Genomic DNA, 144,179 nt, shown 5'->3' with positions numbered 1-144,179 from the left:
TTACAACGTGGGAAGCAGTCACTGCCAATGCAATCCAGTTAGAAGACAACTTGATGATTGCAGGTAAAAAGGTGTCTTCAGAAACAAAATCCGTTAGTTCGCAAGTATCTGGGCACGAGCCAATGACGGTAAAACCTATTGCCAAGGAGCCCAAGATATCTGAAATGTCTGTGATGACCGACCTTACTAAGGCTCTCCAAGAATACTTTAGGGGTAATCGAGCTCCTCAAAATAGCCATATGTACCCAAGGAGAGAGCAACAATGGTGTTCAGTGTGCTTAGGACCACATAGCATGAGTGAATGTCCCACATTCAGAGTCAAATTCAATGGGAATTGCAATGCATGTGGTAAGTATGGCCATCAATCTAAAGTTTGCCTAGTACTTAAGCGAATGTTGGCAAATCAGGCACCACTAGCCTGGTCAAACACACCTCAAGTACCCGCGCTAATGCCTGCACAGCCTGTCGAGCAACCGTCACAGCACATAGTTCCAAGGAATCCGAATGTAGTCCAGTCTGTGCCGTTACCACCGCCAGTGCTAGGACCACAACCTCCACATCTAAGGATTACCCTTGTAAACCAGATGGGTTGTGAGCCACATAGTGCATGTGGGGATTATGAAGAGGAGATAGACCCCACTGCTCCATATGGGATTGATACGTTTGAAATGATTCCCCAGTACTACATGGAGGATCATTTCGGGCAAGTTAAGCCTGTATATCAAGCGGCTGCTCTCGCCATAAGAGGGCAAAACCTTAATACCTTGGCGAGGAGACCACCTCTTCAATGTTATGAGTCTGGTGGACCGCATCGTGTAGCGGAGTGCCCTAATAGGCTACAGAAGATCGCTACTCAAATGCAACCAAATCAAGGGAGCACATCGGGAATGCTGGTACTTACATGTAATCGTTGTGGCATAGATCATTTGATCGCTCAATGTCCACATAATCCTAATGCACCCAAGATTACGCCATTGAATTTGGTTGAGGTCACCAACCAAGCACGAGGAACCACACCTGTTGTACCCGCGAATGTAGTTACACGGTCAATGCTTCAAAATCAAAACTACATTCTTGAAGAGAGGGATACTGCATCAATCGCTCAGGAAAAGAAAAAGAAAACACGACGAAAGAGATCGCTTAATGCCACGAGCTCCAAGCCCAGTTCAAAGACTAACATAGGGACAGGAGACGACCCCGTGTATATGAATGATCCTGAAGATGATTCTGATTCAATAGAAACCATGGGGACCAAAGCCACTACCTTAAGGGAGGAACCCACTCGGGAGCTCAATGAAGGAGAATCAAGCGAGTATATAAATAAGGGAAAACAGAAGGAAACTTCCTCGGCCCCATAACCAAGTCAATTAATGCCCTCTCGACCACCCAAACTGACTGAGACTCCCCAAGACAAGCCACGTGGGCCAAAAACCCTCAAGAAAAAGATTGGAACTTACCCAAACCCAGTTGAGGAGATTGAACAAGTGCAACACTTAAGGGGTTTGGTGGAAGAAACACAAAGAGAACTGGAGCCAAACCCGAGAAAAATCAAAATTCCAGACACAGTGTTTCCTACGCAAGTTCAGCCTCACCGGAACCATAAACCGTTAGCTATACCTCGTATCATTCGGGAAGAAAGTGAGGATAGGACATCCGGAAGTGGGCAAACACCCTTCTTGCTGGAAAGAATGTTTAGTGAGGGAATGCCTGACCCCATTGAAGAGGAAGTGATTCCATCTTCACCAATCCCTAGTCAAGGGGTGATGTCTCGAAAAGTACCGTTGAATGTGTCTAAGCTAATGGATTTCATGTCCTCTGAAATTAGAACCACGATCATATCCAAATTATACGGAGATCCTGAGCTATTCTTAGCTCTTTGGGCATTTCTCAATGGAGAACTAAAGGCGGGGCTACCACAATTTGCAAATATGGATAGAGCCGACACGCTTCAAGATGAGGAGGAACATTGGGATCTACAACCCTCTAATTGGATCATTAATCCAAAATGGATTGAATCATCAATATACATAAACTAAAAGCATAGAAAAAAGCCATTAATTTGGCCTCAAGCATAGCTTAATCTTGGGTTAAGGAAAAGCTTTATGAAAAGCTTCATTTGGATTGAGAATGGGTCATGAGTATGACCATTTCTTGAGTGAGAGAGAGAAATTACATAAAAATCATTAGAATTTAAACGTAAATAGAAATTTATGTAATTCTTTACTATCATTAATTACTTAACTTCAATAGCATTCATCAAATTATGTAACTCTTCACTACTATTCACCAATTAACTTCAATAGCATTTAAAAAAACCATACCAATTAAGCTTCTCAAGCTTGAGAGGGGTTGAGAAGAGAGAAACATTGAGAAATTATAGGAAAGATCAATATTCACTAATTACCTTACAAATTGCTTGATTCTTTGTTTACGATAGAGGCCCCCAACCAATCAATTGGTTAAGTATGTTGATGGAGCCACCAATGGGGATTGAAGAAAGAGGGAAGCTCCAAAAACTAGTGAATTATTAATGAATTCACAGTTCTTGGCTTAGGTGGAGTAGAGTAACGATGCATAAACGCTATATATTTTTTTCAACAAGGGGAGGCTTCTATTTATAGGAAAAATTGAGCTCCTAACCAAACAAACTGATTCTAGAATTTTCCCACTCAGTTTGGTCAATTTTTGACCATTTTTAGGTCAGTTGAGCTAACTTTTTGTAACTAGACTTGAATTAGGAGAGAGGAGAGATGAAATATCTCAATTTTTATGAGTTTAAAACTCATTCAAGCATGTGAAATATGCACCTCCTTTAAAGAACTCCCCTTCCTTACATATGTGTCAAAATAGAATCATTATACTCAAAATATCTCATATTTTTAATATTGCTCATAGTTTTTTACTAATAAACCTTGTACATTTTCAACTCTTCATCTTATGTGAAATATGCACCTCCTTTAAAGAACTCCCCTTCCTTACATAGTGTCAATATGAAATCATTATACCCAAAATATCTCATATTTTTAATATTGCTCATAGTTTTTTACTAATAAACCTTATACATTTTCAACTCTTCATCTTATGTGAAATATGCACCTCCTTTAAAGAACTCCCCTTCCTTACATAGTGTCAATATGAAATCATTATACCCAAAATATCTCATATTTTTAATATTGCTCATAGTTTTTTACTAATAAACCTTGTACATTTTCAACTCTTCATCTTATGTGAAATATGCACCTCCTTTAAAGAACTCCCCTTCCTTACATAGTGTCAATATGAAATCATTATACCCAAAATATCTCATATTTTTAATATTGCTCATAGTTTTTTACTAATAAACCTTGTACATTTTCAACTCTTCATCTTATGTGAGCATTTACTCATTTTTGGGTATCTTCTTTTACAAAATTGGATTTATCTCCTCCCTACACATGGATTGATATAGGAACCTTAATTGGACCATAATCCAAAAATTTCTGAAAATCTAGACCCTTAGGCTAAGGTCCTTTATACCCATTTCCAATTAATTCCAATTGCACATTGGAAAGTTCTTTTTGAATTTCTGTTTCAGGGGAACTTATTTTAATAAGATGAGATAATTTTCTATCCAAAAATATTAAGAATCTGAATATTCTCTCTCTAGAATATTTTCTCTCTCTAGGTTAAAACAGTTAAAAACAAGTCTTTTATATTTCTGAAGAGGGATTGATTACAGGGGAAGATGCTGGACATTTTGAGAGGCTGGGGAGGAATCTTACATTCTCTCCCACTTGAAAAATGCGAGATGCCCTCATCTCACAAACTGGGGGTAATTTCGCAAGATGCACAAGTATGAGACTGAGAGAAATTTTTTAATTAAGATTAATCACCAATTAAAAAAGTCTCAAAGAGAGTAAGGGTCAAGACAAGAACAAGATTTAAACTTTATTCATTCTTGGAACATATACAGTAAAGATAGAAGAACTCTTTACACTTCCATAAGCCCGTCCATCATATGATCACAAAAGAAGCACTCACAAGCTGCGCACGTATAAGGTAACTCATCTATGGGAATGATTCTGTTGGTTATTGCCGCGCCTATCTCAGTGGTATGAGGTGTTCTAACAAAAGGACCTCTGAGAGGCAAACCAAAAACGGGGTAAAGGCATATCTTCTGATGAGGAAGAAAACACGCCAGTAAGAAGACCCGCTCAGAAAACCCAAGATGTCTTGATCTCATGACGCAGTAGTATCGGGGACCCAAACCCAAGGCTTCGATAACCATGGCCAAGCGGACATTGTTACGAAAGTGCTGCTGACCCCAGGGTGTTACCCTAGTTATGTCTTGATAGGTCCGCCATTTGGTCTGAGCTACAGACGTTCCCAAGTGAGGAAAAAGTGAGCGCTCATACTGTTCTATAAAATCCTTCTTCACAGACTCGCTTGCGTCTTGAAGGTGAGAAATCATCACGGATAAAACTAATTCCTGTTGCCGAGCCATGAAGGAGATTAAGAAGAAGGGAGATCGATGGAAGTAAGATTACTGTGAGCGATAAGTAAAAGTTACGACTTATATAAAGGAAGGAGTTAGCGTAACCTAGAAGCCAACGGTATCTTGCCACTGAAGTTTCACCGTCTTTCCATGATTTGGGTTTGGCACAAATTTCTATAGAAGGCATTAAGAACTTTGAGATGAGGAGATAAAAGAAGTTCGTAGGCTAAGTCACCTACTTTCTTTGATCCACAATAGCTGGGGGATAACTACTTATACTCCCCTAGAGATAAAGAAATTCTTTTGGTCCGTAATCAAATGAAGATTATAACTGCTTCTTTGAATTCTCTGACTGTCCTCTTCTTATCTGTATATTGTCTCTGTCGATCCTGGGCAGCGTTTATATCTTTATGAATTGCCTGCATCTGTTGCTCTAAGTCGCCAAGCATTTGACTGGTCATCTCGACCCTAATCAATGGGTTGGACCTAGTTTAAGCAATCTTGTCCGAGACGGACCCTGATTAGATTGGTATGAAGGAATTGGTCTCTGAATTTGGGTTCTAGACTTCCCTGTGCCCTTTTCATGGTAGGAGTCGGGCAGTCTTTTAACTGATGACCAAAACCTTGGCATCCAAAACACCGGTTCTCACTTCTGAACTCATTGTTCTGAATTCTTAAAACAGGTGGGCTCCTGATAAGGTATTCTGGGGAAAGTGTCTTCCCTTTTTAAACAGAATCTTTTTTTTATTTTAGAGAGGGAATAATTTTAAGATAAAAAAGGGAGATTCTTACTCCTGTATACCTCGAAGGTTGGGGGGAGGAATCTTACAAACTTCTACCCCACTTAAAAAGGTGCGAGATGTCCTCATCTCGCAAAGTAGAGGACAACTCTTTTTCTTAGGATCTAATTTATTCTAGGTTCCTTAGATTCTGGTCAACCCAATAGAATACCGGGATAAATATTCCTTATATAGAACTCATCATTAAATAATAATTCATTTAGATCATATCATTCCTACGATAATGGTCCATTAGACCGAAAAATTTCCTTCTGAACATTCCTCCACGGGAATTTCAGTTAAGTAAGTTATCAATTTGTTATCCCTTAACTTGATCTACCGTGACAAGTGTTAATAGTAGCAAGTTGACAGCACAATCCACTAATCTCATAGTGATTTGCTGAAATCATTATCATCATTCTAGTTATGAGTATCATCACAGAGACTCGTCCCATTCATCCTCATTGTGGTTTCGCTCAGGTTATAATATTCCAACTAAATTTCAAAAATCATCATTTTTCAATCAGAATCCAAATCAATTCATCAATTCTCAAACAGAATTAAAAATCATATCAACCACATTCGAAATCATCATCTGGATAGCATTAACGCTTATAATTTCAAGTCTTAGATTTACTCGTATATACTGTCAGTAAAGAGCTGCAGTTATACTCTCGGTATATACGGGTAGTCATGATACTTGGAACTATAAGATAGATACCATCATGTCTAGGCCTCAAGCAAGTCAGGGTTCCATACAATTACGGTACTTCCATGTGAAAACCCAATTACTAAATTACGAATTTTTCAGTTTGAATATCAAATTGTATGAATTATATCACACAATTACAACCTTTTTGTGTTTCTTGATAAATTTTTGACATATTTGGCTTCTCAGTTGATCTTTATTAGCCAATTGCTCTGATGATTGTATCCTGTGACATCAAAATACTCTTCCAAGGCTTCCACCAATTTCTCCACAGCCTCACCCAGGTTCTCCCCTTCTCCTTTGAAGGGTCCTGGCTGAGACCTATGAAGAGTCTTGCGAACATCAAGGTCAAGCTCGTCATCTTCAAAGACAGGGTCTGGCTGACGACCACGGTTTTCTCGTCTCATGATTCTGCCAAAATTTATATATTATTAAATTTTTATTTTGATATTATTCACGAGATCCTAAGACTTAAGAGTTCGGAAAATAATTTCTTATACAAGACAAGATCTTAATGGAGATCTATGACATATGTCCGATAACAGATTTTTTTTTTATATCAGCAGCAGATCGTTCTCCATAAACAATCATTTATCCAATAGGAATTTTTTAACCGGAAAACGTTTCTTTATTTATATAAAAGTTGCAATATGTACATAGAGCAACTCGGCTCTGAGTTCAAAATCTCCTCGAAAGACATATAAGAGGATCGTACTGGGCCATAGTCATGCCCTGTTACATAAGTTCTCTAACTACGAAGGGAGCTATTATTTTCTCCTTAGGGATAAATCGACTAAGGAGTCTATAAACTCGGCAAGCAAGTGTGAAATTTTGAGGCGTTGAAAGATATAGAATGACACCACGCGTCATTTTTCAGCTTTATCAAAATCATGGCCAATGAGAGGTTCTGCCTCAGCATTGCACGCCGGTTATAAGAGGCGTGGATATATAGCCCTGCAAACCACTTATGCTGTTGTCTCTTCACATTAAGGTGGATTAAACCACACTAAAAACTCCATGAGAGAGAGAGAGAGATTGCACACTCAACATTATTCCCTTGTATTGCATATCACAATGAACCATACAATGATATAGGCTTTCTAGCCTTATCCCACTTTACACATCATCATCCATGTGGCACTCCCTTTTCCACTCTTTTGGTCAACTCTCACACACCATGAAGTATTACATGTGGCATTCCTATCTCACCACAATATCTTGCACCTCTAGGGTGCTTTCCCACATACACACAACACCACGATTACATCTTTCAACACCCCCTCTTAATCGAGGTGTTCCACAACTCACCCATCATCCATCACCCATATCAATGTAGCATTGCACAACCACAATCGCTACCTCTCAACACTCCCCCTCAATGATACATTGGAGTGTCTATCAACCAAACATGTGTGCCCGTGTCTACCATCTTAGACACCTAGTCCATTTTGAGCCGACTTGCTCACAGAGCAGAACCACTGAGTCCGGTTTGAACATGGAAGTTCAGGTAGGAACCAACCCATGCACATGCACCTCACACGTGCATCGCTCTTGTACACATCACAACAACCATTTTGAGCTTCTTGGTGAGCTCGGGCATGGTTACCCTCATAGCATGGGTGAATAATACATATCTCATTTTGAGCTTTAAACTCGGGTACGATTATCCTCATAATCATGGGTTAAAAAAAATACAATGCCTTTTGACCAAATCTGGGCAACGTACACTCATAAAATTTGTGTGAGAGAATACAATCCTTTTTATGCATTATGCAAGGGAAGGGCACCCATCTCAAAAAAAAAAAAATCAACATCCATACCTTTTTACCAATGAAGCCGATATTTTCAGGGTATTTTCAAGGCAACATTAATTTTATGTGATAATTAAAATTTTGCTTGTGGCCACAACCAAGCAAGGAATCTATGTGTGAACATCTTTTTGTGGAAAAACACACCACATGTGTAAAACCACCCTTATATGAACTAAGGGTATTTGTGTGTTTTAAAATCGCATGACAAGCCACGAGTGCATCTGCTACACGCCAAAGAAAACCTGCAATGCACATGGCTAGCTCTCTGACGACCTGGGACCTGCATTCATGTGGCCGTCTTCTTCTCCATACAGTTGATGTATAGCTCATCATATCCTTCCTTTCTCTCTCCATGACCTGCTTGCGACTCTCTGCATCGCCACACCTGGAGCTCAAATCCAATGCTCTGTTTCTTTGCTATTCCAATTAGCCCACGTTCCTCTAGTTATCCAAAACAATGCGTACATTGCTACAGTGCTATCTGTTTCCTTTGCAGCTTTCACATCGTTCTCTCAATGTACCTGCTTTCTTTCTCTCTTCATCACTGCTGCTGCTTTAGCTACGCTTCATCTCCTTCTGCTCTCACTGAGTTCTGTGCAAAATCTCCTTTGACCTTTAATGGTACCTTCGGCTCCACAATGTGCATGGGCTCTCTCCCACTTCACCCGTCTGTGAGAGCATTGTTCTACGTCTCCTCCTCTAAGGGTAGTTGTAATTTCTGTGAGCACTATCTGTTTGCTGCACTCAAAGTTATCTAGCTGTGTTGACCGTGATGTCTGCAATCGTATAGGACTATTCCCATTCTTCTTCGCTGAACTTCATCTACTTAGTCACCTGCTGATGTCTTGCTAAGCTGAACCATGTTGTGTGCTCTGATTTTCTCAAGGCCCCTTGTAGACTATACCATAAGCTTCTTCACCCCAACCATCATGGCTTCAATACCTCTGTTGGGAGTGCAGTGTACTTCTTTTGTCCCTTTACATGTTGAGGGATGTGCTCTCACATAGCTCTCCTCAAGACAAGCCATCCAAAATGGCTTCCATGAGCTTACTATTGAGCTCTCAAATCTACATGCGCTTCCTTTTTTGCATGCAAAACATTAAGAGTGCTTTCTTCAAGTTTCTTAAGAACCAAGGTGCATAAACATGTGGAAACTACCATGGTTTCCATCCCCTTTTGTGCTCTCCTTCATTGAGCAAACATCAACAAGTGCATCCTCTTCTTGATGCACGCACATGTGAACTCCATTGAGTTCACCATCTCTCTTGCCATCATCTTGACAAGCATGCACCTCCACACAAGATTCATGAGCTACACAAATCTCATACATAGCAACCCTTCATAGAGCATTCTTCCATGCTCAAACACAAAACTTTGAGGCAAAACTTTACAAAACCAACCTTCTTGAGGCTTAATCAGCAGCATATCTTCTCTTGGCAGCTTCTCCTTGATGGTGATGAAGATTTTCAGCTTCCTTGATGATGAGCAAGCACTCCATGTTGCAAAACTCCATTTGCAACTCTCTTGGGCAGCTTCTATGCAACCTCCTTGTTGTTGCAAATCTCCTCTCAAATCCTCACAAATGCAAATCCAAATGATAATATGAGTGTGCATAATTTTTTTTATAATAAGCTGAAAATAATGCTTAATCAAAGAAACACACAAGCAAGCTAATATACATAGTAATCACCATGACCAAGAGCCCACCCAAGCTCTGATACCATGTTAAGATTCTAGAAATGGGATTGGTCATGGTGATAAACATAGATTAAGCAACATTATTAAGGTGGATTAAACCACACTAAAAACTCCATGAGAGAGAGAGAGAGATTGCACACTCAACACTATTCCCTTGTATTGCATATCACAAACAATGAACCATACAATGATATAGGCTCTCTAGCCTTATCCCACTTTACACATCATCATCCATGTGGCACTCCCTTTTCCACTCTTTTGGTCAACTCTCACACACCATGTAATATTACGTGTGGCATTCCTATCTCACCACAATATCTTGCACCTCTAGGGTGCTTTCCCACATACACACAACACCACGATTACATCTTTCAACACCCCCTCTTAATCGAGGTGTTCCACAACTCACCCATCATCCATCACCCATATCAATGTAGCATTGCACAACCGCAATCGCTACCTCTCAACACTCCCCCTCAATGATACATTGGAGTGTCTATCAACCAAACATGTGTGCTTGTGTCTACCATCTTAGACACCTAGTCCATTTTGAGCCGACTTGCTCACAGAGCAGAACCACTGAGTCCAGTTTGAATATGGAAGTTCGGGTGGAAACCAACCCATGCGCATGCACCTCACACGTGCATCGCACTTGCACACATTACAACAACCATTTTGAGCTTCTCGGTGAGCTCGGGCATGGTTACCCTCATACCATGGGTGAATAATACATATCTCGTTTTGAGCTTTAAACTCAGGTACGATTACCCTCATAATCATGGGTTAAAAAAAGTACAATGCCTTTTGACAAAATCCGGGCAACATATGCTCATAAAATTTGTGTGAGAGAATACAATCCTTTTTATGCACTATGCAAGGGTAGGGCACCCATCTCAAAAAAAATAATCAACATCCATACCTTTTTCCCAATGAAGCCGATATTTGCATGGTATTTTCAAGGCAACATAAATTTTATGTGATAATTAAAATTTTGGTTGTGGCCACAACCAAGCAAGGAATCTATGTGGTGTGAACATCTTTTTGTGGAAAAACACACCACATGTGTAAAACCACCCTTATATGACCTAAGGGTATTTGTGTGTTTAAAATCGCATGACAAGCCACGAGTGCATCTGCTACACGCCAAAGAAAACCTGCAATGCACATGGCTAGCTCTCTGACGACCTGGGACCTGCATTCATGTGGCCGTCTTCTTCTCCATACAGTTGATGTATAGCTCATCATATCCTTCCTTTCTCTCTCCATGACCTGCTTGCGACTCTCTGCATCGCCACACCTGGAGCTCAAATCCAATGCTCTGTTTCTTTGCTATTCCAATTAGCCCACGTTCCTCTAGTTATCCAAAACAATGCGTACATTGCTACAGTGCTATCTGTTTCCTTTGCAGCTTTCACATCGTTCTCTCAATGTACCTGCTTTCTTTCTCTCTTCATCACTGCTGCTGCTTTAGCTACGCTTCATCTCCTTCTGCTCTCACTGAGTTCTGTGCAAAATCTCCTTTGACCTTTAATGGTACCTTCGGCTCCACAATGTGCATGGGCTCTCTCCCACTTCACCCGTCTGTGAGAGCATTGTTCTACGTCTCCTCCTCTAAGGGTAGTTGTAATTTCTGTGAGCACTATCTGTTTGCTGCACTCAAAGTTATCTAGCTGTGTTGACCGTGATATCTGCAATCGTATAGGACTATTCCCATTCTTCTTCGCTGAACTTCATCTACTTAGTCACCTGCTGATGTCTTGCTAAGCTGAACCATGTTGTGTGCTCTGATTTTCTCAAGGCCCCTTGTAGACTATACCATAAGCTTCTTCACCCCAACCATCATGGCTTCAATACCTCTGTTGGGAGTGCAGTGTACTTCTTTTGTCCCTTTACATGTTGAGGGATGTGCTCTCACATAGCTCTCCTCAAGACAAGCCATCCAAAATGGCTTCCATGAGCTTACTATTGAGCTCTCAAATCTACATGCGCTTCCTTTTTTGCATGCAAAACATTAAGAGTGCTTTCTTCAAGTTTCTTAAGAACCAAGGTGCATAAACATGTGGAAACTACCATGGTTTCCATCCCCTTTTGTGCTCTCCTTCATTGAGCAAACATCAACAAGTGCATCCTCTTCTTGATGCACGCACATGTGAACTCCATTGAGTTCACCATCTCTCTTGCCATCATCTTGACAAGCATGCACCTCCACACAAGATTCATGAGCTACACAAATCTCATACATAGCAACCCTTCATAGAGCATTCTTCCATGCTCAAACACAAAACTTTGAGGCAAAACTTTACAAAACCAACCTTCTTGAGGCTTAATCAGCAGCATATCTTCTCTTGGCAGCTTCTCCTTGATGGTGATGAAGATTTTCAGCTTCCTTGATGATGAGCAAGCACTCCATGTTGCAAAACTCCATTTGCAACTCTCTTGGGCAGCTTCTATGCAACCTCCTTGTTGTTGCAAATCTCCTCTCAAATCCTCACAAATGCAAATCCAAATGATAATATGAGTGTGCATAATTTTTTTTATAATAAGCTGAAAATAATGCTTAATCAAAGAAACACACAAGCAAGCTAATATACATAGTAATCACCATGACCAAGAGCCCACCCAAGCTCTGATACCATGTTAAGATTCTAGAAATGGGATTGGTCATGGTGATAAACATAGATTAAGCAACATTATTAAGGTGGATTAAACCACACTAAAAACTCCATGAGAGAGAGAGAGAGATTGCACACTCAACACTATTCCCTTGTATTGCATATCACAAACAATGAACCATACAATGATATAGGCTCTCTAGCCTTATCCCACTTTACACATCATCATCCATGTGGCACTCCCTTTTCCACTCTTTTGGTCAACTCTCACACACCATGTAATATTACGTGTGGCATTCCTATCTCACCACAATATCTTGCACCTCTAGGGTGCTTTCCCACATACACACAACACCACGATTACATCTTTCAACACCCCCTCTTAATCGAGGTGTTCCACAACTCACCCATCATCCATCACCCATATCAATGTAGCATTGCACAACCGCAATCGCTACCTCTCAACACTCCCCCTCAATGATACATTGGAGTGTCTATCAACCAAACATGTGTGCTTGTGTCTACCATCTTAGACACCTAGTCCATTTTGAGCCGACTTGCTCACAGAGCAGAACCACTGAGTCCAGTTTGAATATGGAAGTTCGGGTGGAAACCAACCCATGCGCATGCACCTCACACGTGCATCGCACTTGCACACATTACAACAACCATTTTGAGCTTCTCGGTGAGCTCGGGCATGGTTACCCTCATACCATGGGTGAATAATACATATCTCGTTTTGAGCTTTAAACTCAGGTACGATTACCCTCATAATCATGGGTTAAAAAAAGTACAATGCCTTTTGACAAAATCCGGGCAACATATGCTCATAAAATTTGTGTGAGAGAATACAATCCTTTTTATGCACTATGCAAGGGTAGGGCACCCATCTCAAAAAAAATAATCAACATCCATACCTTTTTCCCAATGAAGCCGATATTTGCATGGTATTTTCAAGGCAACATAAATTTTATGTGATAATTAAAATTTTGGTTGTGGCCACAACCAAGCAAGGAATCTATGTGGTGTGAACATCTTTTTGTGGAAAAACACACCACATGTGTAAAACCACCCTTATATGACCTAAGGGTATTTGTGTGTTTAAAATCGCATGACAAGCCACGAGTGCATCTGCTACACGCCAAAGAAAACCTGCAATGCACATGGCTAGCTCTCTGACGACCTGGGACCTGCATTCATGTGGCCGTCTTCTTCTCCATACAGTTGATGTATAGCTCATCATATCCTTCCTTTCTCTCTCCATGACCTGCTTGCGACTCTCTGCATCGCCACACCTGGAGCTCAAATCCAATGCTCTGTTTCTTTGCTATTCCAATTAGCCCACGTTCCTCTAGTTATCCAAAACAATGCGTACATTGCTACAGTGCTATCTGTTTCCTTTGCAGCTTTCACATCGTTCTCTCAATGTACCTGCTTTCTTTCTCTCTTCATCACTGCTGCTGCTTTAGCTACGCTTCATCTCCTTCTGCTCTCACTGAGTTCTGTGCAAAATCTCCTTTGACCTTTAATGGTACCTTCGGCTCCACAATGTGCATGGGCTCTCTCCCACTTCACCCGTCTGTGAGAGCATTGTTCTACGTCTCCTCCTCTAAGGGTAGTTGTAATTTCTGTGAGCACTATCTGTTTGCTGCACTCAAAGTTATCTAGCTGTGTTGACCGTGATGTCTGCAATCGTATAGGACTATTCCCATTCTTCTTCGCTGAACTTCATCTACTTAGTCACCTGCTGATGTCTTGCTAAGCTGAACCATGTTGTGTGCTCTGATTTTCTCAAGGCCCCTTGTAGACTATACCATAAGCTTCTTCACCCCAACCATCATGGCTTCAATACCTCTGTTGGGAGTGCAGTGTACTTCTTTTGTCCCTTTACATGTTGAGGGATGTGCTCTCACATAGCTCTCCTCAAGACAAGCCATCCAAAATGGCTTCCATGAGCTTACTATTGAGCTCTCAAATCTACATGCGCTTCCTTTTTTGCATGCAAAACATTAAGAGTGCTTTCTTCAAGTTTCTTAAGAACCAAGGTGCATAAACATGTGGAAACTACCATGGTTTCCATCCCCTTTTGTGCTCTCCTTCATTGAGCAAACATCAACAAGTGCATCCTCTTCTTGATGCACGCACATGTGAACTCCATTGAGTTCACCATCTCTCTTGCCATCATCTTGACAAGCATGCACCTCCACACAAGATTCATGAGCTACACAAATCTCATACATAGCAACCCTTCATAGAGCATTCTTCCATGCTCAAACACAAAACTTTGAGGCAAAACTTTACAAAACCAACCTTCTTGAGGCTTAATCAGCAGCATATCTTCTCTTGGCAGCTTCTCCTTGATGGTGATGAAGATTTTCAGCTTCCTTGATGATGAGCAAGCACTCCATGTTGCAAAACTCCATTTGCAACTCTCTTGGGCAGCTTCTATGCAACCTCCTTGTTGTTGCAAATCTCCTCTCAAATCCTCACAAATGCAAATCCAAATGATAATATGAGTGTGCATAATTTTTTTTATAATAAGCTGAAAATAATGCTTAATCAAAGAAACACACAAGCAAGCTAATATACATAGTAATCACCATGACCAAGAGCCCACCCAAGCTCTGATACCATGTTAAGATTCTAGAAATGGGATTGGTCATGGTGATAAACATAGATTAAGCAACATTATTAAGGTGGATTAAACCACACTAAAAACTCCATGAGAGAGAGAGAGAGATTGCACACTCAACACTATTCCCTTGTATTGCATATCACAAACAATGAACCATACAATGATATAGGCTCTCTAGCCTTATCCCACTTTACACATCATCATCCATGTGGCACTCCCTTTTCCACTCTTTTGGTCAACTCTCACACACCATGTAATATTACGTGTGGCATTCCTATCTCACCACAATATCTTGCACCTCTAGGGTGCTTTCCCACATACAGACAACACCACGATTACATCTTTCAACACCCCCTCTTAATCGAGGTGTTCCACAACTCACCCATCATCCATCACCCATATCAATGTAGCATTGCACAACCGCAATCGCTACCTCTCAACACTCCCCCTCAATGATACATTGGAGTGTCTATCAACCAAACATGTGTGCTTGTGTCTACCATCTTAGACACCTAGTCCATTTTGAGCCGACTTGCTCACAGAGCAGAACCACTGAGTCCAGTTTGAATATGGAAGTTCGGGTGGAAACCAACCCATGCGCATGCACCTCACACATGCATCGCACTTGCACACATTACAACAACCATTTTGAGCTTCTCGGTGAGCTCGGGCATGGTTACCCTCATACCATGGGTGAATAATACATATCTCGTTTTGAGCTTTAAACTCAGGTACGATTACCCTCATAATCATGGGTTAAAAAAAATACAATGCCTTTTGACAAAATCCGGGCAACATATGCTCATAAAATTTGTGTGAGAGAATACAATCCTTTTTATGCACTATGCAAGGGTAGGGCACCCATCTCAAAAAAAATAATCAACATCCATACCTTTTTCCCAATGAAGCCGATATTTGCATGGTATTTTCAAGGCAACATAAATTTTATGTGATAATTAAAATTTTGGTTGTGGCCACAACCAAGCAAGGAATCTATGTGGTGTGAACATCTTTTTGTGGAAAAACACACCACATGTGTAAAACCACCCTTATATGACCTAAGGGTATTTGTGTGTTTTAAAATCGCATGACAAGCCACGAGTGCATCTGCTACACGCCAAAGAAAACCTGCAATGCACATGGCTAGCTCTCTGACGACCTGGGACCTGCATTCATGTGGCCGTCTTCTTCTCCATACAGTTGATGTATAGCTCATCATATCCTTCCTTTCTCTCTCCATGACCTGCTTGCGACTCTCTGCATCGCCACACCTGGAGCTCAAATCCAATGCTCTGTTTCTTTGCTATTCCAATTAGCCCACGTTCCTCTAGTTATCCAAAACAATGCGTACATTGCTACAGTGCTATCTGTTTCCTTTGCAGCTTTCACATCGTTCTCTCAATGTACCTGCTTTCTTTCTCTCTTCATCACTGCTGCTGCTTTAGCTACACTTCATCTCCTTCTGCTCTCACTGAGTTCTGTGCAAAATCTCCTTTGACCTTTAATGGTACCTTCGGCTCCACAATGTGCATGGGCTCTCTCCCACTTCACCCGTCTGTGAGAGCATTGTTCTACGTCTCCTCCTCTAAGGGTAGTTGTAATTTCTGTGAGCACTATCTGTTTGCTGCACTCAAAGTTATCTAGCTGTGTTGACCGTGATGTCTGCAATCGTATAGGACTATTCCCATTCTTCTTCGCTGAACTTCATCTACTTAGTCACCTGCTGATGTCTTGCTAAGCTGAACCATGTTGTGTGCTCTGATTTTCTCAAGGCCCCTTGTAGACTATACCATAAGCTTCTTCACCCCAACCATCATGGCTTCAATACCTCTGTTGGGAGTGCAGTGTACTTCTTTTGTCCCTTTACATGTTGAGGGATGTGCTCTCACATAGCTCTCCTCAAGAACCTCCATGAGACAAGCCATCCAAAATGGCTTCCATGAGCTTACTATTGAGCTCTCAAATCTGCATGCTCTTCCTTTTTTGCATGCAAAACATTAAGGGTGCTTTCTTCAAGTTTCAGAACCAAGGTGCATAAACATGTGGAAACTGCCAAGGTTTTCATCCCCTTCTTTGCTCTCCTTCATTGAGCAAACATCAACAAGTGCATCCTCTTCTTGATGCACACACATGTGAACTCCATTGAGTTCACCATCTCTCTTGCCATCATCTTGACAAGCATGCACCTCCACACAAGATTCATGAGCTACACAAATCTCATATATAGCAACCCTTCATAGAGAATTCTTCCATGCTCAAACACAAAACTTTGAGGTAAAACTTTACAAAACCAACCTTCTTAAGGCATAATCAGCAGCATATCTTCTCTTGGCAGCTTCTCCTTGATGGTGATGAAGATTTTCAGCTTCCTTGATGATGAGCAAGCACTCCATGTTGCAAAACTCCATTTGCAACTCTCTTGGGCAGCTTCTATGCAACCTCCTTGTTGTTGCAATGTCCTCTCAAATCCTCACAAATGCAAATCCAAATGATAATATGAGTGTGCATAATTTTTTTTATAATAAGCTAAAAATAATGCTTAATCAAAGAAACACACAAGCAAGCTAATATACATAATAATCACCATGACCAAGAGCCCACCCAAGCTCTGATACCATGTTAAGATTCTAGAAATGGGATTGGTCATGGTGATAAACATAGATTAAGCAACATTATTAAGGTGGATTAAACCACACTAAAAACTCCATGAGAGAGAGAGAGAGAGAGAGAGAGAGAGAGATTGCACACTCAACACTATTCCCTTGTATTGCATATCACAATGAACCAACTTTACAAAACCAACCTTCTTGAGGCATAATCAGCAGCATATCTTCTCTTGGCAGCTTCTCCTTGACGGTGATGAAGATTTTCAACTTCTTTGATGATGAGCAAGCTCTCCATGGTTGCAAAACTCCATTTGCAACTCTCTTGGGCAGCTTCTATGCAACCTCCTTGTTGTTGCAAATCTCCTCTCAAATCCTCACAAATGCAAATCCAAATGATAATATGAGTGTGCATAATTTTTTTTATAATAAGCTGAAAATAATGCTTAATCAAAGAAACACACAAGCAAGCTAATATACATAATAATCACCATGACCAAGAGCCTACCCAAGCTCTGATACCATGTTAAGATTCTAGAAATGAGATTGGTCATGGTGATAAACATAGATTAAGCAACATTATTAAGGTGGATTAAACCACACTAAAAACTCCATGAGAGAGAGAGAGAGAGATTTCACACTCAACACTATTCCGTTGTATTGCATATCACAATGAACCATACAATGATATAGGCTCTCTAGCCTTATCCCACTTTACACATCATCATCCATATGGCACACCCTTTTCCACTCTTTTGGTCAACTCACACACCATGCAATATTACATGTGGCATTCCTATCTCACCACAATATCTTGCACCTCTAGGGTGCTTTCCCACATACACACAATACCACGATTACATCTTTCAACACCCCCTCTTAATCGAGGTGTTCCACAACTCACCCATATCAATGTAGCATTGCGCAATCGCAATCGCTATCTCTCAACACATAATGATAATGAATCTCAATGTGCTTTGTGTGAGCATGAAACACCGATTCTTGAAATTTTGATTGTCGCACAGCAATATTGTTCCTCCCTTTTGAGCAACACCCCAACTTCCCATCACCAAAATATGGAGGGTCATCATGAGCGTGGTTGTGTTATTTATAGGTTCAGCCATCTCTCCAAATCTTCCTTCAAATAGCAAACTACCAAAAATAAGCTTTGCCTAAAGTCTATGCTCTAACACCATGTAAGAATACATCGTAGTAGAGGTGGAAGCTAGATAACATAATACAAATCATTGAATTGTAGAAATAAGTGGAGAGTAAACAATATTACTACTTGTAAAAATTTGATTTTACAAACAAATGGTGACCCACCCCCGTCGTGTGTTAGGGAAGGAGCTTTGATGGTAATCTAGATAGAGTCTAAATAGAGGATGTCTTGTTTATAAGAGTACTTGAATGCAATGGACTCAATGATTATGGAGTTACACAACTCCTCCCATATATAGTACCCCATATGGTACCATGACCACATGTATCCATCAACAGAATGCATGCACTATGAAGTATGAACTTCCCGTAACCCACGCACATAATGATATTGTATCTCAATGTGCTTCCTGTGAGCATGAAACATTGGGTTCTTCGTGATAGCCTTGTAACTCTGATTGTTGCATAGCAACACTATTGATCCCTTTTGAGCAACACCCATGTCTCCTAAGATCCTCCTCAAATCGGACTTTTTCACATGAAACAAAGTATGCTACCTTCTGTTGAAGAAAGGGCCACTATAGGAGACTGCTTCTTGCTAGTCCACAATGTAATTCCAAACCTGATAAGAAACATTAACGATAAATTGATTTCTTGCTATTATAATATCCTACCCAATCTGGGTTACAAAATCTAGTTAAAAAATTTCCCGATTTGTAAGTGATGTCATACCCAATGGTACCTTTGATGTATTTCAACACTTGCATCCCTACCTTCTAGTGGTTCTCTCGGACTTACCAACTGCAAAGCTAATGTTAGGTCGTTTATTGTGCATAGGAAAATCAAACTCCCCACTCAACTTCCTATACTCCTTCATATTATCTCATCAGTGCTTCAACAAAAAGCTTCACATTAAAGTCCATGGATGACTTGTACTCAGCCATGCCAAATGCCTTCATAATTTCTCCTGCATACGTTTGCTAAGAAATGGGGATTCCATCTTACTCTTGTCACGCATTTATCCCTAAGTAGAAATGCATAAGCCTAAGGTCTGTCATATCAAACTCTAAACTCAATACCTCCGGTGTCTGTCGAATCTTCTCTTCATGAGTTTCCATCATAATGAGGTTATCCACACACAGGACAATGATCATGTACCTACCCTACTTAGAGAAAATATATAAATTTTCATCTTATGGCTATTTCAATACTTATAAATAAAGCATCTATCCACCACTAGTGCCATTCTCAAGAGGCCTACTTTAATCCATATAATACCTTCCTAAATTATGCACACTATTTTTTTTCTAAACCAGGTATCTCAAACCGTGTTGATGTGCCACATAAACCTCGTCCTTGGCATGGCCATTTAGAAATGTTGATTTCACATCCATTTGCAATACTGGCCACTTCCCATGAGAGCGGCCAAGGCAAGTATTATACAAATAGTAGTCAATCTAATTGTGAGGGTGAATGTCTCCTGAAAGTCGAACCCTTTCAACTATGTAAACTCTTTGCCATGAGCCTCACTTTGTACTTATCTAATGTACCATCAAACTTGTACTTGTCCTTCCAAACCCACTTTTGGTGCTATAATAACCTTTCATTTTACAAGACAATCTACAAGATCCCAAGTGTCATTTCTCAAAATTGAGTCAAACTCTAACTCTATGGCCCCTCTCTAGTTTAGATTTATGATTGCTTTTGCACAAGTTGGTGGCCATCTCCTGTACTTTCATTATCTCAGCCATTAAGGCCATATTGAGAATGTGAGCAGAGGAGCTCTTATGCTTCTCTTTTCTCTTAGATCTTTGAATGGCTACTATTACTTTCTCTTTTGTTCCTATCTCATATTACCCAAAAATATAGTCCCATAAGAAAATCCAGATGGACTCTCCATTGAAGATCAGCAAGATCAACCAACAGATCCATATAAAAGAGCCATGGACTCATCCGTTGAGGACTAGCAAGGCTAATCAACCAGATCCATGCTCGAGTTCATAAAACAACTCTAACACCTTGTTCCATTTTCTTCCTCGGTGCACACGTGGGTATCTTCGACAACCCAGAGCCCGAGCATTGTATGGTCAACACCCTCTAGGCTTCTTCGTAGGTCACCTAGTGCTTCACTCATAGGCCACTTCCTTGGTCCCTCATCCACTGTACCGGAAGCTTACCATTTAAATCAAACTGAGGCTTGTCAAAACCTCGGCCGACCTTGCTAGAGAGATGTCCTCTGTTAACCTTCTGTCAAGGTGATGCAACTTTATCACTTAGGTCTCCACGACCTCATTCACAAGATGGTCAAAATGCTTCCCCAGCATTCTTGACATAAAACAGTCATTTAAAAACAGGTCGTAAATACACTTTCTAACGAACTCTCATCTTTCCACATTGTTCCATATCATTTCTCGTTATTCCACATTCTTCTAAATCAATTCACTTTGCTTATTCCACATCTAGTCATATCTATTCCCATCATTCTTCATCCATTCTCATCCAATCATATCATATTACATCTCATCATGTCTATCCACATCACATCCAATTACATCTATTCCGATCCTCATCACATCACGTCACATCCATCCTCATCACATCTCATCCATTCACATCTACCCATATCCACATCACATCACATCTCATCCATTCACATCTACCCCCATCTACATCACATCACATCACATCCATTCACATCACATCTCATCCATTCACATCTACCTAGATCCATATTCATCCACCTTACATCTCATCCATCCATTCACATTACATCACATCCATTCACATATCATCATATCACATTCACATCCATTCACATCTCATCCCATCCATTCAGATATCATCACATCACATTCACATCCATTCACATCTCATCGCATCCATTCACATCCATCACATTCATTGCATCCACATTACATCACGTCCACATCTATCCACATCACATCTCATTCATTCCATCCACATTACATCACGTCCACATCACATCTCATTCATTCCATCCACATCCACATCACATCTCATTAATTCCATCCACATCTATCCATATCTCATCACATCCATTCACATCTCATCTCATTCATCCATTCGTTCACATTCACGTCTATCCACATCCATCCATTCATTCACATGCACATCTATCCACATCCATCCATTCATTCACATGCACATCTATCACTTCACATCTCATTCTCATCCATTTATATCACATCACACCCATTCACATATCATCACATCTCATTCACATCTTAGCACATTCACATCCACATCCATTTACATCTCATCCACATCTTATCACATTCACTCACATCTCCTCACATCACATTCACATCCACATCCATTTACATCGCATCACATATCATCCACATCTCTCACATCCACTCACATCTCCTCACATCACATTCACATCCACATCCATTTACATCGCATCACACCTGTTCATATATCATTCACATCGCATCACATCCACTCACATGTCCTCACATCACATTCACACCTTATCACATCTCCTCTTATCACATTCACATCTCATCTAATCACATCGCATCCATTTACATCCCATCACATTCATTTATATATTGTATTTTCATTTTTTAAGCTTTATTAGTGAGAATTAATTCTAAATTTTTGTTTACTCATTGGATCATCGATCCTTTCACGAATTCTAGATTCTCTTTTTCTGAATAAGAATTATCCAAGTTTTCTCGATGGATACTTTCATATTCTTTCTCAAATTTTCTTAAGTAAGATATATTCAATATTCTTCTTTTTGAATAAAAGATTCACGAGATTTACAAAAATCAATTCTACCCATCACTAAGGGTATTATGGTGCCCTTCGTAGGTAGCCTCCTTAATGTTTGTGATGTTAACATCAATGTCAACATTGTCTTCTCTTCAGTGGCATCTACCAATGGTTCAAGGGCAATGTAGTCCCAGCTATGAATATGAGATTGATTGCTGCACCTACGCCATAAGTGTTCCATAAAATTACTACAATAACATGATAACCGATGCACCTCAATGCTGTTGGATCGTGCTGAGAGTATGTAGAGACTGAATGTAGGGATCTTGTGTTTGTTACAAACTTGACATTCCATGCCTCATCTCTATCTATATCACCCAACTTTATCTCCCAAAAGAGTCTACTAACATTCCATGCCTCATCTCTATCTATATCACCCAACTTTATCTCCCAAAAGAGTCTACTGACATGCCGAGCTTGTGATTCATATGTGGACTCGGCTTCAGGTGGTGAGCGTTTCTTGCAAAAACTTTACGACATCAGCTGCACATTGGAGCTTAGCACCATTAGGTTTAAGTTGTTCATGAATTAGTGCTCTCTTCACCAACAACCCCTGCACCATCGTGCTCTCCCTTTCCATGACCAAAGCCAAAGAAATCCCAAGTCATTTGCAAACCTGTGATGGCACTGTACCTGGAAACAAAGTAGAAAGGCCTTTTTGCTTTGAATTGAGACAAAGCACCATCAAACCAAACCCAATGATGTTGTAGGGGAATACCACAGGGTAATACCCAGTTATAATATAGCATGAAACAATGTTGCACAAAATGGGTATCATGCTTCTTATCATCAGAGATATAAAAGTGAATCATTTTGTGAATGTCACTTGCAATGCAAAAGTATGTAATATGCATAAATATGGACACTTGGCTTGAATACTAGTGCATTGACTGTATCTCATTTTTTTTGCTTAAAAGAGGAATTCTCAGCAAAGTCTACAACAGATATTACCACATCTTTGGGAAAATAGGACAAGCATTCTTTGTATTGCTCAACTTACCACCTGTACACAAAATTATGTTTGATAAAATTTTCGAGCTAGTTGTTGAACATTTGATTCATTGCCTTCTTGCATGACATTTCCTTGTGTATTAACTCTTTCCTCTTCCTTGTCTTGCAATCATCAGTGGTTCCACAATCTATGTCCTGAAAGATCTTCACGGTGACAAGTCAACCAACATATGCAGATTCAGTTGGACAAACTGCTATGTTTCGAGGACCACAGATAGTGCAACTCCCCATCACACACTTCAAAGCATGGAAAATAGTACCTTCAGCTTTGGGACATAGGATGGACTCCCATGCGCTTGTGATGCTCTTGTAGGACTTCTCTACAGCCTTGCACCCACTTGGCTGAGAACCCACATTACAAATGACACAATTACATTGACATGCTTTGCCATGCAACACAAAAGTAGATCCTCTAATGTGGTTCAAGGCATCTTTTAAGAATGACATCTGAACATGTGTTATGCAGCAACAAGTGTATCGATCCTTAACCTTGCACACATCAAAAGGTTGTTGATGAACTGGTGCCTGTGGATGCATCTCCTTAAACAACAAATATAGTTCAACCTGCAATACAAAACCATTGTAGCAAGTTTAACATTTGGTTTGAAACTGGTTTGTAGTTATGGGTTCCTAGGTGTATACAATTGGTTCACCAACCAGTATCTTATTGGTTTAACACCGGTATCATATTGTTTCAAAACTGGTGTTGTCTAAAGCAAAGCTGATCTTTACCTTATATCTCATGCATGTTGCATAGAGTTAATGTTCCAAATGGTATCATACCGGTACAAAATAGTGGTATTATATGGCCACCCCAAGTTCTCCTTTTTTTGATCTTTACTTGGTGTCATACCAGTGTTCAAACGGTATAACAGCCGCAGCTAGAAAATTTGCTATATACAGAGTACACAAGAGGATACCATGCTCTTAGTATAATAGCAGTGTTTAATCGATAGCTGGTCTTTTCCCTATCAGTAGTGTTAGCTGTATACAACTATCATTCCACAACCGGTATCATATTGGTTTGGGAGCAGTGTGATACTGGTGAAAAGCCTTAGGAATGCTTGTCCTTTCTATAGTCTAAGTGTATAAAGTTTGTTTTTGATCACGTATCTTACTAGTTTAACACCAATCTTTTACCAGTTTTCTTGGTTTTGTTTATTGCCACCCCAAGTTGAAAACTTTTTTGAACCAAGGTTGGATGGTTTACTCACAACCCTCTACACAGGCTGAACTTCTACATCTATCTCTAAATTCTTGGGAATCTATGATGGGTGAAAGGTCCATGCGTATGTGTGTGTGTCGGTGTTAAACAACAGTAAGGAGCCTACAATAAGCACGCGCGCGCGCGCGCACACACACACACACACACACACACAGATGTGGGAGAGGTGGCGAAATGAGTGCACCACGAGCTACTTGTAATGGTTTTTTATTTTCAGGCTTCTCAAACGTACAAAATGTGGGAGAAAATGAGAAAAATAACTTTTTCAAATGTCTAAAAACTAGTTTAAAAGCCATGTCTAGTCCATAGGTTTTGAGTCCACCTTACCATGCATCCACCCTTCATAGAAAATGGTGTTGCTGTGAGGAAGAATAGGCACATTGTAGAGGTTGCTTGTGCATTAATGTGGCTGAGAAGAGCATGCTTCACAATTATTGGGCTGTTGTAGCACTTGCGACTGCAGTAGTTTACATTATGAACAAGAACCCCACAACAGTAGCAATGCATGGTGTGACTCTAGAGGACCAGTATACTGGCAAAAAACCAGATTTGTTACACTTGAAAGTGTTTGGATGCATTGCATATGTACACATTCCTAATGATCTACATAGTACGTTTGATCTAAAGGGGCTAAAAAATGTGTATTCGTTGGTTACTCCCTTGAGCAAAAGGGGTACAAATGTTACAATCCTGTCGTCACACCTGAGCAAAAGGAATACATATGTTACAATCCTATCACACATGAGATGAGGGTGAGCATGATGTCTCTTTGATGAGATGAGTAGTTGCCATGCTACTTAAAAGTCTCAATTAGGACCAATGCACAGGAGGAGGTGGTTGCGTAGAATATAGGTCAACAACCACAATGATTAAGTAGACCAAGAGCCCTCTAACAATGGGTCTACTGATAGACCATGGAGTGGTAGACTGTGTCAAAAAATCAATCTTGCAAGTTCAACAAATACATCACATAAGGCTAAAGAGAAGGTTAATGAGTCTCTTGGTATGCTTGACATTTCAACATGGCATTCATATGTTGATGGAGAGTCTAGTGGCTCACATCAAAGCCTTGATGAGGAGTTTCGGATTGCAGCTATCACGATACCCAGTGCAAGGAAGGCTAAGGTAGTTGCAAGGACACCAACTATATATCCAGGACCACACAGGTTGGGTAGGGTCAAAAACCCTATTCATATATTAATGTATGATGGTTATGTAGCTAACCATTATGCATACATGGTAAAGGTTGTGGAGGAGGTTGAACCCTCATATTTTGAGGATGTTGTTGGGCATATATATTGGGAGAAGACCATGGATAAAGAAATGGCTACATTGGATGCAAATAAGCCATGAAAATTGGTGTCTTTGCTAGTGTGTTGACAACGTGAATCACAACTTAGATGGAAGCATTAGCAAGTACAAAGCGAGATTGGTTGCTAAAGGCTATGCTCAAAACTACGGCATTAATTATGAGGTGACAATCAATCCCATTGCCAAAATGGCAATGCTGTGAGAGTTGTCAATAGTGGCTGTGTCAAAAGGTTGGATTTTATATCAGATGGATGTAAAGAATGTGTTCTTGCATGGTGAGTTGCAAGAAGGAGAAAAAGACACCTGGTTATATGAGGATTTGAGTCACCTAGATTATGTGTGCAGACTACGTAAACCTTGTATGGCGGCTTAAAGTAGGCACTGAGTGCATGGCATGATAAGATTACACAGTACCTTATCACCATTAGCTTTTATATGGCAAATGATGATCATTCATTCTATGTGTAAAAAAGTAATAAGGGGATTGTGGTCACCATCTGTGTGAATGACTTGATTGTTAGGGGTGACAATGAAGAGGAAGTTGAGAATGCAAGGCATCAAGTGCATGGCATGATAAGATTACAAAGTACTTCATATGGCAAATGCTAATCATTCAGTCTATGTGCAAAAAAGTAATAAGGGGATTGTGGTCATCACCATCTGTGTGGATGACTTGATTGTTAGGGATGACAATAAAGAGGAAGTTGAGAATGCAAGAAGTTTGACATAAAGGATTTGGGTGAGGTGAGATACTTTCTTGGCATTGAGGTCATCAAGACACCTGAGGATATATGGTTGTCACAGAGACAATATGCATTGGATATGTTTTCCAAATATGGTATGGCTCGCTCTAAGCCCATCTCTGTATCGTTGGATCAGAATGGCAAAACTGAGTGGTGCAAAGCAGGTGAGATTTTGGAGAATGCCACTATATATAGGAAGATAGTGGGCAGCTTGATCTACATGACGATCTCACCAAGCTAAACATACAGTTGGGTTGGAGAGCTATTTTATGTATGTTTCTCTCAGAAGCTACATTTGGATAGTGTGAGACGCACACTATGCTATGTAAGGTCCATAGTGGATTATGACCTCTTTTATGAGGTGGGTACACAACTATAGGTGTATGGATATACTGATCCAAGTTGGACTGGTAGCATATTTTGGACATAAGATCTACTAGAAGAACTACCAAGGACTTTATGTTTTTCTTTGGGAGTGGTGCAATTACGTGGAGGAGCAAGAAGTAACCGACAGTTACCTTGTCAATTATAGAGGTAGAGTACATGGGTACTGCAATGACAACATGTGACGTAACTCGGTTATGTAAGCTACACGCATTTTGTCATCTATTGCAATAGCCATAGTAGCTACAATTAGCCAGAAACCCCATGTCTCATGCACGGACCAAACACATAGAGGTCCATTATCACTTCATTTGAGAGAAGGTCTTGGCAGAAGATGTTGATCTCGTGTACCTTAGCATAGAGGAGCAGGTAGTTGACATTTTCGCAAAGGCCTTGGGAGCAGAGAATCTTTGTAGATTTTGCACTATGCTTGGATTTTTAGAGATGGACTTGAGCTTGAGGGGGAGTGTTGAGATGTCAAGATCAACATGAGCTAACACTCATAATGTGCGTGGGTAACCGTTCCACCTTTACACCACTGGCATGTTTAGTAGTAGCTAACATGACGGATGTTTGCCAATGATTCTATGGCTAGAATACACCTACCTATTCCAACCAAGTTATGGGATACTTACCCTGCCAAGTCACCTACTTAGCATGTTCACATTATAGACAACTTGTACATAGTACTCTATTACTTATGTTGGTTTTCACTTATCTTTTGTAGACCTCATTTAAGAGCAACAAGAAGAAGTGGATTTGAGCCTTCCATCTTTGTGTGTTCTTGCAAGAGCTCGAGCTCTCTCTCGTTACCCAATCTTTTCATTTTCTCCCAAAGCCCCTCACCTGAGCCAAGAAGTCTAGTCTTCTTAAAGGAGGAGCACTCTACTGAGTGCTAGTTATTTGCTAGAAGAATCGAAGGTTTGGTGCGTTTGAGAAGGTGTGAATTTGATGCATTCAATTGATTTTATTATCGTTTCCAATAATTAGTTTAGATCAAATCACATATCAAAGGGCCCTGGTGTTTCCATATCAAGTCTAAAAATGGTTTCAGATAAGTTTTTTTTAATTATTTTTTCTTTCTTTTTTATATTTTCCTTTTTGTTGCTAGGCTCGCGTGTCTATGTTTAAGCGTGAACCTAGACATGTCTTTAGGCTCACGTCTCTAGGTTCAAGTCTCTTGGCTCATGTGTCCAGGTTCATGTCTCTAGGCTCATATCTCTAAGCTCACGTGTGCACGCTTATGCCTTTTTTGTATGAACTCGATTCACCAACTTTCCTTCTATGAAATGAGGCTACCTGGGGGCACAAAACAGGGCTAGTGTGAAAATCATTAGGTAATAATATACTTAATTCTCCAATAATTATGAACAAAAATATTACTTGAAATTTATAGATTGTATGACAAAAAATCTTCCAAGGACATAGGTAGGTGTGTCCGTAAGAGTCTTCATGATGACAGTAATAATTGGTCCGTATACTAACCTACCTCTAGACTCGTATCTCTAAGCTCACATCTAAGTTTACATGTACACACTCACGTCTATAAGTTCACAAGTATAAGCTCATGTGTCCAGTTTCATAGCTCACATGTCCAAGGTCACATCTGCAAGTTCATGTGTCCATACCCAAGAGCTGGTTTGGCCAAGTTTTTGATGATTTTTATAATTTTTTAGACTTGATGGGATGAGATTTTGGATCCTAATCTTAATTAGTAGTTGCGATGCAACTAATTAAGTATTTTTTTATTTGTTTAGATGGTTTTGCATGCTTCTACTCTACCAATTCCAGAAGGCATGAGCAAATTACCCAAAAAAAACATGAACAAAAATTGATAATCCCACTGTAACTCAACTCACTAGAGCTCAATGCTCATGTTTATAAAGTGGATTCCACTCCTAATCACAAATGATATGCTAATTCTTGAATCAAAATAGATGAAAGCTAAGCCTTTTAAGCTCTAACTTCATGCAAATCACCAAAAAACCAAGCTTGTGCTCCTACGAATAGATGGAAATAGAATGCCCCAATGCAAAATAAACTTCAAATCAAAATCAAAAGCAACAAACAAACACATCCAAGGCTCCAAAATCGTATGATTTTCAGAGTGTGACCTCATAATCAACACCGAAAATATTGGGCAATCCCAAAAGCTTAGAACGGATAGATAAACGAAGCTAAGTTGTAGGCTAGTCCCTGATAGTGGCACCATTTATCATTGGGTCTTGCCTTCGGTTGTAAATACAACTTCCCATTCTAGGTATGCTAGCTCCTTCATCATGTCCTCACTCCATTGTCACACCGGAATGCTCCTTTTGCCAAAGGGGTAAAGGGAGATCTCTCAATGCCTAGATGAAGGCAAGAAAAGATGGTGCTTCACGATGGTTCTTTCTCAAAAAAGGCGAGAAAAGATGGTCCTTCACGATGGTTCTTTCTCAATGGAAGAGGAAAACCTACAATCACACATTCAAACAAGCATCCATTAAAGAACTAAAAACATTATAGCATGCGAGCAAGCAAGAAGAGGGAATAAGGAAAGCTCACAAGAAAACTATTACAAGGGAATGATTGTGTATTGATTATTGTTAAAAAACAACTTATATACAAATGCTTAGTTTTCACAATAGGCCAACCAAACTTAAAAATAGTCCGATCTCTATAAGCAGCTATGTACACTCAGTTTGTAGACTTCCCTGTTTAACAATAAGCACATGGTAAGGCTACTTTAAATGTTTCAGCATCGAGTTATAAAAGATAAGTGCCGATTTGTGCGGGTAAGATGGCAACATGCCTTACAATAAGCCGAGCGACTGAAACCATCAGGTGAAAACATAACCTATAGAGTGGTTAACAGCAACCTCTCCACAAATTGCCCACAAGACACCCAGTTAAGCACTATCCAACCCGCTGCAAGTACTTCAAAGCACAAACACATCTACCGTCTCGACAAGACTAACAAAGCCAATAACTGGCATTTCCAACACCTCCACTAGCATACATATACCAATGCTAGCAAAACAAGGTAAAACCTGCCACCCGACAAGAAGCGACTAGCGAGAAGGAGACCGTATTCGATCGCTACTGACATTTTAGCAAGTGACGATCATGCAACACCGATGCCCTCGTTTTTCTCGACAACTCGTAAGTGCAAGTAAAAAACTTCTCTTCTTTTATTGCTTATTTTGGCTCCTCACTGAGTGGATAGAGTGCTCTCTATAAGGAGGGTAGAGCTAGCAATAACTGTTACAACAGGTACATTGTCCGAATAGACCAATTGCCAAACCACCTAGAAGGCCAAAAGAAAATCCTACTACCACCAAACCGGCTTCCATGTTCAGCCAAACCCTTGCAAGTTTTCGGTATGTAGTTAATTCTCTTCACTACCTTGTGGTCACCCACGTCTCCATTGATTGTGCAACCAATGGTCTTCTCTACACCTTATCAAGGCACTTCGATATCGGATCTCATTAATGACTTATGAAGATTCTCACCTGAGAATCTCCATCTTACACAATCAAATGGTTATCCCAATCCTAGTCCATGCAATCACCAGACACACGCACCCACCCTTCACACAAAGTGCTGACTCAATCAACCACATGCTGCATCTCCCTCCAAGCCACACACCTACATCTGCGCTAAATCAAGAAAGGTAGCATGCACAAAATGCCAAAGCAAAACCGCATGCCCAAGGTCGGCATGGTCTGGCAATCCAAAATTTAATTCATAAGCCGTGAAAGCACCAACGTTTCGAAAAGAGACTGAAGAAGTACTCAGATCCATTCGGCCGTGTTTGGTAAGCCACCCATAATTCGCAGTTTACCAATGTCTCTATCATCTTGGGTGTCATAAATTCTTCCATTCTCATGGACAAGCTAATCTCATTCTCACTGCCTCATTGAGCAGCCTCGTTACACATCAACCACCAATTTCCTCTCAAACCATGCATAAAGAGTCGAAGAAAGCAAAGCGTTGCGTTTTCACTAAAAGAAGCTTCTACACAAGCCCAACTTTTTTCCAAAACCCATGCACGCTACCTGCAATATTCACATGGGCTCTACGTATGCTAAACACATGACATTGTTCTTTCACAAACTTGCATTGAGCCTTATTGTCAAGTTACATTTCTAGATGAGGGGACCATGGCAGGTGCAAGCCTTGCCCATGGTATGACCCATCGCCTTCAAAACCCCCAACCTTGTAGGTACCTCCAATAAACTTTCATGCATGTATCCTCCTCTCCTTCGACTCCAATTCATCACCAACACAACCTCACCTAGACCTGCGTTCTCGCCACCCAATAGCCTCATCTCTCCACATCACATGATGAGATTAGGACACATATCATTCATCTACCCATGCCTAGGTGGTCCCAACACTCTTCCCACCAATCACAAGGTGCGGACTGCTGCTACCAACTCTCTCATATTAAAGAGTCCACACCACTTCCACACCCAACGGAGCTTAGGCATGATATAACCAAGAGCAAGAAAGCCAAATTTTGCATGATAGGTCATTTCTCTCATTAATCAAAACACCCAACAGAGCTTAGGCATGATATAACCAAGAGCAAGAAAGCCAAATTTCGCATGATAGGTCATTTCTCTCATTAATCAAAACAACACAGCTTGTCTAAGCAACGCGACTTCAAAGCGATCCATATATCTTAGCACATTGCAAACAAGCAACCAAAAATATCAGCTTGAAGTCCAACTAACACACTTGGGAAGAGCAAAGACAAGCTACAATATGCATAGATTAGATGCAATTGAACAAGAGAGAACAAAGATGAGTCAACCCTACAAGTCAAATATTAAAAGAAACGCTGGTACTTTTGAAGAGCTCTAAAAATACTCAAAACACATGGCGATCGTTCAACCATTTATGCCAACAGAAAGTGTCATCAATAGACACATGGTAACAGCAATCAAAAATCAGATATGCATGGGAGGGCATTTAACTCCACCAGCTAGCAATCTAACCGATTTCAAATGGTACCATCAAAGATCCATAAATACTTGGAACTCTTGGGCCCAATGATAGTGCATGTGCCTCTCCACGAAGAGAGATCAAGTTCAAATCTACGCACCACATCCCATTGTGAATGTTGATGGGATTTAGCTTCTATACCCTCTCAATGCAAAAAAATAGAGGCCCGTAAATACCCAAACGCATGGCAAACAAGCAATAAATATGTATCAACGCCAAAGTCCACCCAATGGATGCATGGAAAGGGCAAGGAAACACTCAAATACGTGAAGCCAACATGTTTTGAGTGTCATTTAACTCGTTCAAAAAAAGCCAACGGCAACCAAGTGAAGCTGTCGTGCGGAAACAGAGCAACTTCAGATGGGTCCAGAAATGCAGGCAACCATACAACCAACCATATTAACTTTCAGTCCTATCAGCAGATGCTTGGCAAGCGCATGCATGCACACGTTAAGCATACATGACATTTAACTTATCAACCAAAACAAACCAAATTCATACTTTAATGCCATAATTGCTTTGCATTGAGCTTTAAAGATGTCACATTTGCATATGCCCAACACTCCGACACATTCCATGATGGCATGGCTTGATAGTGCAAAGTGTCTAAATCATTCCACTCAAGAAGGGAATAAAATCAATGACCCACACTCAAATGTTTAATGATGGGCACCGCATCATTTAAACCATACTTCATCGATTGGGCACCATGCTTTACCTTCTCGGCAAATAAGACTTCTAGCATAGTACAGTCAGCCAAAAATCAACTCATTAGTGGTGTCTTGAAGAATACGTGTGCATAGAGAGTACTATGAAGCATAACCTTGATAATGTGGGCGACTTTATCAGACCTACTCCAAACAAGCCCCTTACATAGGACCATTAGTTCTACCCTATCACTCACCCACCTTTGCCAAATAATTATAATCTTACTTGGCCAACTCACATTGCCTTTGTGTGCGTGTGTGTGTGTGTGTGAGAGAGAGAGAGACAGGGAAAGAGAGACAGGTTCATTAACGTCTCTGATGCAAAATATGACCTATAAAACCAGATACAAAATGAGTTATGAGTGTTGCATCAGTTGGAGTCCATAACCAAAATGAAAATCCTACTATTTGTCTAAGAGAGTTCCGTGACCCCAAGGCTCATCAATCAAAAGACGGTTTGTTGGTTTCGGGGTGTGAAACACTTGTATGAGAGCCTGCCCTTCACAAAGAACCGCCCCCTGCCTTGCATGCTAATCTCACATTCACTAGTTCTGCTCCATTTTGCTTAAGCTGTGCGAGTGAGGTGCGAGTTCTTCCATTATCCATAGCCTTGTACATTTGTAAGTTCTAGATTGTCGAAGGATTGCAGGGGAAGTATTCACTTACAGAGCATTGCTACATGGTGCACACGTCAAGCCGGAATCAGCAGAGCAGAGCAAGAACCTTGAAATCTGGGGAGCTGGTCGCTGGTCAAAACAGGGGCAGCTGTGCAGGGAGACCACTGCAGGCATGTCGGTAGGCGAACTGGAATACACAGAGGAGGGCACCGCTGCTAAACAACTGACGGCAAACTGGAATACACAGAGGAGGGCACCGCTGCTAAACAACTGCCCGGAGAGGGTCGCCGACTCACCGGAGAGGGTCGCCAAGTTTTGGTGAGTGTGTGGACCCCCCCCCCCCCCCCCCCCCTCTTTTCCCTTCCCTTCCCTTCCCTTCTTCAGACATACACAAGGTGAGAAACATAACCCTCACCCAAGAGACAATCGAGTGTAGCAAAAAAATGCTTCTGGAAAGATTAGATAAACAAACAGAGCATCACTGAAATTACATACACGTAACACAATTCACACTATGTTTCTCACCCAAGAGACAATCGAGTGTAGCAAAAAAATGCTTCTGGAAAGATTAGATAAACAAACAGAGCATCACTGAAATTACATACACGTAACACAATTCACACAACCATTAGTTCCTGTCCTGAATTTGATATGTTGGCAGTTCAGAAACAGTAACTTCAAGGAGTTGTTACAGAACACTTTTTGACAATGGCAAGAGATAATAAAATATGATATTATCATGTAAGAAAAGACAGTTGCAGCCAGCCCCCATGGGTTTTGAATTTTTCTCTCCTTCTCAAGCTCTCGCAGTTGTGCCACCAACAATAGCAGCAATGAGGGATAAAATGGCCTGCAATACATGCAGAAAATCCAAAAAGAGACTCATCACATGTGTGAAACATATACAAGCAGCATACTGGGACTCAATTCCACCCAGTGGCATAAAAGCAGTCATGATCCTACGACCATGTTACAAGTGTATTTAAAATGGTAGAGAGAGAGAGAGGAGGGGGGTGGGAGGGCGAACTACTCCGATAGAGTGGCAGTTCGATTTCAGCAAGTTAATCAATAAGCCTTGTTCAAATGGTTATGTTGTAACTTGTGCTATGCTTGAAGTTGCTGGTAATGAATGCTTATATTCAACTTTTGTGGTGATAATCTACTTTAAGAAGGTCAAAAGTAATCTTTCCAAAGTAAGTCATTAAGTATGATAAATAGAGAAAATAGGTTCAAGTGAACATCAACAGTTTAAATGGACTCCAGACATATGGGCTTCTTGTTCCTAAAATGTCTGAGGCTTTGGGCAGCCACAAGAGCTGCCACAGTCCACAAAGTGTTCTCAAAACGGACAGACTGGCCCATCAGTGCAGTGGGGAACGCACACATGAATCACAGCATCCAAGTGTTTCAAATTGTGTACACATTTGAGTAGCATCCTTGTTTTTAATTAAGATAATTATAAAGACCCAAGGGCCAACCTTGTTACATATTGCCCCTGCTTAGATTTTCCTATTTTCTTGTAGAAGGCAAGCTCACAGTAATCCTGAGTCTAAATCAAATAACGAACTTCAAGCGTCTAAGGGATTCTGAGAGATTCCGTAAGGTTATGCGATTACCACTAAACATGCCAATCACGGATGGCTGCAAAGAAATCGCATTTCATAAGAGCTACTAGACACACAACGATTTTGAGATTTGCTTTCTACATGAAAGAGAGAGATTGGTGGAATTAAATAATACTTTATTGCCAAGATTTCTCCATAGTTCTACAACGTTCACCACCTATAGTATGTTGCTGTAGTTTTCCAGCTGCTGCTGTGGAACTTTGCCGCTAACAGGGGTAGATTGTGTTTGGAACAGACACTCAAGATTTCAATGAAAGCTTCTTGTGATCGTGTTAGCCTACTTTTGCATTTTCTTGATTTCCAACAACATATATTGCAACAAAACTGATCATATTTTTCTCCTTTACACCAAATGAAAATAGGAGATTCCATCCGCTACCCCCCCAAGAGACCATTCAAGCTATATGGGTAGATCCCATTCACACCTTATGGGAACGCCTTGAGCGCCTAGCAGAGGACTCAGAGCACATTACCAGACAGCAGTCTGCTTCCACACCTGGAGTGCTTCTCCACAGAGGAGGGCACGGTCAGCTGGCATTACAGGCCGCCGATTTAGCTCCCCCCCTCCCCCTCTGATTTAGCGTCCCTCCGAGAGGGGCTAGCCGTAAAGGGAGCATCCCCTTCATTTTTCTTACTGTCAGGGACACAGTTATATTACCCCTCTTGGCAGATTTTCTGTTAACTAAAAGATGGATCTATTGTTGGGGGAAAAATAAAAAAGATTCAAACATGAGAAGCAACCTAGGCGCACAAATCCTCAAAGCAGAGAAGTGATACTGCAAGCATAGTCACAAGAAACATTTTGAGGTATTTGAAGCTTCAAGGTTTTAAAAACCTGCAAGGTTTTGCAAGTTAATATCTTTTTAGAATGCATATCAATACATGCATGCAAAACAATTTTTTATTCAAGCTGTAAATTTGAACAAATATGCATATTAAGTGCAATGAGCACATATATTATAAAATTTCAGAATGAAAATTCAAAACAACAACAGAGGGGAGGACAAGCATAAGGAGAGAAGGAGAGGAGGGGGAAAGAAACAAGGAGAAGAAGAAAGAAAGAAGAAGATGGACGAGAAAAGAAAAGTCTGCAAAAGACCGCCAAAGGTATACAAGGCCAAAATCTGAGATCATCATGCTAGACACCAAGGGTTCTCTACCCGCCATGTCCCGCAAAAACTAAATCTCCATGTGTGTTTTCCATTTCATAATGCCTTAATGTTATAAAAGGCCTTGTTTCCATGTCACACCTTGTTTAGAGCGAAGAGGGTTGTCTTTGTGTGGTCAAGCTCGACATGAGAGTTCGGGTGTCGGCACGCTATGTTCATCTGTACCACGTGTCGCAGTTTAGAGCCCAAATCATCATGGCTATTGAAGGTCTTCTTAAGCATCTCCACCTTCGCTCCAAAAGGGGATTTGCTGGGATTTGGAGTCACACGTTTATGTGTCCTCTCATATGTGTGAACCCCTGTTTGTGTGTGTGTATGTGTGCGTGCGCACACATGTGAACAGTCCCTAAAAGTGTTATTGTTCCTATATGGGTGTGAACACTCACGTGTGACGTACCTAGCACTAACCCTTGGGTTAGGGACGAATCCACCAGGGTTAGGGGAGCTCTGGGATTAGGAAAAGCAAGCGGCAAGCGGATTCAAGTGGCTATTGGCTGGACTGTTATTTAGAGCAGTTATTATTGATTCAAATTTCATAGTGGTCTGGACCTGGACCAAGAGGCTTACTCCTGCCATGTCTATGGCAGATCGTTGGTGGTCTTGCCAAGGGCCCCTGTGGGTAGACAGTAGTGGTATGGGACACCATAGCTGACTAGATTGGACTCGTGGGAGTGGAACCTTAGCCCCTAGCTCAACGGAGGTTTGTGGACGTGAACCTATGGTTGGAGTAGTTATTATTGATTCATAGTGGTCTGGACCTAGACCAAGAGGCTTACTCCTACCATGTCTATGGCAGATCATTGGTGGTCTTGCCAAGGGCCCCTGTGGGTAGACAGTAGTGGTATGGGACACCACAGCTGACTAGAATAGACTCGTGGGAGTGGAACCTTAGCCCCTAGCTCAAGGGAGGTTTGTGGACGTGAACCTATGGTTGGCTGGTGAGCCTGCCTTCACCCTTCTTTGTTTCTCTAATCTTGTTTATGCCTGTGTATTAGGTGATCCTTGGGAGGAGTCCCTCACAGTTGGTATCAAAGCTAGCCTACGCGGAGGCGGGAAAAACGTAAGGTTTGCGTGTCGTTTGTGTTTTTCAAGGTCGCCTAGGCCAGGTATCTCTTGGTCACCATATATGTGTTTTGATCTACAAGAAGTAGGTGATTTTTTACGTTTTGCTCCCAAGATAGGATTTTTGTGAAAGGGGGAGAGAGGGGAGATTTGTATGCATGTGTGCAGGTGGAAATAGTCTCGGGAATCCTTATATATACTATCATAAGACCATATGAATCCAAACTTATGAATGAAGAGAATCACCAAAAACAAACAAATTTCTTTTTTAAAGGCTTAATAGAGACATGCGAGAAAAAAAAAATAGTAATAATAACTTGCAACAATAGACAAATACATAACTAAATCACACACGCCCACATACACACACAAATTCTTTATTGAACCACAGCAAAATAATTTCTAACAAACAAGCTAAAGAAACTTTTAATGACTAATTAGCAAAACAAACTTTAAATGACTAATTCACTAAAACAAAACAAGTAAAAACAAGAATACAAAGAAGTATTCTTGTCCAAAACAAGTACGAACTTTACCTCAAAGATTGTCCAATCATGAAGTATAAGATCATCAATTTCATCATGCATAGCATGGACTAGGTGCGACGACATCCCTACTCACGTCATCAATGCCCCAAAGTAGGTGCAGGTTTATATATATATATATATATATATATAATCGTCTTAACGAAAAGGGGACAATTTTTATACAGAGACCAACGAGCTAAGTTTCTCATCACTTCTCGGGAGGTGAAGGGCAGACTCAACCATGATGAAACTTACCAATAGACTAGCAAAAACAAATCACTTCCCTATTAAAGCAATGATTAAGCAAGACTAGAAGCAACGATAAATAACAACTAAGAGCTAAAATGATCTAAACTGAAAATGGGCTTTTAAGCTCCCCATTTTTGTGAAACTTATTACTTATCATCTTAAACATTCCAAAAGTAGAAATCTCAAAGATATATCTACTTCGATTTCAAAAACAACTAACGTTGCTTAAAACCTTTTTAAAGCAATAATCCTTTTGCACAAGCAAATTGATGAGTTGGCAAACTTGAGTAATAAAGGCAGACTTGTTTGAACAAATATGAGAGAATCTGTTGCATGGTGTATGTGGTCGCTTAGCATGGGCTGTACGGCTTGCAGCCAGGCATGCATAGAAGGCTGATCATGTGGAGGTTCCGTGAGGAGCAGTAGGCGGTTGTTTTGTGCATGATTTAGCTGCAAACTGTAGGAGATGTGCAGGTATTGCAGCCAGCAGATGATGCGCAGATAGGGAAGCCCTGTAACAGGCTGTACAGTGCCTGAACAGGCCATACAGGCCAGCAGGCAGGCTGACACAGATGGGCAGCCTAGTGGACAGGTGGGCAGAGGGAGGGGAGGGAGGGGAGAGAGGGGGAGAGAGAGAGAGAGAGAGAGAGAGAGCACGCAAAGAAGATCGTGGACTGATTTGCAGAAAAGGCATGCTGCAGCCATCTATCGTAGGGTTTTCTGTTGTCTTTTTTAAGCTATGCTATTTTTGTTATTAAAAAAAGCATGAGGCTGTTCTTATAAAACGCAAGAAGGGGAGGGACAGTTTTTTGCGCACAATTGAAAAAACCAGTTTTTTAGGAAAAAAAGCACTTGGCATTTTTTTTGCCCATAAAAGGGGAGGCCTAAGACCACTTGTACTCAGCCCGTGACGAAATTGACTAAAGGCAGCCCATTTGTGAGGATTCTCAGCAGGCTCTTCATCTCTCGTGTGTGGAGTACACGTGGGTCGCCTTGTTTTGCATGCTTTTCTCCCCAGTTTCTCGCATGAAACATATGTTTTTTTCTCCCGCTTTTCTGAATTTCAGAATCAGCCACATAGGTACCTTGCAGCAGAAAACCTTCATTTTTTTCTATTTCTCCCTTTACAATGGCAGCACGATTCCACTTTGTTGATGAGGTTTCCGACCATGAGGAAGATCATCCTCAAGGGTTAGGGGAACACATAGACATGCACCAGGAGGCGGTAGAAGGGGTTGAGAAAACTTACTTTGAGGAGAAGATGACACAACTCCGTGCACAATTGCAAGAAGAGATCCAGCTTTTGCGGGATCAGGTGGTTTTACTTCAGTGGGCACTGATTGGTGCAACGGCTCCTGCGGGCCCAGGAGCAACTACTGGAACGTTCACTTCAAGTTCCACCCATTCCCAGAGCCCTGATGATTCAGATGGTTGGGGGTCTCTTGAAGGGGAAAGCCCTAACATGATGGAGAGAACTAAGGAATAAACATACTTGGGCGAAGTTCAAGAAAATATTTTGAGATGAGTTCCTCCTCTCGGGGGACTATGAGTTTGACATAGTGGCCATGTTTACCGACTTGGATGTAAAGAACATGTCTTTCGGCACATATTTAAAGGGATTCAGAGAGTTGCAGTCCCTGAGCAACACACATGAATGCCACAACATTGTGTGGATTTTTTATCCATGGGTTGGCACCGATGTTGCATAGCGGAAGCTTTACTATAATGATCCATAGCCCTAAGCCTGATTAAGAACAAGATGCTAAATAAACATGATTAAGACACGAGAGAGAGGAGAGAGAGTTGTTCAAGGTTTTCTTTGTACTATATGGTACAAAAAGGTGGCTGATTGACTTATACATCTTCAAAGGCCCTTGGTCTACCCCGTAGGGTGACCTTTGGCCTTCTACATGCTTCTACTGATGACTGTCTAACTTCTACAATGATGAATGAATTAAAAAATTATGCCAATGATCACTTTATGCTTATGTATGTATGGACTTGTTGGTCGGCCTGTTGCTTTAGCTGTCCGTTTTGTTGCTAGACAAGTATTATTCCATAAATGCTCATTAAATGCTGCACTTTACTGTTATGCTTTGCCCATGCGCTGGCCTTCAACCTGATGCTGGCTAACTGGCTACTAGAGGCCCTAGCTAGTTGTCAACTGGTTGTGGAGACTACCGACTGGATCTGTATGCCCTACATGATGCTAGTGTTAATGATGATGATGATGCTGATGCTCACGCTGATGCTGATGGTGGTGATGATACTTATGCTGATGATGTCCTACATGCTGTCTTAACTGATGTCCTAATAAGGGATTATGCTGCTCATGCTCGAGATTAGCCATAGCACGGGCGTGCACGTGACATCCCCTCCTACATGACGGGGTGGACACCGTCATCCTTCCTCCTTGGACTCCTAACTTTGACCTTCTACTTTGACTTTGACTTTGGCACTTTTTGTCTTGAATGCCTTCCATTTCTTATCTCCACTTACAAGTCTTGCTAAATAATTGAGCATCTGTTCCACTGTTGTCCCCATGCCTGCTATCCCTTTCCCTTAACATAACGGCACGTCACCTGCTGCCGAAACTCATCATGCTTGTTGCTAGGCCTTTGGAACTAATCTGATGCCAATGTTGCATAGCGGAAGCTTTACTGTACTGATCCACAGCCCTAAGCTTGAGAACAAACATGATTAAGACAAAGGAGAGAGAAGAGAGAGAGAGAGAGAGAGTTGTTCAGGGTTTTCTTTGTATTATACAGTACAAAAAGGTGGCTTATTGACTTGTACATCTTCAAAGGCCCTTGGTGTACCCCATGGGTGACCTCTGGCCTTCTACATGCTTCTACTAACTGTCTAACTTCTACAATGATGAACGAGTGAATGAATGACTAAATGAATTATGTCAATGATCACTTTATGCTTATATATGTATGGAAGTTGTTGGTCAGTCTGTTGCTTTAGCTATCGGCCTGTTGCGGGACAAGTAGTGTGCCATAAATGCTAATTAAATATTGCGCTTAACTATTATGCTTTGCCCATTTGCTGGCCTTCAACCAAGTTGTTGGCCGACTGGCTACTAGAGGCCCTAGCTAGCTGCCGCGACTGGTTTTGGAGACTGCCGACTAGATCTCTATGCCCTCCATGATGCTAGTGTTATGATGATGATGATGATGATTGTCAAATCCCCACGGATCCCCTCGTGATCGATCTTGGTTCGAAACTCGAATCCTGCAAACAAACGAACAAACAAACAAGCAAGGGGGTGCAGGCCTGACTCACCTCCCAACCATGACAGCCGTGGGCGAGCCCACAGTCTTGGCTGTCCCCACCAAGCCACGAGCTGAGCTAACTAGGTTGACGTACCGACCAATCTCCTCCTCGCCATACCGCCACGAAGCTGCCCTCGTCGCGGGCCTCAAGATTGCTGCCGGCCTCGACTGCGTAAAGCAGGTGCACGTCTGCACTAGATACAGGCTCCAAGACCATAGAGCTCTCACAAACTCGCGAGACTCTCTATCCTACAATAACTAACCTTGGCCACCCTTTTATAGGTTCTTGGCCAGTCATCGGGCGTCCACACTTGGCCGCCCGCCCGTCCATACTTGGGTGGCCGCTCGTTAGTATATCCCTAACTAGCTCGTCAATCAGCCTACCTAGTTCCAAGCTTCCCCAAGCCTCGAAACTAGTCTTGCATGCGTATAGCACACGGTAGATACCCACTGTGCACATGACAAACTCCCCTTCCTCTAAGAGCTCACTCCTGAGCTCACTAAGAAGCCAGGGTAATCTCTCTGAAGAGAAGTCAATGTCTCCCATGTAGCGTCCTCCTCAACAAGATCCTTCCACATGATCTTGTATTCCGTGATAAGCGTACTACGCAATCTTCGTTCACGAAATCCAAGAATCTTTTCAAGTTCGTGCGGAACAAATGTCATGTCCTGGACATCTATGATTTCCTGAGGAGTAACTAACTGATCTGCTCCACCCAGTACTTCCTTAAGTCTACTGACATGAAATACAGGATGAACTTTCACATGAGAAGGCAAATCCAAATCATATGCAACTGAACCAATCCGTCGTGTAACACAAAATGGTCCACAGTATCTAGGGGATAATTTCGGAGATCTACCTGTCCCTAAAGTCTCGGAATCTTTCGGAACTCGCAAATACACCATCGTTCCTTCAGAGAACTCTCTAGGTGAACGATGTCTATTAGACTAAAACCTGTTTGGGTCTTGAGCACTTCTAATAGATTCCTTTGTAACTTGTAACATTTCCTGTATATCTTGCAAAAAATTACGTGCTGCATTATACTGAAGTCCTGAGAATCCTACTGTAACAGGTGATCTAGATTGAAAACCATACATATGCATGAAAGGACTAATAAACCCTGTACTCATATGCTTAGTACTGTTATATGCAAATTCTAACATAGGAAGATAATCCTCCCATGAACTCTGTCTTTTGGATACATATGCTCGAAGCATATCCTCCAAAATCTGATTCACTCTTTCAGTCTGGCCATCAGATTGAGGATGATATGAGGAACTCAAATTCAAAGTTGTTTCCAACTTCTCAAAAACAAGTTTCCAAAAATCACTCGTAAACTTAGAGTCCCTATCATCACTGACTATGTCCTGCGGTAACCCGTACAGTCTAAACAATTGCTCGATAAACTGCCGAGCTAATTGCGTAGCTGTAATAGTCTTCCAAGTCGGTAAAAATCTAGCCATTTTTGTCAAGCGATCTACCACAACCCAAATAGAATCGTGGCCTTGATGTGTTCTTGGCAATTTGGTAATAAAATCCATGGAAATACTTTCCCATTTATTACCTGGGATTTACAAAGGATGCAACAATCCAGCTTGTCTAAAGCGTTCAGCTTTATTTGCCTGACAAATCTGACACTTAAGAACATAATCTTCTACATACCCTTTCATCTTCGGCCAATAAAAAGTGTGTTTCACTAATGATAGTGTCCTGTGTACCCCAGGGTGTCCAACAGAAGGGGCGTCATGACACTCCCTCACAATCTTGGACCTAATGTCCGAGATCTGTGGTACACAAATTTTGTCATTACGGAATAGCAAACCATTCCGAATCATCCACTGGTCTCCTGCAGCCTGAATAGTAGACTGCTCAGTCATCGAGTCTTGGTCAATCAATGAGCTCCCATCCTGGATCTTCTGCCAAAATGGACCAAAATAACTATCAATCCTGCAAAGCCCTCTCAATGACTGAAATAAGTCAGTAGAAATCTCGGTGAACGACAAAGTATTCACCTCTCTAATCCGACTAAGCGCATCTGCAATACTATTCATGGACTCTTTCCGATAACGGATCTCAAAATCAAAATCTTGCATTAACTCTGCCCACCAACGAGCTTTCCTTCCTCTCAAAACATCCACATCACACACATACTTGATTGACTGATGATCAGTCAATACCACAAACTTGGAGCCATATAAATAATGTCTCCAAACCTTGAGAGCATGAATCACAGCATAAAACTTGCACGTCTGCACTAGATCTAGGCTCCAAGACCATAGAGCTCTCACAAACTCGCGAGACTCTCTATCCTACAATAACTAACCTTGGCCACCCTTTTATAGATTCTTGGCCGGTCATCGGGCGTCCACACTTGGCCGCTCGCCCGTCCATGCTTGGGTGCCCGCCCGTTAGTATATCCCTAACTCAGCTCGTCAATCAACCTGCCTAGTTCCAAGCTTCCCCAAGCCTCGAAACTAGTCTTGCATGCGTATAGCACACGGTAGATACCCACTGTGCACATGACAATGATGATGATGATGTTCTACATGCTGTCCTAATCAGGGATTATGATGTTCTTGCTTGGGAGATTAGCCTAGCACGAACGTTGACAACGAGAACACAAGCTCCAGGTAAAGAACAATCATAGAAGTTCAATGGAGAATGCCATCTGGTATGCTAGGACTTACGAAAAGACGATGGCCGCCCAGCCTCAGAAGAACGCCTCAAAAACCTCCAACCACAAAAACATCTAAGCAAAACAAGTTCTAAGAAGGCTCCACAGAACCAAACCCAGCCTTGTAGCACTCACAACTTCGTTCATGATAAACTTGCGCAGTAGTTGGGAGTGAAGAAACAACCGAGTGATCATGTGTAGCATGTGAACCTAGCGGCAAGACATGGACAAACCTAGAACAAGCATGTGTCTTACGTACTGTCTTACTTACCGATATATAGATATATATCTAGAGTTACATAGAGTCCCTAGATTTTTTTAATATGAACCTAGATAGGGTTGATGTTATACTCGGTAAAGAATGGTTTTATAGCCATGATGATATGATGTCCATGTAGATTGGAAGGATCATATTTTGTCCTTTGTAATGGAAGATGCTCCAGTATGTTTGAAAGGTGATTTTGCACTCCCATCATCTATTTTGTAATTTAGTAGGGCTTCGTAATATAATGTATATTTGTTACGAACTATTTCATTATGTTAGTATCCTTTCATTGGATGTTTAATTGTGGTTTATAACGTTTAAGTTAGATGTTTGGGGGACATTGGATTAGAAAGCATCAATGCAGGGTTCCTTAGATGTTTTCTCTACGGAGTTAGAATTATGGTTTTCTAGCTAGATAGTTGGTTGATCATAGGATTGTTTGGATCCCCAGGTCTCAGTCCATGAGTACTGCATCTTACAAGATGAACCAGCTTGAGGAGAACGAGATTGCCTGATAGAAGTCAAAATATCTCAAAATTGGGATAGATCGCACGGTATATTTTCCTGTGGGAGCTCCATTAGGACAACAGTTGTTGGAAGTGGAAATGTGTGAATTATTTCAATGTTTTTTCTAGTAGTTTTCTTGGAGGTGTAGTGCACCAAGACTTAATTGGGAAAGAATTGATCACTCTGACTCGCCTTTAAAAGTCTCAAGGAAATTGTATATGGTGTGTGTCCTAGTGGTACAGGATGCTAGGATCTAGCACATGTAGAGTTTCTAGCTGTATCTATATTTTCTAGCCTTGCTATGGCCTATCCTTATGGGGGATAGTTACCCTATGGTAGAGAGAGTTACGCAAGACTTGACAAGAAAATCAGAAAGGTAATTTGGATGGAGTTGCAAGGATTGGGAGGGTGAATCTTTCACCCAATTTAGTGCTAGCTTAGTTTTGGCAATAGCTAGAGTCCGGTTAAAACCCAGATTCCTTGAGACTTTGATAGCTTGGAGGACACACAGTTGTGATGTAATTCACCCCGCTTGATGTGAGCGTGTATTGGGCATTCTCATAAATAACAATCACTTCAACACTTAAAGAAATGGAAAGAGCATAAAACATAAACAAGGCTGAAAACTAAAATATGCTCAAATACACCACACTGGAGCCAAAACCCATGCCGACCTCAACCCCCCCGGGCCCACGCCACTACCAAGTATATTATTATAGTATTTTATTTGTACTATGTTCCATGGGCTATGATTGCTAGATTTGCCATAAACAAAAGATGAATACAAATACCAAACAATGTTCTTGGTGATGATTCCGTCTTGATGTAGAGTCTTTCCAGCAACCTCCCACTTATCTCATTGGAGTGAGGCAATCTCGAAACTCGTGTTCCGGGTCCACATGCGTCACTAGTGTGTGCCTAGATTGCCTCCTCACGACGATGGGAAACGCTGAAAACAAAGAATTGGCACTCGTGGTCACTCCCAGGCACAAAAACAAGTTGCAACGGATTTATGTTCTTCAAGGACTTGTTGCTTGTATTGGGTGCATGCATGTGGAGGCAGCTAGGCCCCTCCCTCCCATGCACCTCAAATGCCATGTGCACCACATAAATGTGGAGGGATGAAAGAGACCAAGTGTCTCTTTTTATATATATACCCACAAGGCCTAGACACACACATTGAATATGGGAATATGCTAATCCACATTGCATAGCAAGGTCAATAGCTTCCAACACCCCCCCTGACGACCAAGACATGAATACACAGAGGCACTGACGAGATGGGGCTCAAAGGCGTCTCGCAGAATCGGTGATGTCCCATTTGGTACCCTTAAGATTTACCCACACAACCTTTTTTTGGCCCAATGATTACACTCGACAGGACAACAAGCTTGTCCACCTACTCATACACGCATTCAACCACCACTAGCTCCATCACGAAGGTCCAGCAGTCAAGCACTCGAGCACCAATCGATTAGCACCACCAAGTTCGCTGCCACGAGCAATGTAACCCCTAGCTTTGATACCATGTTTGTATTGGGCGCATACTCATGGAGGCCATTGCCAGGGGCACGCCCCTCATCCACCTCATATCCCATGCGCAACACATAAATGTGGAGGAATGAGAGAGGCCAAGTGTCTTTTTACATACATACCCACGAGGCCCAAGACACACATTGCATATGGAACTACGCTAATCCACGTGGCACGGCCAAGTCAATAGCTTCCAACAATGAGAAGGTTCTGTTTTTTTCTATCTTGTTTCCACAGTCATATGCTAGAGCACCACCATCTTCCATTCAGTTGGTTCCTTGATACATGGCTATGTGGATTTGATAGATATGTACAAACCTCATTTCAAACACGGTTGACGGAGGTAGCTAGATTCTCCTCTATTTATTTCCAAGAGTGGAAATGTCCTAAGTGGGGAGGAATGTTACGTACCTAGCACTAACCCTTGGGGTTAGGGACTAATCCAACACCTTTAGGGGAACCTTGGGATTAGGAAAAGCAAGCAGATTCAAGTGGCTAAGGTTCAGATTTATAAAATGCAAGGTTACTGGCTATTTATGACTGGCCTGTTATTTATAGCAACAATAAGCACTTGGTGAGTCTTGGATTATTATTGATTCAGTGTGGATTGGACTTGGACCAAGAGTCTTACTCCTCCCATGGACATGGCAGGAGTAAGACTCTTACAGAGGGCCCTCGTGGGCAAGCACTAGTGGTATGGGACGCCAGGGCTGACTTGCATGGACTCGTGGGAGTGGAACCTCTTACCTTACCCCCTCGCTCGAGAGAGGTTTGTGGACGCAAACCTATAGTTGGGTGGTGAGCTTACCTACACCATGCTTTGTTTCTCTAATCTCTTTTATCCCTATGTATTGGGTGATTCTTGGGAGGAGTCCCTCGCAGTAAGTGTGTGAACCCACTCTTAAGAGTGATTAGGATAATATCCAGATATTATACATGTCTGCTAACATAGGCAGTGATGTCATTTAGATGAAACTTTGAGGCTATAAAAGCATAGTACTTGGCAACGCTTAATATCACATCAATCAATATAATTATCATTGAATCGTGTTTTTTCCAATCTTCGCTGCATGCATGTGCATGAATGATTTTATTTGACTTTGTGTGACTTGTTTTCACTGTATGGACAATGCCTGGTTTTACTAAATGTGTTGTCAATGGAGCCGAGGACGCCTGGGTATCCCTGTGCACACCTATTTGGGACTAATACGTGGTCGTAGGGGGTTTGCAAGTAGTAAGTGTATTTTCCAATCTTAATTTATTATTTTAAGTCATGTTACTAAGGTTCATAAAGACAGATTCACTGTCACCGTTTGGCCACCAAATTGGTCCACCCATGCTTTCTCATTATGTATGTACATTGGCTTGGCATCCCCGGCAGTTACATATGCCGAGGATTGATGCCACTCATGTCATACTGTGGACTTGGCTTTCGTTGGTACTTGTGCCTATGTATATATACCTGGAAATGCCTGGAGGATTGATCGGTGTTCCAATGGGCCTGGTATCTCGTGTACTAACCAGAGGCATGTCTATTTTGGTATAGTCTCATCAACAGGGATTGTCCATACCAATGTTGCATTGCATAGCATCTTTATGTGCTTGCTTGCAATTCAATTTGCATGCTGTTTTGATGCTTGCCTGACCAACCTGTAGTTCCGGGTAACGGGACGCCTGCCCGTGAACCGTGCATGTGAAATTGTCTGCTTACATGGTTATGTGGCATGTGACAAGTAGTAAGTATTGGTCAAAAACCTAGCATTAGGAATTAGTAGTGTTAATTTATGAGTGAGTGTGTACACACTTCATTAAGTTTTGTGTCACGGCCCTGTGTATTTTTGGCAATTTGCCATGTACAGTGTATCCCTGGCTGGAGAGTGTGGGAAGAGCTAGTGAACATTGGGCATGGTGGTCAGTGTGCACGACATTTGTTAAAAGTTCACAATTGGGGTCAAAGGTGACACTAGGTATTATTAATGTTCCTTTTCATAACCCCATGTGGGGGGAGGGAACAAAGGTTTAAAATCCATTAAAAAAAACACCACCCTTTTTGGGAGGATCGTGGCCCCTTGGGCGTGACTAACTTTTTTGCGGGAGGGGCTCCACTTTCCATGAGGTGGCTGACTTCATTGGTCACAGTGGTGGGGACGAGGTAGACATCTCAGGTACCACAGTCCACATTATGCTATATGCAAATGATATTATTCTGGTCTCTGAGTCGCGGATGGGACTAAAGCACCATCTCCATGCACTCGATGACCTCTCCACATAGAGGGAGCTTCCAGTGAAGCTTCCGGAAACCAAGGCCATGATTTTCCACACCTCAGGGCCGGTTCGAGGACAGGCCATCTTCACACTAGTAGGAGGACAAGTAGAGGTGGTGGACTCATATGTGTACCTGGGGATTACATTTACGACTCCGCTCCAGGAAGATTTACTATGGCACAGGCAGCCAGGGATAGACTCACACGAGGGTATGCAGCTCTGGCCATGCTAGAGACAGTGTCACCAGGCACACTTCAAGGAGCCCCGCATGAAGGGGTGGTTGTTTGACACACTAGTCACCCCTGCTTTGATGTATGCTGCAACAGTATGGGCACTTGGGCTCGCCACCTCCAAATGGTCTCAGATAGAGAGGCCTCAGATTCTTATGCTCTCACGGATGATCCACAGTAAACCCTCCGTCCCACATGACATTGTCCGGACGGAGTTTGCTCAACCTCCTATGCTAGTAGAGGCCCTCTTCCAGACGATCTGCGCCATACAAAGGATCAAAGATATGCGATCAAATCGACTCTCACATAGAGCTTTTGAGGCGTCCAGGCAGTTCGCAAAGAGTGGAGATAGGAGATCATGGTATTCACAGATGATACAGTGGCTCACTTAGCATGGTCTCGACATAGATCACCTGCCACCTTTCCAGTCTGATATACAAGCAGCACACATCCAACTCTCTCATAGTGAGAGGAACAGAGTCCTTCAGCAGGATTTATGGCAGCGATACACTCAAGAGACTTGGATTACACCCAGTCAGCCTCTACCGCCGAAGATGCTATACTACAGAGATTAGTCTATGCGTATCTGAGCAGATGGATTCATACAGAGACTTGGATACATGGACGTGTACATGCCTCACAGTGCCCAAGTGGCGATTGGCCAGCTCACGGTGTCATCACATCAGCTTGAGATTGAGGCAGGTAGGGTAGCACAGATCCCCAGAGCAGAGAGGATATGCAGACTATGCCAGGAGGAGGTTGAGAGTGAGGAACATTATGTATGCACATGCAAAGCATATAGTGTCATTACAGAGAGATACACCACCATCTTCAGTGGACATCCCTCACTCCGCTAGATCATGGAGTCCGCAGACCAGCGGAGATTTGGCCAATTCTTGTTAGAGACACAGCGCCACTGAGAGAAACTAATACGGACTCATACCACAAGGAGAGGTGGGCGACAGCTCCAGCTCACTGATTTCTTCCAGAGATCTATCCCAGTGCCTACCCTGACACAGGAGGGGGTTACACTTCAGCGCACTGCGGACCTCCGAGCCAGACGGAGACCGAGAGCACCGGGCTACCAGACTCCCAGACTACATAAGAGGGAGATCACAGAGATACGGGCTCGACATCAACACCATATCCAGAAGCGGCTAGCTCACTTACACTCACCCGGAGATCATGCTCCAAGGTATTTTTGCCTCGCCATCGCCTATGTATCACATATTACACCCCCATTATGGTACTGGTTGGAGCTAGACACATCTGCATTGCATTCTTGTATACCCTACGCATATAGGTTACATACTGAGCCTCTAGCAGTAGTGCTCCATCCATCACACCCCCCCACTAGCTCAGTACTTTCATACTTTATTTCATGTTCATTTTGTCCTTTTTTTTTTGGACATCCAGAAGACATTGACAGTTGTACATTGATTTGTCTCATAGGTCGAGTTCGGCCTCTCGTAGACGTTAATACAGCTCTCTCTCTCTCTCTCTCTCTCTCTCTCTCTCTCTCTCTCTCTCACGCCGCGTGCTAGTAAACGAACAGGTGGTGTTTGAGTCTTTTCTTTCACTAGCTCGTGACCATCTCGGAGGTGCTCCTCTGGCCCTTTGTGAGACGAAGGGTTTGGCAGTTCGAAGGATGGAAACAAGGCAACCTGAGGAACGGTTTTGGACAAGTCTGTGGCCTGATGTGTGGCTGTGTTTTTGGCTGTGAATAAGGGCAATTTGGCTACGTTGTTCGTGGCCTCTTGAATGTATTTTCTTGATATAAAGGGATGCAGGTTTGTGTATTGGAATTAGCACAAGACTGTGCCAGACTTCTATGCTGAGAATATCAAAGGTGTGAACATCTTGGGCATGCTATTACTTTCAACCATGTTTGGCCATGTTGTACTCAGTTGGACTCTTCCTTGAATGTAGATAAAGAAATACCGAAAGGGGCACCAAGCTTTGGAACCAACAAGTGTCGTTTTCTTGTAGGAGCGCTCTAGCTCCTTTTTGTCTGTTTTCTTTGCTGATTTACACGTGTGTTGGGGCAATAGTTAGTCCACCGCACTTTGGTTTCTACTGAAGGCCGGTTTCATTTTGGGTGACCAAAACTCACTTATAAATTATGACCAACCCTGTGTTCGCACACACTAATGTCCCGAGGTGGACAAAACTCAATGCTCACCGCCCAAACCTTATCCCCTTTGTACAAATAGAGAAACCAGCCATGTGTCCATCCAAGTTTGCACAAGTCACTTGTTCTCTCTACTTAAATGGCTTCAAATCTCCCCTGTAGTGATGATTTTAACATGTACAAGGATGATATGGTTGATCAATATCTCATCATTTCTCTTCCCTCTCTCCCTCTCTAGAAGTTGGCACCCTCCTTCATGAGGCTTTTAGGCTGTATTTTCCACAGCTTCTCCTTCCCACTCCAAATCCAAGCTTGCTAGTAAGTTTTCATAGCTTCCAAGAGTGTTTCCAAGTGGTGGTCACTCTCCCACTGACTGAGATTCAGCAAAACAGCTCTTATATTTGTTGTAATTTCTGGTCTTTTTGCTGAAAACCCTAATTTCAGCCTTCCTTTCTCAAGTTGAACCATAGAGGAAGCTTTCCTAGGGTTCCCTTCATCGTCTTGAAGACTTTTGCCGCGAAGGATCACGACAAAAGTCACTTGTCCTCTCTACTTGACAACCAGGGTGGATATCTTATCATCTCTCTTCCCTCTCTCTCTCTCTAGATGTTGGAGCCCTCCTTCATGAGGCTTTTTGGCTGTATTTTCTACCATTTCTCCTTCCCACTCCAAATCCAAGCTTGCTAGTATGTTTTCATAGCTTCCAAGAGTGTTTCCATGTAGTGTTCACTCTCCCACTAACTAAGATTCAACAAAACAGCTCTTATATTTGTTGTAATTTCTCGTCTGTTTGCTGAAAACCCTAATTTCAGCCTTCCTTTCTCAAGTTGAACCATAGGGGAAGCTTTCCTAGGGTTCCCTTCATACTTTTGAAGACTTTTGTCGCGAAAGATCACGACAGATTAAAAATTTCAACACCCCAAATGCTTCTATCACGAAGACTTCCGCTGTCATCGACTCTACTTGTAATTGGTAAGCTTTGATGATTAAATATGGAAGCAAGTAGCAAGAGGGAGGAGAAGGACTCCACGTTCACATACCCTATGTAGTGTTCTCTGGTCCTACATGCTCTCTTACAGATTGTTGCTACCATGTGTTGGTGGAACAATAGAGAGAAAATGGTAGGGAACATGGACACTTGAGAGATTAGTCTGAATGCAAATCTACACCGACAACCACATTGTTTGCAATACTGTATTCATATGCATTGACATCGAAATCAGGCAGAAATGCCCATAACACTATGTACTTGGTTCTCCCAAGATCAATATACATTATTTAAGGGACGGGCCGGCCATTCCGGCTCATTGTGTCTCTCCTGTCAATTCAGTAAATTACTTTTTGTATTGCGCAGGTTGCCCATTAAATCTTGGTGTATTTGTATTTAAATGTATTGATTAGCATTGTGTTCAACCAAGTTACATTGATATTAGAGTATATGGTTCTCTTTCACTTCTATTGTGAAAGACAATCACCATAAACACTAGCTATCTCTACACATAGAACACTATGCACAGCCGTATAGTTAATGTTGAAGATGCCAACACAAGAGGCAGGGACAATGAAATGCATGCCAAGAAGAGCAAACGCATGTGGTGTATACCAGAAAACATGAACATATGGGACAGATGTCCCGTGGCGAAGAGAGAATACAAGAAGAAGAGTTCATAGCCTTGAGGACTAAACTTACAAGTTACTTGTATGTAGGCTCTTCTTTATGCACAAAGAGAAGAATTGAAGCTCTACTGCCACGAGGATCCATTGGTACATGATCGTTTGAAGGTCGTTTGAAGGCCAAGAAAGCTGAATCTTTTATGGATCATGCAATGGCAATGATTACTCAAGAGTTGCACATGCAATCGAGGGATGCAACACGTGCATACTTGGCTCGTACCGAGAATGCCTATGCAGAAAAGGCAACCATCCCAAATGTCTTGGTATCCCCACTGGTGGTTGAACCAGGTTATGTCTAAGAGGATGAATCTTCATGCTATTACAGAGGAACGATCAGCGACTTCACACCATGCAAGAGTACCTTATGTAGCCCATGAAGGATGCAATGTTTATGGCAATGGTCAAAATGTATGTCAAATGCTGAAAATGTGCATGCACAACACATGCAACATGGGCTGCAATTTTGTATTGGTGCAGGTATTCCACGTATCTCTCATGCTACTCATGCTTGAATGTGCTCGTAAGGGAGAAGCTATGGGTGAAAATGCACCAATGTGTGTTGAGGGTGTAACATGCAGCAGAAGTATTCGTAATTAAGGATCCTGTCACACAAGTCACACAAGTCTCACACCGCCTTCTATATTCAGAGTTTCGCGAGTTAAGCAATCCACTTTTATGACTTCAAACTTAATGAGACTTAGAGAAAGAAGAAAGAAAGAAAGCTATATTAAAGTCTACTAGAGGCCGAACTCGACCTATGAGACAAATCAATGTACAACTGTCAATGTCTTCTCGATGTCCAGAAAAAAAAGGACAAAATGAATTGAAATAAACTATGATAGTACTGAGCTAGTGGGGGGGTGTGATGAATGGAGCACTACTGCTAGAGGCTCAGTATGCAACCTATATGCGTAGGGTATACAAGAATGCAATGCAAATCTGTCTAGCTCCAACCAATACCATAATGGGGGTGTAATATGTGATACCTAGGCGATGGCAAGGCAAAAATACCTCGGAGTATGATCTCCGGGGGTGAGTGTAAGTGAGCTAGCCGCTCCTGGATATGGTGTTGATGTCAAGCCCGTATCTCTGTGATCTCCCTCTGATGGAGTATGGGAGAATGGTATCCTGGTGCTCTCTGTCTCCGTCTCCGTCTCCGTCTAGGTCAGAGGTTCGCAACGCGCTGAAGTGTAACCCCCTCCTGTGTCAAGGTAGGCACTGGGATAGATCTCTGGAAGAAATCAGTGAGCTGGAGCTGTGGCCCACCTCTCCCTGTGGTGGTATGAGTCCGTAGCAGTGTCTCTCTGTGGCGCTGTGTCTCTAGCAAGAACTTGCCAAATCTGCGCTGGTCTGCGAACTCCATGATATGGCGGAGTGAGGGATGTCCACTGAAGATGGTGGTGTATCCCTCTCTAATGACACTATATGCTCTACATCTGCATACATAATGCTCCTCACTCTCAACCTCCTACTGGCATAGTCTGCATATACTCTGCTCTGGGGATCCGTGCTGTCTTACTTGCCTCAATCTCAAGCTGGTGTGAGGACACTCTGAGCTGGCCAATCGCCACTCCGACACTGTGAGGCATGTGCACATCCATGTTCCTAGGTCTTTGTATGAATCCATTCGCTAAGATATGAATAAACTGATCTCTGTAGTATAGCATCTTCGGCGGTAGACCAAGTCTCTTGAGTGTATCGCTACCATAAATCCTGCCGAAGGACTCTGTTCCTCTCACTATGAGAGAGTTGGATGTGTGCTACATGTATATCATACTGGAAAGGTGGCACGTGATCTATGTCGAGACCATGCTAAGTGAGCCACCGTATCATCTATGAATACCATGATCTCCTTTCTCCACTCTCTGCGAGCTACCTGGACGCCTCAAAAGCTCTATCTTTGATCCTCTGACGGCATATCTTTGAAGCAGATCGTCTGGAAGAGGGCCTCTGATACCATAGGAGGTGCAGCAAACTTCGTCCGGACAATGTCATGTGGGACGGAGGGTTGCTGCGGATCATCCGTGAGAGCACGAGAATCTAAGGCCTCTCTATCTGAGACCATGTGGAGGTGGCGAGCCCAAGTGCCCATACTGTTGCAGCATACATCAAAGCAGGGGTGACTAGTGTGTCAAACAACCACCCCTTCGTGCGGGGCTCCTGCAAGTGTGCCTGGTGACACTGTCTCACTAGCATGGCCAGAGCTGCATACCCTCGTGTGAGTCTATCCCTAGCTGCATGTGCCATAGTAAATCTTCCTGGCATAGTCGTAAATGTAATCCAAACGTACACGTGAGTCGTAAATGTAATTCCCACGTACATGTCCTCCTGCTAGTGTGAAGATGGCACTCCACACCGTTCCTCGGATAGAGCTACAGTCTATAAAGAAAGAATCGTTGCGGACTGTGGCATTTACAAACACGGAATTCAATGAATCTAAATTTATAATATATTGGAGTCTCCTAGAGTGCAGACTCAGCATATTTATATTGGGAATGCAAAAAAATCTAGGGTTTTTTCTTGGAACAAAGTTTCCTCAATCGTTGTTAATTGGACGCCACTCTGTTCACCCCCATCGTACAAATAAGTTTATTACAGAAAATTGTTTGGATACGCCCCCGTCCCATCTTCCAGAAACTTCGCTTTTCCGAGCACTATTTCTAGGGTCTTGCCGAAATTACTACAGGGGTAAGGAGAAGAACGAGGAACAAAAAAGAATCGATGGTTTTCCGGAAGATGAAGATTGCCTATCGTCGAACCGGCCTTGAGGTGTGGAAAATCATGGCCTTGGTTTTCCCAAGTTCACTGTAAGCCCCCCTCTGTGTGCAGAAGTCGTCAAATGCATGGAATCTCATAGTGACATGGGGACGGCGGGACGCCCACGTGGGACGTGGGAACGCCGTCCCGATTAACTGCAGGCGCGGGACGGAGGCGGGACGGCCCAGGGGATGGGACGGATGGGACGTGGCAAGGGGACGGGCGTCCCCGTCGGAGGGGACGGCGGGACCTTGTCAGCCGGGGACGGGGGACGCCTGCAACGGCGCAACGGCTACAGAAAACTAGCCGTTTTTTTTCGGGCAACAGCTACTAGCCGTTGGCGGCTGGCCGTTTGAGAGAGAGAGAGAGAGAGAGAGAGAGAGAGAGAGAGCTGCCATATGCTATATAATGGGCTTATGCTACTCCTCTTCTACTCATTGCTCAAGCCTTCCATGAATGATGATGTACCTCTAGGCTCTCCACCATCTCCCTCTCCCACTCAAGCTTTCCTCTCCACTATCTCCCTCTCCTACTCCACCACCTTCCTCTCCACCCTCTCCTCTCCACCACCTTCCTCTCCACCCTCTCCTACTAGACTACTTCAATCTTCCCTCTACCTCTTCTCCTACTCTACCCTCTAAGCTCTCTCCACCCTCTTCTACTAGACTACTTCAATCTTCCCTCTACCTCTTCTCCTACTCTACCCTCTAAGCTCTCTCCACCCTCTTCTACTAGACTACTACTAAGTTACTAACTATTCATGGCATCCTCTTCTCGTGCGGGCGGTAGTAGTAGAACGGATGGGTGGTCATGGTGGGATGAGGTCAACTTCGAGCCTCCTACTCATGTGGGGGGTGCACGTCCATGGACATGTAAGCTTTGCCCATATAAGCGTGTGGGTGGGGCCAATAGGGTGAGGGCCCATTTATTGCATGAACCCGGTCACGAGGTGAAATTTTGTGAGCGGGTCACACCGGAGATAAGAAAGGAGCTTCTTGCAAAGCTTGCCGCCCATCAAGCTTTGAATGCAAGCCAAAGGGTGCGTGGAGTAAATCCCAACACTTATGTCACTCCAACCCAAACATCAGGTTCTACATCGGGTGGTGGTGCATCTTCATCTGCCCCTCTACCACGTCCTCCTCGTGGCACTACTCGTGGCTTCACACAAGCCGCCTTCTCAATGCCGCAACCTAGTCCACCCTCTCTCTCTCGTCGGCAAAGTACTCTTGAGGGGAGTTGGGATCCCAAAAAGAAGGAGGAGGTTGATGCCGCGGTGGCCCGCTTCTTTTTTCATGACCACATTGCTTTTCGTGTGGCACAGTACGTATTTCACTCACATGATTTCATCATCATGTCTCACGAGTCACGATTCACGGGTCACCATTTTGCCATTCTAATTACTTACCCTCTTTTTTTTTGAAATGATAAATAGGACCGACTACTTCAAAACGATGGTGAAGAAGATTGGCGAGTACGGTCCTCACTACACACCTCCATCCTCCGAAACCTTGCAGACCACTATGCTTGACAAGGAGAAACGCCTTGTTGAGCAAGCGACGGCAAACACAAAGAGACAATGGGCTCGCAATGGAATCTCTTTGATTGCAGACGGATGGAGTGACACGCGGAAAAGGTCTATCCATGGCCTTGTGGCATACTCACGGGGGGAGATGTACTTTGTCTCCTCACATGATGCTTCAGGGACGGGAAAGAGTGCGGATGTACTTGCTGTTGAGTGGAGTAGTGCTGTCGAGATTATCGGCCCCGAATGTGTGATCGGTTTCGTCACAGATGGTGAGGCGACAAATAGGGCAGCGGGATCTATTCTTGAGAGTATGTATCCTCAAATCACCGTCTCTTTTTGCATGGCACATTGTCTCAATAATCTTTTGAAAGATATTGGGAAATTGTCATGGATTGAATCGGTGATTGATGATGCATGTGCAATTGTGACCTTCATCAACAATCACACATACCTTCGATCCAAGTTTGGGAAGAGGTCCACAAAGGTCCTTCTCAAGTACTCGGACACTCGCTTTGCATACAACTTTCTTATGTTGCATCGCTTGAAGGATTGTCAGGGTGCCGTGCGACAACTATTCATCAGTGATGAGTTTTGCTCCTCATCTTTTGCACGTACACGGGTAGGGATTTCATGCAAGAAAGAGGTCGACGATGCTGATTTTTGGGAGGACCTCAAGCGCACTGATGCCATGGTGCATCCCATTGTCCACTTGCTCAGGATTGTTGATGCTATGCAGCCATGCATCGGCAAAGTATATGAAGCCATGGACCAGATGATAGAGAGTCTTGAGAAGCTTGAGCCACACGTAGATAGATATGAGGAGATCCACTCGCTTTGTGTGGCGAGATGGAGCTCATATTCCTCTCCTTTACATGCAGCTACTTTCATGGTGGACCCAGAATTCCAGGGAAAAGGGCAGGAGGGTGATAAAGAGGTGAGCAACGGTTGGAGACTCATCTTGGATCGCCTCACGCCGGATGCACAAATCAGGCGCAAAATTAGAGACCAGCTCTCTAATTACAGGGCATTTCAAGGCTCATATGGATGTGCAGATGCGCAGCAGGACAGATTCAAGGTTGGTGCAGCATTATGGTGGGAGGACTTCGGATCAGATGGACCAGAGCTACAACAGTTGGCGATCCGGATCTTGAGCCAATCCGTTAGCTCTTCTTGCCTAGAGCAATTATGGTCCTCCTACAGCCACATTTCATCAAAGAAAAGAAATCGGCTTGGGGTGGAAAGAGCTAATGATCTTGTCTTCATTAGCGCAAACTTGCGCATGCTTGGCAAGAGTGCAAGATGCAATGCCGATACTTTTACACAGTGGGAGATGGAACAAGAGGAGGCAGCTACAACTATTGCACAGGAGGGTGGGACAGATGGTTCTCATCATGAGCCTTCATCGGATGACACAAACCCCATCCACACTTCACGCACTCATGATCATGAGGATAGCACCTCTCTTATTGGGAGCGCAGAGTATGAGAGCGAGTGACTTATATTTTGTATCGCCTAGGCCCCAACATCTTTTGAGTATATCTATTTAATGTTATCAACTTTAAAGTCTTTCTTTTCCGACTTTGCAAGTCTTGACTCTTGACTCTTGCACCTCGTACCGTAATTTAATTTTAAATGTAATGTGTATCATGATTCATAACTTTTGGAGTAAGAACGCTTGTTGTTATTGATTGATTAATCTGGATTCTTTACTCCTCTAAAATTAACAATTTTGAGTGCCGTCCCCACCCCCCGTCCCCGTTCCCTACCTTTAGCCGTCCTCGTCCCCGTCCCCTGGTAACTATGGCATGGATGGTGCTGTAGTCCCATCCGCGACTCAGAGACCAGAATAATATCATCTGCATATAGCATCATGTGGACTGTGGTACCTGAGATGTCTTCCGCGTCCCCACCACCTTGACTAATGAAGTCAACCACCTCATCGATGTATAGCCCAAACAGTGTAGGAGAGAGTGGGCATCCTTGCTTCACACCTATGGTGCTAGCAATAACATCAGATAGCCCCCCGGGGCATCGTATGCGCCCGAGGACCTGCTCATATAAAGCATAGATGCTCGAAACCATCTCTGATGGGATCCCCAATACTGTAGGTGCTGGAAGAGTCTCTCTCGTGGCACCGTGTCAAATGCTTTGCAAAAATCCACAAAGCAGCAGTATAATCTTTTTTCCGCACCCTAGCCTGGTCAATCAGACATCTCAGAGTGAACATATGGTCAATAGTGGTGAAAGCTCGTCGGAATCCAGCCTGCCCTGGTGCTCGCAGTCCCTCCTTCTCTGCATATGAGCTCAACTCTGTCTCGAGCACTGCGCCATAAAGTTTGGCCAATGTATGACCAATCATGAAAGTCCTGCAGTTGCTGGGGTCTAGCATGTCTCCCGCATTGTGGAGAGGCACGATGGTGTGCATAGTCCACTCAGCTGGTAGGCCCTCCACTAGTGCCCTATTAGAGAGGTGAGCAACAAAGGGTCCCAGTGTGTCAGTTGATGCTCACTCTGTATACCAGTGTGGTCAACCAATCTCCCATGCTGTAACCAGCGGATAGCTCTCTCTACTATCAAGGCAGTAAAGAAAGTAGAGGTGGTAGGGCGGGACTCTTGTGGCTCTGGATGGGCAGTTGCTGAGGGATATGGTAGAGGCTCTTTGCATATGTGTGCCATGTGTGTGGATCCCTAATCGAGGTACGAGGGCGAGGCGCTCTCATCCTGCGCCAAGCAGCGGCTACATCTCTGCTCATGAGTAGGTGGTATATATCCCAATACTGCCTCTCCTCATATGCACGCCTCTTACGGCGTGTGAGGGTCCTCATCTGTCGGCTCGCCTGTCTCTATGTAATGGTACCCGGTGCTCTCTGGGCACGAAGGTGTCTATATAGCTCTCTGCACTCATCATCATACCACTGATTCTGGGGCATGCTCCCACATCTATCTGTGTGTGCAATGTGTGTATGATGGGGGAAGCTGTGGAGGGCGACCGTACGTAGTAGAGATGATAGCTCGGTGGTGAAAGTGTCTAGAGGTGACAGGGGATCCATTTGGAGTAGCCCGTCATATACATGATGCTCATATATGTCTGCCAAGTCATGGGTGAAGTAGAAAGTTGTATGTGATGCCTGTGTGGGCTGTGTGGGTGCTGGTCTTGCCAGTGACAGTAAGAGGTACGTGTGATCCGCACCAATAGGACAAGGGGGGGAGGGGGGGATGGTGAAAGACGTCACTGCCTGTGTGGTCGCCATGGACCGCATGATGTAGTCCACTATGCTACCGCCCTTGATCGTGGAAAGCATGTCAGTGCTCCTGAATCCTGCCACTATCTCATCCCGTTATAAATAACGAGATCGTGTCGAGCTCCCAGCTAAGTAAGTGATGACCATATCTGGTGTTATCCGGCCCCATGTCCTTTGACACCCTGCAAGGTGTGATCACCTCGGGGTGCTCGAAATCATAAATGTCGCACTGTAGGCTCTGTATCCGTGCATTGAAGTCCCCCATAAGGAGGACTTCCCCCAGGTTGGAGTAGTGTATGGTCTCATCTGAAAGGGCTGCATATGGTGACTCTCCCAATGGCCCTATAACCTCCTCCTCCCCTCTACTCTCCTCCTCTGCTATCATGGCATATCTCGATCCTCTAGGAGAGAAGTGGCATAAAGCAATGTATAACACCCTATCTGCCAAGAGCTGCAAGCTGATCCACATGTATCTAGCCTCCTGGTCACGTGCTTCCACCTGTAGGCGCTCCTGTAGCTCTCGCTTGAAGAGTACCGCTATACCTCGAGATCCTCTCGATGTGCTCTACCGTGTGGTCCCCCTGTATGTAAACTCCCACTGATAGCCCTCTACTTTGGGTAGCCCCCTCTCTAGGCTCTGGTGCGTCTCTATAAGTAGTATGATGTCTCGACTCTCCATGACCTCCTCAGGATGCGTCCAAAGTGTCTTCGTTGCAGTTCCAAACTGCTGTGTATCGGTGAATCTAGATCCTCCATAGCCGATGTCCCATAGGCCGCCCGCACCTAATCGGTGGCCTTGCCATCAATGATGACACGGCCATCACGATAGAATGCTCTCTTGGCCTCTTTCTGGGCCTGTAGCACTCTCGGCATGCATGTTTTCCTGGGTTCTATCTGCATCCTTGTAAGGTCGTCATCCAAATAGATGGGATCTCCCTGTAATCCTCATAGAATCACCCTCTTCCTCATGAAGGTGACTCTCTCCGTCTCTTTTGCAAACTGTAGGATGAGGGCTCGCTTGCGTGTTGAGTCTTTCCCGGCTCTCCATGCTTTGGTGAAGGGGAGAGGGTCCTCTTCCCTGAGCTTCGTGCATAGAAGCTTTTTATCTTTCTCGGGAGTGGAGTCGGGTGTCTCGGCTATACCTGTGACTCGAGTGTTGAGGCGGTGGACTTGCCTTATCTTCTCCTCCTCAATGGTGGTGTGAATGATATGGTGTACACCGTATGGGGTCCCGAATTACTCACTGAAGGGCCCCCTATCCCGTCACCGGAATAGTATTTGCTTTCTCACTTTGAAGAGACTGACTTTGGACTGACAAAAAGCCTAAACGAGAGATCTCAAAGGACCAAGAGTCGGGCTGAATTGTACACGGCTGTAGAAGCACCAATGATGACCAATCTCGAGCCTATGCACTCTTCTCAATGAAATGAGGGAAGGCTGCAAATCTAAGGCTGAGGTATGGGCTGATCGGGATTGTTTCTAAGCTGTCAATGAATGCTAACTTTTACCTTCACCAAAGTGTTGTAGAAAAACGATGAAGATATATATGCTGAAAACTGTATGTGTGCTGAAAATGCAAGGTACTGAATTGCTTCTATGCTGCGTTTTGATGATGGATGACTGAAGGCTTCATGCGTTGATGCTCCTTGTACTGTGGACTGAAAACGCTGAAGGCTAAATGATGGATGATGGATGACTGTATGTGTACTGAGGTGATCTAGGGCTAAATGATCAATCACTTATGCTCCTTGTGTTGAAGGCTCCACGTTTGATGACTGATTTATAAGATGATTTGAATGAGTGCTATGGAATGCTATTTATATACACAAGTGCTGGTCAGCTTGCATTTAATGCTGGCCGACTGTAGCATCAAGTGCTACACGACTTGTTCATGTTAAATAATGATATTAAATGCTGGAAATTATGGAAAAATTTCTAGATAAATGCTAATAAATATCCTAAAAATACTAGATGCTTTTTTAAGGCTTCTGCAATGGTTTATATGCAACGGATGCATGATATGCAATATGCAGAGTGCTTTCTAATGCAAACCCTAAGATTTCTACCGACTCTACATGCATGAATGAATCTCTTCGAGTGGGTTAAGGGACTTAACTGACGGACTCACTCACTATGGCTAAGGAATAATGACCTACGTAGCTCGTGCCTGACATATCCTAGACTGAGGATTATAATCGGATCACAGCGTACGACAAATATAATCCTAAAGGGTGCTAATACTGTACAATGATGCACTGATGATGATGAGCCATCTTGTCACCATGCACTACAATGCATATGACATTCCCTCCTGCTTAGCTCGGCGGCAAGCTCATGGCTTCCAAGTAGTCCGCCAACAACTGGAGGTACTCTTGAAAGAACTCCTCATCTACCCAAATGGCTTCGTGGGTACCTCGATCTCGGAACTTCGTATAGAACTGACATATTCTTCGATCAGAACCATGTTTCCAACGATGAAGAAGAATCTTCTCCGGCTCAATGACTTCTGCTTAATCTACCACGTCTAGCTGTTGTTCATCTGAAACATCAAACACTTCTGGTCCAACATATGGTTTTAGGCAAGAAACATCGAAAACATTATACATTGTCCAACTGATAGGCAACTTCAACTCCATGGAGACATCACTTTTTTTTTTCCGAGAAAAGATCCTTTCATTAGTTATATAAAAAAACGCCCGTAGGGCTACAAAGGTCCTCTCTGCTCATAAGACAACAGAGCAGAGAACAAAGCAAGGCAACCAGGGAGACTCTCCCTAGGTGCTGAAAAGTACAAGTATCAGTACAAAGAACTGAGAGGCTATATCATACAATAGGGGGGGGGGGGGAAAGCCAAACAGGTGGCCTGTAGTACCAACGAGGGGACCCCGCGTGTAGGGTATAGAAGGGGCCGCTGCGCCAAGTGGTGTGAAAGGCCTGGCGCCACAAGATAGCCTCATCCGAGTAGCCCCGGATGCGGTCATACTGTCCTCGCAGGGTGTGGATCAACTCCTGCCAGATCCCCTGAACAGTCTCTGCTGGTGGCTCCAGTCTCCCCTCAAAGGCCCTGAAGCATCAGGCCCTCCAGGTGAATCATATGGTGAGGCTGCTGAGGAGCTCCCATCGTAGATCCCTCTCCTGTGTCCAACCGACGGACGAGAAGTCCAGTGAAGGAACAAGGCGAGGCTGGCCCCTAATGAATCTGATCGCCTGGCCGTCCTGCTTCGTCTCATAGCCCATAGAAGGCCCTGACGAAGTCGACCAAGCAGCGGCACCCCACGTATACAGACCCTCTGGAGAAAGGGGGGCCAGAATGCGCAGCATCTGCAACCAAATCTGCTGTGCTTGAGGACAGTCCCATAGGCAATGTCTCTGTGTCTCCCTAGGGTGGCCGCATCGGGTGCAGGCCGCCGGAAGACCGCTGTAGACAAGCCAGGTGCCAACTGCAGAGCCCCTGTGGGCAACCAGCCACTGGAAAGTCGAGATCCTGCGTGCCTGTCGACTAGCCCAGATCCTGGTCCAAAAATCCTCCAGGAACTCTTGAGAGAGTCCCTATAGCTGCCAGTGCCCCGATGCAGCTGGAGAGACCATCCTCCTCACCGTCAAAATGTCGCGCCAACCGAACAGTATACTGGAAAAAGGTGATCTCTGTGGCCTCAAGGGATGCATAAGGATCATGCCACTCGTACTCGCCTCGGTCCCACTGGAGCCGGGCCAAGGGGCGCGCTGCATATGCCCATATGCGCCAATCAGAGTCCACATCTGCAGGGTCTGGGTCAATATGCCACTTCCGAGAAGCGGCGGCCACCACCCGTATCCTCTGAAAGATGCACTCTACAACCAAAGGCGACTCCACCTCCACTCTCTGTAGCCTGCCCTCATCCTGGATCTCATAGTAGAGGCATCTGCCATCCTCAGTGCAAGCTCTGACAGCAATCAGGATCTCCAACTGAGTAAAGGCTCCCATCCACCGTGGGGCCACGGGCTCGAGAGGCGTGAACCACTCCTCTGTGAGTGCCTCCTGAATGTCATCCCTCATAATCAACCCCCCTCTAAAGTGACTCAGCCTCTCCACCTAGATCTCCTCTGGGAGACTGCAGAAGGCCTGCCAGTCTTCAAAACTACGTGCTAGGCCTGCCGCCAATGGTCCCCAGGCTAGACGAGGTCGAGAACCCAGCATATGACCCTGCTGTGTACGAACTAGATGAGCGGCAGTCTGGTCCGCTCCTCATCACAAGGAGGTCTCTGTGAGAGGCCCGATCTCAGCAACTCCCAAGCTCTCAGGATGCTCAAGGCAAATCTGTCCTCCCATCCTCTACTGAGGCCTGTCCTCCTCATCTCTATGAAGATCCATCGTATCTCTGATGCCCAAGTGCCCCCTGCTGGGGGAGCCCAATCCTGCAGCCGCTGCAAAAGAAGCTCTTTCCAAGGCTCAGCGCCTGGAAGCAGCCCCCGAACAATAAGCTTCCCCAATAAGGCTCTACTTTGATCAACTGGATCTATAATGCCCAAGCCTCCCTAGGCCAACGAAAGTGTAATAATTGCCCAAGCAACCTTTGCCCAGGCTGGCTGACCATCCCGCCCAGACCAAAGAAAGTTCCTGTGATCAGCCTCTGTACCTGGCTGATACAAGAGCTCGAGAAGATCCAGCAAGACGTAATGTACCACATGGTCGCTAAAAGCACCTGATTTGCCACCACCACCCTCCCAGCCAAGGATAGCCAAGCTGTACTCCAATACAAAAGCTTGTCCAAAACATACTGAAAGCCCCTGCGGAGGCCTGGCCCCAAAAGGTCCCAATAGCGCATAAAAAAGGCAGGCGTCAATCCATCCTCCCCTAGGCAACTATGGCGCGGAAGGACCCTCAAGGCCTCAGCAAGCTCAACCTCTCAGAGAGGCTCACCCAGATCTGTGACCCTCCTCTGCACATGGGCCCACACAGTCTGTCTGCAAGCATCCCGAGCCTCAGTGGCTGGCTCCGCTGCAAGCAGGTCTCTATAGAACCCAGTGGCAATGGCTCTGATCTCCTCGGGCTCAGTAGCTACCGATCCGTCCGGCCTCCCAAGTTGGCGGACTCCTGCTCGAGCATGGCGGGGCCCAGTAATCTCAAAAAACTCCCCAATCACTCTATCACCAAGCTGCGTCCACTGAGAGGCCTGGCGGCGATAGTAAAACTCATGTCTTTGCTCCTCTGCCTCTCTAACCTCCTCGCATGCCTGGCTCAACTGGGACGCCACTCACTCACATGTAGGCTGCTGCTCCTGAAGGCGCTGAAGCGAAGCAAGGCTAGTCTCAGCCGATGCTCCCGCTCGCGAGCCTCTCCCAGCCGTGTCAAGGCTGCAGCGTGCAAAAAAGAGCTGAGCTCGATGAGTCCCTGGGCACACTGGCCTGCTGCATCCTGGTCAGAGCTCTGACTATCATGCCATATCCTCTCAATGTCCTTAGCGAGACTAGGATCGGTAAGTACCCTCTCTGGGATCCTCAACTGGAAGCTGGTCTCCCGTGTCCTCTCCTCAAGTGTCAAAATAACTGGCCCATGGTCTGAAAAAGAGGTGCCAGCGAGAATGCCAACGGAGCCCCCTCGCTCGCCTAACCTGTCGCCCACATAAAAGCGATCAATCCGTGATAGATTAGTCCCTCCCTGCCGGCGATCCGACGGAGAGAAACTAAGACTGTCCTGAGAGCGGGAGAAGGCCTCATGCTGCCATGCATCAGTGATCCTCAGTGTCATGCAAAATCACTCCCAAGCTGCAAGCTCCGTACCGTGCACTGTAACATGACTGCCTCCCACCCTATCGGCCGGGTCCTCAAGCATGTTGAAGTCCCCCCCGACACACCAATGTGTGGCCACTGGCAATGCATCCGTAACCTGGGTCCAGAACTCTGCTCTGGCACTAGCATGGTTGGGCGCATAGACATTGAGCACGCGAAAGAGCTCATCATGCGTCCTCAGAATGACATACTGTGCTCTACCAGGCACAATGATCCCGCGATCCACAATGGCCTGCCGCCATACATCCGCAATGACCATACATCCTCCTCCCTGCCCACCCAAGGGGCCAAACCCTGCAGACCAAAAGGTGTCCCATCTACCAGGCATCACCGAACCATATCTCCGGATCCTGCTCTCACCCAAATGGTGCTCCTCCATCATCAAAATATCAATACTGCCCCCAACCAGGCATCTCTGAAGCTCCTGCCTCAAGCAACCACGATAACGTATATAATGTGCACCGCCAAGGCCCTGTACATTCCATGAGATGATCCTAATGGATGACCTGCTGAGGTGGATGCTGACCCAGCCGTACGGCGGGCCTTCGCAAGCGGCTTGGATGGAGAATAGTCCCCTTCCGAGCGGCTACGAATCTGTCCACCCGGTGTGCTGCAGGAATCTCGGATCAGGCGCCAGTGGCTGTGTCCCATGGCGACTGCCTCCCGCTCAAACAGAGCACCCTCGTGTATGCATACATATCCAGGGTCCCATGCTAAGTCTGCCACTATGCGAACAAGGCATCCACACTCCCGGGATTCAAGAAAAAATGAGCCAACTCCCATAGTCGGCCTATCACATCTGTCACCTCCAGATCGCTCATATGGTGAGAAAACTCAACTGCCTGAGTCTTCAAAGTGCTAAGAGCGAGCTCCAGAGTCCACTCCCGGTCGCATGGGCCACAGAGAGGGAATGAGAAGGCCACCACTGAATCAAGTGCCTCCTCCCCGCAGGCCGGAGGTATCACTACATGCACTCTGATGGGTGCTGGCTCATGGGGGCCCTCTGCTCCAAAAAACCGTGTGAAGGAGTAATCAAAAGCCTCCGAGCGCTGTCTAGTGTCGAGACGACTTAGCCGATTGCGGATAGAGGATATCCGTGAAGCCCGAATCGGCATGGTAAGTCTCCTTTGCGGTGCTCGAGCAAGGTCAGTGCTCAGAGCCCTCCGGACTGCAGGTGAACGCCAGGGGACTGCCAGGGCCTCCCGAGTAGCTGAGGCGAGCGGGGGGGGAGGAGGGGGGGAAGAAGGGGGTGGGGGAGGAGCCGCTGCCGAAACCGGAGCGGGGACGGGAGGAGGCGAAGGTGGAAGCGAGGCGGAAGGGGGGGACAGGGGAGGGGGGTGGGGGCGAAGGAGGGGGTGCTGGCATCTCCTAGTCCTCAGTCGGCGCTGGGGTCTCCTCCTGGAGGGAAGCAAAGCTGTTCCTCACGGGAACCCAGTGATGCTGAGACTATGGTTGTTGCTGCATCGGTCTCTGGGCGTGCTGCTAGGGCTGTCTCCCTCGACGGCGCCCCTGTCCAGGCTGCCACTCCGAGGTCTCTGTGGGCTGAGCAGGTGTCCCGGAGGCTGCCTGCCGAGCCACGTCTGTGGGCGGGCCATCAGGGGCCTGCTGCTGCGGTACAGGTCGGGGTCTCCTGCGAGGGCAGGCCTTGGCCAGGTGGCCGACCTGTCTGCAAATAAAGCACTGGTTCGGGAGCCCCGAGAACTCCACTCTCTGATCAATCCATCCCCCCCCCCCCTATCCGAGGTAGCTGAATGACGTTCGGAAGGGAAGAGATGTCAGGAACCAAAACTCTGACCGAAGGTAGCCCAGCTACTCTAGCCACCACTGAAGTTGCAGTGGGGCCAGTCTCGAGCACTGAGCCCACCAATGCTCCTAGCCTCGAAAGGAGCGGGAGGTACTTGCGGCGGAGTCCATGGAAGCAAACTGTAACATGGAAAAGGCGCTCTCCCTGCTCGGCCGCTGCTGGGTCAAAGCCATGCTGCCAAGGTCTGAAGAATGCCCGAGCGCCCCTGATGTCAAGGGGACTCATGGCTAGGACCTGGGCCACGCTCTGGGCAGTCTCGAACTTGATCTGGTAGTGTCCACGGCCCAGTAGCTGAACGTCCAGGATCTTGCCCACATCTGCAAGAAGGTGGGCCTCGAGAAGATCCCGGATCTCCCCTCTGCTGGGGCGAGTGCCAACTATACGGCAGATGGTGGAATGTGCCTGGAGGCATTCCACCTCTGCGGCGAGGCTCGCTTCCTCTTCTGGCGAAAGAGAAAGCCTAATGGGGGTATCCTCCGGGGCGGTCGAGGGGGCTGCGGAAGAGTCCCTCTGAGGCGGGGCGGGAGGAGCCTCCATCAGAGTTTGAAGCTATGGCGAAGGCGGAGCGAATGCGGAGAGACCTGCAAGAACCTAGCTACACACAAAGGGCGGAGGGGGAAGGCGAAAGGTTAAACAAAAAGGAAAGAACCCCCTGGGGGCGGAAAAACCAGAAAAAAAGAAAGGGGGGGGGGGGTAAGGCGGCGAAGAAAGGAAGGGAAGGGAGGAAGAGAGGGCTGGCGGAGGGGGGGAAAAACCCTTGGGGGGGGGGGGGGGGCGGCAGCAGTGGGAAAGGAGAGAAGGGGGGAAAGCGAGGGCTGGCGGAGGGGGGGTGGACGGGGCGCTGAAGAGGGAAGGGAGGCGCGATGGCGAGAAGATGGGGGCGGGCTTCAGCGCGAGAGAGCCGGGCGGAGGGGTGGCGCAAAAGCAAGGGCAGGCGGGGGGGGGGGAGGGGGGCGCGTGGGTGGGTGAGGGGATAGGTGTGCGAGCAGGGGGGGAGTGCGGGAGCTTCAGCAAGGAGAAAACAACCCCATGGAGACATCACTTATCTTTTTAACTATTGGAAAAGGTCCAAAACTATGGAAAGAAAGCTTGGGACAACGTTTGCCCACTTGTTTCAATCTTTGTTTCATGATGCGCAGATAGACCCAATCCCCTTCCTCGAAGTGGACATCTCGTCTAGACTTATTTGCCTGTCTATGAACTCAATAATGGCCAGGCTCAGAATTGAGGGCCAAACTGGGTTGAGTACCAAACTCTGCGGAATGGACATACAGATCTTCTATGCTATCCAAGTCTTTTCCAGAGATTTTGAGAATGGTAGCTCCTGAATGGTCTGGATGCTGGTCTTTCTACTAAGAACATCTACTACTGGATTATGTTTACCAGGGATGTACTTGATCATTCCCTCAAACTGACGAAAGAGCTAACCTTGTCTAGTGTGTTGATCACTCCACTGGGCACTTGGCATCGTCGGGAGCCACTTAAGTGCTTGGTGGTCTATGTTGACTGTGAAAACTCGTCCATAGGAAACAGGTTTCAAATGTTTGAGTACTGAGTGTTGTTCTAGCTTCCCCTTGAAAGTCTTAGAAAGACGATAGGGAAACCTGCTAGGAGGTTATACCCCAGGGACCAAATCGATATGATGATCCTTAGGACGAGAGAGTGGGATATCGGATGGGAGATCATCCTTTAAAATGTCTGAATAAGAAAGGAGATCTGAAAATTGAGGGACTGAAGAAGAAGATGAGGCAGCTGTTATCGATGCGATAGAAGCTGTCTGAGCATAAATCAATGCTTCTTCCGCTCGTCGCACCTAGAGATGAGAAATCATAGGAATGCCAAGAATGCTCCTATCCCCACGAATCATATCAGACCTGAGAAAACCTTTAGAGATAATAAAGGTGTCTGTCCCCCAACAGACCTAAGAAAACCTTTAGAGATAATAAAGGTGTCCCTCCCCCCCCCCTCTCATATTGACGAAACCATTGGATTCCTAAGATCATGTCACACCCCAAAAGAGGAGAGACAATGAAATCTCAATGTAATGAGGCCTTTTGAACCAGAAAAGAAAACTGTTGTGCCCATTGAGATATGCGAGTGCGGAGACCAGGTGTAAAGCCGTCTACCTCCAAATGATAGGGCACTAAGATACAACTCATAATGGTAGCCAACTATGGAGAGATGGCATCCTCAAAACTGCCCATGTCAACTATGGAGAGATGGCATCCTCAAAACTGCCCATGTCAAAAAGGATTATGAACTAGCGACCCTTAGCAGAGCCATAAGCTCGGATCAAGCTTTTCTATGTGGTTGTAGTCTCACCCTCCTGCTTAGCATCAAGCACCACGGATGGCATGGGATGCATAGAAGGTAAGATCTGAACTACATTGGTGGTAGGAGGCGGGTCTAGAGGAGCGGGGGATACTGCAGCAATTGTGGCAAAAGGCTCTTTGGAAGCTTGCTCCGCTTTCCATTTTTGACAATCCAGGACAGAAAAAAACATCGATTTTCTAACTGATAGGCGGGTCTAGAGGAGCGGGGGATACTGCAGCAATTGTGGCAAAAGGCTCTTTGGAAGCTTGCTCCACTTTCCATTTTTGACAATCCAGGACAGAAAAAACATCGATTTTCTGACTGATACTTCCTTTGCTCCTCTGGAGGAAGATAGCCTCCAGTGATACCTGCTTTAGTCTTTTCCTCATGGGTTTTCTTAGGCTTGGGTTCCTTCCTCCCTAAACTAGAGCTAGGACTGTTGTCTGACTTAGTATCTTTAGAAGACGAATTACCCTTCCCCGGTTGGGGTTTGGTACTAGACTACGGTTGTTTAGGCTTACCTCCGTTCATTCTCATTTCTTCATTCTGAGCGAGAATCAAAGCTTGGTTATATGTACTGGGTTCAAAGTTACGAACTGTGAACCGGATATTAGGATCTAATCCACAAATGAATTGATCCATCTTGGCCTGCTGAGATAAACCTAATTGTTGTCTTAAAAATATAACCTTTCTGAAAAACTAAAGCACAGGTGACCTGTTCTGTCTGAGTCCATAGAACTCATCTGCCAGGCGGGGAGGGAGAAATCTCGTCTTTAGGTCATGAAGAAATGTATCCCAGCTGAAAGTTGTGACACCTGTGGTCTGGTCTGTATGAAGACTAGACCAATGCTGCCAGCAAGTGACTGCCTCACCTATAAGGTGGGGAGCCACTACGTGGACTCTATCTTGAGGATCTGTAATCCTAGCTAAAGGAAAATAAGTAGTAAATTGATGAATGAATTGATTAACTGCTAAATGATCACACTTACCATCATACTTACTAAAATTTGGTTGAGTTCGAATGACGGTAGTCGATGTCGCAGGCTGCTGGCTATTAGCACCTAAGGCTGGGGAAACTGAAGACAGGTGCCGATATCCCTTTGGTGCTCGAGTAACATAAGTTCTCGATCGAGCTCCCATTGGTGATCTCGAGCAGCGAGTTCAGCCTGACGCCAATCTCCTTCGGGCTTCCTCATAGTCCCGTTTATCTGCTTTTTCTTGTTGCTTTCTTGCTTTAACTTCAGCTTTTTCTTCTCTCCGTCGAACCTCGTCTTCTCTTCTTCGTTGTTCCATCTAAAAGAAGAGGGAGATGTAGTCGGGGGTTGCTGGAGGAGGAGGAGGACATCGTACTACTGTTGCCTCCAAGAGTTGGAGACGCTCCATAAGAAGCTGGTTTTGAGCTCTGAGTAGAGCTATGGTATCTGCGGTAGTCGGAAGAGCAAGGTCTCCTTCGGGAGAGCATCTTTCGGCTAATGTATACTCTCCTCTGTAAACATGATGCTGAAGTCGGTGGTCGTGCCGGAACGCAATCTAACCATCCAAGGATGCGCTAACGCTAGAATGAAGTGTGTGTGGACAAGCTGAATCTGATACCAATCTAACATGCAGCGGAAGTATTCGTAATTAAGGATCCTGTCACAAAAGTCTCACACCGCCTTCTGTATCCTGAGTTTTGCAAGTTTGGCAATCCACTTTTATGACTTCAAACTTTAAGAGGTTTAGAGAGAGAGAAAGAAAGAAAGCTGTATTAACGTCTACTAGAGGCCTAACTCGACCTATGAGACAAATCAATGTACAACTATCAATGTCTTCTGGATGTCCAGAAAAAAAAAAGGACAAAATGAACATGAAATAAACTGAGAGAGAGAGAGAGAGCTAAATTGTATACTGTATGGGGTCCCAAATTACCCACTGAAGGGGTCCCCTATCCCGTTACCGGAATAGTATTTGCTTTATTAATTTGAAGACACTAACTTTGGACTAACGATGAGCCTAAACGTAAGATCTCGAAGGACCATCAGTCGGGCTGAACTGTACACGGCTGTAGAAGCACCAATGATGACCGATCTCGAGCCTATGCACTCTTCCCATTGGAATGAGGGAAGGCTGCAAATCTGAGGCTGAGTTATGGGCTGATAGGGACTGTTTCTAAGCTGTGAATGAATGCTGAAATGAATATGAATGCTGACTTTCACCTTCACTAAAGTGAAGTAGCAAAGCGATGAAGATATGTATGCTGAAAACTGTATGTGTGCTGAAAACGCAAGGTACTGAATTGCTTCTACGCTGCATTTTGATGATGGATGAGTAAAGGCTTCATGCATTGATGCTCCTTGTGCTGTGGACTGAAAACGCTCAAGGCTAAGGTGATCTACTGCTGAATGATCAATCGCTTATGCTCCTTGTGCTGAAGGCTCCATCGGATATACAGTTTAGGAGATACGAGCCTCCAAACAGGAGTGTTTTTCAAAGTTTTTTTTTACAGAATATTAAATTCGTTTTTTTTTAACGCCTGATCTTCATGGCTCACGGCCTGATCTTTCATGGCTCCACGTTTGATGGCTGATTTATGAGATGATTTAAATGAGTGCTATGGAATGCTATTTATATGCACAAGTGCTGGTCGACTGGCATTTAATGCTGGTCGACTGTAGCATAAAATGCTGTGCGACTTGTTCATGTTAGATAATGATATTAAATGCTAGAAATTATGAAAAAAATGCCAGACAAATGCTAATAAATATCCTAAAAATACTAGATGCTATTTGTGATCTACGGCTAAATGATCAATCGCTTATGCTCCTTGTGCTGAAGGCTCCACGTTTGGCTGATTTATGAGATGATTTAAATGAGTGCTATGGAATGCTATTTATATGCACAAGTGCTGGTTGACTGGCATTTAATGCTGGTCGACTGTAGCATAAAGTGCTAAACAACTTGTTCATGTTAAATAATGATATTAAATGCTGAAAATTATTAAAAAAATGCCAGATAAATGCTAATAAATATCCTAAAAATACTAGATGCTATTTCAAGGCTTCTCCAATGGATGCATGATATGCAATGTGCAGAGTGTAGAGTGCTTTCTAATGCAAACCCTAAGGTTTCTACTCACTTTACATGCATGAATGAATCTCTTCAAGTGGGTTAAGGAACTTAACTGACTCACTCACTCACTATGGTTGAGGAATGACCTACGTAGCTCGTGCCTGACATATCCTGGACTGAGAATTACAATAGGGTCACGACGTACGACAAATATCATCCTAAAGGGTGCTAATACTGTACAATGTTGGGTCCTGCCGCGACATAGTTGCCCAGGGGAGGACGGACTGACGCCGGCCTTTTTTATGCGCTATTGGGACCTTTTGGGGCCAGGCCTCCGCAGGGGCTTTCAGCATGTTTTGGACACTGGGGTGATGCCGCAGAGCTTTTCAGAGGGCTTGATCTATCTTATCCCCAAGGGAGAGGGAGTATCAGATGATATTCGGCATTGGAGGCCTATTACGATCCTCAATACTGTCTATAAGGTCTTGGCAAAGGCCTTGAGTTTGAGGATCCAGCCCTTCCTGGGGGAGTTGATTCATGCTACTCAGACAGGATTTGTCAAGGAGCGCAGTATCCTTGACAACATCTTTACTTTCGGGGAGGCGACGGCCCGAGCTAGGTTTCTTGGCGAGGACTTGGTCGTGATGCTTCTCGATTTTGAGAAGGCATACGATAGAGTTGATTGGGGATTCTTAGAGGGCACTATGCTACGCCTGGGCTTTGAGCCAGGATGGATCAGAGGGGTGGCAGCTTTGTATTCCACAGCTCGCAGCCAGGTGCTGATTGCAGGAGGTCGGGGGCCGAGTTTTGAGCTGACCAGCTCAGTCCGTCAGGGGTGTCCTCTCGCCCCTTTCCTTTTTCTCTTCTTTGCGGAGGCTATGAGTATGTATTTGTCGGCAGAAGAGGTTGGTTTGAGAGGACTTCAGCTCCCAGTCCGGGGGGAGGATTTGCTTGATGCTGAGTTTGCAGACGACACGGGCTTATTTTTGCATGGCCAAGAGGCCAATCTTATTCGGGTAGAGCAGTCGCTCCAGGTTTTTAGTGCAGCTTCGGGAGCATTGATCAATTGGCGCAAGACAGTGGCCTTTTGGATCAGTAGTGCTCCCACTCCGGCATGGAGTCCGGACCCCGATTTTAGATGGATTCCTCCCGGCACAGCAGTGCGGTATTTGGGATGCCAGATTGGCCTCGATTTGTCACCTGAGCAGCAGATTGCCCCGCTTCTTCTGAGCATTCGGAAGAAGCTATTGTATTGGAGTACAGCTCGACTATCCTTGGCTGGGAGGGTGGTGGTGGCAAATCAGGTGCTGTTAGCGACTATGTGGTACATTACGTCTTGCTGGATTTTCTCGAGCTCTTGCATCAGCCAGGTACAGAGGCTGATCAGGAACTTTCTGTGGTCTGGGCGGGACGGTCAGCCAGCTCGGGCAAAGGTTGCATGGGCAGTTATTACACTTCCGCTGGCTCAGGGCGGTTTGGGCATTATAGATCCAGTCGATCAGAGTAGAGCCTTATTGGGGAAGCTTATTGTTCGGGGGTTGCTTCCAGGCGCTGAGCCTTGGAAAGAGCTCCTCTTGCAGCGACTGCAGGCCCGGGCGCCTCCTGCAGGGGGTACTTGGGCACCAGAGATTCGCTGGATCTTCATAGAGATGAGGAGGACAGGCCTCAGTAGAGGATGGGAGGACAGATTTGCTTTGAGTATCCTGAGAGCTTGGGAGCTGCTGAGACCGGGGCTCTCTCAGCGGCCTCCTTCTTGTGTTGAGGAGCGGGCCATGCAGCCGCTCATCTGGAGCCCAGCGGTTCGTACAGAGCAGGGTCATATGCTGGGTTCTCGGCCTCGTCTAGCCTGGGGACCTTTAGCGGCAGGCCCAGCTCGTAGTTTTGGAGACTGGCAGGCTTTCTGCAGTCTACCAGAGGAGACCCAGGTGGAGAGGCTGAGTCACTTCAGAGGGGGGTTGATTATGAGGGATGATATTCAGGAGGCACTTTCAGAGGAGTGGTTCACACCTCTCGAGCCAGTGGCCCCACGGTGGATGGGAGCCTTTACACAGTTGGAGATCCTGATTGCTGTCAGAGCTAGCACTGAGGATGGCAGATGCCTCTACTATGAGATTCAGGATGAGGGCAGACTCCAGAGAGTGGAGGTGGAGTCGCCTTTGGTTGCAGAGTGCACCTTTCAGAGGATTCGGGTAGTGGCTACCGCTTCTCGGAAGTGGCATATTGACCCCGACCCTGCTGACGTGCTCCCGGATTGGCGCATATGGGCATATGCCGCGCGCCTCTTGGCCCGGCTACAGTGGGACCCCGGAGAGTACGAGTGGCATGATCCTTATGCATCCCTTGAGGCCACAGAGATCACATTTTTCCAGTATACTGTTCGGCTGGGACGGCATATTTTGACGGCGAGGAGGACGGTTTCTCCAGCGGCAGCGGGGCATTGGCGATTGCAGGGACTATCACAGGAGTTCCTGGAGGATTTCTGGGCTCGGCTCTGGGCGAGTCGACAGGCCCGCAGGATCTCGGCTTTTCAGTGGCTGGTCGCCCACAGGGGCTCAGCAGTTGGCACTTGGCTTGTTTACAGCGGTCTTCCGGCGGCCTGCATCCGATGCGGCCACCCTATGGAGACACAGAGACACTGCCTTTGGGACTACCCTCAGGCACAGCAGATTTGGCTGCGGATGCTGCGTATTCTGGCCCCCCTCTCTCCAGAGGGTATGTTTACGTGGGGTGCCGCTGCTTGGTCGACTTCGTCAGGGCCTGCTATGGGCTATGAGATGGAGCAGGGCAGTCAGGCCATCAGATTTATTAGGGGCCAGCCTCGCCTGGTTCCGGCACCGGATTTTTCGTCCGCCAGCTGGACACAGGAGAGGGATTTACGATGGGAGCTCCTCAGCAGCCTCACCATCTGGTTCACCTGGAGGGCCCGGTGCTTTACGGCCTTTGAGGGGAGATTAGAGCCACCAGCAGAGACTGTTCGGGGGATTTGGCAGGAGTTGATCCACACCCTGCGAGGACAGTACGACCGCATCCGGGGAGACTCGGATGAGGCGATCTTACGGCGCCAGGCCTTTCATACCACTTGGCGCTGCGGCCCCTTCTACACCCTACACACGGGATCCCCCCGTTGGCACTACAGGCCACCTGTTTGGCTCTTTCCCCCCCCCATTGTATGATTTAGCCGCTCAGTCCTTTAGACTGATGCTTGTATTTTGCAGCACCTAGGGAGAGTCTCCCGGGCTGCCATGATGTATTCACTGCTCTTCTCTCTGTTAGGAGCAGGAGAGATCTCTTTTGTAGCCCTACGGGCGTTTTTTACATAACTAATGAAAGGATCTTTTCTCGGAAAAAAAAAAATACTGTACAATGTTGCACTGATGATGATGAGCCATCTTGTCACCATGCACTACAGTGCAGAGTGCATGTGACAAAGTGGCTAGGCATGCCTCATGCTTCAGGGCACATGTATCTATGTCTAATGCATCACCTTTTGTTCCTACAATGATGTCGGTCACAACGGTTGTTCCGATGGACATACATGCGGAAAAACATGTTTAGATGCAGTCTAATGCATCAAAGTCTCGTGACTTCAAAGCCAGAGACAAATCTATGAAGTTTGATGCATATCATGGAGAATATGATGCATCAAAGGCACTTGCTTTTATTGCCCAATTTGATATTGCTTTTAGTGATGAGGATTTCACTCGGAAATCCATGATCCAGCATGTAAGCATGTTCATGAAAGGTTCTGCTGCTCATTGGTGGCTTACGGAGAAGCTCTAACCGAATCCTGTTAGATCATGGGAAGAGTTCAAGGAGAGGTTCTATGCCCAGTTCTTGCCTCCCAATGCCTTGAATGAGATAACAACGAAGTGGTATTGTGTGAAGCAGAATAAGGGGAAAACGCATATGTGCAAAAGTTTTAGAAAGTGCTTTTGGACGTGTCTCCATTTATGCATGTCACAAAGGTGGAAAGGAAGAGAAGGTTTCCATCGGGATTGCAACTCGTGTACAAAGCGGTACTACAAATGTATCTTGGTCACACCTTACACCAACTAATCACAACTACCACTGTCATTGAGCAATTGGAAGTCAAGTTGAGTCGATCCAATTAAGGCTAAACTCTCATTCCAAGGCAAAGCGAGGGCTATCCAAAACCTGCAAAATAATGGACAGCCACCTAAAGGACCAAAAACAAGATAAAAATAGTCCAAAGGCTGAAAATAAGTCTACCAAGAAGCGTCCCTTCCAAGTGAGAGACTATGGTCTCACTCCGGATCAGAAAAAGCAGTACATGAGTGAGAGGAAATGCTTTACATGTGGTAGCACTAAGCATATTGCAAATGCATGCCCAAACAAGCAACAACATGATAATGCGAATGCATCAAAGCCCAATGTGCATATGGTTTCGGATGTGCAAGGCAACACTTCACATGATAGCAAAGACAAGGTCGTGTGTAAAGCTTGGAGACAACTCAAGGAGCAACCCGCTTTGTTTATGTTTGATGATGTTGCAGCTGAGAACTTCACATCTACAAAGATGGCAACTGCTTTGGGTATTGAAGAAAAAACAAGGGTCCTCAAATTAAAGCAAGGGCTACCTCTATTGGTAGAGAAGTGCAGGTTATGTCTATTATTGGCAAGTTGTGCATACAAATTCAAGGCTATGTGGATCATGAGGACTTTCTTGTAGTGCCTTTGAATGGTTGTGATGTATTGCTTGGAAGCCCTGGCACACACGCATTGATCCACGCAAGGCTTACAAGACCAACAGGATCACCTTCATGCACAAAGGCCGAGACCATGTAATTGATGCTGGTAAAGAGAGTGATACCATTCCCCTTGTATCTCATGTACAAATTAAGAAAGTAATGAAAAAGAGTGTTTTTGCGTACTTGATTTTTGTACAGGATCATGTTGAAGAAAATAATGTGCATGTAAACACTCTTAGTAATGATAGGCTGAAATTCTTGCAAGAGTACAATGATTGTTTTATTAATGAATTGCCACCCGTACGACCGGAAAATCATTGATCTCGTGCCAGGTAGCTCACCACCTAATAGGCCAGCCTATCGTGTCAGTGCATCCCAAAGAGAAGAGATAATGAAGCAGGTAAATGAGCTTCTTAAGAAGGGTTTGGTTCAACCAAAATCTTTCCCATGTTGTTCACTCATTCTCTTGGTTCAAAAGAAGGATGGCTCTTTTCATATGTGTGGATTATAGAGCTTTGAATAAGCTTTCCATTAAGAATCAGTTTTCCATTCCACGCATAGACGACATCCATGACAAGTTGGATGGATCGGCATGCTTTAGCCGAATTCATCTCAAGAGTGTGTATCATCAAGTGTGTGTGGTGCCTAATGATATACATAAAACTGCTTTCATGACAACATTTGGGCTTTATGAGTATTTTGTTATGCCTTTTGGTCTTACGAATGTCCCCGGATACATTCAATAGAATAATGGATCGCATGTTCCGTGCGCACAAGAAATTTACAAGTGTCTTCTTTGATGACATCCTAGTCTTCTTGTAGACCAAAGAAGAGCATACAACTCATTTGGCTATTGTTTTTGAAGAACTCCGTAAGCATAAACTTCTCATAAATGCAAAAAAGAGAGAGATATTCTTGTCAGAGATACACTATCTTGGACATATTGTGTCCAAAGATGGAGTGCGGATGATCCTCGAAAGATTTATGCAATTTGGAATTGGCTTGAATTGAGATCGCAGCATGAGATCCGTAGTTTTCTTACTATCGTAGGTTTATTTAGCACTTCGCATGGATTGCTTCTCCTTTGCATAACTTGACAAAGACGAAGACTACATTCAAATGGACTAATGTAGAGAGGGATGCATTCCTCAAATTGAGAGATGCAACTACACATGGTCCAATGTTGATCATTCCGGATTTGCAAAAGCCATTCAATGTGGAATGTGATGCATCTAGAAGTTGAATAGAAGCTATCCTTAATCAAGAGGGACATGTCGTGGCTTATAGGAGCCTTAGATTGCATGATGCAGAGCTCTCTTTTGGCATCTCTAAGAAAGAGCTCTTGGCTGTAATTTATGCATTAGACATTAAGGCACAGATCTACAAGAAAGGCCCCGTTTGAGATTGTTTACGGTAAGGTGGTTTTGCCACCCATCCTTCGCACAAACGATGAGATATTTACAGCCGATACGTATGTAAGAAACTTGGATACTGTCTTTGCTCAAGTGCCAACATCCATTGCAAGGTCACAAGACAAACATAAAAAGGCTGTCGACAAGCATAAAAGGCAATTTGATGTCAAAGAGAATGATTGGGTATTGCTGAAATTTGAGAAAGCAAGACTTGCAAAGAGGCCTGGCAAAGAGGATGCATACCCTAAGCTTGCAACCAAGTACTATGGGCCTTTTCGAGTGAGAGAGAAGATCAATGAAGTGGCTTTCAGGCTAGCATTGCCTAGTCATTGGCACATACACTGCTTTCCATGTGAGTCTTCTTCACAAGTATGTAAGACCGAAGCCCAACAAACCAATCATTGAGGATCCAGTGGATGAGCTTGAGGAGATTTTGCAGCCAGAACAGACTGTGTATGACAACAAACACAAGCTTGCTGCAAGCAAGTTGTTAGGCACTACCTTGTGAAGTTCAACAACTATCTTCCCCTTATGCTAAATCCGCACTAACTATCTTCCCCTTATGCTAAATCCGCACTAACTATCTTCCCCTTATGCTAAATCCGCACTTACTTCAAACATGTTTCAACTTGAAGGGCTGACCATGCATGTTTCAAGAAAAACTCTAGCATAGTTTGACAGCAAGTTGGGGTAGATTTTGGCATGAAACTTGTCACATGCATCCATCTTGAAACACAGGTGCCATGTGAGTTAAGGTAGTCAATATGCTTGTGTCGTGTGACTGTTAAATAGGACTAACGTTAGGGTAAAATTTGTAGCAAATCAGCATGGTGTAGAAATGGACAGGTTCAGGGCAGTTTTGACCAGTTTTGGGCAACGTAAGCATTTGCAGACCAGCCTGGCCAAGGGGACCAGTGTTAGTTGGACTAGATATTTTCTATAAATAGGACCCCTTACTCCCCATTCTACTCTTCCTTTACAAGATTTTGGAGAGAAGGTAGTAAGCAGCTCAACATGTATGAAGATTTTTTTCTAAATGTTTCAGCGTTTTAATGTATGGTAGATTAGGTTTAGAGACGCAATTTTTCTGCAGTCAATCGCTTTCCTCTCTTTCTTTTCTCAATATTTTCAAATTTGTGCGTTACAATGCTTCAAGCTCCAATTGCTATATTTGACACTGATATCAAAGCAAGTCGAGGTTGTCGAGGAGCAAGTTGTCTAGCCATGGATGGAAGTGAAAGGATTCTTCAACTGTTGCAAAAAGTGTGCTCAATGGGCTACTGCCTGTGGTTCAGCTGGCACCCACCCCTCCAACCATGGATATGATAAAATGCTTTGGATGTTGCAAGTTTTGAACGCCTAAGATGAGCAGTACCGTTGAGATTGCAAGAGATAAAGGAGCATGACGAATGCGGTAGAATGTCTTTTCTATCCAAATTGGCAAGCTACCTAGACCAAGGAAGCTGCGCTTATAGATTCAGATAGAGCACAAAGGTGGTTGATTTACCAGGGGTTAAAACTCAGCAAGCGGGGGTGTTGATGGACATGATTTCAAGGCGTGGAAGTTTTATGAGAGTTTCAAGTGAATTCGCAAGAGGAGCTGGTTTCAGTTTTGAAGAGTCTTTAGATGTTTAGTCTGCAGTATGCACAAAAAAAATAGCAAGTTTTTTTAACACATACCTTTCTTCGACCTCTTCTTCTCTACCTACCGACTTGCTCGTTCACGAGGTATGCTCTGATACCACTGTCAAATCCCCACGGATCCCCTCGTGATCGATCTTGGTTCAAAACTCGAATCCTGCAAACAAACGAACAAACAAACAACAAAGGCAGTGCAGGCCTTACTCACCTCCCAACCATGACAGCCGTGGGCAAGCCCACAGTCTTGGCTGTCCCCACCGAGCCACGAGCTGAGCTAACTAGGTTGACATATCGACCAATCTCCTCCTTGCGACGTCCCATACCGCCACAAAGCTGCCCTCGCGGGCCTCGAGATTGCTGCCGACCTCGGCTGCATAAAGCAGGTGCACGTCTGCACTTGATCCAGGCTCCAAGACCATAGAGCTCTCACAAACTCGCGAGACTCTCTATATCCCAATAACTAACCTTGGCCACCCTTTTATAGACTCTTGGCCGGTCATCGGGCGTCCACACTTGGTCGCCCGCCCGTCCATACTTGGGTGCCCGCCCGTTAGTTTATCCCTAACTCAGCTCGTCAATCAGCCTGCCTAGTTCCAAGCTTCCCCAAGCCTCGAAACTAGTCTTGCATGCGTATAGCACACGGCAGATACACATTGTGCACATGACATTACGGAATCCATGTTTGTGTGACCTTCTGCTAGTGAAGGACCCTACCTCGTTTGAACGATGGCATTTGATCAATGCTACAAATGGGCCATTAACCTTGACAACAAAATGCAAGAAATAGAATCCAATGAACTAAAGAAATCTTACCAAGGATCTTGACAAGCGAGGCCAAAACAAAGCACAAGGGAACGGCAATTGACAATGTGACCATAGAAGAGCACAGTGCTTCGCTAGTTGCAGTAATGCAACAACAGTTGCCGATCGATTCTGAGTGGGAATTGCAAAATGACTCATCAATGTCCCCACAAAGTGCAATGATCTGGTATGCAGTGTGTCAACACACTCACATGGGACAGCAATTGTATGTTGTCAATGCAAATACAGTAACTTAATTGAACACAATGCTAATCAATGCACTTAAATACACTAAGATTTGATGGACACTTGTTTAAATACAAGAAGTAAATTGCTGAATTGACAAGAGACACACAATGAGCTGAAACGGCCGACCCCTCCCTCAAATAAAGTATATTGATCTTAGGAGAATCAAGTACATAGTGTCATGGGAATTTCTGACCAGATTTCCATACCAATGCATATGAATACAGTATTGCAAACAAGTGGTTGTCGATGTAGACTTGCAACCCACACTACCCTCTCAAGTGTCCATGTTCCCTACCATCTGCTCTCTACTGTTGCACCAACACATGGTAGCAACAATCTGCAAGAGAGCACGTAGGACAAGAGAACACTACACAAGGTATGTGATCTTGTAATCCGGTTTCTCCCTCCTGCTACTTTCTCCCATATTTAAGCATAAAAGCTTACCAATAGCAAGTAGAGTCGATGACAACGGAAGTCTTCACGATAGAAGTCCTTGGAGTGTTGAGATCTTTGATTTGTCGCCTTTCTTCGTGACAAAAGTCTTCAAGAGGATGAAGGGAACCTTGGGAAAGCTTCCCCTATGGTTCAACTTGAGAAAGGAAGGCTGAAATTAGGGCTTTCAGCAAAAAGACCAGAAATAATAGCAAAAATGAGAGCTATTTTGCTGAATTTCAATCATTGGGAGTGAGTAGGAGAGTGATTAGCACTTGGAAACACTCTTGGAAGCTTGGAAAACACCCTCGCAAGTTGGGTATGGCTATGGAGAGCTTGGAAATGGAGAGAGATGGTGAAAAAACAAAGTTTTCAGCCTCCAAAAATCTTCATGACGAGAAAACACGAATTTTCTCTTAATAAGTAAGTGAATTGGGGTCCAATCAAGTGAAGGGACATGGAGAGATGCCCATTTATGAGTAAAAGGGGAGGATCAGGTCTTGGACATTGAGTCTTGTCCGCCTCGGGACTTAAGTGAGTGTGAACTTGGAAACGGTCATAATTTATAAGTGACTTTTGGGCGCCCAAACTTTAATGAAGTGGGAACGCACTCACTTATAAATATTGGCTAAGTCCTAAGGGCTATTTGAGCCTAGATTAGGTAATACTTACCACTTGTTCACATGCCACACAACCATGTCAGCAGATAGTCTCACACGCACAGTTCACAGGCGGGCATCCCCTTACCCGGAACTACACATTGGTCAAGCAAGCATGAAAACAGCATGCAATTTCAATTGCAAGCAAGCACATAAAGATGCTATGCAATGCAATGCAGCATTGGTATGGACAATCCCCGTTCATGAGACTATACCAAAATAGACGTGCTTCAGGCAAGTACACGAGGTACCAGACCCAATGGAACACCAATCCACCAAGCATTTTTGGGCATGTACACGGAGGCACAAGTCCCAAAAACGGAAAGCCAAGTCTATAGTATCACATGAGTGGCATCAATCCCCAGCATAAACAACTGCCATGGACACCAATCCAATGTACATACATGATAAGAAAGCACGGGTGGACCAATTGGGTGGCCAAATGGTGACATCTCCCCCCGGCTTCTAAACAGTTGTCCGCAACTAAAAAGCATCCAAATATGTCCGAAGCACATGCGGGCAATCTTTGAAGAACTCTTCATAACAATCTACTCTGGCTGCAAGATCTCCTCCAGCTCATCCACTTCCTGGTGGATCCTCAATGACCATTTCACTGGGCTCCGGCCCTACATACTTGCGAAGGAGACTCCCATGAAAAACATTGTGTATGTGCCAATGACTAGGTAATGCCAATCTGAAAGCCACTTCATTGATCTTCTCGATCACTCGAAAAGGTAATGACTAGGTAATGCCAATCTGAAAGCCACTTCATTGATCTTCTCGATCACTCGAAAAGGTAATGACTAGGTAATGCCAATCTGAAAGCCACTTCATTGATCTTCTCGATCACTCGAAAAGGCCCATAGTACCTGGTTGCAAGCTTAGGATATGCACCCTCTTTGCCAAGCCTCTTTGCAAGTCTTGCTTTCTTAAATTTCAGCAATACCCAATCACTCTCTTTAACATCCAATTGCCTTCTATGCTTGTCTTGTGACCTTGCAATGGCTGTCCGCACTTGAGCAAAAGCAATATCCAAGTCTCTTACATACTCATCAGCTCTTGCAAATATCTCATCCTTTGTGCGAAGGATGGGTGGCAAAACCACCTTACCATAAACAATCTCAAACAGGGCCTTTCTCGTAGATGCATGCACGGTGTTGTTGTATGCAAATTCCACAAGCGGTAAGTACTTCTCCCAAGAAGACTTCTGATCCGCCACATAACATTTCAAGAGATCCAACACGGCTGAATTTGCAGCCTCACTTTGCCCATCTGTTTGATGGTGATAAGCTGATGAGAAGTCAAATTTGGTGCCAAACCCATATTATCAAATAAGGTCCGCCAAAAGAGACTTGTAGTCCTGGGATCTCTATCCCCCACAATGGACTTCGGCATTCCATGATGTTTGAACACTTATGCAAGATATATTTTAACCATATGCTCAGCTTTGATGGTCTTTTTGACCGGAAAGAAATGAGCTTGCTTGCTAAACCTGTCCACAATTGTCCAAATTGCATCATTACCCTATTGGGTACGTGGCAAGTCCATAATGAAATCCATTGTAATACTTTCCCATGGCTGCGTGGAACTAGGCAATGGCTGAAGCAAACCTGGTGCCTTTGGCCTATCAAATTTGGCTTTTTGACAGGTGATACATGCACGTACATGTGTCTCTACGTCCTTCCGCATACCTGGCCAAAAGAAATACCACTCAATCATGTGCGTAGTAGGCATTATGCCTCTATGACCAGCATATGGAGGAGCATGGCACTCATCCAAAACCTTTTGCCTCATGTCAGACACCACACATAGGCAATTATCTTTCATGAGATAACCCTCTTTGATCACATATGAGGCATGTGCATGACCAGCCATTAAATCAGCCCAAGTAGTGGCAAAATCAGCATCCGTATGATACAAATCACGCATGGTAGACAAGGCCCCATGAGAGGCGACCGAGATAGCTGCTACATACGGCTTTCGCGACAATGCATCGGCCACTACATTCGTCTTTCCCGGGGTGTACACGATCTGAAAACGAAACATAGAGAGGAAATCGGCCATCCTCATATGCTTCTCTGACAACTTAGTTTGAGTAAGAAAATACCTCAAAACTCTGGTGATCTGTCTTCACAGTGAAATCAGCCCCAAGAAGGTAATGTTTCCATATAGTAAGTGCATGAATTACAGACAAGAGCTCTTTCTCATAAATGCCAAGAGATAGCTCTGCATCATGCAGTCTACGACTCTCATAAGCCACCGCATGTCCCTCTTGATTAAGGACAGCTCCTATGCAATTTCCAGATGCATCACATTCCACACAAAAAGGCCTTTGCAAATCCGGAATGATCAACACTGGACCATGAGTAGTTGCATCTTTAAATTTGAGAAATGCATCTCTCTCTACATTAGTCCATTTGAACACGGCCTTCGTCTTTGTCAAATTATGTAAAGAAGAAGCAATCCATGCAAAGTGCCTAATGAACCTGCGGTAGTAAGAGTACATAATCCAAAAAAACTACGGATCTCATGCACCGAACTCAATTCGGGCCAATCCCGAATTGCATCAATCTTTGCAGGATCCATCCGCACTCCATCTTTGGACACAATATGCCCAAGATAATGTCTCTCTGACAAGAAGAAGTCACTCTTCTTTGCATTTAAGAAAAGTTTATGCTTATCGAGCTCTTCCAAAACAATAGCCAAATGAGCTTTATGCTCTTCTTCGGTCTTCGAGAAGACTAGGATGTCATCAAAGAAGACACTTGTAAATTTCCTGTACCCACGGAATATGCAATCCATCATTCTATTGAATGTAGCCGGGGCATTTGTAAGACCAAAAGGCATAACAAGATACTCATAAAGCCCAAATGTTGTCCTAAATGTAGTTTTGTGTACATCTTCAGACACTACACGCACTTGATGATACCCACTCTTGAGATAACACTACACAGGGTATGGGAACATGGAGTCCTGCTCCTCCCTGATGCTACTTGCTTCCATATTTAAGCATCAAAGCTTACTAGTTGCAAGTAGAGTCGAAGATAGTGGAAGTCTTCGCGATGGAAGCATTTGGAGTGTTGAAATCTTCAAGCTGTGGCGATCCTTTGCGACAAAAGCCTTCAAGAGGATGAAGGGAACCCTAGGAAAGCTTCCCCTATGAGAAAGGAAGGCTGAAATTAGGATTTTCAGCAAAAAGACAAGAAATTACAGCAAATATAAGAGCTGTTTTGCTGAATTTAGTCATTCGGAGTGTGTGGGAGAGTGAACACCACCTGGAAACACTCTTGGAAGCTTGAAAAATACACTAGCAAGCTTGGATTTGGAGTTGGGAAGGAGAGAGTGCATAAAATACTGCCAAAAATCCTCACGAAGGGGAGAAACAGCTTCTAGAGAGAGAGAGGGAAGAGAGATGATGAGATGTCCACCTTGGGCATTGAGTTTTGTCCACCTCGTGTACACACTCACTTGTAAATTAATACTCTAAGGCTAGGTTTCTGACCAATATTTACCACTTGTCACATGCCACATAGCCATGAAAGCAGATAGTTTTGACACGCACGGTTCACAGGCGGGCGTCCCCTTACCCGGAACTACACATTGGTCGGGCAAGCATGAAAACAACTTGCAAATTCAATTGCAAGTAAGCACATAAAGATGCTATGCAATCAATGCAGCATTGGTATGGACAATACCCGTTCATGAGACTACCAAAATAGACGTGCACCTGGCAAGAAGACGAGGTACCAAACCCAATGGAACACCAATCCTCGAGGAATTTCTGGGCATGTACACACAGGCACACAAGTCCCAATGGAAAGCCAAGTCCATAGTATCACATGAGTGGCATCAAGCCTGGCATATACAACTGCCATGGACGCCAGTCCAATGTACATACATAATGAGAAAGCACGGGTGGACCATTTGGGTGGCCAAATGGTGACAGATACCTCTCCTCTATTGTAACTATTGCAAACAGCACGGTGACCGTGAGACATTGGGATGCGAACATCATCGCATTTCACTAGCTCGGGTCTAAACCCAATAACTTTTCTTGACCCATTGCCAACAATCAGCATTGTCAGCTCCCCTTATGCAATTAAATCTGGAGCTTTGGAAACTTCTAAGTTGTAACCACCACTAGAAGTCTATGGTCTCTTGATCTCCATTTTTGGAGTTGCCACCAACCCTGGGCTCTAAACATCTAAGACTCTTCAAAACTGAAACCAGCTCCTCTTGCGAATTCACTTGAAACTCTCATAAAACTTCCACGCCTTGAAATCATGTCTATCAACACCCCCACTTGCTAAGTTTTAACCCCTGGTAAATCAAAAACCTTTGTGCTCTATCTGAATCTATAAGCGCAGCTTCCTTGGTCTAGGTAGCTTGCCAATCTGGATAGAAAAGACATTCTACCGCATTCGTCATGCTCCTTCCAATCTCAACGGTACTGCTCATCTCAAGCGTTCAAAACTTGCAACATACAAAGCATTTTATCATATCCATGGTTGGAGGGGTGGGTGCCAGCTGAACCACAGGCAGCAGCCCACTGAGCACACTTTTTGCAACAGCTGAAGAATCCTTTCACTTCCATCCATGGCTAGACAACTTGCTCCTCGACAACCTCGACTTGCTCTGATATCAGTGTCAAATATAGCAATTGGAACTTGAAGCACTGTAACGCACAAATTTGAAAATATTGAGAAAAGAATGAGAGGAAAGCGATTGACTGCAGAAAAATTGCTTCTCTAAACCTAATCTACCATACATTAAAACACTGAAACATTTACAAAAAAATCTTCCTACATGTTGAACTGCTTACTACCTTCTCTCCAAAATCTTGTAAAGGAAGAGTAGAATGGGGAGTAAGGGGTCCTATTTATAGAAAATATCTAGTCCAACTAACACTGGTCTCCTTGGCCAGGCTGGTCTGCAAATGCTTACGTTGCCCAAAACTGGTCAAAACTGCCCTGAACCTGTCCATTTCTACACCATGCTGATTTGCTACAAATTTTACCCTAACGTTAGTCCTATTTAATAGTCACACGACACACGCATACTGACTACCTTAACTCACATGGCACCTGTGTTTCAAGATGGATGCATGTGACAAGTTTCATGCCAAAATCTACCCCAACTTGCTGTCAAACTATGCTAGAGGTTTTCTTGAAACATGTCATGATCAGCCCTTCAAGTTGAAAGGGTACAAGGCCTGACAAGTCACCTCCCCGAAGAAGGTTAAGGCATCCTTCAAAAAGACAGTTTAAACGTTACATTATTCCCTCCGTTTTGTTTCTCCTACTGCAACAAGCTACATAAGCTTGTTTTTATTGATTTCATCAAGGTATAACTTATAAGCAATTTGCAAAAACTGCAACGCCTTCTCCAAATGCTCAACCTTTAAAGCTGAAACATATGAGGCAGATGACATGCAGCGAACTAATAGCTTCCAAACTCACATTAATGCAAGACTCCTGCCCATAAGCCCACCGTACACCCATGACACGTATTCAATGCAAGGGCTACACACAAGCTTGTATCTTGTAGCCATTAATTTCCTCTTGAGAGTAAAGAACAAAATAGCACAAGTGCGTTGTTAACTGCACCCCTCCCGGGCCCTCCCACACCCCCACAACACACACACAAACATGCACACTGCAACAGCCATGGTGAGTTGGTTGCAAGTTAATAGTTCATAGACAGCATTGTTTTAGCTTTCAAACTCACATCAATGCAACAGGACTCATCTTACAAGCCCTTGTCCTTGAGCAATCACATAAATTCCTAATTAAAAAAGAATGGGCCACAACTGCACCAAAAAAAGTCCACCCTCGGTGTGATTCGGGCTTGAACATGTACCTCGTTCCCAAGCCCATGCCATAGCCACTTAAGGCAAAGCCCACTGATACTACCCACCTCTTTAAGAGGCTATTATCTTGTCCTTAATATCAAATGTGTGATATTACATAAGCTTCATGGAAAAAGCACACTGACAAGTTACATAGTTGAAATGAACAGTTGAAGTTTCTTCCTGTCCTCTTCCTTGCCAATTTTTATTACAGGATGTAAAAGTTGAGCATGTGATTAAAGAAACAACATGAGGACATGATACTCAATATGCTAATAGAAAGAATAACTCAAAAAAAGCACTGGAAAAGTCAATTGAAGGTTCTTACAGCTATAGTGCAGCAAACAAGGCCGATCCGCTCTCTAGGATCATGTCTTGTGCATACAAGTAGGAATACTCCAACATACCATGGAATACTAGCTAAAAACCATCCAATGATAAACCTGCCATTGCCAAAGCATCAAATTAAAACTAAAAAGAAGATAATAATAACAAACACTCTGATTAGTTATTCACACAATGATATTCAGTCTTATATAAACAAATGGTATAGAACTACTAGCACTGTGCAAGTACTACAAGGAGAAGAGTAGAAAAATACATTCAGACACAAGCACACACAAGTAGTCCTAACCCTAATCTGTGTGTTATGTACACTAAACGAAAGTACAAGAATGATCTGAAAATATGAAAGATGATCAGAAAGTGATCTCCCTAAACCTCAGTCTAAGATTTTCTGTAGAGTCCTGTCCCTTGGCAAAAAAGGTTGGCTGCAGATCAGATTCCAGCTCTCCCAATTCCCCTCTGAACTTGCGCTTCAGTGGGTAAAGCTCCAGAAATATAAGAGGCAGAAATAAAGGCCCAAACACCCTTTTTATAGGAGTAGGGCTGGGCTGGTCATCCTGTAGCGCTGGTCGCTGGTCGGCCTGGCCTGACTGCTGTACAACCTGCCCCAAGGCTGCCTGACAGCTGCCAAACTGCGATGCGCACCTGTCCTGTCCTTTTTTCCCCTGCCCAAGCCTTGTGCACTGTTGTTTAGCCTGCATACTGACCTTGTGGAGGTGTTTGAAATTCTCCAGCATGCCTCAACCCAGATGCACATGGGCAAGGTCTTCTACTAGAGCTGCCAAAAGGGCAAGTTCTGGGCGGAGTTTGGGCCAGTTTGGGTAGCGTTTTTTGGGCACCTAGACACAGGCACCCATGAACATGTCACGACCCTTTGTTTTTCTCTGGACAAGATGCAGATGTGCACGGGGACATGGTGGACAGTGTGAATGGCATCAGGTTGGAGTCAAAAAGGGAGCCCATGTGTGAAAGGGGGCAAAGAAATTTTAGCTTAAAGGGTTTAAAAACCTTTAAAATCATTTAAAAGTCTTTCATTAAAAAAAACGTGGCCCTTATGCTATTTTGGGGCCACGTGTGCTTTTTGGGGGAAGGAGGAAGGCTGGCGGGCAGCGCATGAGAGAGGAGAGCTTTTCTGGAAACAGGGCGCATACAGGCTGCTGGATTCTGAAGGAGCCTTTCTCTGTCCCGACTGATGGCCTGAACCTCCACGTGGATGGACTGCACATGGGCTGGACAGAGGGACAGAGTTGAGCTGCAGGCAGGCGGACTGTTTACAGGTGGCATACGGGGGCTGAACAGCATGTGGAGGTTCTCCCTCTCTAGCTACAAGTCGGGCCAGCAGACGGGGGTGCTTCTTCTTTGACGGCTGGTCACCAAGGAGCGCAGGTGGGCAGATTGCAGGGCAGCGCACAGCTCAGCAAGCTCACCCACTCTTTATCTCCCTTTTTGGAAAGCTGGCAGACTGCAGCGCTCTCTCTCTCTCTCTCTCTCTCTCTCTAGCTCTTGGAGGATGCGTTTTCTTTCTCTCTCCAGGCGGCTGGCTGGTCTGCAGAAAAGTACAGCCTTGGATTCCATGTGGTCAGGACTGTTGGCCGACCGGATTGTTCAAGCCCTTGTAGAGGGTGGCAAGTTGCAGGAGAAACAGTAGTGGGAGGGCTGAAGCTGTGGCCCATGCTCTTTTCTCTCTCTCTCCCGCTTGGTGCACAGGAGGGTTAGACTGCAGGCGCTCAAGGTTGCGTGCTCTTCTCCTGAGTGGAAAGGGGCTGGTTTCTCTTGATACAAAGGTGGACAGAGGTTGGTTATTCATGAACATAGACATCATGTCGATGGCGTTCATCTGATGGAACTTTCAGCTTTTCTATGCTTTGATTCGGGACTGTTTTGGGACAGTTTATGGGCTGTTTTTGTTTGGTTGCAAATTCAGCTATGTGCTTGGGTTTTTAACTGCAAGTACAGGTCTTGTGGTTATGTTTCTTGGCATGGGAGTGATGCAAGCTCGCATGGCTGCGTGCTCATGGAGAAGATTGCTTTCTTCCTGCTAGAAAGGAACAGAGGGACCTACAGCTATGGGCATCTCTATGTTGCCAGATGTTTCATGAGGGAACAGGTAACTAGATGTATGGGAAACAGGACAAAAGTTTCAAAGGGAAACAGGCCTAAGGGTTTCATGTGGAAACAGGTCGTAGGTTTTCTCGAAGAGACATGTTTTTGGGTTTCTCCAGGAGATAGGTCACATGCAAGCAGAAGGTAGCGAGTCCGTGGTTGCTTTGGTCGGGACAATCGCTAACTTTCCTAAGGGGGCAAGCTCGTGGTTGTCTCATGAGAGTCACATCAAAAGCTTCAACATGAGGAAAGTGAAAAGGAAGTGCAGGACACAGTACAGGATTTTGTGTCTTTGCCTATACGAGGTGAAGAGCAAGAGCTGAAGATGAAGTTCAGGAGAAAAGACACCAAGGACAAGAAGTAGTCGGCCAGGAACAAGAAGCAGTTGAAGTGTTATGGTGCAGGAGATGCGTTGAAGGCTATGGCTTTCGACAGTTTGTCACCGGTGGTATCTTCATAGAGGCTTCATGGGTTCGGAAGACAGATTCTTTCTATGTTTAGCAGTGGTGATCTACTATGCTTCATCGAGGACTTGTGCTTATCACTTAGGTGGAGTGCAAGCAGGTTTTGGGTGCCTGAGGATGTATCAGATGAGGCTCAGATGGAAGTGGAGGAACTTGACGAGGTTCTTATTCCTGAGCATTACTGGCACATAAGAAAAGAAAGGTACAGGGTAAAGTTTCCCATCGCTATCCTGTGAAGTTCAAGAGCTGTTCACTGATGGATACGAAGTGGATGGAGGAGGTTCACTGATGGATGCGAAGTGGATGGAGGAGGGTGACTTAGCAGATTAACCTCAGGAGTTGCAGCTTTATCTTGATGCCTATGAGTTGGAGTCGACTCTTGTTACGGCTCATTCAGGTTCAGCAGAGCATAGGTCTAGAGCATTGCCTGATGCTCAAGAGGAGGGTAGCACCTCCGCTCCCTTGTTACAGACAGGCTGAGTTGTCATCTAGGAGTCGCTTGGTGACATCTTTGTATTCACCCGAAGGTACCGAGGCTGACAGTACATCTGCTTATGGGACTTCTATGACCTTGTGTTCTAGACACATGAGATGATGGTAAGGTTGAGTAAGGTTCACAGTCGCGCGCACCTGGAACTCTAACTGCAACTATGGATAACTCTATGGAGGACATAAGTCTTGCGAGCAGTCCTAGAGTTGGTTTGGTTCATGGAAATATGGATCGAACTCTGTTTGTGCATGTATGCATTCACTTTTTGAGGTAGAGGTATTTTTGTATTCTGGTGCCATTGGATCCTGGTATCATTGAGAATACATTGGGAAATACTCTGCATTGTGTTGAGTGCTGCATGTATGTTGGTATGATACATCAAGTGCTTTATTATGTTCATGGATGCACCACTGGGTGTGACTCCTGCGGGATGGCCATGAGACATATGTGGGAAAGTACTTACTGGATGTAGTGTTTGGATGCATTGAGTGCTTGCATATGCTCATGTTGTACCATCAGTCGTGGGTCCTGCGGGATGCCCATGGGCGTAAGGCTTGCGAGCAGCCCTTAGACTGTTACTTTGGAGTAGGTAGAGCATTTTGAGGAGCATATTGTTTGCGAATGCATATGTGTGTCATATGTAGAATGATGCATGGTTTTGTTTTTGGCTAACACAGTTAACGTGTTTCCATTTGGTTTTAGACTTTTGCTGTAGGTTCTGAAGGAACAAGCAAGAGGACAGTGTGGCTTATTGTGCAGGATGATTGTTCTATCATCCAGATGCATTGGAAGGCCATTGTTTTTGCCATATGGGGTATCTTTGCTCATGAGATGCTTTACTGTGCCATTGAGTGCAATCGAGGACGCTTGCCATTTTTCAAGAGGGGGGTATGTCACGACCCTGTGTTTTTCTCTGGACAAGATGCAGATGTGCACGGGGACATGGTGGACAGTGTGAATGGCATCAGGTTGGAGTCAAAAAGGGAGCCCATGTGTGGATAACCCCATGTGTGAAAGGGGGCAAAGAAATTTTAGCTTCAAGGGTTTAAAAACCTTTAAAATCATTTAAAAGTCTTTCATTAAAAAAAACGTGGCCCTTATGCTATTTTGGGGCCACGTGTGCTTTTTGGGGGAAGGAGGAAGGCTGGCGGGCAGCGCATGAGAGAGGAGAGCTTTTTTGGAAACAGGGCGCATACAGGCTGCTGGATTCTGAAGGAGCCTTTCTCTGTCGCAACTGATGGCCTGAACCTCCACGTGGATGGACTGCACGTGGGCTGGACAGAGGGACAGAGTTGAGCTGCAGGCAGGCGGACTGTTTACAGGTGGCATACGGGGGCTGAACAGCATGTGGAGGTTCTCCCTCTCTAGCTACAAGTCGGGCCAGCAGACGGGGGTGCTTCTTCTTTGACGGCTGGTCACCAAGGAGCGCAGGTGGGCAGATTGCAGGGCAGCGCACAGCTCAGCAAGCTCACCCACTCTTTATCTCCCTTTTTGGAAAGCTGGCAGACTGCAGCGCTCTCTCTCTCTCTCTCTCTCTCTCTCTCTCTCTCTCTCTCTCTCGCTCGCTCTTGGAGGATGCGTTTTCTTTCTCTCTCCAGGCGGCTGGCTGGTCTGCAGAAAAGTACAGCCTTGGATTCCATGTGGTCAGGACTGTTGGCCGACCGGATTGTTCAAGCCCTTGTAGAGGGTGGCAAGTTGCAGGAGAAACAGTAGTGGGAGGGCTGAAGCTGTGGCCCATGCTCTTTTCTCTCTCTCTCCCGCTTGGTGCACAGGAGGGCTAGACTGCAGGCGCTCAGGGTTGCGTGCTCTTCTCCTGAGTGGAAAGGGGCTGGTTTCTCTTGATACAAAGGTGGACAGAGGTTGGTTTTCCATGAACATAGACATCATGTCGATGGCGTTCATCTGATGGAACTTTCAGCTTTTCTATGCTTTGATTCGGGACTGTTTTGGGACAGTTTATGGGCTGTTTTTGTTTGGTTGCAAATTCAGCTATGTGCTTGGGTTTTTGACTGCAAGTACAGGTCTTGTGGTTATGTTTCTTGGCATGGGAGTGATGCAAGCTCGCATGGCTGCGTGCTCATGGAGCAGATTGCTTTCTTCCTGCTAGAAAGGAACAGAGGGACCTACAGCTATGGGCATCTCTATGTTACCAGATGTTTCATGAGGCAACAGGTAACTAGATGTATGGGAAACAGGACAAAAGTTTCAAAGGGAAACAGGCCTAAGGGTTTCATGTGGAAACAGGTCCTAGGTTTTCTCGAAGAGACATGTTTTTGGATTTCTCCAGGAGATAGGTCACATGCACGCAGAAGGTACAGGAATGGACACATGTATGGTACAGCCTTGCTACTGATTAGACAGGGGACAGGGAATCCATGACAGAGATGGATTTACCCTTGGAAGGTAGAGCGGGTTTGTACAGGTGTGTCAACTGTATGGTATGCTGTGCTGTGATACTCTTTTGAGAGACAGTTTGGGAGTCTGTGTTGTGATGCAGAAGCACTGGATGGGTCAGGGTGTGATGCTGTTCATAGTGTGAGAGGCTATGGATGGTTGTGGCAGCCTTGATCATGGGAGAAAGCTTCTGTATGCAGACTCATTGTGAGAAGAGTCTTTCGATGTGAACAATGGCTGGATTTATTTGTGGAGGCCGTGTGAACAAGAAGCCAGATGCAGGTTCTTTGCAGGCTTCAGGAGTTCTACTAGGACGGCTGAATTACCAACCTTATATTGTAATCAAAGCTCTTATATTCAATTAAAGAAATACCGCAAGGGGCGCCACTGCGATTTGGGGCCAATCGGTGTCCGTGTACTGTTTGCAGGAGCACTCTAGCTCCCCCTGTTTGTTTTCCTTTTCTAGGTCCTCAATGGTGTTGAAGTGTTTTATGTGCGAGTGTTTGTTTCACCGCCCTTTGCTTTCTGAAGGCCGGTTTACAAACAGGACAGTGTGGACACCATATAAACCACTCATAGAGTTGTGGACTACCCTTCCTATTGTATACAGATGATATAGTACTCATTTCAGATTCAACCGAAGGATTACAGAGGCACTTGGATGCCTCACACCCCTTTTGAGCAGTAATTAACCTTGGAAAGACCAAGGTTATGATCTTTAAAACCTCACTCAGTAGCATCTACGCATCAGTTTACCTACATGGGAGACCTTGTGGATATTTTCACATCATATGTATACTTGGGAGCCACCTTCTCTGGCCCAATTTTATGCTCAGCCCAAGTCAGATCGACAAGAGGCTATACAGCACTAGCCCTCCTCCACAGACACTAATTTCAAACACACTTCCAGGAACCTAGCACTAAGGAATAGCTTTTCGACACCCAGTGGTAATCTCTGGGGTCCCTTTCTCTTGGGTCAGACATTGGCGATGAGGATTGGAGGAGGATTGAGAGACTTGATGTTCTCTCGCATGATCTGGACCAAACAATCAGTACCACACCCTATCGTCCTGGCAGAGTTCAAGACAGCCCCCCTAGTGGTAGATGCACTTTCCCAAACAGTGAAAAAATGCATACATCGCTTAGCCACAACCTACTGAGGCTTGCTTGATGGAGTATGGTATGCTAGTCACCTACTGGTTAGTCACACAGGGGCTTGACATTAAGTTTGAAAATTTCCATGGAAAGATGGATACTACAAAGGCTCTTTCTTTTGTCAGGCAATTTGATATAGCTTTTTGTGATGGAGACTTCACTAAGAAGTCTTAAGCTGCGACATGTGGGCATGCACTTGGAAGATACTGTTAGAAGTCATCTCCTATCTAGTTTTATACACCAGGGCCTTTGTTGTGGGTGTCCCGCCCTTATGAGGTGTTTTATCATTTTTCCTCACTCCCGTATTTTTTCCCTATTTTTCCCCATTTTTCATTGGTGTGAAGGGATGCCAGAAGTTGGCAGAAGACTCTAGTGCTCGCCGACTGCCCATTCTGCAATCGTGTGGCTAGCCGATTGCCCAGACATCAGCCGTGGAGTATTTTACTGCTGGCCGACTGGATGTATGCAGTCGTGGACTTCTGTATTGCTGGCCGACTGCTGATGCAGTCATGGAGTGCTTTTTCAGCAGGCCGACTGCTCACATGGGGCATATAAATAGGCCCCATGCTCCCCACCATTATCTGTATCATACTCCGGGATCTTCTTGTGTATATAGAGCAAAGTTACACGCCTATATCTCTCTCTCTTGTGCTGTATTTTTTCTGCATGCGTTTTACTCGTGTTCCCAGATCTCGTCATCATCTCCGCTGCGTATTCTGACATGGTATCAAAGCCCTAGGCTCTAGATAGTTCTTGGGATTTGTGTGTGTAACTCGGGGCGGGTGTGCCCTGGGGACTAGGGCCTTTTACACACTTGTTGATACCATCAATGCATATTAAAACATTTAAACATGGCCACAGCCTTAACACATATCCATCATCACTTTGCATAAAACATAAAGCTGGACAAAACATCCACAAATGCTGAAAATGGAGCTTGCACGTGTGACACCGCATAGAGGTCGGAATGGGCCGACCCCCCCCCTTGGAGTATTTTATTACTCAAGGAGAAGAATAACATGTACAAGCTTTGAGGGCCTTACTCTCCCCACGGGAGATGCCGGATTATCCATATACAAATGCCATAACACAACCCAACACGAGGCAACCAAGCTGGAAGATAGACTATAGAAATGCCGAGCCAACAACATAATCCATATACCTCCGTGTGGGTACTGATTCTTCCCCAAAAACCACGGGTCTTCATGCAATAGAGCTGGTACAACAAGTTCAGCTCTCCATTCAGCCGGAACAATAGGTACAATGGCCAGTACAGTAGGTACAATGGCTGGTACAGTCGAAACAGTGGCTGGTACAGTCGGTACGATGACTGGTACAGCAAGTACAACAAGTACAAATGCTGGTACAACAAGTACAATGACTAGAAATCATAATAAATGATTGAATACCCTTGCCTTCAATATTTCTTCGCGATGGAAGCCTCCAAAACAGTCCCCAACAGCTGGTATTCTTCATGGGCAGCCTTCAAGAGAGAGAGAAAGAGAGTAGCCATCATTAGGGCAACCTTCAACGGTGGTAGGGACTAGTGTGCAGCAAGAGAGCCTCACTTAATGAAGAGAGAGGGCTCCAATTTATAGATTTGGGCCTCACATGAGCTAAAATGGCAAGAGAAGGCTACAATGACAAGTGGAGAGCCACACAATAGCTGAAGTGACAAGTGTGAGGCCACTTGTCTCACTTTGATCCACTTTCTAACAAGTGTCAGGCCACTTGTCTCACTTTGGTCCACTTTCTTGCCACATGTCCCAATCTAAGAGATGGGTCTTTTCATAAACTTGATCTCTAAAAATATCCCGACTGGTAGACATACTGTCATAGGCACTTTGCCAACTCTTGGTATCTGCTCAATTCCAGATGTAATGACGCGAACAGAATTTCCATCGGAGTCGGGCCAAAAATAGCAACTCTCCTAAATTTTAGGAGTGTGGTCCTTTGTATTCTAGGATAATCCCCCATTCCCAAAGCTTGTACTTTCCAAATATTTAAACATCCTGGAGTTCACCAAACCCCTTTCAGACTGGGAAATGTCAGGTTGGTGACATCCTCCCTAACTTCTTAAAAGTTATCCGCAACTTTAAGCTTCAAGCCATATATTCAAGATATAATCATGTCCCATAGATTGGGCGAGACGAGACAGTCTCAAAAATCCAATATAACTGAAGAATCCATGTCCCAAAGAAATGGGCGAGACTAAATAAATCTCCATAATACCAATATCAAAATCATGTCCCAAGATAAATGGGTGAGACAAAAACAGTCCCATAAGTCCAGATATCATAATCATGTCCCAAGATAAATGGACGAGACCAATCAGTCCCATAAGTCCAGATATCATAATCCATGTCCCAAGTAAATGGGCGAGACAAAACAGTCCCATAAGTCCAGATATCATAATCCATGTCCCAAGTAAATGGACAAGACAAATCAGTCCCATAAGTCCAAATATCATAATCCATGTCCCAAGTAAATGGGCGAGACAAAATAAGTCTCCTGCCAACAAGACATCGGTCCACATGACCCTTGGCATAGACATAAGTCCCATCATGTCCACTTTACCACTTGCACTCCGTGTTGGTACTCTGACCACACACCTTGGATGAGAGGTGAGCTCAAGTAACAAGATAAAACAATCACTCGCAGGCATAGATAACCTGGTGTTCCATAAGCATTTCTGCTACACATAGTTTATAGGCATTTCGGCCACCAATAGTTTGTAGGCATTTCGGCCACCAACTCACACTACCCTCTCAAGTGCCCATGTTCCCTTCCATCTACTCTCTATTGTTCCACCCACACATGGTAGAAACAATCTTCAAGAGAGCACGTAGGACAAGAGAACACTACATAGGGTATGTTGTGCTTGTCACTACCCTTTGAAGTGCCCATGTTCCCTTCCATCTGCTCTCTATCGTTCCACCCTCACATGGTAGAAACAATCTTCAAGAGTGCACGTAGGACAAGAGAACACTACACAAGGTATGTGAACCATGAGTTCCATAAGTCCAATGCATCCCAAATAAAGGGAGATTTAAAGAATAATCCATCGTAGTAAAAGGGAGTCATAAACATAATCCATAATCCTGAGGATGGATCCAAATCCCTAGAAAAGAAGTCCAGGAATCCATAGACCTGTATATCATAACTCTTACCACATACTCCGTGCTAACCACACACCTTGGAGTAGAGGTGGACTTTATCCATAAAAGCATCATATCCATGAGATATCCAAAGATTTCTTCTCTATAAACTCGGACAGATTTGTCCATACAAATTGCTTGTGAAGCCCAATATCTATATAAATCGCGTCCAAGAAAGAAATCTCCATAGATATAATCCATCCCAATAAAGGAAACCATGAAAAGAATTCATCCCATTAAAGGGAGCCATAAACAATGTTTCCCTGAAACCATCTCAAGGCAAACAACAACACCTTTCTCCTTGCATAGCTATACAAGGGTTAGTGAACATCAAAAACACTTCATAGTAAATAGCCAAAGCACCAACTTTGCAAACTCAAAGTATACTTAGCTGTTCTTTGCTAGGTTGGTCATGAAGCCAAAAGAAATATCTCCTCACCATATCCTTAAGATATCCCCAGATATATCTCCATATAGCTTGCCTGTAAGCTTGATAATATAATCCACAATATCCATATGGAAAGAGTGCTAAACGTGTGCACATAAAGCCAACTTCACACTTCCACGATAAAATTCTGTGAATTCATAAATCCTTAGATCAACATGCTGTCTAATGCTCATGCTCTTGCTTCATAAGCTATGAAGCGGCTGGCCATGCTTAACAGCAATGATGGTAAGTGTGGTCCCCACTTGAGATTTTCTCTTCCTTATTGAAAGAAGGAAGCCTCCGCTTCCAAGAAAGCCTATGCTCTGATACCAATCTAACTCGCGGCGGGTGTGCCCGGGGGACTAGGGTCTTTTACACACTTGTTGATACCATCAATGCATATTAAAACATTTAAACATGGCCACAGCCTTAACACATATCTATCATCACTTTGCATAAAACATAAAGCTGGACAAAACATCCACAAATGCTGAAAATGGAGCTTGCACGTGTGACACCGCAGAGAGGTCGCAATGGGCCGACCCTCCCCTTGGAGTATTTTATTACTCAAGGAGAATAATAACATGTACAAGCTTTGAGGGCCTTACTCTCCCCACGGGAGATGCCGGATTATCCATATACAAATGCCATAACACAACCCAACACGAGGCAACCAAGCCGGAAGATAGGCTGTAGAAATGCCGAGCCAACAACATAATCCATATACCTCTGTGTGGGTACTGATTCTTCCCCAAAAACCACGGGTCTTCATGCAATAGAGCTGGTACAACAAGTTCAGCTCTCCATTCAGCCGGAACAATAGGTACAGTGGCCAATACAGTAGGTACAATCGCTGGTACAGCCACTACAAGGGCTGGTACAGCCAGAACAGTGGCTGGTACAGCCGGTACGATGGCTGGTACAGCAAGTACAAATGCTGGTACAACAAGTACAATGACTAGAAATCGTAATAAATGATTGAATACCCTTGCCTTCAGTATTTCTTCGCGATGGAAGCCTCCAAAACCGTCCCCAACAGCTGGTATTCTTCATGGGCAGCCTTCAAGAGAGAGAGAAAGAGAGTAGCCATCATTAGGGCAGCCTTCAACGGTGGTAGGGGCTAGTGTGCAGCAAGAGAGCCTCATTAATGAAGAGAGAGGGCTCCAATTTATAGATTTGGGCCTCCCATGAGCTAAAATGGCAAGAGAAGGCTACAATGACAAGTGGAGAGCCACACAATAGCTGAAGTGACAAGTGTGAGGCCACTTGTCTCACTTTGATCCACTTTCTAACAAGTGTCAGGCCACTTGTCTCACTTTGGTCCACTTTCTTGCCACATGTCCCCAATCTAAGAGATGGGTCTTTCCATAAACTTTATCTCTAAAAATATCCCAACTGGTAGACATACTGTCATAGGCACTTTGCCAACTCTTGGTGTCATAGGCACTTTGCCAACTCTTGGTATCTGCTCAATTCGAGATGTAATGACGCGAGCAGAATTTCCATCGGAGTCGGGCCAAAAATAGCAACTCTCCTAAATTTTAGGAGTGTGGTCCTTCATTTTCTAGGATGATCCCCCATTCCCAAAGCTTGTACTTTCCAAATATTTAAACATCCTGGAGTCCACCAGACCCCTTTCAGACTGGGAAATGTCCAGGTTGGCGACAGTGTGAGCAAGATTGGTGGACCGTACGGGGCTGTTCGGGAAGAGGAGAAGCAAGAGGAAGGCGGGCTGATTTGCTGGACAGCCACTTGCAGGTGTTAGTTCTTCTTTGTTCCCACCCACCCACCCTTTTCAGAGTACATCCCCGCAATGGCAGATCTGTATGAGATGGCCAAGAGGCATGTGAAGATCCCGACACTCCCCACGTTCCCGGTGGACCGTCAGTTGGACGGGAACAACTACGGCATATGGAAGGTTATGATGGAATCTGTTATGGGGTCTTACGACCTCGCTGATTTCATCGTTGTTGGGGTTCCACGGCCGGAAGTAGAGGAAGGGGAGTTACCGCCGATCCGAAAGAACCGGGAGGCTCAGACACAGATGTGGGATCGTGTCAACGCCAGGGTCCGTTCGTTTATCTTTCTCAACTGCACACCGCAGGTAATCAATCATGTAAAGCATATGACGCTGGCCAGAGGTATATGGCAGCATTTGGCCTCTCTTAACAATAGGGTATCGCCCATGAAGAGGATTTCCTTGGAAGTACAGATGCGGGTTATGAGCCTTGCAAAGTCGTCGACGATGCGGGAGCATATTAACAAGCTGCAGGCTCTTCAGCAGGAAGTTCTTCAGGCTGGGAAGGAGATATCGTCAGAGGACATGGCCATAACGTTGCTGTCGCACTTGCCCTCTTCGTACTCAGCATTTTACTGGTCTTTGATTACCAGTGGCAGGCTCAGCACCATCACGTGGGAGGAGCTTGTGCCCATGGTCCTGGACCACGAGGAACGATTCACGAACCCTCCTTAGGGTGGAGGTACGGAGGCCTTAACTAGCCAACGATCGAAAGGCCGTAACACGGGCAAAGGGAAGGCTTCATCGGAGAAGTCTTCTGAGAAGAAGTCCATAACTGACCGCGAGAAACTAAAGGCAGAGAGGACCTGCAATGATTGTGGCGAGAAAGGCCACTACTGGAGGCAGTGTCCCAAGCGGAAGACCGAGAAGGGTGAAGATTCCTCAGCAGCAATCATGAAGACTCCAGCTTTTGTGCACCTGGAGGTGGTGGACACCGATGTTTCATTTTCTTCGGGCAGGGAGGAGATTGGAGGACTCTCCGCAACGGATACTCGGGAGTGGATTCTAGATAGTGGTGCTTCCAGGCACATGACTCCTTCCCGTTCCGGTTTACAGGATTTCTGCAAGATTTCTGGTCATATTCTTACTGGGGATACATCCACTATCCCAGTTCACAGTGAGGGCAGGATGGAGATAGTTCCCAATGGAAGAGGGGGGAAGCATTCCTCCCAGGTGTTGTATGTTCCGTCACTTGGTTTTCATCTGTTGTCAGTGCATCAGGTTTGCAAGACTGGCGTACCGGTGGAGTTTGATGAGCATTTTGTTGCTCTTCGAGACAAAGCAACAGGCCAGGTAGTTTGGGAAGGCGGAGTGGAGAATGGAGTTTACAAGCTTTCAGCACTCTCTCTCCCAGGTCCTCAGGTTTGTGATGAGTGGCAGTCTGTTAATGGCCACTTAAGTGTGGATACGCTGCAGGTGCAGGCTTTCCGGGACCAAATGGTGGATAGCTTGCCAGTAGATGGTAGCATTTGGCAGGAACTTTCCAGTACTGATGTTGGTAGTTCTTGTGTTCGTCAGTCAGAGGAAACTAAACAGGTCACTTATGCTCTGATGTCTCGTAGTATTCGGGACAAAGAACCTCCAGTAGATGAGGATGTTCTCTCCACGGGGACCTTTCGGGAAGCCAAGCAGGTGGCAGTTGATTACTTGCAGAAGGAGGTGCATACTCCAGGCTAAGTGGTTCCGGATTCAGAGGGGGTGGTTGACAGGTTTCAGAAGGCCTTGCGTGGTCTTCAACAGGTTTCCAAGACTTGTTTGTGCACCGTAACAGGTGTTGATCCTTGTGAGCAGTGTGATGCCTCTTTGACTCAGAAGCAGAATGGTTCATTGAACTGGTTGATGGACACCAGATTGGACGGGAGCTTCCTGATGAGGCAGTTGAGCTCATGGTTGCAGATGACTCTTTGGGAGGTAGGGTTGCGTTTCCTGTGGTTTCTGCGGCATGCTAAGGATCATGGATTCTTGTACACAGGAGGGGGATTGTTGGATGGAGTATGACTCCACGGTTGGAGTGACTCAGTTTGGGGAGGAGATCCGGACACGAGGAGATCTACTTCAGGCCCAGGAGCAGTTTTACGGAGCAGTAGGAGACCGTCATCTTTTGCCTTGTCGAGGACAGAGGTAGAGTACCGGGCTCTTTGTGATGCTGCTTGTGAAGTGGTAAGGATGCAGAGGTTGCATTGCAAGTTTGGGCTTCCACTGGAGGAACCCATGGTCATCCAGAGGCACTTTGTTCGTGAACATATCGTTGCTGATGACATCTTGTAGAGTTCTGTTCGACGGAGGACAGTACGGTGGACCTCTTCACGAAGTTGCTATCTCAGGATTTGCTCAGGCGGCACCCCAGCTCCCTGTGGTTGGTTTCAGGGCCAGGAGCTGAGAGGGGGTGTTAGAAGTCATCTCCTGTCTAGTTTTATACACCAGGGCCTTTGTTGTGGGTGTGCCCGCCCTTATGAGGTGTTTTATCATTTTTCCTCACTCCTCGTATTTTTTCCCTATTTTTCCCCATTTTTCAGTGGTGTGGAGGGATGCCAGAAGTTGGCAAAAGACTCTGGTGGCTCGCCGACTGCCCATTCTGCAGTCGTGTGGCTAGCCAACTGCCCAGACATCAGTCGTGGAGTATTTTACTGCTGGCCGACTGGATGTATGCAGTTGTGGACTTCTGTATTGCTGGCCGACTGCTGATGCAGTCGTGGAGTGCTTTTTCAGCAGGCCGACTGCTCACATGGGGCATATAAATAGGCCCCATGCTCCCCACCATTATCTGTATCATACTCCGGGATCTTCTTGTGTATATAGAGCAGAGTTACACAACTATCTCTCTCTCTCTTGTGCTGTATTTTTTCTGCATGTGTTTTGCTCTTGTGTTCCCAGATATGGTCATCATCTCCGCTGCGTATTCTGACAGATACGGCCAGTGATTGGTGGATGGCCAAGCTGTTGGATGGATGGCACTGCACTCTCTCTTGGACTGATTTTAAGAGGTAGTTTTATGCACAGTTTTTGCCACCAAACTTTGCTAAGAATGTGAAGAAGCCGCGGAGTAAGTTCTTTGATCATGGGCTATCCAAAGAGCAGAGGCTTGAGTATGTACGAGATGGGAAATGTTTCGGATGCGGCAGTAAGGACCACTTGTATGTTAAGTATCCGAAGAATCCCAAGAATACAGGGGACAAGGCATAGAAGCCTAATGTGAATGTGATTCGCAATGTTCAGGAAAATACAGGGCAGCCTGCTGAGAGCAGAACCATATGCAAGGCTTTGGGGCAACAGAAGGATCAGCCCGCTCTTTTCCTTTTTGATGATGCATCCACAGATAACTTCATCTCTGAAGAGATGGCTCCTGCAATTGAGTTAAATGTATCAGATTATGGTATGCAAATGAATGCTGATGCCGCTTTTGCTAGTAAAGGGGTTAATGTAACTCCTATCATTGGGAAACTTCGCATTCTTATCGAGGGCTATCTAGATCATGAGAGCTTTTTGGTTGCTCCACTCACGGGATGTGATGTATTGTTGGGAATGCCTTGGCATGCTCGTATGGAGACGAAGAATGACTATAAGTCCAAGAAAATTACCTTTTTGCATAGACCATACCTATTGTCAATCATGTACAAATTCGCAAAGTAATGAAAAAGTCTACTTGTTCTTACTTGGTTTTTGTCAGAGATGAAGTTGAACATGCTCAAACTAATGTAAATGTGGATCATTTGACGCATGAAAGATTAAAGTTCTTACATGGTTTTAGAGATTGCTTTCGTGATGCTTTGCCTGGTGAGTTACCACCACAGAGACCCGAAGATCATCGTATTGATCTAATTCCGAGTAGTTCTCCTCCTAATAGGCCACCTTCTCGAGTGAGTGCCAGTCAGCAAGAGGAGATTATGATGCAAGTTAATGACTTGCTTGAGAAAGCGCTAGTACGCCCTAGCTCTTCTCCCTATTGTTCGCCAGTTTTATTGTTACAGAAAAAGGATGGTTCGTACCGCATGTGTGTGGATTATCGTGCCTTGAAAAAAATCACAATTAAGAACAGGTTCCCTATTCCACACATACATGATATTTTGGATAAACTGGGAGGAGCTGCTTGTTTTAGCTGCGCATTGATCTCAAAAGAGGCTATCGTCAAATCAGAGTGGCACCTCATGATGTCCATAAGACAGCTTTCCAAACTGCTTTTGGGCTATATGAGTTTTTGGTAGTGCCTTTTGGCCTCACTAATGCTCCCACCACTTTTAATCGAATGATAGACCGCATATTCAAGAAACACCAGAAGTTTATTGGCACATTCTTTGATGACATCATTGTCTTCTCAAAGAATGAAGAAGAGCATAGAGAACACTTGGTGACAGTTTTTGAAGAGCTTAGACAGCATAAGCTCTACATAAATGGTAAGAGGAGTGAATTCTTCTTATCTGAGATTCATTATCTTGGTCATATCGTATCCAAAGATGTGGTGCATATAGATCCAAGCAAAATACAAGCTATTCGGGATTGGCCAGAGTTGGCAGAAGTTTTCTTGGGTTATGTGCATACTACAGGAGGTTTATCAGACACTTTTCTGAGATTGCCTCACCTTTGAATGATCTCATTGAGAAGAAAGTTGTGTTAAAGTGGAATGTAGAGAAGGGAGCTTTCCATAAGTTGAAAGCTTGTATCGTATCAGGACCAGTATTGATTATTCCGGATTTACATAAACCCTTCTTAGTTGAATGTGATGCATTTCTCCGGCCTTCGTCTTCCGCCTCTCCGTGTGCAGCTGGGTTCTTGTAGGATCTCCGCTTTCGCCATAGCTTCAGACTCTGATGGAGGCTCCTCCTGCCCCGCCTCAGAGGGACTCCCCCGCAGCCCCCTCGCCCGCCCCTGAGGACACCCCCACCAGGCTCTCTCTTTCGCCAGAAGAGGAAGCGAGCCTCACCGCAGAGGTGGAACGCCTCCAGGCTCATTCCACCATCTGCCGTATAGTCGGCACTCACCCCAGCAGAGAGGAGATCCGGGATCTTCTCCAGGCCCGCCTTCTTGCAGATGTGGACAAGATCCTGGACGTCCAGCTACTGGGCCGTGGACATTACCAGATCGAGTTCGAGACCGCCCAGAGCGTGGCCAAGGTCCTTGCCATGAGTCCCCTTGACATCAGGGGGGGTCGGGCTTTCTTCAGACCTTGGCAGCATGGCTTTGACCCAGCAGCTGAGCAGGGAGAGCGCCTTTTTCATGTTACAGTTTGCTTCCTTGGACTCCGCCGGGAGTATCTTCCGCTCCTCTCTAGGCTAGGAGCATTGGTGGGCTCGGTACTAGAGACTAGCCCCACAGCAGCTTCAGCGGTGGCCAGAGCAGCTGGGCTACCTTCAGTCAGAGTTTTGGTGTCTGACATCTCCTCCCTTCCTAAGGTCATTCAGCTACCTAGGATAGGGGGGGGATGGATTGATCAGAGAGTGGAGTTCTCAGGGCTCTCGAACCAGTGCTTCATTTGCAGGCAGGTCGATCATCTGGCCAAGGCCTGCCCTCGCAGGAGACCCCGACCCTCACCACAGCAGCAGGCCCCTGATGGCCCGCCCACAGATGCGGCTCGGCAGGCTGCCTCCGAGACACCTGCTCAGGCCACAGAGACCTCGGAGTGGCAACCTGGACAGGGGCGCCGTCGAGGGAGACAGCCACAGCAGCACGCCCAGAGACCACTGCAGCAGCAGCCACAGTCTCAGCCTCGCTGGGTTCCCGTGAGGAACAGCTTTGCTCCCCTCCAGGAGGAGACCCCTGCGGCGATGACTGAGGACCAGGAGATGCCAGCACCCCCTCCTTCAACCCCCCCCACCCCCGTCCCCCCCCACCGCCTCACTTCCACCCTCGCCTCCTCCCGTCCCTGCTCCGGTTTCGGCAACGGCTCCCTCTCCACCCCCCTTGCCCCCCCCTCCTCCCCCCCCCCCCCCCCCCCCCCCGCCCGCCTCACCTTCCCGGAAGGCCCTGGCAGTCCCCTAGCGTTCACCTGCAGTCCGGAGGGCGCTGAGCACCGACCTCGCTTGAGCACCTCAGAGGAGGCCTACCATGCCGATTCGGGCTTCACGGATATCATCTATCCGCAGTCGGCTAAGTCGCCTCGGCATTAGACAGCGCTCGGAGGCTTTTGATTACGCCTTCACACGGCTTTTTGGAGCAGAGGGCCCCCATGAGCCAGCACCCATCCGAGTTCATGTAGTGATACCTCCGGCCCGCGGGGAGGAGGCACTAGATTTAGCGGTGGCCTTCTCGTTCCCTCTTTGTGGCCCTTGCGACTGGGAGTGGACTCTAGAGCTCGCTCTTAGCACTTTGAAGACTCAGGCAGTTGAGTTTTGTCATCATGTGAGCGATCTGGAGGTGACAGATGTGATAGGCCGACTATGGGAGTTGGCTCATTTTTTCTTGGATCCCGGGAGTGTGGATGCCTCAGGGATTCGTCATTTGGTCGTTCGCATAGTGGCAGATTTAGCACGCGACCCTGGATATGTATGTATACACGAGGTTGCTCTGTCAGAGCGAGAGGCAGTCGCCATGGGCCACAGCCACTGGCGCCTGATCCGTGATTCTTGCAGTACACCGGGTGGGCAGATTCGCAGCCGCTGGAATGGGGACTACTCTCCATCCAAGCCGCTTGCGAAGGCCCGCCGTACGGCTGAGACAGCATCCACCTCAGCAGGTCATCCATGAGGATCATCTCATGGAATGTACAAGGCCTTGGCGGAGCACATTTTATACGCTCTCGTGGTTGCTTGAGGCAAGAGCTTCAGAGATGCCTGGTTGGTGGCAGCATTGATATTTTGATGATGCAGGAGCACCACTTGGGTGAGAGCAGGATCCAGAGATATGGTTCGGTGATGCCTGGTTGATGGGACACCTTTTGGTCTGCAGGGTTTGGTCCTTTGGGTGGACAGGGAGGAGTATGCATGGTCATTGCAGATGTATGGCGGCACGCCATTGTGGATCGAGGGATCATTGTGCCTGGTAGAGCACAGTATGTCATTCTGAGGATGCATGATGAGCTATTGGGCGTGCTCAACGTCTATGCGCCCAATCATGCTAGTGCCAGAGCAGAGTTCTGGACTCATGTTACGGATGCATTGCCAGAGGCCGCACATTGGTGTGTCGGGGGAGACTTCAATATGCTTGAGGACCCGGCCGATAGGGTGGGAGGCAGTCATGTTACAATGCACGGCACGAAGCTTGCAGCTTGGGACCGGTTTTGCATGTCACTGAGGATCACTGATGTATGGCAGCATGGGGCCTTCTCCCGTTCTCAGGACATTCTTAGTTTCTCTCGGTCGGATCGCCGGCAGGGAGGGACTAATCTATAACGGATTGATCGCTTTTATGTGGGCGACTGGTTAGGGGAGCGAGGGGGCTCCGTCGGCATTCTCGCTGGCACCTCATTTTCAGATCATGCGCCAGTTATCTTGACATTGGAGGAGAGGACACGGGAGCCCAGCTTGCAATTGAGGATCCCAGAGAGGGTACTTACAGATCCCAGTCTCGCTGAGGACATTGAGAGGATCTGGCATGATAGTCAGTGCTCTGACCAGGATGCAGCAGGCCAGTGTGCCCAGGGTCTCATCGAGCTTAGCTCTTTTTTGCACGCTACAACTTTGACACGATTGGGAGAGATTCGCGAGCGGGAGCATCGGCTGAGACGCAGCCTTGCTTCGCTACAACGCCTTCAGGAGCAGCAGCCTGCATGTGAGTGGGTGGCGTCACAGCTGAGCCAGGCACACCAGGAGGTGAGAGAGACAGAGGAGCAGAGACGTGAGTTTTACTATCGTCGTCAGGCCTCTCAGTGGACGCAACTTGGTGATAGAGTGACTGGGGAGTTTTTTGAGATCACTGGACCCCGCCATGCTCGAGCAGGAGTTCGTCAACTTGGTAGACCAGATGGATCGGTAGCTACTGAGCCCGGGGAGATCAGAGCCATTGCCACGGCATTCTATAGAGACCTGCTTTCAGCGGAGCCAGCCACTGAGGATCGAGATGCTTGCAGGCAGACTGTGTGGGCCCATGTGCAGAGGAGGGTCACAGATCGTATGCGTACAGTTCTTGGTGCGCCTCTTTCAGAGATTGAGCTTGCCGAGGCCTTGAGGGTCCTGCCGCGACATAGTTGCCTAGGGGAGGACGGACTGACGCCGGCCTTTTTTATGCGCTATTGGGACCTTTTGGGGCCAGGCCTCCGCAGGGGCTTTCAGTATGTTTTGGACACTGGGGTGATGCCACAGAGCTTTTCAGAGGGCTTGATCTTTCTTATCCCCAAGGGGGAGGGAGTATCAGATGATATTTGGCATTGGAGGCCTATTACGATCCTCAATACTGTCTACAAGGTCTTAGCAAAGGCCTTGAGTTTGAGGATCCAGCCCTTCCTGGGGGAGTTGATTCATGCCACCCAAACAGGATTCGTCAAGGAGCGCAGTATCCTTGACAACATCTTTGCTTTCTGGGAGGCGACAGCCCGAGCTAGATTTCTTGGCGAGGACTTGGTCGTGATGCTTCTCGATTTTGAGAAGGCATATGATAGAGTTGATTGGGGTTTCTTAGAGGGCACTATGCTTCGCCTGGGCTTTGAGCCAGGATGGATCAGAGGGGTGGCGGCTCTGTATTCCACAGCTCGTAGCCAGGTGTTGATTACAGGAGGACGGGGGCCGAGTTTTGAGCTGACCAGATCAGTCCATCAGGGGTGTCCCCTCGCCCCTTTTCTTTTTCTCTTCTTTGTGGAGGCTATGAGCATGTATTTGACGGCAGAGGAGGTGGGTTTGAGAGGACTCCAGCTCCCAGTCCGGGGGGAGGACCTGCTTGATGCTGAGTTTGCAGACGACACAGGCTTATTTTTGCATGGCCAAGAGGCCAATCTTCTTCGTGCAGAGCAGTCGCTCCAGGTTTTTAGTGCAGCTTCGGGAGCATTGATCAATTGGCGCAAGACAGTGGCCTTTTGGATCAGTAGTGCTCCCACTCCGACATGGAGCCCGGACCCCGGTTTTAGATGGATTCCTCCTAGCACAGCAGTTTGGTATTTGGGATGCCAGATTGGACTAGATTTGTCACCTGAGCAACAGATTGCCCCGCTTCTTCTGAGTATTCGGAAGAAGCTTTTGTATTGGAGTACAGCTCGACTATCCTTGGCTGGGAGGGTGGTGGCAAATCAGGTGCTGTTAGCGACCATGTGGTACATTACGTCTTGCTGGATCTTCTCGAGCTCTTGCATCAGCCAAGTACAGAGGCTGATCAGGAACTTTCTTTGGTCTGGGCGGGACGGTCAGCCAACCCGGGCAAAGGTTGCATGGGCAGTTATTACACTTCCGCTGGCTCAGGGAGGCTTGGGCATTATAGATCCAGTCGATCAGAGTAGAGCCTTATTGGGGAAGCTTATTGTTCGGGGGCTGCTTCCAGGCGTTGAGCCTTGGAAAGAGCTTCTCTTGCAGCGGCTGTAGGCTCGGGCTCCCCCAGCAAGGGGCACTTGGGCACCAGAGATTCGCTGGATCTTCATAGAGATGAGGAGGACAGGCCTCAGTAGAGGATGGGAGGACAGATTTGCTTTGAGCATCCTGAGAGCTTGGGAGCTGCTGAGACCGGGGCTCTCTCAGCGACCTCCTTCTTGTGTTGAGGAGCGGGCCAGACAGCCGCTCATCTGGAGCCCAGCGGTTCGCACAGTGCAAGGTCATATGCTGGGTTCTCGGCCTCGTCTAGCCTGGGGACCTTTAGCGGCAGGCCCAGCACGTAGTTTTGGAGACTGGCAGGCCTTCTGCAGTCTACCAGAGGAGATCCAGGGGGAGAGGCTGAGTCACTTCAGAGGGGGGTTGATTATGAGGGATGATATTCAGGAGGCACTCACAGACGAGTGGTTCACGCCTTTCGAGCTAGTGGCCCCACGGTGGATGGGAGCCTTTACACAGTTGGAGATCCTGATTGCTGTCAGAGCTTGCGCTGAGGATGGCAGATGCCTCTACTATGAGATTCAGGATGAGGGCAGACTTCAGAGAGTGGAGGTGGAGTCGCCTTTGGTTGCAGAGTGCACCTTTCAGAGGATACGGGTAGTGGCCGCCGCTTCTCGGAAGTGGCATATTGACCCCGACCCTGCAAATGTGCTCCCGGATTGGCGCATATGGGCATATGCAGCGCGCCCCTTGGCCCGGCTACAGTGGGATCCTGGGGAGTACGAGTGGCATGATCCTTATGCATCCCTTGAGGCCACAGAGATCACCTTTTTCCAGTATACTGTTCGGCTGGGGCGGCATATTTTGGCGGCGAGGAGGATGGTCTCTCCAGCTGCAGCGGGGCATTGGCGGCTACAGGGACTCTCACAGGAGTTCCTGGAGGATTTTTGGGCTCGGCTCTGGGCTAGTCGACAGACCCGCAGGATCTCGACTTTCCAGTGGCTGGTCGCCCACAGGGGCTCAGCAGTTGGCACCTGGCTTGTTTACAGCGGTCTTCCGACGGCCTGCGTCCGATGCGGCCACCCTATGGAGACACAGAGACATTGCCTTTGGGATTGCCCTCAGGTGCAGCAGATTTGGCTGCGGATGCTGCGTATTCTGGCCCCCCTCTCTCCAGAGGGTATGTTTACGTGGGGTGCCGCTGCTTGGTCGACTTCATCATCAGGGCCTGCTATGGGCTATGAGATGGAGCAGGACAGTCAGGCCATCAGATTTATTAGGGGCCAGCCTCGCCTGGTTCCGGCACCGGATTTCTCGTCCGCCAGCTGGACACAGGAGAGGGATTTACGATGGGAGCCTCTCAGCAGCGTCACCATCTAGTTCACCTGGAGGGCCCGATGTTTCACGGCCTTTGAGGGGAGACTGGAGCCACCAGCAAAGACTGTACGGGGGATTTGGCAGGAGTTGATCCACACCCTGCGAGGACAGCATGACCGCATCCGGGGCCACTCGGATGAGGCGGTCTTGCGGCGCCAGGCCTTTCACACCACCTGGCGCAACGGCCCCTTCTATACCTTACACACGGGATCCCCCCGTTGGCATTACAGGCCACCTGTTTGGCTTTCCCCCGCCCCCTATTGTATGATTTAGCCCCTCAGTCCTTTGTACTGATGCTTGTATTTTGCAACACCTAGGGAGAGTCTCCCGAGCTGCCTTGCTGTATTCACTGCTCTGTTTCTCTTATGAGAAGGAGAGATCTTTTGTAGCCCTACGTGCGTTTTTATATAACTAATGAAAGGATCTTTTCTCGGAAAAAAAAATGCTCCAGCCACTTTCCAGCAGATGATGAACGATCTTTTTCGTGAACATTTGGGGAAATTTGTGGTGGTGTTCCTGGATGATATTTTGATTTATAGTCGTACTCTTGAGGATCATGTCAGACACCTCACGATTGTCTTATCTATTTTAAGACAGAATCGACTATATGCTAAGTTGAGTAAATGTGAGTTCTTTATGACCGACATCATTTACATGGGACACAAGATCACTAGAGATGGATTGAGCATTGACTATGACCGAGTTCAGAAGGTTCTGGACTGGCCTATACCGCGAACAGTGAAACAACTTCGTTCTTTTCTCGATTTTGTAGTTTTTCTTCGGAAATCTGTGCGGGAGTACTCTCAGCTCACACTATCAATGACCGACTTATTGAAAGGTCATGGACGTTAGTCAAATCAACCTATCACTTGGAATAACGATTTGGATATGGCCTTCAGACTTTTGAAAGATAAAGTCAAGGAAGCACCTATCTTAGCATTGCCTGATCCTAGTCGGCCTTACGTTCTTGAAACTGATGCCAGTGACTATGCTATCGGGGCTGCTTTATTTCAAGATGGTAGACCGGTTGCTTTTGAAAGTAAAAAGCTAGACGACACTCAATCTCGTTGGCCAACCCTTGAGAAGGAGCTTTATGCTGTGATTCATGCTCTCAAGGTTTGGAGACATTATTTATATGGCTCCAAGTTTGTGGTATTGACTCATCATCAGTCAATCAAGTATGTGTGTGATGCGCATGATTTGAGAGGAAGGAAAGCTCGTTGGGCAGAGTTAATGCAAGATTTTGATTTTGAGATCTGTTATCAGAAAGGGTCCATGAATAATATTGCAGATGCGCTTAGTCGAATTAGAGAGGTGAATTCTTTGTCGTTCACCGAGATTTCTACTGACTTATTTCAGTCATTGAGAGGGCTTTGCAGGACTGATAGTTATTTTGGTCCATTTTGGCAGAAGATCCAAGACAAGAGCTCATTGATTGACCAAGACTCGGTGACTGAGCAGTCTACCATTCAGGCTGCTGCTGCAGGAGGCCAGTGGATGATTCGGAATGGTTTACTATTCCGTAATGACAAAATTTGTGTACCACAGATCCCGGACATTAGATCCAAGATTCTTAAGAAGTGTCATGACGTCCCTTCTGCTGGACACCCTAGGGTACACAGGAGACTATCATTAGTGAAACACACTTTTTATTGGTATAGATGTCGAGGACATGACATTTGTTCCGCACGAACCTGACAAGATTCTTGGATTTCGTGAACGAAGATTGCGTAACACGCTTATCATGGAATACAAGATCAAGTGGAAGGATCGTGTTGAGAAGGACGCTACATGGGAGACATTGACTGAAGAGAGAGATTACCCTGGCTTTTTAGTGAGCTCAGGAGTGAGCTCTTAGAGGAAGGGGAGTATGTCATGTGCACAGTGTGTATCTACCGTGTGCTATACGCATGCAAGACTAGTTTCGAGGCTTGGGGAAGCTTGGAACTAGGCAGGCTGATTGACGAGCTGAGTTAGGGAAATACTAACGAGCGGGCACCCAAGTATGGACGGGCGGGCACCCAAGTGTGGATGCCTGATGACCGGCCAAGAGCCTATAAAAGGGTGGCCAAGGTTAGTTATTGTAATATAGAGAGTCTCGCGAGTTTGTGAGAGCTCTATGGTCTTGGAGCCTGGATCTAGTGCAGACGTGCACCTGCTTTGTGCAGCGGGGCCGACAGCAGTCTCGAGGCCCGCGAGGGCAGCTTCGTGGCGGTATGGGACGTCGCGAGGAGGAGATTGGTCGGTACGTCAACCTAGCTAGCTCAGCTCGTGGCTCGGTGGGGACAGCCAAGACTGTGGGCTTGCCCACGGCTGTCATGGTTGGGAGGTGAGTCAGGCCTGCACCCCCTTGCTTGTTTGTTGTTCGTTTGTTTGCAGGATTCGAGTTTCGAACCAAGATCGATCACGAGGGGATCCGTGGGGATTTGACATGGACAGAGTGAAATTGCAAATTCAGTTGTACTTGATTTGCTCAAATGCTATGTGGTTGAGCAAAAATCGTATTGGGAGAGCACTTGCCTCTTGTGGAGTTTGCTTATAACAATACGGTGCACACCTCCACTGGGAAAGCACCCTTTGAGATTGTTTATGGCAGGGTGGTGCTTCCACCTATACTTCGCACGAAGGATGAAATCTTTGTTGTAGATGAGTATGTTAGAGATCTGGACATAGCTTTCTCACAGGTACAGACAGCCATACAAAGAACTTGGGAAAAGCATAAGAAAGCTGCAGATAAACATCGCAAACAAGTGGATTTCAAAGAGGGTGATTGGGTGCTTCTCAAGTTTGAGAAGGCACGCCTTCGGAAGCAACCTCGCAAGGAAGGCAAGTGCCCAAAGCTATCTCCCAAGTACTATGGGCCATTCCAACACTTAGAATGGATTAATGAGGTAGCTTTCAGGCTTGCTTTGCCTGAGCACTGGTGCATACATAATGCTTTTCATGTTACCCTCCTCAAGAAATATGTGGGTCCTAAGCCGCTTGAGCCGGTTATTGAGGACCAACCCAAAATTGATGAGCTTGAAGAAGTGCTTCAACTGAAACAGATTGTGTTTCATAAGAAACAGAAAGCTGTTGGTGACAGGCTTACCTGCAGGTTCCTTGTGAAGTTTAAGAACTACCCTGCTCTGGATTCGAAATGGGTAGATGAAGACTACTCCAAAGATTATCCAGATCTTCTACAAATTTATTTGGCCGCTTTTCAGCTGCGGATAACTGATTAGAAGCTGAGGAGAATGTTGTATCTCTAATTGTACACATGTGGAGGAACACCATGGTAGGGTAGGTATAGACCCTAGTGTGTGTTTCCAGGGATAGTTTAGTACATGTGGAAGGACTCCATGGAAGGATTGAGATCCCGGAGTGAGGAACACCATGGAAGGGTAGATATAGTGAAACTCATAGGCGCCTTTGACACACTTATTGATACCATCAATGCATATTAAAACATTTAAACATAGCCACAGCCTTAACACATATCCATCATCACTTTGAATAAAACATAAAAGCGATAAAACATCCACAAATGCTAAAAATGGAGCTTGCACACGTGACACCACATAGAGGCCGGAATGGGCCGACCCCCTCCCTGTTAGAAGTCATCTCCTATCCAGTTTTATACACCAGGGCCTTTGTTGTGGGTGTGCCCGCCCTTATCAGGTGTTTTATCATTTTTCCTCACTCCCCGCATTTTCCCTCTATTTTTTCCTATTTTTTCTATGGCTTGGGAGGCAGTTCTAAGTTGGCAGGAGCACTGAGTAGCTGGCCGACTGACCCACCAGCAGTCGTGGACCCCTGTGCTGCTGGCCGACTGGGCATATTCAGTCGTGGGCTTCATTCAGTGCTGGCCGACTGATGCTACAGTCGTGGAGGTCTTTTCAGCAGGCCGACTGCCTATCTGGGGGCATATAAATAGGCCCCCATACCACATTTGTATCATACCGGGATCTTCTTGTGTATATCAGAGCAGAGTTACACGCCTACATCTCTCTCTCTCTTGTGCTGTTTTTCTGCCTGCGTTTTTTGCCCTTGTGTTCCCAGATCTGGTCATCATCTCCGCTGCGTATTCTGACATGGTATCAGAGCCTAGGCTCTAGATAGGTCTTGGGATTTGTGTGAGCAAGAGGGGGACTGTTTTGTGGCTGATTGGTGGACTGTTTTGGACTGTTCGGGAAGAGGAGAAGCAAGAGGAAGGCGGGCTAATTTGCTGGACAGCCACTTGCAGGTTTTAGTTCTTCTTTGTTCCCACCCACCCAACCTTTTCAAAGTACATCCCCGCAATGGCAGATCTGTATGAGATGGCCGAGAGATCTGTACATCCCCGCAATGGCAAATCCCTACACTCCCCACGTTCCCGGTAGACCGTCAGTTGGACGGGAGCAACTACGGCATATGGAAGGTGATGATGGAATCCGTTCTGGAGTCCTACGATCTCGCCGATTTCGTCGTTGTTGGTGTTCCACGGCCGGAAGCAGAGGAAGGGGAGTTACCGTCAACCCGAAAGGACCGGGAGGCCCAGACACAGATGTGGGATCGTGTCAACACCAGGGTCCGTTCGTTTATTTTCCTCAACTGCACACCACAGGTAATCAATCATGTAAAACACATGACGCTGGCCAGAGGTATATGGCAGCATTTGGCCTCTCTTTACAACAGGGTATCGCCCATGAAGAGGATTTCCTTGGAAGTACAGATGCGGGTTATGAGCCCTGCAAAGTCGTCGACGATGCGGGAGCATATTAACAAGCTGCAGGCTCTTCAGCAAGAAGTTCTTCAAGCTGGGAAGGAGATATCATCAGAGGACATGGCCATCACGTTGCTGTCACATTTGCCCTCTTCGTACTCAGCATTTTACTCCTCTTTGATTACCAGTGGCAGGCTCAGCACCATCACGTGGGAGGAGCTTGTGCCCATGGTCCTGGACCAGGAGGAACGATTCACGAACCCTCCTCAGGGTGGAGGTTCGGAGGCCTTAACTGGCCAACGGTCGAAAGGCCGTAACTCGGGCAAAGGGAAGGCTTCATCGAGAAGTCTTCTGAGAAGAAGTCTGACGCTGACCGCGAGAAACTGAAGGCAGAGAGGACCTGTAATGATTGTGGCGAGAAAGGCCACTATTGGAGGCAGTGTCCCAAGCGGAAGACCGAGAAGGGTGAAGACTCCTCAGCAGCAATCATGAAGACTCCGGCTTTTGTGCACCTGGAGGTGATGGACACCGATGCTTCATTTTCTTCAGGCACGGACGAGATTGGAGGACTCTCCGCAACGGATGCTCGGGAGTGGATTCTCGATAGTGGTGCTTCTAGGCACACGACTCCTTCCCGTTCCGGTGTACAAGATCTCTGCAGGCTTTCTGGTCATATTCTTACTGGGGATACATCCACTATCCCAGTTCACAGTGAGGGCAGGATGGAGATAGTTCCCAATGGCAGAGGGGGGAAGCATTCCTCCCAAGTGTTGTATGTTCCGGCCCTTGGTTTTCATCTGTTGTCAGTGCATCAGGTTTGCAAGACTGGTGTACGGGTGGAGTTTGATGAGCATTTTGTTGCTCTCCAGGACAAAGCAACAGGCCAAGTGGTTTGGGAAGGTGGAGTGGAGAATGGAGTTTATAGACTTTCAGCACTCTCTCTCCCAGGTCCTCAGGTTTGTGATGAGTGGCAATCTGGTAATGACCACTCAAGTGTGGATACACTCCAGGTGCGGGCTTTCTAGGACCAGATGGTGGATAGCTTGCCAGTAGATGGCAGCAGTTGGCAGGAACTTTCCAGTATTGATGTTGGTAGTTCTTGTGTTCGTCAGTCAGAGGAAGCTGAACAGGTCACTTATGCTCTGATGTCTCGTAGTATTCGGGACATAGAACTTCCAGTAGTTGAGGATGTTCTTTCCATGGGGACCTCCTTTCGGAAAGCCAGGTAGGTGGCAAGTGCTTACTTGCAGAAGGAGGTGGTTTCTCCAAGCTTTGTGGTTCCAGATTCAGAGGAGGTGGTTGACAGGTTTCATCAGGTTTCCAGGACTTGTTTGTGCACCGTAACAGGTGTTGATCCTTGTGAGAAATGTGATGTCTCTGTAACTCAGAAGCTATATGGTTCATTGATCTGGTTGATGGACACCAGATTGGACGAGAGCTTCCTGATGAGGCGGTTGAGCTCATGGTTGCGGATGACTCTTTGGGAGGCAAGATTGCGTTTCCTGTGGTTTCTGCGGCATGCGAAGGATCAGGGACTCTTGTACACAGGAGGGGGATTGTTGGATGGAGTCCGACTCCAAGGTTGGAGTGACTCAGTTTGGGGAGGAGATCCGGACACGAGGGGATCTACTTCAGGCCCAGGGGCAGTTTTACGGAGCAGTTGGAGATAGTCATCTTTTGCCTTGTCGAGAACAAAGGCAGAGTACCGAGCTGTTTGTAATGCTGCTTGTGAGGTGGTGAGGATGTAGAGGTTGCATTGCAGGTTTGGGCTTCCACTAGAGGAACCCATGGTCATCCAGAGGCACTGTTCGTGAACAGATCGTTGCTGATGACATCCTGCTAGAGTTCTGTTCGACGAAGGACAGTACGGTGGACCTCTTCACGAAGTCGCTCTCTCAAGATTTGCTCAGGCGGCACCCCAGCTCCCTGTTGTTGGTTTCACAGCCAGGAGCTGAGAGGGGGTGTTAGAAGTCATCTCCTGTCCGGTTTTATACACCAGGGCCTTTGTTGTGGGTGTGCCCGTCCCTATCAGGTGTGTTATCATTTTTCCTCACTCCTCGCATTTTTCCCCTATTTTTTCCTATTTTTTCTGTGGCTTGGGAGGCAGTTCTAAGTTGGCAGGAGCACTGAGTAGCTGGCCGACTGACCCACCAGCAGTCGTGGACCCCTGTGCTGCTGGCCGACTGGGCATATTCAGTCGTGGGCTTCATTCAGTGCTGGCCGACTGATGCTACAGTCGTGGAGGTCTTTTCAGCAGGCCGACTGCCTATCTGGGGCATATAAATAGGCCCCCAGCCCCCATACCACATTTGTATCATACCGGGATCTTCTTGTGTATATCAAAGCAGAGTTACACGCCTACATCTCTCTCTCTCTTGTGCTGTTTTTCTGCCTGCGTTTTTTGCTCTTGTGTTCCCAGATCTGGTCATCATCTCCGCTGCGTATTCTGACACTCCCTTGGAGTATTTTATTACCCAAGGAGAATAATATCATGTACAAGCTTTGAGGGCCTTACTCTCCCCACGAGAGATGCCGGATTATCCATATACAAATGCCATAACACAGCCCAACACGAGGCAACCAAGCCGGAACACAGGCTGTAGAAATGCCGAGCCAACAATATAATCCATATACCTCCGTGTGGGTACTGATTCTTCCCCAAAAACCACGGGTCTGCATGCAATAGAGCTGGTACAGCAAGTACAACTCTCCATTCAGCCAATACAAGTACAATGGCTGGTACAACCGGTACAGTGATTGGTACAACAAGTACAGTGGCTGGTAAAGTCGGTACGATGGCTACAATAGATACAGCAAGTACAAATGCTGGTACAACATGTACATTGACTAGTACAACAAGTACAATGGCTGGTACAACAAGTACAAAAGCTGATACAATCGGTACAATGGATGGTACAACAAGTACAATAAGTACAAGGACTGGTGCAACCAATATAATGGTTGGTACAATAGGTACAAAGGCTGGTACAACAAGTACAATGGCTAGAAATCATAATAAATGATTAAATACCCTTGCCTTCAATATTTCTTCGCGATGGAAGCCTCCAAAACAGTCCCCAACAGCCGGTATTCCTCATGGGTAGCCTTCAAGAGAGAGAGAGAGAGTAGCCATCATTAGGGCAGCCTGTAACGGTGGTAGAGGCAAGTGTGCAACAAGAGAGCCTCTATTAATGAAGAGAGAGGGCTCCAATTTATAGATTTGGGCCTCCCATGAGCTAAAATGGCAAGAGAAGGCTACAATGACAAGTGGAGAGCCACACAATAGCTGAAGTGACAAGTGTGAGGCCACTTGTCTCACTTTGATCCACTTTCTAACAAGTGTCAGGCCACTTGTCTCACTTTGGTCCACTTCTTGCCACATGTCCCAATCTAAGAGATGGGTCCTTCCATAAACTTTATCTCTAAAAATATCCCAACTGGTAGACATTCTGTCAAAGCACTTTGCCAACTCTTGGTATAGCCAACTCTTGGTATATGCTCAATTCCAGATGTAATGACGCGAACAGAATTTCCATCGGAGTCGGGCCAAAAAATAGCAACTCTCCTAAATTTTAGGAGTGTGGTCCTTTGTATTCTAGGATAATCCCCCATTCCCAAAGTTTGTACTTTCCAAATATTTAGACATCCTCCTTTCATACTGGAAAATGTCCAGGTTGGTGACATATAGACCCTGGTGTGTGTTCCAGGCATAGTTTAGCACATGTGGAAGGACTCCATGGAAGGATTGAGATCCCGGTGTGAGCTCCTGGCATGATTGGTTACATGTGAAAGGACTGCATGGAAGGATTGATATCCTGGTGCAAGTTCCTAGCATGGCTCAGTACATGTGGAAGGGCTTCATGGAAGGGTGGATACCCTGGTGAGAGTTCCTGGCATGCTGATGAAGTCTCATGGAAGGGTGGATACCCTGGTGAGAGTTCCTGGCATGCTGATGAAGGATAGACACCCTGGTGAGCACTCTTTATACCTGTATGGGCGGTACCCGAGACGGGTTTGGTACAAGATGAATAAGTTGGGAGATGGAATCCAAAATATTATGCATTAAGCATTTGTGTATGTTTTGACATGCATGAATGACTTGTCTTTTTGCCTGGACAATGCTGTCAGAATATGCAGCGGAAATGATGACCAAATCTGGGAACACAAGAGCAAAAGCAAAAAACGCAGGCAGAAAAACAGCACAAGAGAGAGACAGATGTAGGCGTGTAACTCTGCTCTATATACACAAGAAGATCCCAAGATATGATACAAACAAGGCATGGGGGCTGAGGACATATATATACCTCCCATAGAGGGCAGTCGGCCAGCAACAGAAAAGCCCACGACTACGACTGCTGAATATGTCCCACGACTGCATCAATGCAGTCGGCCAGCATAATGAAGCCCACGACTGATAAAGAGCAGTCGGCCAGCAGCCCTGAAGCCCACGACTGATAAAGATCAAGTCGGCCAGCACTGGGGTGCTCCTGGCATCATCTGGCAGCCCTCCCAAGCCTCAGAAAAATGGGAAAAAATAGGGGAAAAATGCGGAGAGTGGGGAAAAATGATAAAACACCTCATAAGGGCGGGCACACCCACAGCAAAGGCCCTGGTGTATATATCTAGACAGGAGATGACTTCTAACACCCCCTCTCAGCTCCTGGCTGTGTGACCAACCACTGGGAGCTGGGGTGCCGCCTGAGCAAATCCTGAGAGCGACTTCGTGAAGAGGTCCACCGTACTGTCCTCCGTCGAACAGAACTCCAGCAAGATGTCATCAGCAACAATCTATTCACGAACAAAGTGCCTCTGGATGACCAAGGGTTCCTCCAGTGGAAGCCCAAACCTGCAATGTAACCTCCTCGTGCTGCTCCGTAAAACTGCTCCTTGGCTTGAAGTAGATCCCCTCGTGTCTGGATCTCCTCCCCAAACCGAGTCACTCCAACCGCGGAGTCGGACTCCATCCAACAATCCCCCTCCTGTGTAAAAGAGTCTCTGATCCTTCGCATGCCGCAAAAACCACAGGAAACGCGATCCTGCCTCACAAAGAGACATCTGCAACCAAGAGCTCAACTGCCTCATCAGGAAGCTCCCGTCCAATCCGGTGTCCATCAACCAGATCAATGAACCATACAGCTTCTGAGTCACAGAGACATCACATTGCTCACAAGGATCAACACCTGTTACGGTGCACAAGCAAGTCCTGAAAACCTGATGAAACCTGTCAACCACCCCCTCTGAATCCGGAACCACAAAGCCTGGAGAAACCACCTCCTTCTGCAAGTAAGCACCTGCCACCTGCCTGGCTTACCGAAAGGTCCCCGTGGAAAGAACATCCTCAACTACTGGAAGTTCTATGTCCCGAACACGACGAGACATCAGAGCATAAGTGACCTGTTCAGCTTCCTCTGACTCACGAACACAAGAACTACCAACCTCAGTACTGGAAAGTTCCTGCCAACTGCTGCCATCTACTGGCAAGCTATCCACCATCTGGTCTCGGAAAGCCCGCACCTGCAGCGTATCCACACCTGAGTAGCTATTACCATACTGCCACTCATCACAATCTTGAGGACCTGGGAGAGAGAGTGCTGAAAGCCTGTAGACTCCATTCTCCACTCCACCTTCCCAAACCACTTGGCCTGTTGCTTTGTCCCGGAGAGCAACAAAATGCTCATCAAACTCCACCCATACGCCAGTCTTGCAAACCTGATGCACTGACAACAAATGAAAACCAAGTGCCGGAACATACAACACCTGGGAGGAATGCTTCCCCCCTCTGCCATCGGGAACTATCTCCATCCTGCCCTCACTGTGAACTGGGATAGTGGACGTATCCCCAGTAAGAATATGACCAGAAAGCCTGCAGAGATCCTGTAAACCGGAACGGGAAGGAGTCATGTGCCTGGAAGCACCACTATCGAGAATCCACTCCCGAGTATCCGTTGCGGAGAGTCCTCCAATCTCCTCCCTGCCTGAAGAAAATGAAGCATCGGTGTCCATCACCTCCAGGTGCACAAAAGCCGGAGTCTTCATGATTGCTGAGGAGTCTTCACCCTTCTCGGTCTTCCGCTTGGGACACTGCCTCCAGTAGTGGCCTTTCTCGCCACAATCATTACAGGTCCTCTCTGCCTTTAGTTTCTCGCGATCAGCGTCGGACATCTTCTCAGAAGACTTCTCCGATGAAGCCTTCCCCTTGCCCGAGTTACGGCCTTTCGACCGTTGGCCAGTAAAGGCCTCCGAACCTCCACCCTGAGGAGGGTTCGTAAATCGTTCCTCCTGGTCCAGGACCATGGGCACAAGCTCCTCCCACGTGATGGTGCTGAGCCTGCCACTGGTAATCAACGAAGAGTAGAATGCTGAGTACGAAGAGGACAAATGTGACAGCAACGTTATGGCCATGTCCTCCGACGATATCTCCTTCCCAGCCTGGAGAACTTCCTGCTGAAGAGCCTGCAGCTTGTTAATATGCTCCCGCATCGTCGCCGACTTTGCAGGGCTCATAACCCGCATCTGTACTTCCAAAGAAATCCTCTTCATGGGTGATACCCTGTTGTACAGAGAAGCCAAATGCTGCCATATACCTCTGGCCAGCGTCATGTGCTTTACATGATTGATTACCTGTGGTGTGCAGTTGAGGAAAATAAACGAACGGACCCTGGCGTTGACGCGATCCCACATCTGCGTTTGGGCCTCCCGGTCCTTTCGGGTTGACGGTAACTCCCCTTCCTCTACTTCCGGCCGTGGAACACCAACAACGACGAAATCGGCGAGATCGTAGGACTCCAGAACGGATTCCATCATCACCTTCCATATGCCGTAGTTGCTCCCGTCCAACTGACGGTCCACCGGGAACGTGGGGAGTGTCGGGATCTTCACATGTCTCTCGGCCATCTCAAACAGATCTGCCATAGCGGGGATGTAGTCTGAAAAGGGTGGGTGGGTGGGAACAAAGAAGAACTGATACCTGCAAGTGGCTGTCCAGCAAATCAGCCCGCCTTCCTCTTGCTTCTCCTCTTCCCGAACAGTCCAAAACAGTCCACCAATCAGCCACAAAACAGCCCCCCTCTTGCTCACACAAATCCCAAGACCTATCTAGAGCCTAGGGCTCTGATACCATGTCAGCATATGCAGCGGAGATGATGACCAAATCTGGGAACACAAGAGCAAAAGCAAAAAACGCAGGCAGAAAAACAGCACAAGAGAGAGACAGATGTAGGCGTGTAACTCTGCTCTATATACACAAGAAGATCCCGAGATATGATACAAACAAGGCATGGGGGCTGAGGACATATATATACCTCCCATAGAGGGCAGTCGGCCAGCAACAGAAAAGCCCACGACTGCTGAATATGTCCCACGACTGCATCAATGCAATCGGCCAGCATAATGAAGCCCACGACTGATAAAGAGCAGTCGGCCAGCAGCCCTGAAGCCCACGACTGATAAAGATCAAGTCGGCCAGCACTGGGGTGCTCCTGGCATCATCTGGCAGCCCTCCCAAGCCTCAGAAAAATGGGAAAAAATAGGGGAAAAATGCGGAGAGTGGGGAAAAATGATAAAACACCTCATAAGGGCGGGCACACCCACAACAAAGGCCCTGGTGTATATATCTAGACAGGAGATGACTTCTAACAAATGCTTGGTATTTCTACTTGTGGACGCGTGTGCACACCTGTTTGGGACTAAGGCGGTGGTTGGTAAGTGACCCCAAACTCAATTGATAGCTTACATTTTATTATACTAAGGTTTATGAGTGCAGGTGTTCACATACACTTAAATTTGGGCGGATAAATTATAAAGTGTTCACATACACTTAAGTTTGGGCGGACAATTTTTAAAAGTGTTCACATCAAGAGGACCAACTTGGCCATTACTCAAGGTGGGCGGCCCATCAAGCCATAATAGATCCCACGACTTGCTATTCTAGGAGGGGAAGGCCAAAATCAGCTTGGCGCCCCCCTTTCCAGCTGTTTTTAGAGGTGGAACACCCTGGGCATCTCACGAGTGTCAGCTGGCCATGCAAAGTTGCTCTTGAGGGCTGGCCAACTCCTTGCAAGGCTGCCATATAGCTGAAGGCTTGCCTCCCTAGCTTCTACAAGCAAAAGCGATTCTTCTCTCTTTTGAAGCATGCGACCCCTTCTAGCTTCTCTATAGGGCTGGTTGACTGCTGTACATTAGTTTTCAGGGCTGAGATTTGATGCTCCGAAGGCTCTTGGTTCAAGGCTAACAACAGGGTGCCCATCTCATCTCTTGGGGTGACGCTGTACAGCATGTTTGTGGGCTGAAAACAGTGCTGTTCAGTCCAAATTCAGCAAGGTTCTTCGTGACAGTTTTGAAGGCAAACAATATCTAAACCTACGTGAAGCCTGTGGCTCTAAGGGTGGAACCTTCGGGTGGCTAGAGCCAAGGTTTTTCATGGCTGGTTATTCGAGACACCACCACTGCTAGAGGGTGTTATCACGTACTAGAGTGTGGCTATGCCCGAGGAGCTCTTGGAAGGCTGAGATTGAAGTCTCATGCAATTGTTTGATTTGTTTTCATCATATTCTGGATGTATCCGGTGCCACTCTGAAGAGTATTTACTCTCTAGCGCTTGTTCTCTTGTACTAGAACACTTTGTTGGTAATAAAGATACCTTAGGGGGGAGGGATGGCCAAACTTCAGCCCCACCGCTGTGTTTTGTGCAGTTTTGCAGTTTCAAAGTATGATGATGTATTATCGGATGCTATGTATTATACTATGATTTTATGTATGGGATAAGGTTTTCTGTGCACACGCTTCTGTATTTGTGACATTGTCCCCTTTCCCTTCATGCCTTGTCCCTGAACACTTTCTCTGGTCTTCTTTTCCTAAGTATTGAGTCTGGCACTCACTCCACCCCTTGGAGGATCATCCTCCCTTAGAACCATTGCCTGAAAGCCTTTCCTGGTGTGCCCCAAGTGGCACCCAACTCACAAGACTGCCATTCCCCTTGGTTCTTGTGGAGCACCACCAACCAACCTCCTCGGAACGTCTTCCATGTCTCGTGTTCCTTGTGCACCTTCATCTAGGACTGAATCAATGTTTAGCCTTGCTGACCTTGATGCTCTAATACCAATGTTACATGCGGAAGTTCTGGGAGTCTTCTTTCAGTCCTAAACACCATCTTGGAAAATGCTTGATGAAAACGCATACAAAACATAGAGGAGAGAGAGAGAGAGAGAGAGAGAGAGAGAGCTCAGTGTTCAGTATATTCTATAGTACAACAAGGTAGAAAATACCTAATCTAATCCTAAGTCTATGACCCTATTCCCTAGAGGAGTGAGGGAGTCTCAACAACAACGTTCCAGATTATGTCCAAAGATTGAAGATGAACACGTGATTTAGACTCCACATAAAATTCTTGATGTTTTACAGAAAGAAACTTGACAAAAGATTATTACAAAATTCTTCGTACAATGGAAAGATTTAGATGATTCAGATGATGCGACTTGGCAAAGTGATGAAGATCTATAGCAGGAACCACAATTCAAGAGTTCTTTCATCAGCAACAATCACTTATAAGTTGGATTTACCACCTTCATAGGGAAAGATTCGTCTAACTTTTCATATATCATGGATCAAGAAAATTATTCAAGGAGATTCTATTCTACCAAACGTTCCAGATTATATCCAAAGACTGAAGATAAACACATGATTTAGACTCCAAATAAAATTCTTGATGTTCGATAGAGAGAAACTTGACAAAAGATTATTACAAAATTCTTGGTACAATGGAAAGATTTAGATGATTCAAATTCGACTTGGCAAAGTGATGAAGATCTCCAGCAGGAACCACAATTCAAGAGTTCTTTCATCTCAGCAACAATCACTTATGTGATCCTCGATCTTATTTTTTAAGTGGGAGGGAATGTCACAATTTATGACCAATCTCTCTAACTACATCCTAATCTTAATTATTAGTGAAGAGAGACTGTTCAAGGATTGTGTCCCGTCGCAAGGATTATTATGAAGAAGAGGCAAGTCCTATCCAAAGAATATAACCCTTCGCAAAGACAACTATATTCGCCTAAAGACATAACTCTTTGAGCAAGAGCAACACCCCTGCATTCGGCATATGACTCTTTGCTTATACGTCTTCGGGCCCTATTTAATAAGGCCTTGTGTCTCAATGCAAACAACATAGCTTTCTACTCTACTTGTCTTTACTTTCTGTATTAAGTCTCTAATCATGTCTTATAGTAGACTAAGAAGTCCTTACACCCAATGTCAATGGATGCACTCTTCCAAATAACTCTTTGAGCAAGAGCAACACCCCTGCATTCGGCATATGACTCTTCGAATGCATATGACTCTTTGCTTATACCTCTTCGGGCCCTATTTAATAAGGCCCTCTTTGAGTATAGTTTGGACACCCCTTTTCTCCAACTCTCTAGTGAGGACACCAACCGGGTTATCCAATTAGATCTTCTTAGCCTCTACACCCACTGCACATGGATAGCACCTTCAGAGCTCCCACTAAACATGCACTTTAACAGAGATCGCTGTGACACGCTCACTAAGGATAGATTCATCCCGCGGTCGGGCTACCTCAGTGTTCACATGTCCCATGCCATGTGGATTGCGATTGGCCAAACACAGGTGTCAGCCCACCGCCTCAGAGCGGAATCAAGAAGAGCTGAACGCGTCTTCAAGCCAAGGAGCTCATACAGAGACCCAAAGAGGACAAGATCCGCCGATTATGCCACACAAAGGTTGAGACACAAAAGCATTACATATGTCACTACCATAGTCACAAGAAAATGAGAAACGGGAACGAAAACATTTGAGGAATGGAAACGGGGAAACGAGTTTTTAGGGGTGGAAAAACGACCGTTTCCTGAGACAATATCTCTTGGGAAATGAGAAATGGCCATGGAAACGGATGGGGTCCTGAAACGAAGAAACGCAATTCTAGGACTCAAACGGCTGTTTCCTATGACTATGGTCACTACCCAGTATACTATGAGATCCACACGAGGTTTCATTGTCTTTCCATGAGCGGTTTGGCCCACTTTCCAGGATCTGTGACTTCCTAGACCAATGCTACCTAGGACTCTTCTTGCTTGAGCTCCACAAACGTAGAGCCCCATGCTTGATATATTGGAGAGTGGTATACCATCTATTGGGGCTGATGCTCCTCTTATGTTTCATGTTCCTTGTATTCCATGGACATTTTGGTATGAGATTTCCATGGACATTTTTGTACCACTCCACTAAGATAGTTTTGATTTGTTCTTTTTTTAATTTATGTTCAATGATGAGATATGCCATAGACATTATTGTATCACTTTGGCTGCATAGGCTCATTGGGTCTTTAGTAGGCTCTCTCTCTCTCTCTCTCTCTCTCTCTCTCTCTCTCTCTCTCTCTCTCTATGTATGTATGTAGATACGTAAATAGATGCATCCATGGTTGTATGTATTATGTATGTATGTCTATTATCTATGTGTGTGTATACGTAAATAGATGCATCCATAAGTGTCTTTGTTTGCATATTAAGGCATAAATTACTTACAAAAACCACCCTATGCCAATTCCACAACAAGGAAGCCGTCGAAGATGTCTCTCCGCAGGTGACCCCTCTATGACCGGATAGCCTACATCAAGATGGAGCCAATTTAAGTACTTAGTAAACTGGCAAGGATTAACTGCATTGAGAACTTGAAGCATCCCGCTAACCTAAATATCGCTAGAACAGTCAAACAACCTACATGCATGCACATGTATAATGTATAACGTGCACGCACACATTTTAACCTGGGTTCTGTACAAATATGCATGCACCCAAAACAATACACACACACACACACATTTAAATCTATTCAAATGCATAGAAATGCTGCAGAGAGAGAAAAGGGAGATGGACACCTTGGACAGTCTGGTAGCCATACTGTTGGCTAGGGTGAACGGGGTGAGGGAAGCCAGGAGGAATAGCCTGGGGGTAATCAGGGTTTCCCTGAAAGGTGCCATAGTAATGGGGGGCAGTTGGTGCAGAAGGCTGGTTGAGAGGGGCAGTGTCCTCTGCCCCTTCAGGAGGGTAGTAGTAACTCCTCTCTTCAGAGCTCCCGCCTTGCTTCATGATCACCCCGCGCTGTGCAAACCCTAACCCGACTAAATCGCCCCTATCTTCTGTCAGAATGACCCTAATCGAGCCTGCACTATTGGGGATCTTTCATCAACCAGAGTAAAAAAACGAAATGAAAAACAGTGAAATGCTTCTGCGATTTGAGAGTTTCTGTATCTAAAAAAACCTAAACCCTAAAAAGAGTTGTGTGGGTAGATCAGAAGCCTAATGACCGGCACATGTGTGTGTTGAGACAAACCTGGTTATTTTCAATAGATTGCTGATGGTGCATGCAATTTGTCTCGGCGCGCAGAAAGAATCACATTCTTCAGAGAAAGATTCAGAGATCCGCTCTATTGTAGACAACACTTGTCAAAAAAACGGTAATAAGTGCTTGCACAATTCTATATTTAAATGTCTACCCGTCACTTTCTATTACCCGATATGGGAGTGGGTGGTATTACCCAATATGGCAGTGACACCTCGAGTGAAATTACATGCCGTCCCTTTCTATTACCAAATAATATATGGGACCAAAATAAAATGTTTGCTATTAATTATTTAGATGAGGCAAAAAGACCCTCTCCTAGGCTTATTAACCTTGCACAATTCTATATTTAAATGTCTACCCGTCACTTTCTATTACCCGATATGGGAGTGGGTGGTATTGCCCAATATGGGAGTGGCACCTCCACTTTGGGGAAGTGTTAGAGTTCAGGAGGCAACTCTTCAAATTTAAAATACCCACATGGTAACATACATAGTTACAAATTGCCTAGGCACCCAAAAGCATTGCCCATCGCTAGGCCCGCAATGCACTAGGATGGGCACCAAATCTTGGGTGAAAGCCCTTCACATACAGTCGAAAGCCCTTGACACCTCTCAAAAAGTGTTGCCTAATGCCAACATGCCCATGGGTCCCAAAATTGGTTGGGAGTCTCCTTGCCCATCCACGCCGAGGGGAAAATGGATGCCCATACTTTTTTTATTTATGGGCACCAAGTGGCATCCAACTCAAAAAGTGCGTGGTAACCACCCTCGGCTGTGTCTAAAGGGGAAATGTCTATCGTGCTTAATCATGCACTCCCATTGGTTGTTCAAAAAGTGATCGCTAGGCAGGCTAGCAATGTATAAAGGGCCATGTTCTTTTTTTTCTTGATGTGGGAGTTTATGATTGTGGTAAATTATAACTAAAATGTATTACACTTTGTAATTTTTTAAAAATTAAGGAAATATTTTTTATACACACACACACACATGCGCACGCACGCGCGCACACCTTTAATTTGACTTCTTGATGCAAATGAATAACTATATTAGGTGAAGTAACTAAGCATTGCCAAGGGCACAACCTATACTTTTTTTTATTGATAAACAACTTAAACAAGGGCCCATTGTACTAATAGCATGACTTGGCTTTTAGTTGGCAAAGATGGGAGTATAGGTTCCATTCAAATTAAAACCTTACAAATGAGCCAAGGTCTTGGTAGGAGTTATGTCAAGAGATTATGGTTCAGTAAATTCTCTATTCACATCAAGGAGCATATAAAGTTAGAGAGTGACTATAGGTTATCTGAAGAGCAATGTAATAACAAAGTACAATATATAGGTATGCAATAACAATTGATCTATGCTTCCACAAGCTTTTAAAAAGAGGTTTTGATGCATTCTCCTGTGTTTTTTTAAAAAAAGATGATTAGACATCATCACAAAAGGATTTGTGATGATGAAGACGAGTTTATTTTTCACCATTATATGTGGTCAACCTAAAGTACAAACATTCTTGTTCACCTTCATAATGTTGAGTAAATAGTTTTGGACATTACTCTTATGACAAAATATGTGACATTAACACGTAGGTGGTTCATGCACCATCTATATAAAGGTAAAAGTTATTTTTGTACATATCTCTTATGATAAAATGATGCATGCTTGATGTATCATTAAACCTAGGTAACTCATATAAAGGTAGAAGTTCTTATGTCTTTAAAGGATATTACAAAGTTTTAAAATATCAATGTAGTGCCCTTGTTGAACAAAAAAAAATCATCAACGGCAGAAATATTTATAGTGCCCTTGTTTTAATATGTAAGATGCACTTTTCAATATATGCCCAAAAAATCCAAATGAAGTAGGTAAATTTGGATGGTCAATGTGCTCTCCTTAATTTGTCCACAGCAACTTCCTACTAGGAGGCATTATCTTCATCCAATGGCTATACCTTTTGCCCAAGTGAGGTAGGTACCCAACACTCCTAGAAGCTTAGACTTTTGCCTTACAATATACGTCGCCTAAGGATATCTAGAGATTTAGAGTAGATCTACAAAATCACAATTATGAGAAGATAGAACACATTGCAAAATACAATTTATTCACTTGAATCCAAATATTGGATCTTGAGTATCTACCTTGAATTGAAACATCTAGATAATATCTAAATAACTATTTATGTAGTTAACAATAGAGAATGTAAGGAATTGGAGTCTTAATCATGAGGTTATGAGTTTAATTCTTGCTCATTGTAGCTAGTGGGAATGCTTGATGTAACATAAGAATCCCACTAAAATAATCACAATATAGAAGTATAATCACAAAGCTATATAAAAATCCCACTAAAAGAATCACAATATAGAAGTATAATCACAAAGCTACCAACCAACATCTATTATGATGATCATGACCCCATTTGATATAATTTAGATTACAAATTATGTTTTTTACATGCATGTTATAAGAATTCCATGTAAAGGAGTTTCCTCTGGCATTCTAAACAAGGGAGAATAAAGCCAACCCATGAAATGACTCTTTTAAACATTAGAAAATAGATGTTTGGAATACAAGCATTGGTTCATAAGTGCTTCAACATTGAGTACAAGATTTACATGTTTTTTGCATACATGTGATAAGGATGCCATGTAGAGGGATCGACTCTAGCATTTTAAACAATGAGTATAAAGGTAGGCCATAAAATGACTCTTGTAAACATTAGAAAATAGATGTTTGGAATGCAAGAATTGGTTCATAAGTGCTTTAAAACATTAGCCAAAGGTCAAAGGATTTCGTTTTTTTAAAACACCTTTTCATGGAGCACACATAGTTATTTTTCTACATCTAAATGTTTTCATCTTTCTTCTAAGCAAGTGTGATTTTTCCTAGTAACACTTCAATAGTATTACTTTAGTAGCATTGACTTGGCAAGACAAATACTCTTATGAATCAAAGTTTTCCTTACTTGTCATTATCTCATGAGTGTGGTGTATCAAGCGTGTCCACCTTCTAAGCATTATGAGTTCAGCGATTCACTAATCTAAATAGAATCATATATAAATTTCACCCATATGATAGCGTGATGTATCAAATATGTCCACCTTCTAAGCAATGTGATTTTGAGATGATTCACTACATTAAATAGAACCACATAGGGCACCCTTAATTTCACCCATATGATAACTTCAAGGGGAGAAATGTCATATAGTATGTCACATAGGGAAACTCTTCTATTTAATATGTTACATAGGGAAACTAATATTACTCAAAGGAAAAGTGGAGATTTGGGCAATAGAAAAACCCAAAGCTCCCTTTTTGTCATATATTGTGACAAGGGTTCACTTGGGCTAATATCTCCCTTCGTATCTCATCTCTATCAAAAAGGGGAGATTTGGGTTGTCCTATTTGGCTAATAATTGGTGGAAAGCCCAAATACACCGCACTCACTAGCACAAAGCTAACCAAATGAGGAGTACTCACCTTTCATGTGTCGATGGGAACTTAGTAGTTTACCTGCCATCTCGTAGATGAGGCAACTACACGAATGCAAGCTAGCACTTAGGAAGACCCACCTCCCATTTGTCGCCACGACAAGAGTTATCTATGTAGAGCTTGGGACTCCCCATTGTTGCAAGATCGTGCTCCACCGCGTAAGACTACTTCACTCTCACTCTCTCGCGAGACATGGTACCAAGAGGGCAAGATGATAGGGTAGAGAGCTAGAGCACAAGGAGCAAGAGCACACTCTCAATCACAACACTTAAGGGAATGTCCCTTTCTCATTAGTTAAATTCACTTATATACATGCCAGTTATTGCATGGGCGTTCACACATTGAAGTTGGGAGCCCAACACTTAAAAAGTGAGCTAATGAGAAGTAACAAAAGATCTTTCATGAGGTACATAGGATGATGGCTTTTATACATGCCATACCATCCCTATTGTGAGTACAGCATGTGTAAATGCAAGATTAGGGTGTGTTACATGCATCTAAAGTCCTGCTTTGGGCGGACATTGCACGGTTTGAGTGACCAATTGATAGTTCTTGATGTCCTTAGCCACCCCTTCTTGATAGTAAACGTCTAAGCCCTTTTCTTAGCTCTTCCACAAGCTCAATGTGCCTTCTCTAGCTCATTTTTTATGATGACTTCCCCATTATGCATTGTGTACAAGGTCTTGACAAGATGTTTTTGGTGGTGCATGTTAACCTTAGCTTAACATTCACCCCTCTTAGTTCTAGCTTTGTCCTAGGACCTAGCAATGGTTTGTGGTCTTGAATTGTGGTGAAGGCATTAATTTATGGATAGCAACAAGGTAAATTCTTTGTCGAAGGAAATATTGGTTGTTTTGCTGATGAGGCTACTGCCTCTACAGATTCTTAAGTGGTCTATTAGACTAGTGTGCAATGTCTTATTATTAATGAGGATGCAGTCATTGTGAAAATGCAAGTGCCTCGGATAAAAAGCATAAAGCGTGCATAATGGATGTGCTTGAAAAGTGCACGCACCTACCTGCTTATAAGTATCACAAGATTTAACATATGGATGTTGATGAGGTACTAACTACACGCGCATTGAGTGAAAGGTTTTTTTTTACATGGTGTAGTTTGAAATTTAGATTTGATGTAGAGACAGATCACCTCACTTTGGGAATAGTTGGATGATAAGATTGTTGGAGATAAAGGCGGATGTCGTTGTTGAGGTTACTGATTTTGTGCACATGCATGTGCCTGGGTAGAAAGTAAAAAGAGTGCCAAATGCATATCCTCGAAAGATGGAGCATCTATCTGCTTATATGCTTAATGAACTATTTAAAACAATATGTGGTGCAAGAGAAACACGAGGGGGAATAAGGCTGTTGGAGTCGAGGTTCTATTAATTAGTGCACTATGCAATTTTGAATGTGTTGTGTGTCAAATGTGTAAGTTCAAGAGTGTGTGTGTGTGATGTAGACGATGGCACAAAAGTTAATAATAGCTCCTCCCTCCTCCATACAAACAAGTGCTAATGTTTTGGATTTTTATGCTTGTCCCTCTCGCGCAAGTGACACGACTTGGAACTCTTATGCGCACCTCATCCCGCATGCGCAACAAGACAAAACTACAAATAGACTTAAAGATTATAACAAAGAATACCATGAGTTAAATCAAATGGGAAGTCCTAGACCTTCTAGGCTCTCCACCACATTTTGGTCTTTGAGCGACTCAAATGATTTGTGAGTATGACTCCCACGTCCCTAATCTTGGTTGTGGATATTTGTTAATTGGAAGGGTTAGGGAATAGCCTAATTTTCAAAATGATTATTTTGGAATAGTCATCAAATCCAATCTCTCCTTCGAAAGGTGAGGTTGAGGTGGAGGGTAATTCTACAATGAAGCTTATAATGACCATCTCCTCTCCTCAAGTGACACTTGATGGAAAATCTTTTCTTTCCCCTTGTCTAGATCAAGTGGCCTTGCTTTGATTTTCCAATGCTGGTGCATCTTTGCAGAGACAAATGATGTAAATGGTTGTGCCACGAGATGTTTGTTATTTTGGGGTACCTTGGCTGCTTCCTTGGATTTTGTGATGATTTGTTTCCTCCCACTTGTTGTTGTGACCTAGAAGAGTTGGATAGCTAAGGTCCCTGGTGCTATTGAGACTCAATACCCAACCTGTTGTGTAATATCCAAGCTTCAACAAGACTTCCTTAGGAATCCATACTTGACATATCCAAGAATGAATGTGTGGGCTCTTTGCAGCCTATCTGATGTTGCTGACGTGCTTGTGAAGTTTGGAAGTTGACGTCTTGTTTTTGTGTGTGTTTTCTCAAATTCTTTAACGTTTGGAGTGTTTAATCTAATGTGGATGAAGAAGAAAAAGAATGCAAGTGTTTTAATGAAGCCGAGACTTCCTTTTGGAGTGTATGGCTCTTCAACGTATCTGTCACGTAGACTGTAACGCCTGTGTGGTCGACACGGCAGACCGGATGGCCATGTCCGGGGTTCAGTGGGAGAGGACGCCCGTGCGGAGTCATGGGCGGCCAGGCTAGTGTGGACGACAGGCCACACACTATATAGCCTGGGGGATGAGAGACAATCCTCATTCTTCCTCTCTGGCTAGGTGGTGAGCCAGAGGCCGTCCCCTCTTGTGGTAACGCCTGTAGTAGCGGCGTTATACGGGTATCTAACACTGGTATCAGAGCGTGGTTCGATGGGATCGTCAGAGTCCGCGCGTGAACGGGGGACCGGAGCCCACTCGATGGTTTTCAACCATTCATCTTCTCACCCTTATCTCCACAAGGGAGTGTGTGGAGGGAGGCGACAAAACCATTTTTGGAAGGGAAGAACTCTCTCTCTCTCTCTCTCTCTCTCTCTCTCTCTCTCTCTCTCTCTCTCTCTTTCCCCGTCACACACAGCAAGCAAAACCAGGTAAGCAATTTTCGTTTTGTTTTTTTTCTATGCGTTGAAATTGTCTACGTTGAGGCTTGTGTGTGGGGGGAGCGGACACCAGCCCCACTGTCTGCGAAAGAATTTGTTGACGCTTGTGTGTGGGGGAAGGCGAACAGCAGCCCCCCGTAGCGCTGTTGTGCAAGGGGGGGGCTTGCCTTGGAAACGCGAAGAGCACAAAGATGTGCATTGTGTGCGCCACCCGTGTGAGGAAGAGGAAGCTCCGTCATGGTGGTCGTCGTCTGAGTAGGGCGAAGAGCCATTATGTGCGCCTGGGCAAAGACCTGCTGGCTTGCGTTGAAGCCGGCCTGCGTGGCCAGCCAGGGGCGGCCAACCGGGCGAGCAGCCAGGCTAGGGGGCCGGCCAGCCAGCCACCAGCGCTGCAGGCAACTAGTGAAAGCAGAAAAAAAGGGAAAAAAAAAGAAGAAAAAAAAATATTTATTTTTTTTAAATATATATTTCATTATTCATTTTTAATGAAATTAAAAATGAAACTCAATTCAAACAAACCCTCTCTCTCAGCTGGAGCGGAGGGATAATCCCTGCAAGAAATAATCCCGGCAAGGCACAGCCTCTCGATCATTTTAATTTTTGTTATGCGTTGCAGGCATTATTTTTTTCTCTCGGATCGGAGAATCCCGGAGTAGCGTCCTTGTAGAGGCTCGCAGCGCAACACAAATCGACAGGCAACCGTAAAGGGGGGTGACTATTATTCTCTCTCCACCACTGCTCATTTTTATTAGTGTTTTTTTAGTAATTTTTGAGTTCTCGCATTGTTTTTTGCAAGAATTAAAGATGTCTGCTAGGCGTAGTGTGTCCCCACCGCCTTCTACTTCAATAGGTTTTTCCGGTCTCTTGTCCTCGGTCGCGGGTTTGACCCCGACCGAATTGTCAGGCCGTACATGCCCGACCGTTGTTTGGTCCGGAGTGCGCTCGTCGATCACGCGTGATCCGCCAGCGCCCTCCTCGTCTATTGACCCTGCCTTAGGACCCAGCGAGCCTGCAGAGTGGCCGCATTGGCAGATGACCCCTTTCTGGCCGACGAGCCAAAAGACATGAACATCGATGTCGCCGAGGGGACCGAGGAGGACCTCTTGGAGTACGACGATGATGATTATGACCTATTGGACCCTGCTGACGTCCTGACAGAGACGGAGCTCTCTAGTGGACTGTTTAAATATCTTAATGCCAAATTAAACAATATGGGTAAAGTCCAGGCTAATTTAGTCACGATGCTACAGAGCATCTCCACACGGTTAGATACACTGACAGCCGCCTAGGCTAGTACTCCAACTCCTCGTGGTAGCCGAGCTCCTACAGCACGGGTGAGCGTAGCCTCGCCAGTGGTTGCAGGAGTACAGGCCGATGCGCCTGCGGGGCGGTCCGTAGCGACAGCTTCGTCATTATTAAAAGACTTAAAGCCGCCTAGTTTTGATGGCGAGGAGAAGGAGAGAAACAAGGACTCGGTCAATATGTTTCTAGCGAAGTGGTCAGATTTGCATGCGCTGCGACAGCAGCCTAGCCGTATACAGCCCGTAGAGGCTAGCCTCTCATTAACCGACAAAGCGTACAAGTTTGGTGGATGAGTTTGACAACTCGTCCTGCCACTTGGACGGAGTTTGAAACGATGTTTCGAAAAGAATTTTTGCCTGTTAATGAGGCAGAGAGAAGCTGGGAGTTATGGGACAAGTGCTCGATGGAGAACAAATCCCTAACTCAGTACATCTCAGACTACAAGAAGATAGTACTCAAGCTAAAAGGAATCGATGCATTCCAGACATTGCGAGGCTTTAAGAGAGGCCTCAAAGGTGATTACCTTGAGTAGACTTAGCAGAGGCAATTAAATATGTACAGATATTTGATGACATCAAGCGCCGTAGTGCGCGTGGTGGTTCTAGCAGGGCCGAGGGTAGTGAAAAGAGGAGGTCAGGCCTCAAAAGAAAAGGGTTCCGCAATGATAAACAAGGGGATAGGACGGACCAGGAAGGATAGGGTGGTTATTCGTCTAAAAAACCGCGACCATCCAGGAAGAAAAGAGACACCGAAATCCAAAAGAAAGAGCAATATATTAAAGCACGAAAGGAAAATCGTTGCTTTAATTGCAATCAAGTAGGGCACACGAAGGCTGAGTGTCCAAAGCCTAAAGCCAGCACGAGTGGCAAACGAGTCCAAAAAAGATGGTAAATCTTCTAGGCAGTTGCATACAGTGCAGAGACTCCCTCTCAGTTCCGCAGAGTTCAGAGAGGTGACAGTGTGTCATTGTGATGAGCATCACGCTTGTTCAGTGATACCAGCGATGTGGCAGCCTACTGTAGGTGCGCATGACATGGTGCGCATGTATGGCACCATAGGTGGCCATAGAGTCAGTTTTTATTGATGATGGAGCTAGCCACAACTTCTTGAACTACTCGTTAGTCAAGAAGTTGGGGTTGACTGAGACCCGGAGTGATCATGAGTATACTGTTGGCCTAGCCAACGGATATGATAAAACGGTATGGAATACCGTAGTATTAGGGGTCCCATTATCTATGCAGGACTACGAGGCTCCGCTTGACTTTCAGGTCATGCACTTAGCCAGAGCAGACGTATATCTAGGCAGGAAGTGGCTGTATGGCTTGGGCCCTAGTCTAGCTCGGAATTACTTACATAATACGCTATGTTTTGAGCACGGAGGTAGAGTCATTACCCTGCAGGGCGACCGTACTGTCCCTGCCACACCACTTATTTCCTCCATGGAGCTGTGTACAGCGGTCCGCAGAGACCAGATAGCAGAGGTATATGCTTGTTACCCTCTTTTGAATTCAGTTTCCGTAGATGAAACGATAAATGATGTTTGCGTAGACAAACAAGGAAAACAAAATAGCCTTGGACGAGACCCACTGTTTGAAAACCCTGTTTGGCATGCATGTGATTCAAACAAGAAAGAATCCAAGGTGAATGAGACATTAAAGAAAAAGTACGTAGATACTTTAATGAATTTATTAGAGGAATTTCAGGATGTTTTTCCTGATGATTTACCAGATGGTTTACCACCATCTAGAGAAGTAGACCATGGCATCGAAGTTATGCCAGGATCAAAACCTATAAGCAAACCTGCTTATAGATTAAGCCACTCCGAGGCACAGGAGGTGGAAAAACAATTGACGGAATATTTGAACAAAGGCTTTATTCGGCCTAGTTCAAGTCCGTGGGCATCGCCTATTCTTCTGGTAAAGAAGAAAGATGGATCTATGCGGATGTGCATAGACTATAGGGCTCTTAATCAGATAACGATTAAGAACAAGTATCCAATGCCACGCATGGATGAGTAGTTTGATCAACTCTATGGATCGAGATACTTTACAAAAATAGACCTGAGATCTGGGTATCATCAGGTTAGAATAAGAGCAGAAGATGTTGCGAAGACAGCATTTAGGACCCGTTTCAGGCATTTTGAGTTTTTGGTTATGCCATTTGGGCTAACGAATGCTCCAACGACGTTTATGATGCTGATGGACAGTATTTTACGTCCATATCTGGGAAAATTTATAGTAGTTTTCCTAGATGATATTCTTGTGTACAGTAAGACACAGAAAGAACATATAGAGCATTTGCGTTTAGTGTTCGAGTTGTTGCGAAAGCACAAACTATTTGCAAAGAAGAGCAAATGTGAATTTTTTGAAATAGAAGTTCACTACCTTGGCCATATTATATCCGCCGATGGTACGCGGATGGAGCCTAAAAAAGTAGAGGCTATTCTTAAATGGCCAGCGCCAAAGAATCTCGAGGAACTGCAGATTTTTCTTGGCATGTCGGGGTTCTACTGATAGTATGTGAAGGACTACGCGAAGATCGCAGTCCCGTTGACTGACCAGTTTACGGTCAAAAACTAAAAACATTAGTTGGGGGGACGCCCAACAGAAAAGCTTTGATAAGCTCAAGGTGACCGTAGTAGCAGCTGCACCTATTTTGACTATTGTCGATCCGAATGAGCTATTTGTTTTGGAAACAGATGCTAGTAATGAGGCCATTGGTGGGGCTGTACTTAGGGGATGCCCAATTGCATTTGAGAGTAAAAAGTTAGATCGTGCACAGCGTAACTACTCGGCTTATGAGCGAGAGTTACTAGCGATAGTTCATGCATTGAAAAAGTGGAGACACTATTTATATGGTGCTACTTTTGAGGTCCGGACGGACCATGAAAGTCTGAAATGGCTTTCAAGTAAAATTAACTAAAGGGTAGAAAAGCTCGATGGGCGGAGATTCTACAGGAGTTTGACCTTCAGATACGTTACCAGAAAGGTAAGTATAACGTGGTGGCAGATGCACTTAGTCGCATGCCACAGATTAATGAACTTAGTTTCATAGTCTTCAAGAATGATTTCTTGGAATCACTACGTGGTTTATGTGAGCATGATCCATCTTTTACAGAGGTCTGGCACGTTGTACGCGTACGCACTTCTTCACAGACGCGACCACCTCCCTCGTTGGCATGTATTGCTAGTCCGGAGAGACTGGCCGAAGGTGCAACGAGAAGGGAAGCGAGAGTTAGTCCGAAGAGACTAGCCGTGTCTTCTGGGTATAGTTTGGAGCCGGAGAGTTCTGACGTAGGCCCTTCATCACCTTTGACTGCCACGGCTTCAAAGGGGAGTGATAAACTTCGTCGGGGGGAGAAATATGCTAATTACTCCATGGACAACGGGTACTTACTCTACAAGGGTAGAATATGTGTACCAACTATTGGTGACTTTCGGGCCCAAATTCTTAAAGAAAGTCATGATAGTCCATGGGTCATCCTGGGATTCAGAAGACCTATGCACTAGTAAAAAGACAGTTTTATTGGCCTAGTTTGTTTAAGGACGTCCAGACTTATGTGCTGAAATGCAGTAAGTGCCAGGTCAATAAACATGAACGTCTTACGGTTGGAGGACTACTCCATCTGCTGAAGATTCCTCAAGGGAAATGGGAAAGTATTTCCATGGATTTCATTACTGGTTTACCCAAGACGAGTCAAGGGAATGACTCAGTGTGGGTGGTAGTGGACAGGTTAACTAAAATGGCAAAGTTTATCGCCACGAAGAAAACTGTAAAAACGCCAGAGTTGGTAAAACTCTTTATTGAACATCTCTACAAGCTATATGTCCTGCCCGCAGATATAGTGTCGGATAGAGATAGAAAGTTCAACAGTCATTTTTGGAGGGGAGTCTTCAAAAATCTGGATACTACTCTGAGTATGAGTACGGCAGATCATCCGGAGTCTGATGGTCAAACTGAAAGAGTTAACCAAATTCTAGAGGATATGTTGCGTTCTTATGTTAGTAAGAAGCAATCTAATTGGGAAGAGTACTTGCCCTTATTGGAGTTTGCCGATGACAGCTCCAAACACTCAGCGACTAGATTTACACCATTCATGTTAATGTATGGATTCCAGCCGAGATCTCCGATGGCTGTAAATCTAGAAAAGGAGAAGATTCAATCTGTCAAGGATTTCCTTGAAGATATGAATGATATGCTCAGAGCCGCATGTGAGAGCATTCGTAGCGCTCAGGATCGCGCTAAAACTTATGCGGATAAAGGACGAAGAAAGGTGACCTTTGCAGAAGGTGACTTTGTATTCCTCAAGGTTCCTGCGCAGTCAGAAACCATGAAAACGGGAAAGTGTAATAAACTTTCTCCGAGATATTGTGGTCCTTTTAAAATCCTTAAGAAGATTGGGGACGTAGCATATAAACTTGAGTTATCGGAGAGTTCTCAAGTCCATCCTGTCTTCCATGTCAGTAAACTGAAGAAATCAGTTCACGGGTTAGAGAACGCAGTTTCTCCAGAGATTTTGGTGGACTTGATAGAGCCACCAAAGATACCACATGAACCTGAAAAGATTCTACAGTATCGTGACAGACAAACCCGACATAAAGTGTACCAGAAGGTACTTGTTAAATGGACAGATAGGGATGAGGAGGTAGCTACCTGGGAACGCCATAGTGCAATTTCCAAAAGGTTTCCCCAGTTTGTTTTCGAGGACGAAAACTCTTCTTAAGGGGGGGTAATGTCACGTAGGCTGTAACGCCTGTGATGACCGACGACAGACCGGATGGCCATGTCCGGGGTTTAGTGGGAGAGGACGCCCGTGCGGAGTCATAGGCGGCCAGGCTAGTGTGGACGGCAGGCCACACACTATATAGCCTGGGGGATGAGGGGCAATCCTCATTCTTCCTCTATGGCTGGGTGGTGAGCCAGAGGCCGTCCCCTCTTGTGGTAACTCCCATAGCGGCGTTACGGGTATCTAACAGTATCTATACGGTCCCACCGTTGGCAAGATTGAGCTTGTGGTTTGCTGACTTGGTGGTTTTCGGGGTGTCTTTGCTGAGATCTTTTGGAGTGTATGGCTCTTACCGGACCCACCATTAGCAAGATTGAGCTTGTGGTTATTGAATTGGTGGTTTTTGGGTTTCTTTGCAGAGGTCTTTTTTACTTGATTAGATACTGGCATCTCCAGAACAGTCATATCCGAGTCTGGAGAGGGAAGGGTTTGGTATTCTTTATGAAGAGGCGTATCTTTTGGAGAAGTTCCTGTAATGATGTGGATTTGGAGTGGAAGCAAGAACATTAAGAGGGTTTTTGGTTGAAGTTTGGTATCATTGACACACTAGTACTGTCAAATCCAATTTTTGCCGAACATAATTTCCTCATTTAGGTATCCTGCGGGTAAAACCACAAAACTTTGTTCCACGGGATTATTTCCAAGAAGAGGCACCCCAATTAAGATTTGCTAACAATTGAGTGCAACTAGTATTGGTGGTACAATTATCCAAGTGCGTGTGAGCGGGAGGCTCATGTTGAGAATTTATGAGTTTCAGGTTGAGAATTTATCCCTTGTGCAACAAGTGTTGAAGCTTGGTCTTGGCTTTTCTCCAAGCGATTGCTTCACAATTTTCCACTATTTATTTATCCACGTAGTTTTAGTTTTGTGGTTTTTTGTAGTGGAGTCTAAGGGTCTTGCTCCCCCTCCCTTGAGGTTTCTTTGGTTTTCTTGGCCAAAACCTTGATGGGTTTAATCTTTTGCTTTTTTGAGTTTTCTGGAGTATCCACTGTAGTTGTGTAAACTATGTGTGACTTTTCGAGGAGATTTAGAGATGAATGGAGCTCAACTAGGGTGTCTTGTGCCCTTTTTAAGAAGTCTTTGAGCTGTCAATTTTTTAAACTCAACTCTTCGTATATTCCCATAGGGTTCTTGGATCCAAAATAGCATCCATCGTCATGATAGGAGCTACCTTGTTTCCATCATCATCACAAAAATGAGAACCATGTATTTTAGGTACCGTATCAATTGTTTCTAGGATGTGTAGCCAATTCGCATCTTCTCCAGGTTCATGTTCAAGTCATTCACATTAAAGTTCAATTTAATAGATGAGAGATCATCCGTTTGGAACTTTTCAAAAGGCATATTTACTTTGTTCAATGGTAGTTGAATCATTTATCATCGAGTGGGTGTTTAGCCATTGGATGATAACTCCAGTTTCGAAGATTGACTGTTCTTCATGATGTTATCCTTCTTTTGTAGCAAGAAGATGTGATCAGTGCTCTAGTCATCAATCATCTTCAGTTGTCTCATAAAAGGCCTGCCTAAGATCACATCGTAAGTGGACCTTAATTTCTTGAACTCCATGATTACAATATGTCTTTAAGTGTATGACCTTAAAAGTACTTGCCAAGCTTGTTGATAGGCACATCCTTACAATTCCCTAGGATCGTCATCACTCTCAATGTCTGATATCTCATCACTCTCAATGTCTTCAATCTCTGAGTGGGTATCTTTATTAGGTTTGATTTCGAAGCGTACATCCATCCATTCATTTACATCTTGCCAAAGACCGGGGTCTCTTGATAGGAACTCACCCAATGTGATTGTGATTGGAGCGGATAGAATTGAAGACATCCCTATTGTGTCCTTTTCTTTCTTGGTTTTGTCGAAACAGGTGCTCTCTTCAAGGTGGCTTCACCTTTAGAGCCGAGGTACGAGAGTAGAGTCTTTAAAGAGTTAGATTTAGACTTACCCAGCTCTGATGGGAAGTGAGAGGTCTAGGTTTTGGCCAAAAGGTAATCTTTTGGAGGTTTACCTATGTCTTTTGGTTGAACCAAAGTTAAAATTAGAATTTCTTGGGGCTTTTTTGGAAAACTCAAGACGGCCTTCTTTAGAAATTTTTGCTATCGTATCTAAGGCAGATTTGGGTAAAAATTTGTATGTATCTGGTTGTATTGGTCCTAGAGGTCCCTCTAACTAGAATTGAGTCGGTTTAACAAGTTCTTGGGCCGTTTTGAATCTCACCGTTTCTTTGTGAGGATTTGGATATTTGGTCAATTTGTCGGGAAAGCACCGAGGATTACTTCTAATTCGGTCTTCCAGGCATAGCTTTTCGGGCCATGTCTAGAATTTCACCCTTAGGTACATCTTTTGTAGAAGAAGTAGTCCTTGTATCCTCATTGTCACTCTCAATGATCACACTACCCACATTCTTAGCGTTATAAATTTGTTCTACGGAGGGCTTAGACTTCTTACATTGTTCCCTTTCTTTCTTCTTCTTGTCCTTTGGAGCGCTTAGTAGAAGCATGCGATATTTTGTCACTCAAGTGGCCTTGGCCTGGGCTCATGTGAGGACGACTGCATCAGTGATCACCAAAGAGCTTTTTCGCTAAAGGTTGACTGGGGGTCATAGAATTCAGCTCTCATGCCTTATAACCTATTGATTGCCCATGGCCATGGGTGCCAAAGGATGATATCCTCTAAATGGGAGCCAAGCTGTTATCAGACATCCTTACAAACTCTACAGACTCTACATTAGAGTCTCCATCAGAGTACAGACTCTACATCACAGTTTTTACTCTAATGTTGAGTATTGACTCTACATCAGAGTCTGTACTCGACATTGGGTATGAGTTTTATCCCAATGGTCTTTGTGCAGGATTTGGTTCTAGCATA

At 45.2% G+C, this 144,179-nt stretch overlaps 2 protein-coding genes across 2 annotated transcripts; one reads left to right on the top strand and one right to left on the bottom strand.

The window, feature by feature from the left end:
- Positions 1-33,811: 33,811 nt before the first annotated feature.
- Positions 33,812-128,909, bottom strand: LOC147620907 (large ribosomal subunit protein eL20z-like). The gene is made up of 5 exons (XM_086825477.1): positions 128,790-128,909; positions 128,335-128,635; positions 127,982-128,063; positions 88,998-89,112; positions 33,812-34,120 (listed from the first exon to the last, which is right to left on the bottom strand). Exons 1-5 carry the CDS (start codon positions 128,820-128,822, stop codon positions 34,067-34,069), a joined length of 585 nt encoding a protein of 194 aa, XP_086681603.1. The 5' UTR covers positions 128,823-128,909; the 3' UTR covers positions 33,812-34,066.
- Positions 56,473-61,763, top strand: LOC147620908 (uncharacterized). The gene is made up of 2 exons (XM_086825510.1): positions 56,473-58,124; positions 61,744-61,763. The coding sequence occupies exons 1-2, from the start codon at positions 56,639-56,641 to the stop codon at positions 61,761-61,763; spliced, it is 1,506 nt and encodes a 501-aa protein (XP_086681636.1). The 5' UTR covers positions 56,473-56,638.
- Positions 128,910-144,179: the final 15,270 nt, after the last annotated feature.

The sequence above is a fragment of the Cibotium barometz genome, chromosome 31 (assembly GCF_041138505.1).
Source record: "Cibotium barometz isolate CiBa-2024 chromosome 31, ASM4113850v1, whole genome shotgun sequence".
Classification (NCBI taxonomy): Eukaryota; Viridiplantae; Streptophyta; class Polypodiopsida; order Cyatheales; family Cibotiaceae; genus Cibotium; species Cibotium barometz.
This window is presented reverse-complemented; position numbering and strand designations above follow the sequence as displayed.

Coding starts and splice junctions, on each gene's coding strand:
- LOC147620907 (XM_086825477.1), bottom strand. CDS start 128,822: ATGCACCATCAGCAATCTATTGAAAATAACCAG. Junction 128,064..128,334: donor TGGCTACCAGACTGTCCAAG/GTGTCCATCTCC, acceptor ATCTTGATGTAG/GCTATCCGGTCATAGAGGGG. Junction 34,121..88,997: donor TTGTTTGCTGCACTATAGCT/GTAAGAACCTTC, acceptor CATGTATTGCAG/GCCATTTTATCCCTCATTGC.
- LOC147620908 (XM_086825510.1), top strand. CDS start 56,639: ATGATAAATAGGACCGACTACTTCAAAACGATGGTGAAGAAGATTGGC. Junction 58,125..61,743: donor ACAGGAGGGTGGGACAGATG/GTTCTCATCATG, acceptor CTTGTGTTGAAG/GCTCCACGTTTGATGACTGA.